Source organism: Oncorhynchus clarkii, chromosome 17 (genome assembly GCF_045791955.1).
Source record: "Oncorhynchus clarkii lewisi isolate Uvic-CL-2024 chromosome 17, UVic_Ocla_1.0, whole genome shotgun sequence".
NCBI classification, from domain to species: Eukaryota; Metazoa; Chordata; class Actinopteri; order Salmoniformes; family Salmonidae; genus Oncorhynchus; species Oncorhynchus clarkii.
In genome coordinates, this window is record NC_092163.1 from 21,779,609 (window position 1) to 21,920,141 (window position 140,533).

The following is a 140,533-nucleotide window of genomic DNA, read 5'->3' on the forward strand; positions in this document are numbered from 1 at the left end:
GTAACGTTACACTGTGTTGATCAAAGCCTCGCGTAATAATGGGGAAACAATCGTGTATTTCTGATTGTATTATCTGTTCAGATAAAAGAGTATGAAAGAACCAAACCTACCCCAACAAATGTGTAGACCTCCTTGACAGCTCACGGTTTAAATATCCCTTCCGTTAAAAATCTTGTTTACCTACGACGATGACGTAGTCATAGTTTATAGGCCGGCGCATGCGTACATGCTCAACATGAGCAGCGAAGCTAGGGTTAGTTCGATTTGCAACCCCCGGTTCCGCGTATTAGTGGAGACTTCACTTTAGGGCCAATGGAATGGTCTAAATTAAAATGTGCATACTCCTCTCAACTGGGGCACAGGACCATGCAAAACGATAGAAAATAGAATATATTTGAGATGAATATAACATCTGTGTAACATCAAGGCTAATCAAAACAAAGGTCCTAAGGAAATGTATTAAAGGATACATGTTTAGGCCTTTTACTTGTAAGAGCTGGGTAACAACAATACAAAACATGAACAATATGTAGTGCACAAGATGCACTTTCTACTTTAACTGCATAATTCACTTCAGCACTACAGTGCTTTCACATAAACCAAAAACAGTGGTAAAACAACTTTTTATTGGAGGGCACCAGACCTGGGTTCAAATACTATTTAAAATATCTCAATTACTTTCACATACAACTAGTTGAATATTGGAATGTATTTGGAAATACACAAATACACTGACTCAAATTCCCATACATTTAACCCAGGTATTTGAAAATAGTATTTCAAATACAATTTGGAAGACTATTTTATATATATATATATATATATATATATATATATATATATATATATATATATATATTAAACAAATAACCATTAAAATACTAAAATAAAACTACTTGTTTTGGGCTGTGTATTTGAAAATTCGAAAATACACAGAAAAAAGTAATTTAAATAACAAATTCTCAAATACACTGTATTTGAAACCAGGTCTGGAGGGCACTAACAAACTGCTTTGACCCCAAAGCCATCAAAGCCTCTCCAACTACATTACACATGCTTGAACCAATTCAAAACACATTTCAAATCAAATCAAAGTTTATTCGTCATATGCAAAGGATACAGTGTAAACAGTGCAATGAAATGCTTACTTGCGATCTTCCTCAACATTGCAATAAATAATAAAATGAGCAGGAAAACTAGAGCAGTCACAAATATAAATACTATGTCAGTAATAAAAAAAGTATTACAAAAAGTAGAGAATAAAGTAATTTTTTACATTTTTTTTATAAAAACAAACTCTATATTGTAAAATGTACAGAATATACTGTGAATATACTAGGTCACTGTACAAATAGTAACTAGTTAGGGACAAGGTAGACTGGTAAATAAATAATAATAAATAAAGGCAGCAGTGGTGTGTGTGAGTGTGTGTGTGTGTTACTAAATGTGTGTGTGAGTGCATTACTAAATGTGTGTGGTGTGTGTGCGTGCGTTAGTGAATGTGTGCGTGTGTGGAAATGTAGAGAATCAGTGCAAATAGTACTTAAGTAAATACTTTAAAGTACTACTTAAGCAGTTTTTTGGGGTATCTGTACTTTATTTTACTATTCATATTTTTGACAACTTTTACTCCACTACATTCCTGAAGAAAATAATGTACTTTTTACTCCATACATTTTACCTGACACTCAAAAGTACTTGTTACATTTTGAATGCCTAGCAGGGCAGGAAAATTGTCTAATTCACACACTTATCAAGAGAACAACCCTGGTCATCCCTACTGCCTGTGATCTGGCAGACACTCTAAACACAAATGCTTTGTTAGTAAATTATGTCTGAGTGTTGGAGTTTAAATTAAAATCACAAGAAAATGATTCCGTCTGGTTTGCTTAATATAAGGAATGTGAAATGACTTCTGCTTTTACTTTTGACACTTAAGTACATTTGTGCCATTACATTTACTTTTGATACCTAAGTATATTTCAAAAACAAATACTTTCAAAACTCAAATCAGAAGAGGAATACGTTTCAAGCACTACACTCCATGAACTACTCGATCAACAAAAACAGTTATATAAAAATCTTTATGGATTGTACCAACAAAAGGGTTGATGATCTGTTTAAGGATGTAATAGAATTTAAACACAGTTTGAAGTTTACGCAGTCAGTGGTGGAGAAGATAAAGGAGGAGAATGTCTCCAGCCAGACCGCATTCAAAACCATGTTGGGGATTTCACAATATTCCAAACAACACTTGACAAGCACTCTTCCAAAGGAGACTACCTGGAAAACAAATAGAGTACAATAACATCTTAAATCAATGGAATTGAGGATGTAAAGACTGAAACTTGACATGAAACAGAAGTCAAGGCCAAGAAACTCCTGGCAGATCAACTCAAACTGTACCTTAAGCTCACCGAGAGCGCACATATGAATGGCACTTTCTTCCCAGTTGGACAGCCTAGATCTACAGTGTAGTGGTGCAACTGCTCAGGTTCAAAGACAAGGAGATTCTCAGAAGAGCCAAGTGCCTGAAGGGAACCAAAATCTTAATCAATGAAGACTTCTCCGAACTGCTGCCACGACTAATTTAAGAACGAAAATAAGGCAACATCGCTTAGAGTTGCCAACTTTCTCACTACCAAATAAGGGACAAAAGATGGCGTGTGCATGGCGAGTGCACGGTGCCACGGCAGTGTGGGTATGGTGTTGTGTGAATGAATATACGGTGTACATTCATATTCAATTGGAAAGGCAAACATTTTTATATTCCATAACTTTGCTAAAACGGTATTATTATGTAAACTTCTGTGAATAAACCTAAAAATAAATGAACAAAGAAATAACAATTTGGACCTTCACAGCAAAAAAATACAAAAAAACATTTCAAATGCAAAAAAAAAAAAAAGAGGAGCATGAGTCACTCACCAAGTCTATTTTTTCCATGGATATTTTTTGCTGCTCTTGAAATCTTGTGCAATACACCGACGCATGTCTTGTATTCAAGATCCTTAATGGCCTGGCTCCCCCTCCACTCAATATTTTTGTTAAACAGAAAACCCAGACATATGGCAGCAGATCCACAAGGTCTGCCATGAGAGGTGACTGTATAGTTCCCCTAAGGAAAAGCACCTTTAGTAAATCTGCATTCTCTGTGAGAGCTTCCCATGTCTGGAATACACTGCCATCAGACACACATAACTGCACCACAAATCACACTTTCACAAAATGCTTGAAGACATGGCTAAAGGTCAATCAGATTTGTGAACATGGTCCCTAGCTGTGTGTTGCCGCTTTCCATGTTGTCTGTTGTCTGTAGCTTGTGAGGTGTGGAAACACTTTGTTGCTTTTATGAATTTTGTCTTGCTGCTTTTTGTTTTATGTTGCTCTGTCTGTATGCTACGTCTTGCTTGTCCTATGTTGCTATGTCTTGCTTGTCCTATGTTGCTATGTCTTGCTTGTTCTATGCTGCTATTGTCTATATTGTAATTGTTTTTAATAACCTGTCCAGGGACTGTGGTTGAAAATTAGCCGGCTGGCTAAAACCGGCACTTTTACTGAAACGTTGATTAATGTGCACTGTCCCTGTAAAAATAAAAAATAAACTCAAACTCAAACTGATTCAAGCAGTCCTTTGTCTTTTTGCATAGCCAGAGAGAAGTCCTTACATGACAAGTCACAGTTCACAGATATTTGAAGTTCATTTGTGATCAGCTCTGTGCTGCATCGGTTTCTTGAGTCTGACCATTTAAATGGACATCAGAGAGAAAATCCTCTCTACAAAAGGCATTTGAGCCTGGCACACAGAACAAATGAGACTAATCCTGAACATGTTGATCAAGTTGGCTTTCTCTAGGTTTTGGAAAACTGCCACCCACTTCTCACTGGTGGATTTTGTGGTATCCTGTCTGGCTTTCTGTATTTCCTCCCGGCTAGCATAAAACTCTTCATAGAGTTGGTCCATACTGACTGTCTCTGTCATTTTGAGGGCAACCACCACTTGCTCCAGGTCAGCGAAGGAGAGCTCATAGAGGCCAATCGGTTTCAGTTTCACCATGACATTTTCTGGTGACAAATCAGACCACTTGTATGTACCACTTTTATGTAATGATACTCTTCAGTGCAACAGGGCAGGTCTCCCCAAGGGACCTGAAGTATGAAGTAAGAGCTGGCCAGCTTTGCAGGAGACGATCTACAGCCGGATGAAGCGAGGGCCAATCGTGTGCAAACATGTAGCAGAATTTCACGCCACTCAATGTCATCAAAGGCAAAAAAAAATGCACGCAGTTCCTCTCTTCGGGAAGCATATACTGAGAAGCGCATGTAGAGCTTTAAAACAATTGTCTCAATATCCCCTGACAGCAGGCGTGCTTGCAGGCATTATGAGCTATGTGAGCTTTCAGAATGGGATTGTTGGCGCTGCTCAATAACTGGTAAACGGAGTGGTGTTTTCCAAAGTTGACATTGGCATTATCTGCTGCATAGGCTGTGACGTGTCTAATATCCAGCTCGTGCTTTTCCAGACAGTTCATCAGAGCTTGATGGATGCCATTTGTAGTTTCATCACAACTTGCACTGCACTCCATTCCATTAGACACACAAATATCACACGCACTGGAAACATTTGTCTATTTCCCTTGTTTGAGGCATCGCTGGCAACTAAGAAATACACGGGCTCATCTTCCAAAATATCCCGCACAGTTACGAATAATGCACCGATATTGCTAGCACCTTTAGCTAGCATGGCCTTCTTGTGCATTTCCGTGGATGCATGCTGAGTTAAGTCATTCTCCCCTCCATGGCCAATTCCTGACGGCATAAAGTACAGAACGCTTTCATCGAGTCACCACTGACGGGCTTAACCCACGTCTTTGTTGCTTCCAATTGTTTGTTGTAGCTGCACAGTATTTTCTTTTTTGCAGGTTTATCCATATTTCCTTGACCTGCCAAACCGACCGAACAACAGAAATTACTGCAGGAATTGGCGCGTTTACGCTATACTGCGATTGGATGAATATACGGGACAAGGGAATTTAGCCCAATGTAAGGGACATCCGGGCGAATTACGTGACAGTTGGCAACCCTACGACATACACACAAATATTTACGCTAATTTGTTCATACGTTTTATCTAAACTCATGACCAAAAACACACATTGCTCTAAATGTCATAACCCTAGGAAGCCTTCAGTGGTGTTATGTGGACTGTGTCAATGGAAGTGCAGGAAGTGTAGCCCTATTGATAACACTAACACACATATCGTTGTTTTGGACATGTGAGGCATGCACTTCTATGTTTCCTTTCCACTCTGGATGATACCGACTGTGTATCTCTCCGAGTTGGGCAAGATATCAACCCTGATAACATGGTTTTTAACCCATTAGATATCAACGAAGCGAATGCTAAATTCAGTATAATAATTGTGTTGATTCAGATTTAAATTTCCTGAAATTTACCTGAAATAAGTCTTATCACTTCTGATTAACATAATGTTAATTTAACAACCTGTATAGCAGTTGATCTAATTCCAAGACAAGCTCATTTTCCAATTTCTAACTTTCATTTGAACATTCGCATTCTTCCTAAAAATCTTGACCACCTTGTTCATTATCCGTCTTCTCTTAGTCATGCATTTTCCATTGTTGCCCGTTCAGAAACATGGTTGACTGAGGAGACAACCATGCTTTATGACATGTCTCCTTATAATGCTGTTCACCACCGTAGAACATCAAGAGTGGGAGGAGTGTCCATTTTTGTTCATAAACGTGTTCAATTATCTGTAAGAGAGGACCTCGCACTTACATCTGATAACATTGATGTTGAATCTCTTTTCATAGAAATTTCCTCCGGTTCATTTTTTTGGGGGTGGTAAAACGTGGTAATTGGCTGCATCTATCGATTCTGACATTGGTAGTTTCATTCATATCCTTGCATCAGCCTCGGATTTGATTAATAATAAAGATTTGTTGAATACTTTATACTCCAGCTATCTGTATCAACACGTCTATAAGCGCACAAGAGAGACCAGTTCATCCGCCACCCTTATTAATAATATTTTTACAAATTCTTTGAATAATGTGGCTAATACAGGTATACTTTATACTGACATATCTGACCACTTTCCAATTTTCCACTTCTCTTTGTCAGCAGGAAATGAACAGATGGGAATGCATTTAATGTGGAATATTTAACAAAAGTAATTGTGTGTGTGTTTTATTAAGAGGTTGATTGGTGATATTTTATGGGAAATGTTTTATAATCAGGCCGATGTGGTCTGCTTACAATATTTTTCTCACATCTTTTAATTCTGTATTTCACCACTGCTTTATCTTAGTTAATAAACCACATAAGAGAGCAGCAGAAGGGTTCCCCTGAATTCTGAAAATTGCAGAAAGTATAAAACAAATTTACTCACCTACTTCGGATATCCAAAATAAGTTATTTTACTAACAAATTCCAAGAATCCTTAAACAGTATAAAGTAAACTTGGAAAATCATCAATCAATTGTTGAATAAGAAAAATGCATTTACAACTATTCCATCTCAATGTATTGTTGGAAATAAGACCTATAGTGATCCTGATGTTATTTCATGTGAATTTAATAACTTATTTTGTGAATGTATGTTCCTCTCTGTCAATGAAAATTGAGAAAACTGATGGAAATCCATTGGATCATATTTAGGCAGCCATTTCTCCACTGTGTTTTGTGGGGTCTTGTTTATATGTAGTTGCCTGTGAGCACTCCATAGCTTCACATATCGTTTTTTTTTTTTTTGTCTTCTTGTTTTGTGCGTTTCACGAAAAAAAAGATGTGGAACCCATATCACGCTGCGCCTTGGTCCGAATGTTATTTATTATTATCGGGACAATGACCTTGCTGCTGTAACTTCTACCGTACGTCCCCTTCTCTTTGCTGATGATACCAATTTGATTTTATCACAATCATTTTGATTCACTAATTAATGAAGCAAACTCAGGTATGGTCAACTTTTCTGAATAGTTCCAGATAAACAAATTATCTTTAAATGTAAAACAAAATATTAGTAGGAATAAGAAATATTGTTTAAAAAAGAAAGAGCCAGAATCTCAATTGGTGGAAATGAAATGGAACAAGTCACATCCACTAGATTCCTCTGAGTTCTAATTGATGAAAAGTTATCCTGGAAAGATCTTATTCAATTTGTCTGTAGAAAAGTGATGAAATCTGTTGGTATCATCAGAAAGATTTATCACGACTCAGGATATAACCCAGTTGCAGACACAGGAGGCGGATAGTACAGTTCTCAGATAATTTATAATAAACACCGGGCAGGCCGAGGACAGGCAGCGGTTCGTGATTGGGTCAGAGTCAAGCAGGTACAGGACAGCAGGCAGGCTCGGGGTCAGGGCAGGCAGAATGGTCAGAACCGGGAAAAACTAGGAAACAGAACTTGAGCAACAGGAAGACTGGAAAGCATGCTGGTAAGACCTACCATGACAAGACGAACTGGCAACAGACAAATAGAGAACACAGGTATAAATGTACAGGGGATAATGGGGCAGATGGGCGACACCTGGAGGGGGGTGGAGACAAGCACAAGGACAGGTGAAACAGATCAGGGTGTGACAAGATTAGTGGTTTGGTTCATCAGGCTTGCTTCCTAACTTTATACTATAGCTTCATTTACCCATATCTCATTTACTGTGATATTGTCTGGGCCAGTACATATGCCTCCTACCTACAAATTGCTCATCATACAAAATACATTTGCAAGACTATTCACCTCCTCCAAATAACTGACTCCATCTGCACCTTTGTTTAAGAAACTTAATATCTTGTCTATTTACGACATTAATGTACACCAATTATGCACTTTCATCTACAAATACTTGTACCTCCCAGACAGTTTACATAAACCTTTCAATGGATTCTTCCAGGTATTTCTGAAATCCATCCATATAACACAAGACACTGCGATAACCTTCACCCTCCCCGCTGTGGGGAAGCCCTCTTGGCATTCCAACCTCACCTGCACAATTTTTTTACTCGTTTTTTAAAATCTGTACTGTTTTGTCTTTCACTTCTTTTCCTTGGTGCGAATAAATGAAACATAAAACAAGTAGGCTAGTCACACGTTACGATGGGCAAGTGAAATTAAATTATAGGCCTATCCAACAGCTGCGGGAGGAATGAACAATGAAGCAGGGGTTTTACGCAAGTGTCTGTAGGAGGACAGGCAACTCAAGGACCACTCCTGCATACGCAAACCAGCTAATCTGAGCCGCTGTTTGAATACAGTGCCTTGCGAAAGTATTCGGCCCCCTTGAACTTTGCGACCTTTTGCCACATTTCAGGCTTCAAACATAAATATATAAAACTGTATTTTTTGTGAAGAATCAACAACAAGTGGGACACAATCATGAAGTGGAACGACATTTATTGGATATTTCAAACTTTTTTAACAAATCAAAAACTGAAAAATTGGGCGTGCAAAATTATTCAGCCCCCTTAAGTTAATACTTTGTAGCGCCACCTTTTGCTGCGATTACAGCTGTAAGTCGCTTGGGGTATGTCTCTATCAGTTTTGCACATCGAGAGACTGAAATTATTTCCCATTCCTCCTTGCAAAACAGCTCGAGCTCAGTGAGGTTGGATGGAGAGCATTTGTGAACAGCAGTTTTCAGTTCTTTCCACAGATTCTCGATTGGATTCAGGTCTGGACTTTGACTTGGCCATTCTAACACCTGGATATGTTTATTTTTGAACCATTCCATTGTAGATTTTGCTTTATGTTTTGGATCATTGTCTTGTTGGAAGACAAATCTCCGTCCCAGTCTCAGGTCTTTTGCAGACTCCATCAGGTTTTCTTCCAGAATGGTCCTGTATTTGGCTCCATCCATCTTCCCATCAATTTTAACCATCTTCCATGTCCCTGCTGAAGAAAAGCAGGCCCAAACCACGATGCTGCCACCACCATGTTTGACAGTGGGGATGGTGTTCAGGGTGATGAGCTGTGTTGCTTTTACGCCAAACATAACGTTTTGCATTGTTGCCAAAAAGTTACATTTTGGTTTCATCTGACCAGAGCACCTTCTTCCACATGTTTGGTGTGTCTCCCAGGTGGCTTGTGGCAAACTTTAAACATCACTTTTTATGGATATCTTTAAGAAATGGCTTTCTTCTTGCCACTCTTCCATAAAGGCCAGATTTGTGCAATATACGACTGATTGTTGTCCTATGGACAGAGTCTCCCACCTCAGCTGTAGATCTCTGCAGTTCATCCAGAGTGATCATGGGCCTCTTGGCTGCATCTCTGATCAGTCTTCTCCTTGTATGAGCTGAAAGTTTAGAGGGACGGCCAGGTCTTGGTAGATTTGCAGTGGTCTGATACTCCTTCCATTTCAATATTATCGCTTGCACAGTGCTCCTTGGGATGCTTAAAGCTTGGGAAATCTTTTTGTATCCAACTCCGGCTTTAAACTTCTTCACAACAGTATCTCGGACCTGCCTGGTGTGTTCCTTGTTCTTCATGATGCTCTCTGCGCTTTTAACGGACCTCTGAGACTATCACAGTGCAGGTGCATTTATACGGAGACTTGATTACACACAGGTGGATTGTATTTATCATCATTAGTCATTTAGGTCAACATTGGATCATTCAGAGATCCTCAATGAACTTCTGGAGAGAGTTTGCTGCACTGAAAGTAAAGGGGCTGAATAATTTTGCACGCCCAATTTTTCAGTTTTTGATTTGTTAAAAAAGTTTGAAATATCCAATAAATGTCGTTCCACTTCATGATTGTGTCCCACTTGTTGTTGATTCTTCACAAAAAAAATACAGTTGTATATCTTTATGTTTGAAGCCTGAAATGTGGCAAAAGGTCGCAAAGTTCAAGGGGGCCGAATACTTTCGCAAGGCACTGTATATTAATGGATGGATTCTCCTTTCTTTAAATATTCATTGATCTAAATATAGGACTATTAGATAAATCATTATAGGCTATATAGGCTATAAAGAAGTAATCACCGATATGACATGACTTGGTTGGTGGCCTAGCGTAATATCTCCTTTTACTATCCATCTATCGGTCTTCAAGAATGGGAGGAATGAAGGATGCATATAGGTTACCCTAAAACAGGGGAGTCATCTCCATTATAGACTATTTGTTTAAGCTTTACCACTAACCTGTTCATTTTATAGAGGCTTGTGGCTAGACCTGTTGGCTGTTAGGTTATAATAATGGAACGTCAAATGACTGTCTCAGATGGGGCTTTACCCAAACCCTTGCCCCGTGGCTATGCAAGGTCCATGACAGGGGTTTGGGGGAAGCCCTTGAGCCGGATAGGAACGCGCAATCCTCCACGCAATCTGTGACCTACATTAAGCCTATGAGGCTACTTCATTGGAAATCTTGATCAAATAACATGGAAAACAACAACTTTTTGTGCAGTATTCATTTACCATCCTTACAAACCACTTCATGTAAATGTACATTATTCTATTGTACATAGGCTGGCCATCTAAAAAAAACGATGTACAAAACAGTAAGGGAGAGTGAGGTAAGTTGTCACACGGGTAAGTTGTCAAACTGTTCATACCTCCATCACTAGAGGTGCTATCTCAAACATCAAATAGCTGCTTTGTGTGACTACATGTTCTATGGTCAACTTCCTGTTCACATGTAGTCAAGGGTCACTGATCTCCGCTGAAAGGGGAACCCTCGTCACACTGGCCTGTGCTGTCTCAGCCACAGGGAATAGTATACCTCTGTATTTTATATTCCCCCGTGTCAACTTCCGTGATCATATCCTGATCAACAGGCCACCTGGCAGCAAAGGAGAGGCAAATCCCTCTGGGTGGATGAAAGATGTGCACTTTGTTAACTTCCTGAAACATTTCGTTGAGCATACGAAGTGTTCAAAGGAGAAGCCCTGTTTACTCCTTTTGGACAAAACCCACAAGTCTCATCTGTCCATTGATGGACTCAATTATGCCAAAGAAAATGACATAATTATGCTGTCATTCCCACCCAATTGCTCTCATCGGCTTCAACCCTAAGACAGGTCTGTCTACGGGCCGCTAAAGAGGCACATCAACACCGCGTGTGATGCAGGAAGACAATGTAAATGTATGACATTCCTGGGATTGTGGCAATCGCCTATCCTCTGGCTGCAACCCCCTTGAACATTCAGGCTGGCTTTAGGGTGGCTGGGGTACAACCTTACAACAGGGATGTATTTCTGGAAACCGAGAATGCGCCATCCTACATTACAGATCGCCCAATTCAGAACCCAACCCTACCAGGCCCCAGCACCAACCCTGCCCTGCCAGGCCCCAGCAACAACCCTGCCCTGCCAGGCCCCAGCAACAACCCTGCCCTGCCAGGCACCAGCACCAACCCTACCCTGCCAGGCCCCAGCACCAACCCTGCCCTGCCAGGCCCCAGCACCAACCCTGCCCTACCAGGCCCCAGCAACATTCCAGCCGTGCCAGGCCCCAGCACCAACCTGCCAGGCCCCAGCACTATTCCAGCCCTGCCATGCCACAGCACCAACCCTACCCTGCCAGGCCCCAGCAACATTCCAGCCGTGCCAAGCCACAGCACCAACCTGCCAGGCCCCCAGCACTATTCCAGCCCTGCCAGGCCCCAGCACCAACCTGCCAGGCCCCAGCACCAACCCTGCCCTGCCAGGCCCCAGCACCAACCCTGCCCTGCCAGGCCCCAGCAACATTCCAGCCGTGCCAGGCCCCAGCAACATTCCAGCCGTGCCAGGCCCCAGCACCAACCTGCCAGGCCCCCAGCACTATTCCAGCCCTGCCAGGTCCCAGCACCAACCTGCCAGGCCCCAGCACTATTCCAGCCCTGCCAGGTCCCAGCACCAACCCTACCCTGCCAGGCCCCAGCAACATTCCAGCCGTGCCAGGCCCCAGCACCAACCTGCCAGGCCCCCAGCACTATTCCAGCCCTGCCAGGCCCCAGCACCAACCTACCAGGCCCCAGCACTAACCCTGCCCTGCCAGGTCCCAGCACCAACCCTGCCCTGCCAGGCCCCAGCAACATTCCAGCCGTGCCAGGCCCCAGCACCAACCTGCCAGGCCCCAGCACTAACCCTGCCCTGCCAGGTTCCAGCACTAACCCTGCCCTGCCAGGTCCCAGCACCAACCCTGCCCTGCCAGGCCCCAGCAACATTCCAGCCGTGCCAGGCCCCAGCACCAACCTGCCAGGCCCCAGCACTATTCCAGCCCTGCCAGACCCAGCACTAACCTGCCAGGCTTCAGCACTTTTCCAGCCCTGCCAGGTCCCAGGACCAACCCTGCCCTGCCAGGCCACCGCAACATTCAAGCCGTGCCAGGCCCCAGCAACAACCTGCCAGGCCCCAGCACTAACCCTGCCCTGCCAGGTCCCAGCACTAACCCTGCCCTGCCAGGTCCCAGCACAAACCCTGCCCTGCCAGGCCCCAGCAACATTCCAGCCATGCCAGGCCCCAGCACCAACCTGCCAGGCCCCAGCACTATTCCAGCCCTGCCAGACCCAGCACCAACCTGCCAGGCTTCAGCACTTTTCCAGCCCTGCCAGACCCAGCACCAACCTGCCAGGCCCCAGCACCATTCCAGCCCTGCCTAGCACGAGTTCAGACACAGACCTGCCCAGTTCTTATGCTAGCACCAGCTCACCCTTTTGCCCAGCAATGCCATTGCTGACAGCAGACTACCAACTCCAGAAGACATTTGGCCATATCCAAAAGCTGGACCCCGAAAACCAGCTGGCAAAGGAATAAAACGGCACAAAACAGCAATTCTAACTGACACACCAGTGAAGCCGGCACTAGAAATGGAAAAGAATAAGACACAACCTAGCAAAAGGCTGTTTCCGAAGAAAGGGAAGCAAGGGGGGGAGGCAAAATCTGGATCTGCACAGAACAAGAAGGCAGCTAAAAAAAAGAAAAATGGTAGAAGAGTCATCATCAGATGAAGAGGAGTGCTTCTGCCTCGTCTGTGTGGAGCCATTTTCAAACAGCCTTCCAAAGGAGACTTGGGTGAAGTGTGTGAAATGCAACAAATGGGCCCATGATGTTTGCACCTCAGGCCAGGCAATTTATGTGTGCCAGAACTGTGACTCTGAGGATGAGTCTGATTAGTCAGATACGGATGTACGTCGTACTAAACATTTAAGCAAGATATCTGCAGCACTACATTACATTCCGATTCCAACAATTACCGTGGATCTATGTGCACGCCAGAGAACGTTCGATTTCAAAGTTCAAAGTAAAGTGGTCGTGCCACTTACTTAATCTGTGCTCTGCCTGCATTATTGTTTTGATTGAAAGGCATGATTTGCAACTCCGTACTGAAATAATATATGAAGATGTAATGATACAAAATATGTGCCCAAGACTTCCTTCTTTCATTAAGTATAACATTTATACCATTGTGACGTATTGTGCATGGTAAATGTTAGACAACGTGAAAAGTGTGACAACATACCTCGCTCTCCCCAAATTGTGCACATTGAGACATCAAGTGGTTTGTGATGGTGTGATGTGATGATGTGGCTCAGTTGGCAGAGCATGGCGCTTGGGTTTGATTCCTACAGGGAAAAAGTGTGAACATTTATGCACTCACTACTGTAAATTGCTCTGGCTTAGCGTCTACTAAAATGAAAAGGGAATTAATAGACCATTTCAGTTTTCACATATAAGTTGCATTTGCAAAGTATTTCAAGAAACCGAAAAACAAATATCAAGCATTTATTTTATATTCCACCAGAATTATCAGATGAACCGTTTTGTATAGATAATTATCAAGTTGCAAATGCTGATAAACATCCAAATACAGTTAGCACAAAAAAAATCCCCAAAGTAGTGCACTAGGCCTTTACTTGTCCTGTATTAGCGGACCGATGTGATGTATGTAAGTGCGACATTGTTCTCAAAATGTTGACTTTATTCTCCAAATTACATTTCGAGTTTATTCTCGACATATTGCCATTTTTTAAAGTACTACCCAAGTACACCACCTGGTGGTACTCTTCCATACATCAGTTATCACACTTATGTTTTAAAAAAGCAGTGTCAAATATTGAATTTTGACTAACGTAGCTCTGCATTCATGGAAAATAACCTTGGCTTTGGCAACACATTTGCCATTCTATAACATTACTATGAAGATGTTGTGTACGGATTGTCGAAGTGTTATACCCGACATCTGCATGAAAATCCTTATTTATTACACATAGAGTACCATCTAGTGAACATTACAATACAGTCCTAATAACAGTGTTCTGTACATGTTTTTCTCTGAAGGAGTCCAGTTTTGAAGAGCCGCAAACCGCCCAGGGGCACAGGCAGGGCTGCGGAAAGAATGGGACAGGAAGACCTTGAAAGGGCTGTCCGATTGACTGGACAAACTCGCGAGTGCAGCTGCGTGAATTGCAGGGAGACTCCTGCTCCTTACAACACACAACTGCTGCCATTTCACCACTGTAATATTAAATTGTATGTTTACATAACAGGTCAACACTTTGCATGACTACAATGTACTTTATTCTTCATTTGGATCCCAATCAGGAAAAATACTCAATTTGGTGATATCTTTGTAAGTAGTTTTTTTTCTTCTTTTTCTGGGTGATATCAGTTCAATACTTCATCAGAATGTTTCCCTCACATAGTGCTTTTGTAATTTTGAGGATGATTACTGTCACGAACCGGCTCAATGCCTGTAACAAAAAAGGAGACAACGTGGAGATAAGGAATAACAAAAATATAATTATTAACTGAGGTGTCCTATATACAATTAACAACGGTGTGTGTAATCAGTAGTGTAAGTGAGTGGTTGCGTGCATAGATGTGATAACAAGGAGTGTTGAAAGATACCAAAGCAAACAAACCGGCCACAACCAAAATCAAACAGTGTCTGCATGGAGAGAGTCCCCTCAATGAATGGGGAAGTGGTGTATTTATCCCGGGGACACCCCGGGCCGAGGTGTGTCTCATTTCGCTGATGACCCTCCCGGTTCTGCCCACCGACATCCTAATAAGGAAAACAAGATCAAAGAGAACGAATTCGGCAGTGGGAAGGTCGTCACAATTACAGAGACTAACTTATTGTTGATTATCTCCATAATAAAGCTATTTAACCTGATCTGTGTAATCGAGCCGACTTGTTTTGAACTGTATTTACACTAGGGTAGTCCATCCGTCTTTCTGGATATCTACCCACCTGTAGGTCTGCTAATTTTAAGTGTAAACCGTCATGATCATAAATATTCAGGAAGAGAGAACAGTTTAGGAAATCACTCTAAAACTATTCCAAAAGTCCAATAATTATGGCTATATGCTAGATAAATGCACAAGTATTGTTTCTCACACAAGTTTATTGTTGCCCATACAAACTTCCCTTACTTATACTGAACAAAAATATAAACAGGATGCAACAATTTCAAATATTTTACTCAGTAACAGTTCATATAAGGTAATCAGCCAATTGAAACAAACACATTAGGCCCTAATCTATGGATTTTCACATGACTGGGGAGCCAGGCCCAGACAATCAGAATGAGTTTTCCCCCACAAAAGGGCTTAATTCATTTCGAACGATCCCGCAAGTGAAGAGGTCCTGGGGTGAACATACTGCCAATTGCATGCTCCCTCAAAACTTCAGACGTCTGTGGCATCATGTTGTGTGACAAAACTGAAAATGTTAAAGTGGCCTTTTATTGTCCACTGCACAAGGTGCACCTGTGTAATGATTATGCTGTTTAATCAGGTTCTTGATATGCCACACCTGTCAGGTGGATGGATTATCTTGGCAAAGGAGAAATGCTCACTAACAGGGGTGTAAACAAATTTATGCACAACATTTTTGAAAAATAATATTTTTGTGCGTATGGAAAATTCTGGGATTTTTTGTTTGAGCTCATGAAACATGGGACCAACACTTTACATGTTGCATTTATATTTTGGTTCGGGAAGGTATTCAGACCCCTTGACCTTTCCACATTTTGTTAGGTTACAGCCTTATTCTAAAAGGTATTAGATTGATTAAATCATCAATCTACACACAAAACCCCATAATGACAAAGCAAAAATAGGTCCTTAAAAATGTTTGCTAATTTATAAAAAATATTTAAAAAAGAACTATCATATTTACATAAATATTCAGACCCTTTACTCAGTACTTTATTGAAGAACCTTTGGCAGCTATTACAGCCTTGAGTCTTCTTGTGTATGATGCCACAAGCTTGGCACTGTCATGTATTGTCATATTATGTCTTGTTCCTGTTCTTTCTCTTCACTTCGTCTCCCTCTGCTGGTCGTATTAGGTTACCTTCTCTTCCTCTCCTTCTCCCAGCTGTTCCTCATCTTCTCTAAACTACCTCGTTCACCCTTTTCCCACCTGTTCCTTTTTTCCCTCTGATTAGGTCTCTATTTCTCTCTCTGTTCCTGCTGCTGTCTTTGTCAGATTCTCGTTTGAGTTTCTCATGCCAGAACCAAACTATCGTCTCGTTTGCTTCATCCTTGTCCTGTCCTGTCGGAATCTGCCTGTTCATCTGATGCTACGTGTGATCAGGTACCTCTGTCCTCTACGACCCGCGCCTACCCAGAGAGACCAGCAGTCTGTCGCCGCTAACCCAGCTATTCTCCTCTGCTGCTAAGAAGGGGACTCTAACCCAGCTATTCTCCTCTGCTGCTAGAAGGGGGACTCTTCTGTAAATATCAGAAGGACTTTATGATTCATTTATCGCCCTCTCTGCGGGTTGTCTATTTTGCCATTATATACATCTGAAGAGGATCTATGTCTTCCCTGTGTTTTGACATTAAAGGACTCTGTTTTTGTTAAACCGCTTTTGGGTCCTCACTCACGTGCATAACAGGCACACCTGTATTTGGGGAGTTTCTCCCATTCTTCACTGCAGATCCTATCAAGCTCTGTCAAGTAGGATGGGGAGCGTTGCTGCAAAGCTATTTTCAGGTCTCTCCACAGATGTTTGATCGGGTTCAAGTCTGGGCTCTGGCCGGGCCACTAATGGACATTCAGAGACTTGTCCCGAAGCCACTCATGCGTTGTCTTGGCTGTGTGCTTAGGGTCGATGTCCTGTTGGAAGGCGAACCTTCGCCCCAGTCTGAGGTCCGGAGTGCTCTGGAGCAGGTTTTCATCAAGGATCTCTCTGTACTTTGCTCCGTTCATCTTTGCCTCGATCCTGACTAGTCTCCCAGTCCCTGCCACTGAAAAATACCCCCACAGCATGATGCTGCTACCACCATGCTTCACCGTAGGGATGGTGCTAGGTTTCCTCCAGACGTGACGCTTTGCATTCAGATCTTTGCCTCGACACAATCCTGTCTCCGAGCTCTACAGACAATTCCTTCAACCTCATGGCTTGGTTTTTGCTCTGACATGCACTGTCAACTGTGGGACCTTATATTGACAGGTGTGTGCCTTTCCAAATCATGTCCAATCAATTTAATTTACCTCAGGTGGACTCCAATTAAGTTGTAGAAACATCTCAAGGATGATCAATGGAAACAGGATACACCTGAGTTCAATTTCTAGTCTCATAGCAAAGGGTCTGAATACTAATACTCTACCCTGTCCTTCCTGAATATAGAATATCCAGGGACATTAAAGGCAGAAATAGGAGAAGATTTCTTCAGCCATGTCTAAGAAAAACAGAAAAAAAATCTAGATTAGTGTCATTCAATAAATATTCCACATGTTCACTTTTAGAAATAATGCTATGAATATTCAGATGACCTCTTAATATTCCTTTAGGATTGGAACGAGGGTCCCAGAGCTCTTTAGCCCGATTAACGGTTTGAAAAAGGTTCATGGTACAATGTTTTCTAATAGCTGGGTTAAGGGAACTGAGTTTCTGTCTCAAAGATGGGTTTTGTTTGGGACAAGTTCAGTGCATTCAGAAAGTTTTCAGACCCCTTAACTTTTTCCACATTTTGTTACGTTACGGCCTTATTCTAAAATTGATTAAATAAAAACTATTTCTCATCAATCTACACACAATACCTGTCACGACTTCCGCGGCGTTCGGTGGTCGACGTCAGCCTTCCATTTGTAATTTTCCATTTGTTTTGTCTTTGTTTTCTACACACCTGGTTTCAATTTCCCCCATTACATGTTCATTATTTAACCCTCTGGTTTCCCCCATGTTTGTGTGCATGTTTGTTTTATTGTAAGGCTGTATTCTGACGGCTGGTTTTGTTGTTAGGCCCGTTTATTTTGTGGTACCGGTATTTTTCCCGCACCATTAGTATTCTGTTTGTACTGGTGTTTTCTTTAACTAAATACCTACTAAATACCTTGTCCACACATCTCAGCTCTCCTGCGCCTGACACCTTTCATCGGTTACCCACAGCCTTGACAATACCCCAGAATGACAAAGTGAAATCAATGTTTTTAGAAATGTTAGCACATATATTAAAATAGAAAACAGAAATACCTTACTTACATAAGTATTCAGACCCTTTGCTATGAGACTCGAAATTGAGCTCAGGTCCATTCTGTTTCCATTGCTCATCCGTGAGATGTTTCTACAACTTGAAAACAATTCTAGACCACCTTTACTCCACACACAAAGATGCGTACAAAACTCTCCCTCGCCCTCCATTTAGCAAATCTGATCATAATACTATCCTCCTGATTACTGCTTACAAGAAAACATTAAAGCAGGAAGCACCAGTGACTCGGTCTATAAAAAAGTGGTCAGATGAAGCAGATGCTAAACTACAGGTCTGTTTTGCTAGCACAGACTGGAATATGTTCCGGGATTCTTCCGATGACATTGAGGAATACACCACATCAGTCACTGGCTTTATCAATAAGTGCATTGAGGACGTCGTACCCATAGTGACTGTATGTGCGTACCCAAACCAGAAGCCTTGGATTACAGGCAACATTCGCACTGAGCTAAAGGGTAGAGCTCCCGCTTTCAAGGAGCGGGACTCTAACCCGGAAGCTTACAAGAAATCCTGCTATGCCCTCCGACACATAGGCAGAAATCCCAGGGGGGACGGGGGACACACAACGTCCACCATCCTGGGAAAAATCTGATTTGACCCCCCAATATATCACTGTAAACATAACTACAGTATGTAATGTCAATAATATTAAGAATACGCAATGAAACCAATTGTGCTGATTATAGACCCTTAATTGCGCGTTTTTAAGTTTCAAAAGATTGCGATCTCCCACCCTTTGCCTCACAAATGTTTGATCCACTGCCCCCCCCCCCCTTGCTATCGACAGTTTATTCCAAGATCAGCATGCAGCTGTAGTGCTTCGAAGTCCCTGTGATAAGGTTAGCGATAAACTGAACTCCAAACTGAACTACACTCTCTTCTACCATTGTCTTAAATATCTTTAATGGTCTCGTTGCAAAAGCTAAATTGTCGCTACGGGACTCTGAAGCACCTGTGTGCTGATCTTGGAGTAAACGGACGATAGCAAAGATTATAGCAAACACCACAGAAATGGAATTGGTGCTTGCAAGCTCAGCAAATTCAATTTTTCAGTACACCAAAACGCTAAGTAAGAACCCTAGTAGCCTAATATCTCAAATACTAGTTGATAAAAATGTTCATAAGAAAGAAGTGAAATGCTAATGGAAATGTTTCATAATGATGTCCTTGGGCAGAGCAGGCAACAGATGGCACACAGACAGCAGAGCTGGGGACAGATAGGCAGGGACAGACAGGCAGAGACAGGGAGTCTCAGGTAAGTTTGTTGAGTCTTTGTTTGGCAACATTATGAAAGGTTCTCTCTTTTTTGGACATGTAAGATAGGGACATAATTGGACAATGCCATGGATACCCCCACTCTCAACTTAAACTGGTGACTGAACTAAGATTTTTTAAGGCAATGGTACTGCTGTTGTGATTAATTGTGTAGTTTTGGGTACTGGTAGTTAGGAGTACGGCAAACACCTTATTTATTTTCTAGGAGACAGACTGTGCGTTAGTGAGGGTGGTGAAAGGGGAAGAGCCGCGGAGAGAGACTTCAGAGGACAGTGTCACAGCCACGGCAGGACCAGGTGTCAACCTTTAAAAAAAAAAAAATAATAATGTTTCACCTTTATTTAACCAGGTAGGCTAGTTGAGAACAAGTTCTCATTTGCAACTGCGACCTGGCCAAGATAAAGCGTAGCAATTCGACAACACAGAGTTACACATGGAATAAACAAATCATACAGTCAATAATACAGTAGAGCAAAAGAAAACAAAAAGTCTATATACAGTGAGTGCAAATGAGGTAAGTTAAGGAAATAAATAGGCCATGGTGGCAAAGTAATTACAATATAGCAATTAAACACTGGAATGGTAGATTGGCAAGATGAATGTGCAGGTAGAGATACTGGGGTGCAAAGGAGCAAAATAAATAAATAAATAAATACCAGTATGGGGATGAGGTAGGTAGATAGATGGGCTGTTTACAGATGGGCTATGTACAGGTGCAGTGATCTCTGACAGCTGGTGCTTAAAGCTAGTGAGGGAGATGTGAGTCTCCTAGGTGATTGTAGCTCAGATCCAGCTCTCTCAGGTGTGAGGGGTTTGACCTCAGAGCTGTGTCAAGAGAAACACAGCCCTCATCTGTGATCAGGCAGCCTGACAGCCTGTAGAGAGTTGATCAAGACTTCACACACTGCTACCATTTAGTAATACAGAAAATCGCAGAAGCATATGTTGTTTTTTCACACAATATTCAACAAATACAGGAATACTGACCTTAGTGTTTCCAGTTTACAGTGTGGATTCTCCAGTCCAGCAGAGAGTAGCTTTATTCCTGAATCCTGCAGGTCATTGTCACTCGGGTCCAGCTCTCTCAGGTAAGAGGAGTTGAGAGCTGAGGCCAACACTTCACAGCATCCTTCTGAGAGGTTACAATGGTTCAGCCTAAATTATGTGTAAAAAAGAAAATCATAACAGTTTACAACAAAAAGAGTAACAAGACTGTTTAGTAGTACAGACTGGGAATTGTTCGGGGATTCATCCGATAGCATTGAGGAGTTTATCACGTCAGTCACGGGCTTCATCAATAAGTGCATAGACGACGTCGTCCCCACAGCGACTATACGAACGTATCCAAACCAAAAACCATGTATTACAGGCATTATCTGTTCTGGGCTAAAGGCTAGAGCTACCGCTTACAAGGAATCCGACACGGACATGGACACATACAAGAAAGCCCGCTACGATGAGACATCAAACATGCAAAAGGACAATACAGGCTCCAACACTTCGGATGTGTCAGGGCTTGCAGACGATAACGGATTACAAACCCAGCCGTGAGATGAGCTAAACGAGCTAAATGAGTTTTAGATGACCGTGTGATCTCTCTCCATGGCCGATGAGAGTAAACAACAGGTAAACACTCGCAAGGCGGGCCAGATGGAATACCAGGGTGCATTCTCAGAGAATGCACAGACCAGCTGGTAAGTGTCTTCACAGACACATGTTCAATCTATCCTTGTCCTAGTCTGTAATTCCAACATGTTTCAAGCTGACAACCATTGTCCCTGTTTCCAATAACTCCAAGGTAACCTTCCTAAATGACTATAAGGCTGGTCATGACACACATCAACACCATCATCCCAGACACCTACTCCAATTCGCATACCGCCCCAACAGATCAACATGATGACGCAATCTCAATTGCACTTCACACTGCCCTCTCCCACCTGGACAAGAGGGGAAATAACTATGTGAGAATGCTGTTCATAGACTACAGCGTTCAACACCATTGTCCCCTCCCTGGGACTGAACACCTCCCTTTGCAACAGGATACTGGACTTTCTGACGGGCCGTCCCCAGGTGATGAGTGTAGGCAACAACACCTCCACCTCGTTGACCCTCAACACTGGGGCCCCTCAGGGGTGCGTGCTTAGTCATCTCCTGTACTCCCTGTTTACCCATGACTGCGTGGCCATCCACGACACCAACACAATCATCAAGTTTGCTGACGAAACAACGGTGGTAAGCCTTATCACCAATGGCAATAAGACAGGCTACAGGGAGGAGGTCAGAGACTTGGCAGTATGGTGCCAAGACATAAACCTCTCCCTCAACGTCAGTAAGACAAAGGAGCCGATGGTGGCTACAGGAGAAAAAGGGGAGAGCACGCCCCCATCCACATTGACAGGGCTGTAGTGGAGCGGGTTGAAAGCTTCAAGTTCCTTGCCATCCACACTACTAAGGAATCAACATGGTCCACAAACCCCCACACAGTCATGAAGAGGGCAATACAGCACCTCTTCCATTTCAGGAGGCTAAAAAGATTTGGCATGGGCCCTCAGATCCTCAAAAAATTCTACAACTGCACCATCGAGAGCATCTTGACTAGCTGCATCACCGCTTGGTATGGAAAATGCACCACCCTTGACCACAAAGCGCTACAGAGGGTGGTGCAGATGGCCCAGTACATCACTGAGGCCAAGCTCCCTGCCATCCAGGACCTCTATATCAAGTGGTGTCAGAAGGCCCAAAAAAGACTTCAGCCACCCAAGCTATAGACAGTTCACTCTGGTACCTTCCGGCAAACAGTACCGGACCAACAGGCTTCGAGACAGCTTCTAAGACCCCAAGCCATAAGACTTCTAAATATCCGTAAGACTGCTAAATAGCCAGGAGACTGCAAAATTGTTAATTAAATGGTTACCCAGACTCTCTGCATTGACCCTATCTTGCACTGAATCTATGCACAAATATATATTTTTTAAAATAAATAAATAGTCAATATATAGTCCCTTCGCACAGTGCTGTAGGCACTCTCGGGTGTGGGAGATAAGATAACTTTAATATCGATAAAACATTTATTAAAAAACAATGTTTTATTGTCACATACACCAGATAGATCCAGTGAAATGTGTTGTTTTACAGGGTCAGCCACAGTAGTATGGCGCCCTTGAAGCAAATTAGGTTTAAGTGCCTTGCTCAAGGTCACATTGACATATTTTTCACCTTGTCGGCTCGGGTATTGAACCAGCAACCTTTCGGTTACTGACCCAAAATGGACATTTGTATTTGGTTTTGAAAGAAGAGGAGACAATCTGAACTTTTCTTCAACTTCTTTAATAACCTGTAGATTTAGGAGGAGGACAATTCAACTATATTCTTACAAGGTCAGATATAAAAAAAAAAATTAAAAAAATATTATTTGCAGGGGGGTCGTACATTTTCCACATGCAATTATTCTTTGTTAGAATTGTATATAAAGCAACACACACACACCAATAAAGCAATTTTCTTTAAATGAAATGTTGCTAAAAGTAATTAGGAAAGAAGTGGAGGGCACAGTGTGAGTTGAGGTGCAACCCAAAATTTGTATCATCATGGTGTGTGTGTGTATGGTCCATCCAACCTTGATCCTCTTGGCTGTGTGTGTGTGTGTGTGTGTTTGCGTGAAAGATAAATTCCTCTTCATTAGCTTATTAGTATAATTTTGTTACGTTACAGCCTTATTCTAAAATTGATTAAATAAAACATTTTCCTCATCAATCACAATACCCCAAAGTGAAAACAGGTTTATAGACATTTTTTCTCATTTATAAAAAAACAGAAATACCTTATTTACATTATTCAGACACTTTGTTATGAGACTCAAAATTGAGCTCAGGTTCATCCTGTTTCCATCGATCATCCTTGAGATGTTTCTACAACTTGATTAGAGTCCACCTGTGGTAAATTCAATTGATTGGACATGATTTGGAAAGGCACACACCTGTCCATATAAGGTCCCACAGTTGACGTTGCATGTCAGAGAAAACACCAAGCCATGAGGTCGAAGGAATTGTCCGTAGAGCTCCGAGACAGGATTGTGTTGAGGCACAGAGGATTGTGTTGAGGCAAACTGAGAAATCGGGGGAGAAGGGCCTTGGACATGGAAGTGACCAAGAACCTGATGGTCACTGACCGAGCTCCAGAGCTTCTCTGTGGAGATGGGGGAACCTTCCAAAAGGAAAACCATCTCTGCAGCACTCCACCAATCAGGCCTTTATGGTAGAGTGGCCAGACGGAAGCCACTGCTCAGTAAAAGGCACATGACAACCTGCTTGGAGTTTGCCAAAGAGCACCTAAAGACTCTCAGACCATGAGAAACAAGGTTCTTTGGTCTGATGAAACCAAGATTGAACTATTTGGCCTGAATGCCAAGCGTCACGTCTGGCGGAAACCTGGCACCATCTCTATGGTGAAGTATGGTGGTGGCGGCATCATGCTGTGGGGATGTTTTTCAGTGGCAGGTACTGTGAGACTAGTCAGGATCGAGGGAAAGATTAATGGAGGAATGTAGAGAGAGATTCTTGATTAAAAACCTGCTCCAGAGTGCTCAGGACCTCAGACTGGGTTGAAGGTTCACCTTCCAACAGGACAGCGACCCTAAGCACACAGCCAAGACAAAGCAGGAGTGGCTTTGGGCCAAGTCCCTGAATGTCCTTGAGTGGCCCGGACATGAACCCGGCCGAACATCTCTGGAGAGACTTGAAAATAGCTGTGCAGTGATGCTCTCCATCCAAACTGACAGTTTGAGAGAATCTACAGAGAAGAATGGGAGAAACTCTCCAAATACAGGCTGTAATCTCTGCCAAAGTTGCTACAACAAAGTAAAGGGTCTGAATACTTATGTAAATGTGATATTTCCATTTTTTATATTTAATAAATTAGCAACAATTTCTAAACCTGTTTTTGCTTTGTCATTATGAGGTATTGTGTGTAAATTGAGGGGGAAAAAACAATTTAATCGATTTTAGAATAAGATGTGGAAAAAGTCAAGGGGTCTGAACATTCCGAATGCAGTGTACAGTTGAAGTCGGAGGTTTACATACATCTTCGCCAAATACATTTAAACTCAGTTTTTCACAATTCCTGACATTCAATCCTAGTAACAATTACCTATCTGTAGGTCAGTTAGGATCACCACTTTTATTCTAAGAATGTGAAATGTCAGAATAGTAGTAGAGAATAATTTCAGCTTTTATTTCTTTCATATTCCCAGTGGGTCAGAAGTTGACATTCAATTAGTATTTGGTAGCATTGCCTTTAAATTGTTTAACTTGGGTCAAACATTTTATAGCTTCCCACAATAAGTTGGGTGAATTTTGGCCCATTCCTCCTGACAGAGCTGATGTAACTGAGTCAGGTTTGTAGGCCTCCTTGCTCGCATACACTTTTTCAGTTCTGCCCACACATTTTCCATAGGATTGAGGTCAGGGCTTTGTGATGGCCACTCCAATACCTTGACTTTGTTGTCCTTAAGCCATTTTGCCACAACTTTGGAAGTATGCTTGGGGTCAATGTCCATTTGGAAGACCCATTTGCGAGCTTTAACTTAACTGATGTCTTGAGATGTTGCTTCAATATATCCACATAATTTTCCTTCTTCATGATGCTACTTATTTTGTGAAGTGCACCAGTCCTCCTGCAGCAAAGCACCCCCACATGTTGCTGCCACCCCTGTACTTCACGGTTGGGATGGTGTTCTTCGGCTTGCAAGCCTCCCCCTTTTTCCTCCAAACATAACAATGGTCATTATGGCCAACCAGCTCTATTTTTTTTTCATCAGACCAGAGGACATTTCTCCAAAATATACAATCTTTGTGCCGTAGCAAACCATAGTCTGGCTTTTCTATGGCTGATTTGAAGCAGTGGCGTCTTCCTTGTTGAGCGGCCTTTCAGGTTATGTCAATATAGGACTTGTTTTACTGTGGATATAGATACTTTTGTACCCAGCATCTTCACAAGGTCCTTTGCTGTTCTGGGATTGATTTGCACTTTTCACACCAAAGTACCTTCATCTCCATGAGACAGAACTTGTCTTCTTCCTGAGCAGTATGACGGCTGTGTGGTCCCATGGTGTTTATACTTGCGTACTATTGTTTGTACAGATGAACATGGTACGTCCCAATGATGAACCAGACTTGTGGTCTACAATTTTTCTTCTGAGGTCTTGGCTGATTTATTTTGAGTTTCCCATGATGTCAAGCAATGAGGCACTGAGTTTGAAGGTAGGCCTTGAAATACATCCACAGGTACACCTCCAATTGACTAAAATTACGTCAACTAGCCTATCAGAAGCTTCTAAAGCCATTACATAATTTTCTGGAATTTTCCAAGCTGTTTAACGGCAGTCAACTTAGTGTATGTAATCTTCTGACCCACTGAAATTGTGATAAGTGAAATAATCTGTCTGTAAACAATTTTTGGAAAAATTACTTGTGTCCTGCACAAAGTAGATGTCCTAACGGACTTGCCAAAACTATAGTTTGTTAACAAGAAATTTGTGGAGTGGTTGAAAAACGAGTTTTAATGACTCCAACCTAAGTGTATGTAAACTTCTGACTTCAACTGTATATATAAATAAACCTTTAACAGTTTACAGGGTAAAGACATACATAAAACATACATATAGCATTACACACATTGAACAATGCACATTATATACAGGTTAGTTAGTTCAACAGACTCTTGTCCATACATGTAACAATAGGCATATGCAAAGAAAGCTCCACCTCTTGCATACTTTTGTTACATGTATAGTATCTTAAGAAAGTATTCATACCTGTTGACTTATTCCACATTTTTTCTCACCTATCTACACACAATACCCCATAATAACGAAGTTAAAATATGTTTTTAGATAATGTTGCACATTTATTGAAAATGAAAAACAGAAATATCTAATTGACATAAGTATTAAACACCCCTGAATCAATACATGTTAGAATCCCGTTTGGCAGCGATTACAGATTTAAGTCTTTCTGGTTAAGTCTCTAAGAGCTTTGCACATCTGGATTGTAAAATATTTGCACATTAGTCTTTTTAAAATTCTACAAGCTCTGTCAAGATGGTTGTTGATCATTGCTAGACAGCCATTTTCATGTCAAGCCGATTTAAGTCAAAACTGTAAATAGGCCACTCAGGAACATTCAATGTTGTCTTGGTAGGGAACTCTAGTTTATTACATGTTTTAGGTTATTGTCTTGCTGAAAGTTAATTTGTCTTCCAGTGTCTGTTGGAAATCAGACTCAACCAGGTGTTCCTCAAGGACTTTCCCTGTGCTTAGCTCTATTCTGTTTCCTTTTATTGTAAAAAACAACTCCCTAGTATTTGCCGATAGGCCAGTGACACAAAATCTCAATTCAATCAGTTTTAAATTCTGGCTGTAACACAACAAAATGTGGAAAAAGTCAAAGGGTGTGAATACTTTTATATTTTATCATATCATCATATTTGAATATGTTTTATTATACTTTTATTATGTAGCCTACTACTTGACATTGAAACGTTGAAACGTTTTTTTCTTCTCAGACATAAATAAAAAATTCCAAGTGAACGCCAAAGGTCATAGCTATCTAGGGGGGAAACATTACTACATTATTAAAATATTGCTCTCTTGCTAGATTGATGACTAAAGCCATAGCGAAAAAGAGCAAAACGGCTGTCAGCTCAACTTGTTTTAACCTAAAGTACGTACACTTACATGTCCCAGGTGAAATGGAGTGTCTGATCCAAGCCATTTATTTACACCCACTATACTCAAATCACAGTATTCACTTCACTATGAGTTTTATCGTGATCAAATATAGGACCCTTACCTTTTTTATTCCCATTGACAGACAGAACATGCCACATCACTGAAGTTTTGACCAAAGACAACGTGTACATTGTGTACATTGTGTAACAAGCATCGGTGTATCATTCTAGTTGGGCTACTGATTAACCTCACCCGGAGGAAGTCTGTGACCATATTGACAAAGCATCTCAGAGTAGGGGTGCTGATATTATATCAGTTTTGCTTTTCAGATCATAATGAATAATATTATATGGGTAGGGAGGACCTGATCCTAGCTCAGCACTCCTACTCTGAGACGCTTTATGATTAGGCTGCGGGTGCACAATGGTAATGATCAACTTTAGCGCAAGCAAATGCAGTCAAAGTCAAGTAAAACTGATTGCACCAGCTACACCAGGCCACTTAATTCATAGGTAGTATCACTTTTATAAGTTAGGTTGCAAACTATACAAATTGCAACATTGCTACAAATTGCTATGCAGTGATTACAATATAGTGGCTATATACAGGAAAGCCAAAGTTCCAAAAGCTGGGCCTAAAAGATGTGTATAGAAGATTAACAATATATTTGGCTGTGACTCTTATGTGGATGTTTTGTTGGTCTGATAGATGCTGCACTTGATGAATTTATGAAATTGCTTCTTCCAATTATTGATAAACATGCACCTGTTACGAAACTGTTAGAACTGTTAAGGCGTCATAGAATGATGAGGAATTGAAAAACTGTATGGTTGAAAGAGATGGGGCAAAAGGAGTGGCTAATAAGTCTGGCTCAACATCTGACTGGCTGACTTACTGCAAATTGAGAAATTATGTGACTAAACTCAACTAAAAGAAGAAGAAACTGTATTATGAGGCCAAGATAAATGATATTTTCTACATTGTAGAATAATAGTGAATACATCAAAGCTATGAAATAACACATGGAATCATGTAGTAACAAAAAATGGGTTAAAAAATCAAAATATATTTTATACAGTGGGGCAAAAAAGTATTTAGTCAGCCACCAATTGTGCAAGTTCTCCCACTTAAAAAGATGAGAGGCCTGTAATTTTCATCATAGGTACACTTCAACTATGACAGACTTAATATTAGGTTATTAATTTTTCATCCACATGTCCATAGATCTATGTTAATTCCCTTTATTCAACATAGGACATGGTGAAACTTTAGTTTTTCTTCTTAAAAATCCTTAGTGGGCTTCCTGTTAGTAACATGACAGAAAACAGGGCAGTGGGGTTTAAAAAAAAATAATTGTTTTGTTTTTGTTATGCAATGTCTGGGTTAAGTTACTCTTGTAATGAATACTCAGGGAGAAAAAGGTGTAGATTCACACGCAGAGCGCGGCAGTTGTTTATTTCGCCTTCGCAAAAGGCAGGAATCTTGGTCACAGGCGGGCAATGGTCATACACAGGTAGGCAAACAGGCAGGTGAATCAAAACTAGGACTGAAGGCTATAACTGGTTCTCACAAACGAGCTAGGAAAAGGCTTAGTAAGAGTCCAAACGAACAATACCTCACAAATGCACAAACAGAATGAACTGAACTAAATAAGGAGCTGATGAGACCAGGTGAGTAACTAACACAGGTGAACTCAATAAACAAAAATGAAAGACAGGCTACGTTCAAGAACACAAAGAAACAGGGCTACGTTTAAGAACACAACGAAACAGAACACAAGGTAAACTAAGAAAATAAATACAGAACCTTACAATTCTTCAATACTACTGTAAAATAAATAGTTAATTTAAAGCAGTCTCCTGGTCATGTGGTCAAGAGGAAGAAAATTCTAACATTCTTAAAGGAAAGGGTTTCAATTGCTGTGCCACAGGAGACTCATTTATCTTCAACAGAACATGATAAGCTGAAGAGGGACTCGGTGGGCCAGGCATACTTCTCTTCTTTTAGTTCAAACAAAAGAGGCACCGCCATCCTTGTAAATAAAAATGTCCCAGTTATATTTGAGCGACAATTTATTTTGATTACAGATAATATACTTGGTAAATGTATATGGCCCGAACTGACTCGCCCAAATATATGTCTACCATAATTTTATTATTTAATCAACACTGCAAGGGACTTGAGTTTATTTCAGGAGATTTTAAGTATATTCTGGGTAAACTGGATAAATCATCAACTGCTATCACGCCCTGACCTTAGTATTCTTTGTTTTCTTTATTATTTTGGTTAGGTCAGGGTGTGACAAGTGTGATTTATGTATTTTTGTCTTGTCTAGGGGTTTTGTATGTTTATGGGGAGTGTTTACTAGTCTAGGTGTTATGTATGTCTATGGTTGCCTAGATTGGTTCTCAATTAGAGGCAGCTGTTTATCGTTGTCTCTGATTGGGAACCATATTTAGGAAGCCATATTCCTTAGGTTCTCTGTGGGTTATTGTCTATGTATTAGTTGCTTGTGGCTGCACTTATATTATATAGCGTCACGGTCGGTTTATTGTTTTGTAAGTTTGTTTAGTGTTTCTTCATTAAAGAAGTATGTATTCGTCTTATGCTGCGCCTTGGTCTCCTCCATACATCAAACGTGACAACTGCTCCAGTCTTGAATCACATAGCCTCAAATACTCTTAGACGCATTTGTGATTAATCTTGTTCAGTAGACATATTGAGAGAGCTAAAAACCTAATGTCAGAGACTATACTTTCTACTCTAGACCCCATAATTCAGATTCTAGATTGGACAATAATAATGTATGCCCTCTATTTACATGCATGTTGTCCAGTCATGTGCTATTGGTTCTAGTCATTTCAGATCATGCCCTAGTGTATATTGAAATTGGCAAAACAGTCCCCAAAACGAGATATTGGAGACTTAATATGTCTCTGCTTAACAATGAATTGCTCTGTGATGATTATTGTCTCGACAATCAATTCTCTCCTATCTCAGCTGCAACTATCTGGGATGCTGCTAAAGCAACCATAGGGGGTTATATCATTTCCCAAGCCTCTCTGATCAAGAAGCTTAGAATGGAAAATAGGGTGAAAAAATACCAGTCTCAATGTCAACAGTGAAGAGGTGACTCCGGGATGCTGGCCGCCTTGGCAGAGTTGCAAAGAAAAAGCCATATCTTAGATTGGCTAATAAAAAGAGAAGATTAAGATGGGCAAAAGAACACAGACACTGGACAGAGGAACTCTGCCTAGAAGGCCAGCATTCCGGAGTCGCCTCTTCACTGTTGACGTTGAGACTGGTGTTTTGCGTGTACTATTTAATGAAGCTGCCAGTTGAGGACTTATGAGGCATCCGTTTCTCAAACGAGACACACTAATGTACTTGTCCTCTTGCTTAGTTGTGCACCGGGGCCCCCCACTCCTCTTTCCATTCTGGTTAGAGCCAGTTTGCGCTGTTCTGTGAAGGGAGTAGTACACAGCGTTGTACCAGATCTTCAGTTTCTTGGCAATTTCTCGCATGGAATAACCTTCATTTCTCAGAACAATAGACTGACGAGTTTCAGATGAAAGATCTTTGTTTCTGACCATTTTGAGCCTGTAATCGAATCCACAAATGCTGATGCTCCTGATACTCAACTAGTCTAAAGAAGGACAGTTTTATTGCTTCTTTAAATCAGGACAACAGTTTTCAGCTGTGCTAACTTAACTGATAATTTCCTAATGATCAATTAGCCTTTTAAAATGAAAAACTTGTATTAGCTAACACAACGTGCCATTGGAACACAGGAGTGATGGTTGCTGATAATGGGCTTCTGTACGCCTATGTAGATATTCCATATAAAAATCTGCCGTTTCCAGCTACAATAGGCACTTACAACATTTATGTTTACACTGTATTTCTGATCATTTTGATGTTATTTTAATAGACAAAATGAGTTTTTCTTTCAAAAACAAGGATATTTCTAAGTGACCCAAAACTTTTGAATGGTAGTGTATGTGTTATGGATTTTCAACCTCTGCCATATCGTGGATTCAGAGCTATCTAATAGAACTCAAAGGGTTTTCTTTAATAGGAGCTTCTCTAATGTCAAGCATGTAAAGTATGGTGTACCGCAGTGCATCTCCTGTCTATTTTTACCAATGACCTGCCACTGGCATCAAACAAAGCACGTGTGTCCATGTATGTTGATGATTCAACGATATACACATCAGCAATCACAACTAATGAAGTCACTGAAACCCTTTACAAAGTTGCAGTTGCAGTCTGTTTTGGAATAGGTGGCCAGTAATAAACTGGTCCTGAACATCTCTAAAACTAAGAGCATTGTATTTGGTACAAATAAGTTCTAGACCTCAGCTGAATCTGGCAATGAATGGTGTGGCTGTTGAACAAGTTGAGGACACTAAATTACTTGGTGTTACTTTAGATTGTAAACTATCATCGTCAAAACATATAGATTCAATGGTTGTAAAGATGGGGAGAGGTCTGTCCATAATAAAGAGATGCTCTGCTTTTTTGACCCCACACTCCAAAAAGCAAGTCCAGCAGGCTCCAGTTTTGTCTTATCTTGATTATTGTCCAGTCGTGTGGTCGAGTGCTGCCAGGAAAGACCAAGTTAAGCTGCAGCTGGCCCAGAACAGAGCGGGATGTCTTGCTCTTTATTGTAATCAGAGGGCTAATATACATAGTATGCATGCCAGTCTATCTTGGCTAAGAGGAGAGACGGACTGCATCACTTATTTTTATAAGAAACATTCATGTGTTAAATCCCAAATTGTTTGCATAGTCAACTTACACACAGCTCTGAAACACACACTTACCCCACCAGACATGCCACCAGGGGTCTTTTCACAGTCCCCAAATCCAGAACAAATTCAAGGAAGCTTACAGTATTATATAGAGCCATTATTACACGGAACTCCATTCCATCTCATATTGCTCAGATGAACAGCAAACCTGGTTTAATTGTTTATATTTTTTAGATAAAACACCCGACGGCACACCGCTCCCCTATTTGACCTAGATAGTTTATGTGTATGCATTGGTATATGTAGGCTATGTGTGCCTTTTTCAATTCATGTAGTTCTGTCCTTGAGCTGTTCTTGTCTATTAATGTTCTGTAATGTCATGTTTCATGTGGACCCCAGGAAGAGCAGCTGCTGCTTTTGCAACAGCTAATGGGGATCTTAATAAAATACAAATACATATTGCTCCTCCTGTCTCTACCTGTTTTCAGGGAAACAAATGGTCGAAAAAATGTTACACATAGTTCATACACACACTAGGCTCCCAGAATAGGTTATATTGCATACAAGTTTTGCTCAAAGCAGCCAACTAAAGTGATGTAGTTAACTTCATCATGGGTACATTGGGCATTTATATCTGTGATGTTCAAACGATTTCTTACCCAGGGATGACTGGGGCCTTACTTGCTGAAGGCCCCAGTCATCCCTGCCTGTACCTGAACAATGAATAAAGATCATACACAAACAATAGGCTCCCAGAATAGGTTATATTACATACAAGTTTTGCTCAAAGCAGCCAACTAAAGTAATGTAGTTAACCTAAGTTCAATCACAAAGGCCGGTCTGAGTGCATCTCAACAGTTCCGATCAGTAGTACACATTGTAGTGGCACATTGTCTACTAGCCCAGTCTGAAAACTACTAGACTCGGGATAGCTTAATTTCAATCCCTGCTGACATGTATAACTGACTTCATAGGTCATTTGATTAGTCATGTACAACAGATGCACTCGTGGAGCAAAACCGTTTGTGTTTAGTATGGGGAAAACACTTTTTGAGCTAGCTAGCCAACTTAAACTAATGTAGCTAACTAGCCAACCAAGGTGCCTAACTAGCTAGCCCACCTGACGAAAGCTGTGTTCCAATACCCATACTAACATATTAAGTATGTAGTATACAGTGAGTATATACTACAGTGGCAAGAAAAAGTCTGAACCATTTGGAATTACCTGGATTTCTGCATACATGTCATAAAATTTTATCTGTTCTTCATCTTAGTCACAACAATAGACAAACAGTGTGCTTAAACTAATAACACACAAATTATTGTATTTGTCTTGTCTATATTGAATACATCATTTAAACATTCACAGTGTAGGTTGGAAAAAGTATGTGAACCCCTAGGCTAATGACTTTTCCAAAAGCTAATTACAGTCAGGAGTCAGCTAATTGGAGTTCAATCAATGAGATGAGATTGGAGATGTTAGTTAGAGCTGCCCTGCCCTATAAAAAACACTCACAAAATTTGAGTTTGCTATTCACAAGAAGCATTGCCTGATGTGAACCATGCCTTGAACAAAAGAGATCTCAGAAGACCTAAGATTAAGAATTGTTGACTTGCATGAAGCTGGAAAGGGTTACAAAAGTATCTCTAAAAGCCTTGATGTTCATCAGTCCATGGTAAGACAAATTGTCTATAAATGGAGAAAGTTCAGCACTGTATCTACTCTCCCTAGGAGTGGCCGTCCTGCAAGAGCACAGTGCAGAATGCTCAATGAGGTTAAAAATAATTCTAGAGTGTCAGCTAAAGCCTTGGGTTGTGTATCGGAGGACGCATGACTTTCAACCTTCGTCTCTCCCGAGCCCGTACGGGAGTTGTAGCGATGAGACAAGATAGTAGCTACTACAACAATTGGATACCACGAAATTGGGGAGAAAAATGGGTAAAAATTCAAAAAAAAAAAGAAAAAAAGGTTTTAGGTTGTAGTTATTATAGGAATTATGACACGCCAACTATTTCTCTCTATAACATTTGTATTTCATATACCTTTGACTATGTCACGCCCTGGCCTTAGTTATCTTTGTTTTCTTTATTATTTTGGTTAGGTCAGGGTGTGACATGGGGGATTTATGTGTTTTGTCTTGTCTAGGGTTTTTGTAAGTTTATGGGGCTGTTTCCTTTCTAGGTAAATTGTATGTCTATGGTGGCCTAGATTGGTTCTCAATTAGAGGCAGCTGTCTATCGTTGTCTCTGATTGGGAACCATATTTAGGCAGCCATATTCTTTGGGTATTTTGAGGGTGATTGTTTCCTGTGTCAGTGCCACACGGGACTGTTTTGGTGACAGTTCACGTTATTATTTTGTATTTGTGTTCATGTTTAGTTTTTCTTATTAAAAACCATGGACACCTACCATGCTGCGTATTGGTCCGATCCTTGTTTCACCTCTTCAGAGGAAGAGGAGGAAATCTGCCGTGACAGAATCACCCACCAAAACAGGACCAAGCAGCGGCAGGAGGAGCAGCGCAATCAGGACTTTTGGATGTGGGAGGAGATACTAGATGGAAAAGGACCCTGGGCACAGCCAGGGGAATATCGCCGCCCCAAGGCAGAGCTGGAGGCAGCGGTTTAAAGAGGCAGCACAGAAGCAGGGCTGGAAGCCCCAAAAATGTATTGGGGGGGCACACAGGAAGTGTGGTGTAGCCAGGTAAGAGACCTGCGCCAACTTCCTGTGCTTGCCGGAGGACGAGAGAGACTGGGCAGGCACCGTGTTATGCTGTGGAGCGCACGGTGTCCCCAGTGCGGGTGCATAGGCCGGTGCGGTACATACTAGCTCCTCGTATCGGCCGGGCTAGAGTGGGCATCGAGCCAGGTGCCATGAAGTCGTCTTTACGCATCTGGTCTCCAGTGCGTCTCCTTGTGCCGGCATACATGGCACCAGCCTTGCACATGGTGTCCCTGGTTCGCCTGCACAGCCCAGTGCGGGCTATTCCACCTCGCCGCACTGGCAGGGTGACCGGGAGCATTCAACCAGGTAAGGCTGGGCAGGCTCGGTGCTCAAGAGCTCCAGTGCGCCTGCACGGTCCGGTCTATCCAGTGCCACCTACACGCACCAACCCTTCGGTGGCAGCCCCCCGCACCAGGCTTCCTGTGAGATTTGCACGGTTATCAAAATGTCACGCCAGGTTAAGCCTACACGAAACACAGACCTTAAATTAAGTAGTTCTAAAATCCTGATGCAAAAATGAATGGTGAAAAAAATGTATTCTTCTTCGATGAGGTTTAACAGCGGTTGGCATCCAATAAATATTGCATTACCGCCACACACTAGACTGGAGTATAACTCCCTTATACTTTGTTTGAAAAAGATGATATATAATTATTATATGAAATAAATACAACAAATACTCTACCATCTAACATTACACTCACCCCCCATTTTATTTTTTTTACACTAGTATTTAAATCTATTCAGTCCTACGCCAGGCCAACAGCCTGAAAGGATGGGACACCACCACTTAACACACCCTCTAACTCTTCTGATGTCAAGTCTTGCACACCCAAATACCGCTCTGCAGCTGCCACCACAAATGTTATTTTCTGCGAGTTACATTCCATCCCTGCAGTACAGTTGATAACCATTGCTATAAATACAAAAAATCCAATCTCACTGAAACATATATTGGTTTATCCCTCTGTACTGGTACAGATCTACTACTGACACCACTCCTCTCAGGATCCCTCCCCCTTGACACATCTTCCTCTACTTTCTTCACTGCCTCAGCATATGACAACTTCTGCACTTCTCTAACCCTGGAAACCTCAACCCGCCTCTCTCACAGGGTACATGTATGATCCCCAGCCGCATGGGCACCCCTACAATTAACATATACCGCTACTTCACCCAATGCTACACATTCCTTTCTCATGCCTTTCTGCATACTTCTCACACTTAGGAACCTCCCTCCTACACACTGCTGCCACATGCCCATAAGCTTGACATCTGTAACAACATAATATACTCGGCACAAAAGCTCATACAGGATAACTTATATATCCTAACATCACTTTGTCAGGCAAAGACAACATCAAAATGCAAAAGAACAGACAATGACTCTTCTGTTTCTCCACTCACGCCACCCTGTCTGCGTCGCACCAAACGACGAGCATCACAAACACCGAATCTTTCCCTTCAGTTGGTCAACTTTCACATTTAACACTACCCCAGTAATCACTCCTTTCAATGCTCCCTTTCTTGAGAGCAAAACAATTCCCATCTCTCGCCCCCATTCGTTTAACAAGGAGCGCCTGCTCCCTCTGACCAGCAGAAACACAAACAATTATCACAAGACCACTTCTGGTTACCCTCACAGCACCCAACTCTGTTTTCACCCACCCTGAAACCACAAATGGATCAGCCAAAAGGCAAGGGTCCACTTTTTCCAAAAACCTCACTCCTACTGTCACAGACTCATCTTTATCCTGACCCTCAGTGCAACCTTGGGCTCTGGGAACTTGGGCTCCACACCTACCACCTCTGATACTTTGCCCTCATCCACTTCAATTTCTCCTCCAGTCTTCAACTCACTCTGCTTACACTTTCTACCATTCTTATTTAACAAATCATCTCCTTTTTTCCTGCCATTTTAACCGACTCAAGCTCACCCTCTTCCCCCCCTCGCTCTCTTAGACCTCCTCTGACCCCCTCCACATTCCAAGTAGAAGTCTCCTTATGATAATACTGCACTTCTCCTGATATACATCTTGTTCTTGCCTTGACAAGGGGCGCCATTTAACCAGCTGTCAAATCTCCGTACAATCAGCACGAACCCCTCGGGATGTAGCGGTAAAACAGTGCATCCCACTGGTAAAGCAGCTGCTTCGTCTTTATGTTCTTCCTCATCAATAGCTACCACAAAGCTTTTCCATTTCACACACGCTCACAATCTTTCTCGCGGAATCCTCTATTTCAGAAAATTGTGAAAAAACGATTGGGTGGTAGAGAGACGCTATGCTACTACCCTCATTGCCTGAATATGCATAGACAACTCCCATATAAAGTGTTTTTTTCTCAAAGTTTTTGGGATATCACGTGTCCTAATATCACTACACTCCTAAGAACTAAAGTATTACAAAACTTTTATAAGATCAAATAAACCTAGCAAATAAGTCCTACTTCTTTTGTTGTTGCGCAAAATCGACATTCATTTGACCGCCATACAAAAACTCCTTGCTTGGTGGGCGAAAAAACGCCACCTGCTGGAGGGAGACAGATTTCTCGCTTCCGCTTTGTTTACACTGGATTCTGGAGAGACACGATCGTCGCTGAGGAGTGACGCATTCTGACGTGAGACAATGCACGCTCTCTACATAACAGCCCGGAAGTTTCTGAAGAAATCCATTAAGTTTTCACGTTTTTCTCAGCACCAAGCTACCTAGAACAGGTAAAATAATGTATATAAATCATTTTGCATTAAGCAGTATACGCCGGTTGGTCAGTTAGGTAGCTAATTATCTGAGCTGCTATTCAGTAGAAACAGGCTGGTGGAAGTTCAGCAGAGAGGAAGAGGCGAAGCGAGAGGGTTTACTCCGCTCAAAATCTGTCCACGAAGTAATTCATTTTTGTATGGCGGTCAATGAGGGTGTCGAATTTGGTTAACCAAAGATGTCATTGCTGATTTGCTACGTGAGACTTATTTGATCGAATATAAGTTTCGTAGTGGTTAGGTTGTTACTAATGCACTGGTATAAGTGGACGCGCATTTCGGCAAATTTGAAAAATTATTATTTTTTTGTCGGGAGTTGGCTAAAATGGTCTTATCTCGCCTCTCGTCTGCCTTCCATCTTTGAGGACATGAATTGCCATTGTTTGAGCAGGCACTCTACTATCTTGTCAATATAATAGATCATCTTTGAGTCTAGAGTCCGTCAAACGCTTGTCAGTTTAATGAATTAGCTAACTAGCATTATGCTAGAAGAGAACAGTTTGTAAAAACAAATAGTTCAGAAAGGGGATAGTTATCATATTCTTTGCTTATAGCATGTTATTCTGACTACAACAACCACCCGCAGATGGCGGGGTTCGATCTCGTGCCTGTAGATGGTGGCAGTCCAATACACCTGCCCGAGGGGGAGACACTGCTGGGAAGGGGTCCATTCCTTGGCGTAAGTAGCTAGCTTTAGTTGGAAAGTCTAGACTAGTAGTATGGAAAGCCGTTTTAACATAAATTAATTACATTTTTATATCAATTATTGTATTTTTTTATATCGATAATTGATTTTTTTAATGTAAAATTCGAATTATCGATATTCATTTAAAAAAATGATATCAGTAATTTATTTTTTCATATCAGTAATTCCCCATAGCATTGCATTTGTGATATCAACACATCGTTTGAAATCAACAATTCAAATGTATATCCGTAATTCATTTCTTTAGATAATTGAAGTTATTGATATAAAAATGTGAACTTTTTATGTCAAAAATAGTTTGACATCAAATGGTTGATATCATACATTGATTTGAGAACTTTTTTGCCTAATTATCATAACTAAACTAACACTGAAAACCAGACCGCTTCGACTGACCACATTTTCTCTGAAATAATATAACTTGCAGGTGGCAGAAGCCATTAATGCGCTGCACTAGTATTCTTTTAGGTGACTGTGAGTTAGATTCCCCCTGCAGACCAACTTGTCACCCCCCCCCCCCCCCCCCCCAAACAAATCCATTGCTCCTCTTCGAGTCGAATAAGGCATATGTGAAGATCATTATAACAATGCAGATAAAGTTTTATTCTCTCATGAGAAATCAATAATTACATTTGTTTATCTAATAACATCACTAACCACTTTTTCCCCACCTAACATCGCTTGCAGGTGGCGGAAGATGCTAATGTGCAAGGCTAATAATCTTTTAGATACAGTGAGTTTGAGTTCGATTCCCCCTGCAGACAAACTTTTTTCCTCCCCAAAAATACTATCCGCTGCTGCTCTTCAACAGCAGCAGAAGAGCCATGCTTAGGCCTACATAATGTGCATATTACTCTAGCGTCAGGGTCACAGCGGCCTGCGCATCTTTGCTGCAATGCTCCTTCTAACTTGGAGAAATACACAGTTGCGGTGTCTTCCTGTTGGGAGAAGAGAACCTATGTAGGAGCATGCAAATGTGATCCTGCCCCTATGAAGGTCATTAATCATATACTTTTTATGTATTCAAAAAATAATTTATCGATTAAAAAATTCAAATGTATTGATATAAAAATGTAAATTATTGATATAAAAAAATACAATTATTGATATAATAAAATGAATGAACAGAGTATATCAAACAATAGGAACACCTTCCTAATATTGAGTTGCACCACCCACTTTTGCCCTCAGAACATCCTCAATTTGTCATGCCATGGACTCTACAAGGTGTCGAAAGCGTTCCACAGGGATGCTTGCCCATGTTGACTCTCATTGTCAAGTTGGCTGGATGTCCTTTGGGTGGTGGGTCATTCTTGATACACACAGGAAACTGTTGAGTGTGAAGAACCCAGTTGCGTTGCAGTTCTTGACACAAACCGGTGTGCCTGGCACTTACTACCATACCTTGTTCAAATGCACTTAAATATTTTGTCTTGCCCATTCACCCTCTGAATGGCACACATACACAATCCACGTGTCAATCTTGAGGTTCAAAAATATTTTTTTAACCTGTCTCCTCGCCTTCATCAACACTGTTTTGAAGTGGATTTAACAAGTGACTATAACACTAATAAGGGATTATAGCTTTCATCTGGTCAGTCAGTCAGTCATGGAAAGAGCAGGTGTCCTTTATGTTTTGTACACTCAGTGTATGTTAAAAAGGCATTCCATGCTAGTAGAGTTAGCTACATCTGTGTTCCCCAACCCTGGACCTGGAGCGCTACTAGATATAACCAAAGATTCTTGGTGTATATTACTGGCCAGTACAGGAAAGCCCCATACAAACCGCTGCCATAGATGTTCTTTTTCAACTAACCTATTCTTAGCGATACTTTGTTCTCGTTTCGGTGAAAAAAGTAACTTACAAATGACAGTTTCCAGAAAATAACAAAATCTTTGGTTATATCACATTATCTGGCATACAATCTGTAACTAGAGAGGAATCAGGGTGGTTCGTATGACGCTAAAAGCAGGCATCCCCTGGCCTGTACCTCTCCAGGACTAGAGTTGGTGACAATTGCTCTAGCTAATGCTTCATTGGTTTAATCTGCAATAAATTAATTATGACCTTTCCACTTTATGCTGGTAGACTTCCAAGCATTTAATTGCTCACCAAATTATTATTATTATTATATTTTTTCATTTAACTAAGCAAGTCAGTTAAGAACAAATTCTTATTCACAATGACGGCCTACCCGTCGATTTAGACAAATATCCTAACTAGAAACTTGGAGAGAAAAAAGGATATACTGAACTGTACCTTGTTATATCTCCTCTGTCTCTTATGGAAAGAAACTGATGTCAGTGGATGTTTAAAATCCCTAGCCATACAACATTACGTTCATGCATAATATACCTACAGTACAAACAATTGTCTTTGCCCAGTCTGTACACAATTGACTATGGTAATTCTTGGGAATTTCCTAGTACTGTTTGACTTGGTTTTTATTCAGTTTCTGATTTCCCATTTGATTTCAGACTATAAAAAGCTGTAGATATATTTATATATATATATTTATTTATTTATTTATTTATTTATATATATTTTATTTATTTATTTATTTATTAAACACAATGGAATTCCATGAAAACAGAACATCTACCATGAGGCAAAGATGCAGCTGATTAGGCTACCTGATTATGACTATTGTGAAGTTAAAATATGCATTTCCTGGCTGGTTTCCTGGACCCAGATGAAGCCTTCTCCTGGACTGAAAATCATGATTTTTAGTCCAGGAGTAGGTTTCTTTTGGATCTAATTAAACTGTCCCTTGGTGTTTTACTGAAGTGCCTTTCAATTTGCAGTGGCAGATTTTTAGACTGCAATCAGATCAGTCTTACCGTGTAATATATGTATTGAATTTGTAAAGAAAATGCTTTTGACGTGAATTTCAATTAAAGATCAGGACTTAGGATAATCATTTGAATGTGAGCCACATATTATCAACATGCACTTGTAACCCTATTTCAGCAGCCCAAAACTTTTTTATTCTCAGGATTCAGGACCCTTTACTATGGAAGTGCCCTTCTTCATTTTGTATTTATTTGTATTGTCCGGACCTCCCGCCTGCTGAATGGCCGTTGTCTCTCAGGTCTGGGGCTGTATGTATCAAGCATCTCCGAGTACACTGAGGAAGGATCTCCCTGTCCATATAATCTTCATTAGGATCTAAAAGGCTAAACTGGTCCTTTTCAGCTCTCCTACTCTGAGATGCTTTAGATATCTTAAATATGGGCCCTGGTCTGTGAGTTTACGCTCTCTGTGTGTTTCAGGTCAGCGACAAAAGAGTCTCCAGACACCACTGCCTCCTTGAGAACCTGAATGGGCAGCTGCGCATCAAACCTGTAGGCTTAAGTAGAATTTATTCTTTATTCCGAGTAGACTATTCTCTCTCATCTAGGGCTCAAGTGCATGCCGAGCCTATTAAGACCGCTAAATGCCGAGGCGGTCTATTGTGCCAAAGACAACAATTCTTTGAAATCCGACATCAATAGTATGTTCAAGAAGGCCCCCCGGTAATCATCATGTTTTCTTTTTATGTTTTGGAAGGGGTCTTGAACCATTTGAGAACCTGTAGATTTTTACCCCAGGGACACTGTCTTGTGTGGTTTTACCACACCTTTTATTAGAAATGTTTTTATTTAATAGTTTACAGAGTAAGGGAATAGGGCACAACACGATTTCATGATTTCAATTGTTTATTTTAGTTGTGCAGCAGATTCATTTTCAGTAACGGTTTGGGCTAAAACCCCTCCTCAGGCTGCCTGTAAAAGGACAGAGATTCTCTCCATTTTGTCAAAGGTCACAGCCTGAGGATGTAGTAAGGCCTTTGGACTGCAACATTGCTGCAGATGAATTAAGGTTAAGAAAAAACAGTAGGAACATTTGAATTCAAGTATTTTCAACCTTCTCTTTCATCTAGTCAGCTTACTGAGAGTTTGGGAATTACCACTCAAGGGCAACACTTACACTACACTAAAGGGATAGTGACATTTTGGCAACTAACTTTACTACTTAACCAGAGTCAGATGAACTTACCCTGAGTCTGTGTCTGGAGCAATTGCTAACTAGCGTTAGCATGCTAGCCCTTTAAAGTGAAGAGTGGTGTGAGAAAGACACTTATTTTAAAAGACCACTAATTGTTTACAGCCAGCTGTTGTGCGGAAATAACAAGTATATCCAACTGCACCTTATGGCCACCAATAACTCAAAAAATGCCATTCTTATTCTTTCCAATCCCAGACGCATGTGAACCCCTGCTTTTGTCAGTCCTCGCTGGATGACCTCCCACAACCCCTGGACAGGAACCAGTGGCATGAACTTGGACAGGGAGACATCATCTCCCTCCTTCCTGGGAAGTACATCTACAAGGTGGTGGCCCTGAGTGGAGAAGATGGAACACCCAGGTAACTCTACTCCTCATCTCAACCCCTGCAGTTTCCCCTCAAGGTCTAAGTATCAAATTGTCTAAAACTTGAAACCAATAAACAATGAAATCTGAAAAATGATGACTGGTTCGCACGTGCACAAATAAGTAGCATTTGAATTAAAAAAAAATATTTCTATACATACTTGCTTTTTTTTTGTACTACAAGAAGTACAATTTCTACAGGGCTAACAGCCTCTAATAAATGCCTCTGTCTAATGACTATTGTTTGCAGTTTTGCATTTGACCTTTGTTGTATGCTATAGTTAGCCAGTTCTCTTGGTAACCATGAGCGTTAAAGCACATAAAATGATCCTCAGTCTCCTCCATGCATTTTCACATTTCTGGTTAACCTGCATACTACAGCATACAACAAAGTTCTACACATGTAGGATCTTAATTTGATCATCCTTTTGCAAGAGAATGTTCCTGCAATCCAGGACATTTTTAACTTGTAGTGTATTTGAGGTTTAAAAAGGCTTAAATACAAATAAATATTCTCAGAAATTATTTTCTCTATGAATTACGTACTCACCTTATACGATGGGAGTCGTGATATCAAATCTATAGTCTTAACAAATATTGGCATATAAGAAAGGCCATCTGATTCCTTTTTAAATTTAGCTTTTCAACATCACCCTCTTTTTACCTATAAAGGTCTCATAATGTAGCTAACATCTTTGAAATCAAATCATGTATTACCTAGACTACTTAATATGTTTTTTGGGTCCATGCTTATGTATTCTTACTTTCACCTCAGGTTTAAACCTTCTAGAGGTGTTAGCTTTTCCCATTGGGAAAACATGTCACAATTAGTCGCTATGGTGGCATGACATTACGTCTCCAGTAGCAACATATTTTGTGGAGAATAATTAGTCGCTTAACATTGCTATATAAAAGGTCACACTAGTAGAGCGAGTTGTCTCCTGACTCCTTAATGAAGAGTTTTATATCTCCCCGTTTCTATGTTTCCTTTGTATACACGCAATCATCATCTATTTGCCGGTCAATATGCACATTGTGATTTATGAATGGCTCGCATCCCCGTTATACATTCTGACCACCCTTAGACAGATTTGGAAAGATAAGGATTGTTCTCTGGCACTGGCATCAGACAATAGCTTTACTAATTGGTTTGCAAATGACTACATTAATTTATGCCTTTAATCTCCTAAAGACAGGCTAGACTGAGTGTACTGAATTGGAATAAATACCAGTGTCTTATCTCTTTCTATGTAAAACCAACACCCAAGCAACATTCAATTATGGTCTTTTGTTTCTGAATTTTTACATTTCAGTTTTTATTTTCATGTTTCATTTTTGTTTGAAGTTTCGATCAAAAGGATCCTAACCAGACACTCGAGTCAATTTAGCTGCTGTCTACTGCCTACACTAAAGAAGGAACATGCATGACTCATGTAAACGGTGCAGAGAAGGTGCTCGTGTTTGCAACAAGTTGTCTCTCCCTTGCAGAAACAGTCAGGCTCTTCAAGATGAAGACGAGGCTGTTATTAAATCTCCTCCTGCCTCCCCTGAACCAAGCGACGAACCTGCTTACCCCACTCGACAGGGCAAGGGGTGGACACCAAGCTCCCATGAACAACAATCTAGACTGGGAGGTAGTGTGGACCAGAAGGAGCCAGATGAACAGCTACCTAACCCACCTACCTCAAACCAGGTCAGGAAATCTGTATGTCAACAAAAGTTTTATCTTGAGATGTATCCTACTGCAATTTTCCTGGGATCCCACTGCTGACACCAATCACGCTTCAAATTCCGCTTCCTGCACCATTTACCCTTGTAATCCCATGCCTGGCACCATTTACCCTTGTAATCCCATGCCTGGCACCATTTACCATTGGAATCTCACTTGTAACAGCTATTAACTTTGGCATCCCACTTCGGACACCAATTTCCCAGGGAATCCCACTCGTAACTCCAATTAATATGTATATTTCTAAATGTTTCCTGTGAGTATGGTGGTACCGATAAACCCGGTTTACATTGTGGTTGTGTGCTCACAGACAGAAGCTGGGGTAGCTGAAGCAGAAAATGACAAGAACGAGCTGAAATTTGAACCAAAGAAAAGAGTGTTACCTGCTTGGATGACTGTACCCATTGCATCTCCCAAGAACCCCCCCACCACCACCAAAGGTATCGCTCCTATTTAGGACAGTGACATAATGGAATTTTGGATAACAATGAATTGTCATGCATATGACGGCAATTAACGTTAGAATTGTTATTGTTACAAATTAAGACAAGATTCCTCATCAAATGAATAATGCCAGGTTGGAGTGGATTGGCACATTTTACTATTGACACAAGGTTAGTGCATGAGAGAGACGGAATAACCTAGTTAACTGCTGTTGCTATTTCTGAATAGGTCTAACTAGTCAGAGACTTCCACCATTTTTTTATAGAAGATTATTGCCCCACTCGATTCATGCACTGAATGAACTCCGCTGGAAGCAGTAAGCTGTGTCCACTGCTCCCGAGGAGCGGTATTGAACTGTAGTTCTATGTCAATATGTGAAAAGAAAGCTGAAAAAGCACGAGAAATGGCAGATCTGTGCTCAAATCCATATGTTTGCTTGCAAAAAAGAAAATCAAATGCATTAAGTTTACGAATAGTTGCTAGCTTTACAAGGCTCCATGTTAGGATTCCTCTGAGAGCCAGTTCTTAACAATCGAATCCTTCTTAAATGAATAATAATATAAGGGGTTTACAACCCATTGTCTCAACAGGATGCACTGCATTGGTTTTAAACTCTTACTTATATTCAATAAAACTTGAGGCCAATTGCTTGTTACTTTACATATAGCCACCCTTTAACAACATGGCGTTAGGTGTGTGTGTATGTGTGTGTGAGAGAGAACATGTACAAAAGGATGTATCAACACACACAACTCTTACAAGGTCTTGTACAACAACAGCAGAGGCCAAGCCATAGCATATTCTATTGGCAATCACTACTCACTACAGTAGTTGACAAATGGAAAACTTGGGAATTTCTAATATTGAGTCGGTAAGGGATCTTGAGAGCTAGGCCTACATTACCTCAACGGTCGCTGTGATGTGTAATTTTGTACGTCGACGAGTGGAACACTTCGAAACACACTACCACTCTTGAAGATGTCAATATCCTCTTCGACGTGCTGCCAAACCTTACTCTTTTGGATCAAGTTTTTGTTATTTCCTCACATCGTTGCCCTAGTTTCCTTAAAAGTTCCCCTGAAAGTTTCAACTTCCTCATACTGACTCCCTCTGGAGTCTAGTGACCCATTTACCATGCCTGCATCCAAAATGGCACCCTATTCCCCATAGAGTGCACTACTTTTGACCAGGGCCGATAGGGCTCTGGTCAAAAGTAGTGCACTCTGTAGGAAATAGGATGCCATTTGGGATGCGTAGTGCACTCTGTAGGAAATTGGATGCCATTTGGGACACGTAGTGCACTTTGTAGGAAATAGGATGCCATTTGGGACGCACCCATGGTTTCCTAATGCTAATTTAGGCTACATAGTGCTGACGTTATAGTCAACAATGTCAAAAAGGTTATCCATTAGGCTTTAGATTTGTAAATGGTGCAAACAGTGGCTTGCTCTGATTATTGATAGCCAATGCCTCTGAGCAAGCCTTTTAACAGGGAACGTCAATCTATATTTTAGGTTACGTCAATCAGCGGTCGACAGCACATAACCTTTTTCAGATTCCTAATTTCCTATCTTGAACTTCATCTAGGATCAGTTTTCCCTTTTCATTCATAATGAAAAGGATTACATGGACAGGGGGGTGGCTCCCTTATCCTAGATCAGCACTCCTACTCTGAGACGCTTTGAGAATAGGTCTGGGCAATGAATGGCATTAAGTGAATAATTAAACTCCAGGGAGAAACTGAAACCAGGGTGGACACTGCAGCCCCTGGGCCCAGTTTTTTATTTTTTATTATCTGAAATTTGCCTATCCGATAGGATTAAATGCATAAAAATAGAAGGAATAGAATGGGAGTCCCCATTCAAGTCAATGATACGTCCTTTCTATTCATTCTATTTCTACGCATTTAATCCTATCCAATAGGCAAAATCCAGATAGACAACTTTTGAAAAACTGGGCCCTGATGATCAGAGCTTCCCCATCTCTGCTGTTTTCATTGTGATTTGCACCTGGCGTCCCTTTATCAAGGATGGGCAACTCCAGTCGTCGGCGGCATGAATGGTGTCGCATGTTTTCACCTGCCTTTGAGAACATATATTTTCATTGATATAGCAGTCACTCGACTATCTTGTCAATATAATAGGTAGTTTGTTACATGACACAGTCGACCCGTTCACCCAGAATCGTCCTCGTTTTAGGATTTGGAAATCGAGGCAGAGAAACCCCAACGACAAGCACCAACCAGGGCGCGGCCAAACGGGCCAGGTACACAGCGCCCTTGTCAGGGGAGGAAGAGTCTGAACACAGCGAGGCAGAGCCAACACCCAGGAAGAGGGTGAGGAGGAAGAAGAGTGACGAGGATGAGGACAATGAGGAAGAGGTCCAGTCTACAACAGTTGAGTGTATACTAACGTGTGTGTGTGTGTGTGTGTGTGTGTACACACAGTACAAGTCAAAAGTTTGGACACACCTACTCTTTCAAGGGTTTTTCTTTATTTTTACTATTTTCTACATTGTAGAAGGAAAAGCAGCCAACAAGTGCTCAGCATATGTGGGAACTCCTTCAAGAATGTTGGAATAATATTCCAGGGGAAGCTGGTTAACACTTTTTTGGTTACTACATGATTCCATATGAGTTATTTCATAGTTTGATGTCTTCACTATTATTCTACAATGTAGAAAATTTTACAAAAATAAAGAAAAGCCCTTTGAGAAATTTGAGTAATCAAGGTGACGGACAATGACATATTCAATACCGCCATGCACAATCTTGCCTGGATCTAGCTGATCTAGGGTGTAATCATTCGTACAACAGTTTCTTTTGGACAAATTCAGGAATGTTTATCTCCGTTTTGTTCCATTTGCTTAAAAAACATTTTTCAACAGGATCTGCGCAATGAATACACCCCTGATCACAATCAAACACAATTCACTTTCATAGCAGCCACATACAAACAGCATGATCCCTTTGATCGTTGGATAATTCCTTCTCGCATCTACACACTCTCCTCCTTTCACCTTTTCCCGTCGCTTGTGGACTTCAATGCACAACACATCAGTTGTCTGTGACCAGCCGAGAGAACCTTTCCTAACCAAACCTTCATGTCATCATAACCGCCAAACGCTACACACAGCCTACATCATTGTCACCATATTAGCTAACATCAAGTCAACATAGCTACTAAATTAACGTGTTAGTTAATCCGCTACAATCATCCAATAAAATGTACAGTTAGCAAGCAGTTACGCTGGTGAGCCCCGGTGGCAATAAATGAATACAACTAAAGTATACCTTGACTTGTAAGAGTTTGTGTTGGTTAGCCTCTCTCTTTGAGTCAACTACTCACCACATTTTATACACTGCAGCGCTAGCTGTAGCTTATACTTTCAGTACTAGATGAATTATCTGATCCGTTGATTAGGTGGACAACATGTCAGTTCATGTTGAAAGAGCTTTGATAGGTTGGAGAATGTCATCCGGAAGTTGTCATAATTACTGTATAAGTCTATGGAAGGGGGTGAGAACCACGAACCTCCTAGGTTTTGTATTGAAGTCAATGTACCCAGAGGAGGACGCAAACTAACTGTCCTCCGGCTACACTATGGAGCTACCCTACAGAGTGCTGTTGAGGCTACTGTAGACCTTTATTGCAAAACAGTGCTTTAATCAATTATTTGGTGACGTGAATATATTTAGTATAGTTTTGTCTAAAAATAACTTTGAAAATGTTTAACTATTTACATTTTTCTGAAATACACAGAGGAGGATGGTCCTCCTCTGAGGAGCCTCCACTGTTCTCTATAATGTGCAGTATTGTGTTTGTTGTGTGTTGTTGGTTAATGTACATTTACAGTATATGGTATATCACTCCGCAGGCATTTAAAGCCAGGCAGCAGGTGAAGCCTAGTAAAGTAGAGGAGAGTGAGGAGTCGGACCACTTTGACGTGGAGGAGGATGATGGAGAGAAGAGAAGAGGAGAAGCTTCCCCAGTGAAAGGCAGCAGCACTTCTACCAGCAGAGCGGAGGCCAGCGAGTCCGAGGACAGGGAGAGAGAGCCTCAGAAGGTCGGCAAGGGGCCTCAAGGGTCAGGTGACGTTTCAGGCCCCGCCCAGTCCAAAGCCCGGCTCAGGACGACCTGCCCCTATGGAAAGGACTGTTACAGGTACATCCCCACATAACATTGTCTGAACAATAACTGTTAGAAATGTTGAAGATAGTACTTGAAAAGACCTGCACGTCCGAGAACATTAATTTAGGCCGGCAAATGTTCCAACAAGTAATTGAATTCAAAGACTTGACATAGTTGATGGGTATTTTTATTTTATGTTGCTCCAGGTACAACAGATGAGATAAGTGCACTTTATCTATAATGCATGTTACAAAACAAATGTATTCTGTTCAAATTGGTTCCACGGCAGCTCTTTCTAATATCAAAGAACTGAACATGTGCAGTATGTTTTCCCCCCAAGATAGCTTCTCTTATTTAAGGTTTTGTTTATTTTCAAACCACTGATAGTTAACGAACAACTACGTGAGGCATGGGATAAGCTACTGTATTCTCCAAGACGAGATGTGCGTCCCAAATGGCACCCTGTTCCTTTCATAGTGCACTCCTTTTGACCAGGACCTATTATGGCTCTGGTCAAAAGTAGTGCACTGCATGTGTATATATAGGGAATAGGGTGCCATTTGGGACATACACAAGGATTAGCCTAGATTGGGCCTCAGGGTCCAAAACTAAATGGCAGAGAGCAGGTTCAAATGTAGATTCTCTCTTTATTGAGGCAAAGGAAATGAGCAAAGAGAAAGTGCTAGCTCAAAAGCTAAATGTTCTTCAAAGAATACCAATCAAAATGGGATCGACCATAACTTTTTAATAATTTTATTTTTGTTAATTGTTATTTCTATCAAAGGAAAAACCCAGTCCACTTCCAAGAATGCAGTCACCCCGGCGACAGCGACTACGAGGACAGTTCCGCGAAAGACGAGGAGGAAGAGGAGGACGCGGACCGACCTGAGTGTCCGTACGGCACAGACTGCTACAGGTGGGATGCACACCATAATGTTGTCACCATTACAGTATAAAAGAGACTGGTAATCGTGTCTCAAGACTATTATTGTCAGGAAAAAAGTAGCCTAATAGCTCCTACAATTTCAACAGGGAAAGAGAAAATAACCTATTTATTATAGCCAGATATCCCCTGTAAAAGAGTAATATAGAATAAGCCAGCAATCATAGGACTCAGAGTGTCTGACTGGACACAATTTGTTGGCCTCCATTTGAACCTTGTGCGGTTGACATCGGCGACCAAAAGGCTTGAACAAAAGGAGAGTCTGACATTTTAGCCTCATTGGCATTTGACAATACTAGTAGTCCTTGGTAGTTAATCAACCATTTTCCCTGTTTTCTTTCCAGGAAAAACCCTCTCCACTGGAAGGAATACAAACACACCAAGAAGACTCGAGGTATGTTCATTTATACCTGAGAGAGAAAGACATGCTAACCTCTCACCACCACCCCAAATGTTTTTGTTGGTTCCATTTGTGGTTCCTCTTCAATGCAGAATATAATCAGCCATGCATCAAATGAATCCAACTGGTATGCAGAGCAGAGAGAAAGCAGAGACATAAGAGAAACCTTTGATCTGAAGCAATGTTGTAAATGCCATGGATTGTGCAGATGCCCAACAATCTTATCTGGGCTATTGGATAGTTTGTTTTTATCTTTCCAGATTTGGTCAGACAGCGATGTGTATGCATATCAATACACTGTCGCTCTAGTGAATACATTAAACAAACCTATAATCCACATTCCCCTCCAGAGTTTAAAGAAGCAAAAACGATCAAACCAATTGCACTCCATTTCTCTGACGTGACATCAGCAGGATCTATAAACTGTAACTGGTAACATTGACTTTCTGGAAGGGAGGTGTGTAACTCAATTTGTATTGCCTCACCAAACAGACTCATAGTTATGTTATTGAACATGACTAGACACTGATCTTGGGTCACTTTTGCGTTTTCCCCACTAATGGTTAAGGTAAAGGATATGGGAAGGGGGGGCTTATCCAAGATCGGGTTGGGCCAGCTTTTTGGCTCGAGGGGCACATCGGGATTTAAAAATTCATTGGAGGGCCACGCAGATTATTTTTTTTAACGATTTGTTTGTCAAAACCATTTCCATTTTTATTTATAATGCCCCACCACCATCAAACCTCCTGTGGGCCATAGTTTGCCCACCCCTGTTCTAGATCATTACCAAGGGAAACGTCACCCCAGAGCATAGGTCACAGGGTTGGGTAGGTTACTTTCTAAATGCAATCCATTCCAGTTACTAGTTACCTGGCAAATTGCTTTCAGTTCCCCTTAAAAGGCATTAGAAGAAGACTTGTGTTCGGACTCGCTCAAGTGGGAACAAACTTAAACTTGCGCCTTTTTTTCCCCATGCTGAATTGAATGATACCTATTTGAATCCTTTTATGAGTGAATGTAATAAATTACCGTCAGCTGTTTTTGTGCAACGCACCATAAAATATTGATAGACACAACCAATGTCTTGTGCTAGCATCAATGGAATTATACAGCACGTTAATAATGCTAGAAATGGCTGTTAATAATGTTATACAATCCCTTCTACAGCGAAAAAGCCGGTATCATACAACAACGATGATGATGATGATGAGTTTGGGGACGATGACAGCTTCATCAATGATGAGAGCGAGGACATTGGTGAAGACTCTGACTATGAGCCACCTGACTCAGACGACAGTGGCAAAGAGGACCTCGAAACACTCAAGAAAGAAGCAAAGGCCTTCACAAGGCCGAAATGAACTAGTGGCCTAAACTGGACTAATCTCCCCTTACCTGTTTTAAACTGAGCGTGCTATTTAAGCGGAGTATACCTTTTTTCCTCTATTCAAACACCCTTGGAATCCAGCAGGTCTACAATCTCGAATAATATTAGTCTCCCTGTGCTGGGAAAATACAGTCAGCAATTTACCCCATCAGTTGGGAAGAATCAATAACGGGATTCTTGACTGATTTGTGTTTGAGGATGTCATATTGCTGACTTTACCTTTTTTAAAGTGATTGAATTTATGTGTGATACACAGTGATACTTTCTTGGATAGTAATTAATCACAAGCATTTTTGAAGTGTATGAATTCTTGATTATTGGTTTGTTTGAATAGTATGGACAAGCAGTTTCTTTTTATTTTTTACTTCCTTTAAAAATAAATGATCAGTGCCTTCAGAAAGTATTCACACCCCTTGACTTTTTTCACATTTTGTTGTTACAAAGTGGGATTAAAATGTCCTTTTTTGGTAAATGATCTACACAAAATATTTTGTAATTTCAAAGAAAAATGCTAGATTTTGTATTTATTAAGGAAAATAATCAGTACATGTTAAACACCTTTGGGTGTGAATTGTTTTGGGTAAGTGTCTAAGAGCTTTGCACACCAGGATTGTGCAATATTTGCCCATTATTGTTAAAAAAAAAAATTCAAGCTCTGTCAAGTTCATTGTTGACCATTGCTAGACAGCCATTTTCAAGTCTTGTCAGATCTTCAAGCAGATTAAAGTCAACTGTAATTAGGCCACTCTGGAACATTCAATGTCGTCTTTCTGAGCAGCACCAGTGTAGATTTGGCCTTGTCTTTTAGGTTATTGTCCTGCTGAAAGGTGAGTTAGTCTCCCGGTGTCTGGTGGAAAGACAACTGAACCAGGTTTTCCTCTAGGATTTTGCCTGTGCTTAGCTCTATTACGTTTATTTTTTTCCTGAAAAACTCCCTAGTCCTTGCCGATAAGTATATCCATAACATGATGCAGCCACCACCATGCTTGAAAATATGAAGAGTGGTACTCAGTGATGTGTTGAATTTTCCCCAAACATAACACTTTGTGTTCAGGACAAAAGTTAGTTTCTTTGCCACATTATTCACAGTTTTACTTTAGTGTCTTTTTGCAAACAAGATGCATGTTTTGGAATAATTGTATTCTGTACACTGTATTCTTTTCACTCTTGTCATGTAGGTTAGTATTATGGAGTAACCTCATGGTGAAATCCCTGGGGTTTCCTTCCTCTCAAGCAACTGAGTTAGGAAGGACGCCTATATCTCTGTAATGACTGGGTGTATTGACCTAATGAATAACTTCACCACGCTCAAAGGGATATTCAGCATCTGCTTTATTTGATTTTTACCCATTTACCAATCGGTGGCCACCTTTGCGAGGAATTGAGAAACTTCCCTAGTCTTTGTGGTTGAATCTGTGTTTGAAATTCACTGCTCGACTGAGGGATGTCACAGATGATTGTATGTGTGTTGTATGGAGATGGGCTAGTCATTCAAAAATCATGTTAACCACTATTATGCGACTTATGTTATTTGCTAAGCAAATGTTTACTCCTGAACTTATTTAGGCTTGTTATCACAAAGAGGTTGAATACGTATTGACTCAAGCCATTTCAGCCATTTTTTTTTTTTTTTCATTTGTAAAACATTCTTAAAAAAAAAACAAAAAAAACATTGACATTATGGGGTATTGTGTGTAGATCAGTGACACAATGTAGTTCTTTAATCCATTTTAAATTCCGGCCGTAACGCAACAAAATGTGGAAGAAGTTCAAGGGAATTTAATACTTTCTGAAGGCATTATAAATAATGTATAATACCAGAAGTTGTGTTTAATTGACAGTAGTTTGTCATGCTTTTTATACTCAATGCCAGTGTCATGTTTTTCTACAGTAAACATGCTTTAAATGAACAATATTCATTATCTGTCTCAATGTATAAAGATTTGTAAAAATACACAAGATGGTAATGCAGTTTGAACATGTTTGTTGTATGCTGAATATTAGTTTCAATTTTCATGACCCTTCACTTGGTCATTGTAAAGCATTCTAAACCTGACACATTCACTTCCTTATTCATGGTTCCAATTACCTCTGGGATCATGAGAACCCAGAGTGTAATACAGTGTTTAATTCGATGTTTTTTTGTGAACAAATTTAGATTTATTTTGTCATCCAGTTTGACCTCTCGTTTTGTAATCCAATCAACATGCATTAATTCATAAACAAAACCACTGCCAGACGGCCTTATGTTTTTCACTGGGCAGTGGTTTTAATAACATCTCTCTCACAATTCACCCTCTTTTGTGGACCGCATAACAAAAACAGGTAAACACAGCTCCATACATTGTAAAACATATGTTCATAAGAAACAGGAAAATAGATTAAAAGTGAAAATACTGAAATTATCCTAATCGGCATGTTCTCCTTTCCCATTTTCTGGAACCTGCTGGAAAAACATACATAATTTGGAGGCAGGTTGTTTGATTCCCATGACTAATTCAAGCCTAGAAGTGGTAAGGGTTCTGACTTGAATTACTGTAAATGTCAAGCGCATGTCTCATAACAAGTACAAGCTAACTGGAGAAAACCCTCCTGTTGGTCTCGTAAGCATAACAAGCAAGGCAAAGACATTTCTTTTGTTTATACTATAACAAATGTAATTGCCCCCCATGTATGGCGCTACCATACGTTAACTGCAAATTTGTAAAAGAGAAAGAAAAATTGGTAGGCTACAACAGTGAAACACTTTCTATAATTGATTTACTCCTAAAATATGCTTTTGATTCAACCTAATTGTTTATAGTTATCATTCTTGAGATCCCAAAAGTTAGCAGTGAGAACTCAAAGAAGCCTGAGGAATTTCAACGCCAATTTGAACCTGGTGATTTCAATTTTTATTTCACCCTCTACCTGAACAGATTATCATTAGTACATTTCTTTCAGCCATTTATTTAACAGATGTTACAGATGAAAACTGAGGAACTAATTGATAGCGAAAGAAGCAGTGTCACCAAAAAGATCCTCCCATGCTTTTGAAGCTGATCTGGGACCAGCACCAATTTGCAGCGGTTATTTCCCCCCAATCTCACTCCTGTCACATGCCAGGCTTTTACAGAGTGACTCCTCTGATGGCCATTGTCAAATTAAATTGGATTTGTTTACATGCAGCGAATACAACGTGAAATGCTTACTTGGTATTGTGCCATTTTGGTAGCTGGTAGATTAATACGTTAATTTACGGGATTATGTTCTTTGTTTAATGGTGCACCACTACACTGTATTCTCCACTTGGTCTCATGATTACCTGCCATAAGAGCACTGTCGTGTAGGTGCTGGTGGGGAATGGCATGTTAGAAAATGTCAAAGTAAAGTCATGTGTCAGGATTTGTGAATGTAATGTTATTCAATCATGTATTTTGAGAGTATGCATGGTAAAAAAAATAAAAAAAAGTCAAACAAGAAAGCATGTCTTAATTAATTGATCTAACCCAGGGGTGTCAAAGTCAAATGGACGGAGGGCCAAATAAAAAAATCAGCTACAAGACGAGGGCCGGACTGTTCGAATGTTCATTGAAAAATTTTTAAATGACGCATATAGTCTAGTGAACCTAATTGAACCTACTGAAAACCTAACAAATATATTACAATATGATCAGATAAATAAAGCAATATTTTCTTATGGCTCTGTCAGTAATCTTTAATTTTCAACAGACACAAAAGACAAATTTCCTTTATATAAATATCCCCATAACATGAACATTAAATGAAAGAAACCGGTATTCAAGGCACCATCAGTAGACTATATTTTCTATTTTAGCAAAAGTGGGCTAAATTTACTTCAAAGAAAAAACAATAATAGCAATTTTCTATCATCCACTCAACTGAAATATTTTTAAAATATAATTGGATTGAAATACAAAAAAATAAAGTGCAAAAATCTATTAATCAAAAACAACACTTTGTTTAAGGAGAAGTAACATGCAGTGAAAACAAATATTAAATTTTAACTTTTAAACTTGAACTGAGTAAAAACTCTAAATATGTGATTGCACAGTAATGTTCACTTGTTTGAGGTTGAGGGTGATACTTGGTGGTGTCCCATCTTTTCCACAAGTTCATCAATGTTCGGGGTAAGGCTCTGAGCTGAAGAAATCCTCAGAATTGAGTGGAGGTGTTCAGCAGTAAGTCGACTTCTGTGTGATGTTTTGTTCAGGTTCATCAAAGAAAACAGTTGTTCACACAGGTATGTGCTGCCAAACATAGACAACGTTTGAGCAGCCTGGATGCGCAGCTGGGGCATTGTGCCGGGGAGGAAACGGGCGAACTCCGCAGCACCCACTGCCGCATATTTTGCCCTCAGTGCATCATTGCATTGGAGGTCAATCAACTCCATTTGGAGGTTTGGTGGTGAGCTTTCCACGTCAACAGCAAATGGGTTACCGAGCAGTTCCAACCTGCTTTTTTGTGCTTCAAAGTCAGCAAATCGGCGTCGAAAGTCAGCGGCAAGCATACCTATTTTATCAGCCAACTGTGTGCTCGGGAACGCACTGGTAGAGAGCTTCTCTTTCATGGTCTGGCAGCTGGGAAAGTGGCTCAAATTTTCTTTCCGCATCTGCGTCTCCCACAGAGTCAGTTTGGTTTTAAATGCCTTCACTGTACTGTACATATCAGAGATGACACGATCCCGACCCTGCAGCTGCAAGTTTATTGCATTCAGATGACTCGTAATGTCACACAGAAAAGCCATTTCACACAGAAACATTTCGTCTCGGAGTTGTGTTGTGTCTTTCCCTTTGCTGTCCAAGAACAGACAAATCTCCTCACGAAGCTCGAAACATCTTTGAAGCACCTTTCCCTGGCTTAGCCATCGCACCTCTGTGTGATAAGGCAAATCACCATGCTCCGTTTCTAACTCCGTCAGAAATGCCTTGAACTGGCGGTGATTCAAACCTTTGGCTCTGATAAAGTTAACTGTGCGCGTGATGATGCTCATTACATGCTCCATTTTCAAGGCTTTACCGCACAACGCTTCCTGGTGTATGATACAATGATAAGCTGTCAGCTCACCTGTCGCGTTTTCCTCTTGCATCTTTTCCCGTATCTTCGCCACCAGTCCGCTCCTGTGTCCACACATCGCAGGTGCTCCGTCGGTTGTCAAACCCACGAGTTTTTCCCAAGGCAGCTCCATCTCATTTACACATCTTGACACCTCTTCATACAAATCATGCCCCGTAGTTGTGCCATGCATAGGACGTAAAGCCAAAAACTCCTCTGTCACGCTTAGGTTGGAGTCCACTCCGCGGATGAAAATTGACAACTGGGCAATGTCAGAAATGTCGGTGCTCTCATCCACAGCCAAGGAATATGCAATAAAATCTTTTCCCTTTTTCACAAGCTGCTCTTTTAGATTGATGGACAACTGGTCTACTCTCTCGGCAATGGTGTTTCTGCTCAGACTCACATTTAAAAAGAGTTGCCTTTTTTCTGGGCAAACTTCGTCACAAACTTTAATCATGCAGTTTTTGATGAAATCCCCCTCCGTAAATGGCCGGGCTGATTTAGCGATCTCTTCTGCCAAAATAAAACTGGCCTTGACAGCAGCCTGGCCTTGTGATTTGGCTTTTTTGAACAGAGCCTGTCGAGATTTGAGGCCTCGTTTTAATTCCTCTGCCTTTTGTAGCCTTTGTTCCATGTCCATATTCTTGTTTTTGTCCGCGTGTTTCGTTTCATAATGTCGTCTCAGATTATACTCTTTCAGTACCGCCACACTTTCTCCACACAGAAGACACACAGGTTTTCCAGCTACCTTCGTGAACATATACTCCGACTCCCACCTTGTTTGAAACCCCCGGTTCTCAGTATCCACCTTCCGTTTTGCCATTTTTGATGGGTATCTGAAAGTTAATTTTACTGTGATGCTGACGACTGCTGTGCCAATAAATATTGAAATGAAGCAGCCTACTGCTCGGTGCGTCACCTTTGCATTGTGGGAAATGTAGTATTGGTGCGTGTAAAAGATCTGCGGGCTGCCGGCTTGCTGCGGGCCGGTTCTAATAATAAATCAAGATCATCCCAGGGGCCGTAAAAAACCTTCTTGCGGGCCGGATGTGGCCCGCGGGCCTTGACTCTGACATATGTGATCTAACCTAACTCTTAATTGTCTATCTAGCCCCGCGCCACAATTCTATTTTAGATTCTTCGATTCGATAAATCTGCTCGTTTCTCTTGGATTATAATTGTTTTTGAAGAAGAATCGAGAGCGCTCTTAGTTTTTAAATGATAATATGTTGTATATTTCATATACAAATGTGTATTAGAAAGCACTATAAACTGATCAATTACTTATTGTAAGACATCAAGCCTCTTGAATAAATACGTGGAAAAATCCTTTCAAAGTCTAATGCCCTCCTCGTGAATGATTCCACATTCTAATTCTAATTCCATTAAACTTTCATGTTTTTTCAAAATGTCCTCCATGATAGCAGTGACAATGTGAGGCGTTGTACTAGTATGAACTAAGTTAACATGGCAGGACAATCAATCAAATTCACAATATTGACATGTGCAATCTCCGTATCGCAGAAACATGCAGTATTTTGAAACGACACTCGGCTGCGTGTAATGTCCGTTTTTATAGTTTACTCCGTCATCTCTCTTGGGGCTGCTTCCCACATACAAACCCCCACCGCCTGTCACTCGAGCAGTGCAGTTCTTCCTCCTCACTGTTAGATTCACTCTAAGGTTGCATGCTGTTCTGTTAGGTCAAATGCAGTTAACACATTGTTCCAAACAAGAACAATGCTGCTTTCCACTTTGCTTGTAAATATAAATTGTATTTATATAATTCACCCAAGTGTTTTGATCTACTGTAGTTCGCAATATTTGGTCAGAAAAATCGCTATTAGATTTTTTGCCTTTATCGTGCAGCCCTACTCTGTGTCAACTGTCTGGACCTCTTGTCCAACGCCAAACCGTTCCCTTGACTCAATCTTATATCTCACCCTTTTGGATCTTAAAGAATGGGAAAATTGTGCGACTTGCCAGAATCCACTTGGCCTTCTGGTGGTTCTACCTTTCGATAGTGTCGATCATCTCAGGATCAGGCCTCTATCTCAGGCGTGTGCACTCTACATCCTCTGTCATGCGTAAAGACGAGGTGTGCTCATCCGCCGTCGTTCCGCTGCACATTTGACAGACTTCCAGAGCAGCCTGGTCACTGTCCGCATGCACTTGGCGTTGTCGCGGACGCTCACGAAACACAGAGTGTTGATGACCCGTTGCTCATGGCGACGCACTCGATAATGTAGAAGGCCACCAGGGAGTTCCTGTTCCTGGAGATCAGTGTGGAACGGAAGTCCCGGCACCAGTGTGAAGACGTAGTACGGCGCCCAGCAGAGCACGTAGGCAGCCATCACCAGAATCAGCACCACCACCATCCTCTGCGCCTGTGCAGCCGCTTCCGGATCTGCTCTGTCTGGAAGCCAGACACGCTCTTGAACCACAGCTCCCGCAAGAGCCTGGCGTAGCACAAGGCCTTGACGGCCACGGGCCCGGCGAACTCCAGGGCGAATAGGAAGTAGGAGTGGTAGTAAAGCTGGTGATCCCACGGGCCAGACCTGGGCGCAAAAGGTCTTGTGGCTCTGACTGGAGATGTGCGGGTATGTGGTCTCAGAAGCAAAGTAGGCAGAGGGGATGGAGATGACGATGGGTACGATCCACACTCCCGGGATCAGGCTGTAGGCCGTCTGGTTCTTCATGCGAGGCTTCATAGGGTGGACGATGGCCATGTACCTGGGAACACAAGGAAAATACAGACAATGCAAAGAAACTAGTTGGAAGGTTTGAGTTATGAGTGTCAAGGTGTTTTATGTCAAGCTTTATATGCCAGGGAGTTGGAAAGACCAAGTGGTCTCTGAGGTTACTGAATGATCTTGGATGTTCTCTGAAAATCTGTCACAATGTAGAACTTGATTGATGGGACTGTTAACTAGGGCAAATTATTTATATCCCAAACCTGAAATGATATTATGGAGCTTACAGTCTCTTGGCTTCCTATCAAACCCTGCACATAGCAATAATTTGGAAATGCTTTAGCATTTTGAGATGATGGGAGATTAAATAGCTATTTTTACATAGTTGGGCATGTCAGCAATGATTAATAGGAGCACGTAGCCTTGTCCAAGTTACTTCCTCCCATATGATTCTAGAAGGGCAGTGTGATAGGACTAACTAAAAGCAGGTGATGGATTTTCGGTGGGAAACCCATTGGTTTTGCTCAATTGCTCTTACTTCACTGGGAATGTTGTTACCACACAACATGGCTATTTGTCAGTGCTATATATCTTAGTTTATTTTTTCCCCACATTTATTTAACCAGGTAGGCTAGTTGAGAACAAGTTCTCATTTACAACTGCGACCTGGCCAAGATAAAGCAAAGCAGTTTGACACATACAACACATACAACACATGGAATAAACAAACATTCAGTCAATAACAATAACGAAATAATTACAATTTAGCAATTTAAACACTAGAGTGATAGATGTGCAGAAGATGAATGTGCAAGTAGAGATATTGTGGTGCAAAGGAGCAAAAATAAAATATAACAGTATGGGGATGAGGTAGTTGGATGGGCTATTTACAGATGGGCTATGTACAGGTGCAGTGATCTGTGAGCTGCTCTGACAGCTGGTGCTTAAAGTTAGTGAGGGAGAAATGAGTCTCAAGCTTCAGGGATTTGCGCAATTCGTTCCAGTCATTGAACTGGAAGAAAAGGCGGCCAAAGGAGCAATTGGCTTTGGGGGTGACCAGTGAAATATGCCTGCTGGAGCGCGTGCTACAGGTGGGTGCTGCTATGGTGACCAGCAAGTTGAGATAGTGGGGGACTTTACCTAGCAGGGTCTTATAGATGACCTGGAGCCAGTGGATTTGGCGGCGAGTATGAAGCGAGGGCCAGCCAACAAGAGCGTACAGGTTGCAGTGGTGGGTCGTATATGGGGCTTTGGTGACATAACAGATGGCACTGTGATAGACTGCATCCAATTGATTGAGTAGGGTATTGGAGGCTATTTTGTAAATGACATCGCCGAAGTCGTGGATCGGTAGGATGGTCAGTTTTACAAGGGTATGCTTGGCAGCATGAGCGATGACAGGGTCTTGATCTAGTGGTCCTCCGTCCACACCTTGATTGACCTGGCTGTGTGGTACAGAGCATTGTCCTGCTGGAAAAACCAATCCTCAGAGTTGGGGTTCATTGTCAGAAGAGAAGGAAGGAAGTTTTCTTCCAGGACAACCTTGTACGTGGCTTGATTCATGCGTCCTTCACAAACACAAAACTGCCCGATTCCAGCCTTGCTGAAACACTCCCAGATCATCACCAAACCTCCACCAACTTTCACAGTATGTGCGAGACAGTGGCTTGCAGGCCTCTCCAGGTCTCGCACACGACAACAGTCCCCTTGACAGACCCCGGATCCACAACCTCATCAGAATATATAGATTCTATAGATGTTATAGGTATAGAGGGTTAGATAATATACACTGAGGTTACAAAACATTAGGAACTCTTTACTCTTCCATGATATAGTCTGACCAGGTGAGAGCTATGATCCCTTATTCATTTCAATCCACTCCAATCAGTGTAGATGAAGGGGGGGATTTTTAAGCCTTGAGACATGAATTGTGTATGTGTGCAATTCAGAATGTGAATGGGAAAGTACACCGGCCCACCGGTTTGAGTGTGCCAAGAACTGCAACACTGCTGGGTTTTTAACGCTCACCAGTTTCTCGTGTGTATCAAGAATGGTCCACCACCCATAGGTATTCCAGCCAACTGTGGGAAGCATTGGAGTCAACATGGACACCTTGTAGAGTCCATGCCCTTGAGGGCAAAAGGGTGTTCAACTCAATATTAGTTGAGGTATTCCTAATGCTCCTCACACTCAGTGTAGGTATGTGTGGGAGGAAATCCAGTCCCTTAGTGGGGACCCAAACAATCGGTCAGTGACTGCACCCTATCCTGACCTGCACTTTGAGCCAACACATCAAATCAAATCAAATTTTATTTGTCACATACACATGGTTAGCAGATGTTAATGCGAGTGTAGCGAAATGCTTGTGCTTCTAGTTCCGACAATGCAGTAATAACCAACAAGTAATCTAACTAACAATTCCAAAACTACTGTCTTGTACACAGTGTAAGGGGATAAAGAATATGTACATAAGGATATATGAATGAGTGATGGTACAGAGCAGCATAGGCAAGATACAGTAGATGGTATCGAGTACAGTATATACATATGAGATGAGTATGTAAACAAAGTGGCATAGTTAAAGTGGCTAGTGATACATGTATTACATAAGGATACAGTCGATGATATAGAGTACAGTATATACGTATGCATATGAGATGAATAATGTAGGGTAAGTAACATTATATAAGGTAGCATTGTTTAAAGTGGCTAGTGATATATTTACATCATTTCCCATCAATTCCCATTATTAAAGTTGCTGGAGTTGAGTCAGTGTCAGTGTGTTGGCAGCAGCCACTCAATGTTAGTGGTGGCTGTTTAACAGTCTGATGGCCTTGAGATAGAAGCTGTTTTTCAGTCTCTCGGTCCCAGCTTTGATGCACCTGTACTGACCTCGCCTTCTGGATGATAGCGGGGTGAACAGGCAGTGGCTCGGGTGGTTGATGTCCTTGATGATCTTTATGGCCTTCCTGTAACATCGGGTGGTGTAGGTGTCCTGGAGGGCAGGTAGTTTGCCCCCGGTGATGCGTTGTGCAGACCTCACTACCCTCTGGAGAGCCTTACGGTTGTGGGCGGAGCAGTTGCCGTACCAGGCGGTGATACAGCCCGCCAGGATGCTCTCGATTGTGCATCTGTAGAAGTTTGTGAGTGCTTTTGGTGACAAACCGAATTTCTTCAGCCTCCTGAGGTTGAAGAGGCGCTGCTGCGCCTTCTTCACGATGCTGTCTGTGTGAGTGGACCAATTCAGTTTGTCTGTGATGTGTATGCCGAGGAACTTAAAACTTGCTACCCTCTCCACTACTGTTCCATCGATGTGGATAGGGGGGTGAGTGTGTATGTTTGTGTGGTACCTGCCTGGTAAAATTAAGTTTCAATTACCCTGACAGTAAAACATTGGGACATGTGTAGAGGACTAGCTTTGTGGAAATGGCTCTCTGATGCCAGTCAGTGCTAATATAGAGCAGAATATAGTACTACAGCTCAAGCAGACCAGTTAGAAGTGGAGCAGATCAATATCCAGACACACGTCCTAAATGGCACACTATTACCCAAAAGGTGCACTACTTTTGACTGGAGCCCTATGGGAATAGGGTGCCAGCACTAAATACGAGAATAGGGTGTCATTTGGGACGCACCCATACAGTACCTTATCTTAAACCATTGGACCATTTACCAGAACCCCCCCCCCAAAAATGGAAAATGTGTCCTATCTTCATGAGGCACTTTATTTATCACAGCGTGCGATAGTCAAAAGCAGTGAACATCTGGACTCGTCGTGACGCCATCACATTTGAGATATCTTTGTGAGATAAATCGGTTTCTCATTTGACCCTTCTCTCTCCATTGCTCCAGGGAACATATACAACTTCATGACGAAGGTATAATTGTTCATTCGGAAATTGCTGAAACCATTGTCTGCACAAGCTTTCACCAGACATCTGATCAACACGTTGTGTTGACTATATATTCGTAGACAATATTATTGATGTGCCTGTCAGTTGAGATGCTGAAGTATTACAAAGGCAGGCAGACAGTGCTAGATTGAAAAAAATCGATTGAACCTCATTTCTACCAGCATGTTAAATGCAGATTTGGCAAATCGGACCATTTTTTACATGTGACTGGGATGAGAACTATAACAATTTGCCCACTTGATCACTGGACCAATGATTAGCATCCCCAATGTGAATTTGCAGAAGAAAACTATTTCACATTTATGTTCAGAGAGTAAGGATATCATGGCACTACATTTTTACATGTTATTCGGCTTGAATCTACCAGCTGTCCTTTTGGGGCCTTCGGGACCAGGGCTATAAATTCGAAACATGTCAGAGGAAGCATCTGAGGCACCACAGTTACACAAAAGTCCTTTATTACTGTGCCATATAAAATAGAGATGATGTTTCGAGGATTCTCTTCACACTCCACCTCACAGCGACGGCACAGAAATCAGTCAAAAAAAAACTAGGAAAACTCCTGGGAGATTCCACAGTCGATGCATAAAAACAAAGGGGGAAAAAAATCAGGGGGTCCAACCAATTTCTAACCCAGAGTCCAATATGTGTCCCCTGTCCAGTGACGTCATCGCGAGAACTACTTCTTGGCATAAGTGATCTTCATGGCGCATTGGGCCGTAATCCGGAAGCCCTGCAGTGCGTCTTTGGCCACTCCCGCCTGGCCCTCGCTCTCAAACTCTACAAAGGAGATGTCGTGTTTGCCAGGGACGAGTCGCACCTCTTTGAAACCAGGGAATCTACGAGAAAAAAAAAGAAGAGAAATCACAGGTGTATTGAGAGAAAGGAAATGTTCAGAAATCACAAATGTAATGGGATAGAGCTGACGTGATCTCCCTTTTCACACATGGCATTTCTATTTGAGTGTTCTATAGTTTTGCACACTCTTGAACAGAGCCCCAGTTACCATGCTGAAAAACATATCAAAAGGCTTCACCACCTGGCAAGGGTGAAGTCTTTAATGTGAATGATATAAAGCAGAGGTTCTTAAACGTTTTCAGCTTGCGACCCAAATGAGAAACTGACCGTCCTCCTGTGACCCAAATCGTCCTCCAACGACCCAAATGAAGAAGAAACCGTGTGTGATTATACATGTATTCTCATAACACGCAACCCACTTCTCTCACGTGACCAGGGCTCCTCCCCATAGTTCAAAAAACCCTGATATAAAGCTACTACTGTATATTTCACAAGTTCATGAGCCAGACTCAATAACAATTGCTGCCGAAGTTGAATGAATGCAAATCGGGCATCTAGGCTAGTTTACTCATTTGACAACAAGATCATTCAATACTCACTGATTGAACAGCATGGAGAGCATCATTTCATTAGTTTCCTCTGGCAGGTTATTAAGGAATAAAATGTAGTTGGGTGGATTGTCTGGAACCTAAAAAGACAAAAGAAATCAGTCTAATTGTCACATGAAACCGGCCCATAAAACATTTTTTTACAGCTTAGTCAATAAGCGGACCAGACTATCTGTAGCACTCCAACCGTTAATCCAAAACAGGGCGCATCAAACAGTAAAATGTTCCTAAAGTAGTGAGAGTAGAGATTTTTGCAAGAATACAAGGCATGGCAACATTGTGCTTATTAAAGAGTCCATCAGCACTAGTGATTTAGTCACTCACAAGGGGCTGAGTAAACACAACCCCATAGACATCTCAATGGAGTTGAGTTGTGATGAGTGTCGGCGTAGTGTACCCCCTATTCCAGTCGGTATCAGCCGATACTTTAAAATGCGTACCTTGTACCCATGTTTCTCCTGTGTAACTATGTTCTATTCCCTGGGTGCTGCAATCCGTCATTTTTGGGGAAACAGCATTATTTTACGCAACCTCCGCCAAGGGGGCTGTTGTTTGTTAACGGAGAAGGTGCAGCCACGTCATTGCTCAGCTGATTCATTTGGGGGGGGGGGGGCAGGAGATGCAAACACGTGGTAGTGCATGTTTGAAGTCACCAACTTCATATTCTATTGGAAAACAGTGGGTTACACAGAGCAATTTGCTTTTTAATTTTTTTTTAATCATAAACTACAGGTGGCAGCACCCAAAGAAAAGAACACAGGTACAAGGTACAAATATTGACTGATAACGACTTGATGTAGTCGGAGGTACACTCACAACGCCACTGAGATGTATATGATGCGGAGTTTACTCAGCAAAAGGGAAATGAACAAGTTCACTTAACATTCTAGGTTATTATACTTGATAGGGCTAGAAAGGCTTACCTGCATGGTCGTTGGAGCGTTGTTTGTGCTGGCTGATCCCTGTTAATATAAAAGATAAACAAGTTATGAAAATCGCGTTGGAGTAAAATGACTGACTACATTCAAAAGCGTACAGGATGGTATATAGGCTCTGGTCAAAAAGATTGACTATAATATATAGTATAGGGAATTGGATGCCATTTGGGAAGCATTCATACAGCCTATGTGCCTGTGCAGGCGCTAAGACCGCACTCAATGAGCTGAATACGGCTACAAGCAAACAGGAAAACGCTCATCCAGAGGCGGCGCTCCTAGTGACCAGGGACTTTAATGAGGGGAAACTAAAATCCATTTTAACTTATTTCTCCCAGCATGTGTTAAATGTACAACCAGGGAAAATAATTACAACTCTAGACCACCTTTTGGTGGTCACCCTCCATTTTGAAAATCTGACCATAATTCTATCCTCCTGATTCCTGCTTACAAGCAAATACTCATGCAAGAAGAACCAGTAACTCTGTCAATAATAATGTGGTCAGATGAAGCAGGTGCTAAGCTACAAGACAAGGATTCTTCAGATGGTATTGAGGAGTACACCACACCAGTCACTGGCTTCATCAATAAGTGCATTGATGACGTCATCCCCACAGTGACTGTGGCGTATACCCCAACAAGAAGCCATGGATTACAGGCAAGAGCCGCACTGAGATAAAGAGTAGAGCTGCCGCTTTCAAGGAGCGGGACTCTAACCCGGAAGCTTATAAGAAATCCCACTATGCCCTCCGACGAACCATCAAATAGGCAAAGTGTCAAAACAGGACTAAGATTGGATCATACTACACTGGTTCTGACTCTCGTTGGATGTGGCAGGGCTTGCAAACTATTAAGGGAAGCACAGCCGAGAGGTGCCCAGTGATACGAGCCTACCAGACGAGCTAAATTACTTCTATGCTCGCTTCGAGGCAAGCAACACTGAAACATGCATGAGAGCATCAGCTGTTCCGGACAACTGTGTGATCACACTCTCCGTAGCCGATGTGAGTAAGAACTTTAAACAGGTCAACATTCACAAGGCTGCAGAGCCAGATGGATTACCAGGATGTGTACTCTGAGCATGCGCTGACCAACTGGCAAGTGTCTTCACTGACATTTAACCTGTGAGTTTGTAATACCAACATGTTTCAAGCAGACCACCATAGTCCCTGTGCCTAAGAACACTAAGGTAACCTGCCTAAATGACTATCGACCCGTAGCACTCACGTCTGTAACCATGAAGTACTTTGAAAGGCTGGTCATGGCTCACATCAACACCATTATCCCAGAAACCCTAGAACCACTCCAATTTGCATACCACCCTAGCAGATCCACATGATGCAATCTCTATTGCACTCCACACTGCCATTTCCCACCAGGACAAAGGGAACACCTATGTGAGAATGCTATTAATTGACTACAGCTCAGCGTTCAACACCACAGTGCCCTCAGAAGCTCATCACTAAGCTAAGGACCATTGGACTAAACACATCCCTCTGCAACTGGATCCTGGACTTCATGACGGGCCGCCCCTGGGCGGTAAGGGTCGGTAACAACACATCCGCCACGCTGATCCTCAACACTGGGGGCCCCCCCAGGGGTGCGTGCTCAGTCCCCTCCTATATTCCCTGTTCACCCATGCGTGCATGGCCAGGCACGACTCCAACAGTGACAACAGTGGTAGGCCCGATCACCGATAATGGTGAGACAGCCTATAGGGAGGAGGTTAGACACCTGGCCGTGTGGTGCCAAGATAATAACCTCTCCTTCAAAGTGATCAAGACAAAGTAGATGATTGTGGACTACAGGAAAAGGAGGACGAGCACACCCCCATTCTCATTGACAGAGCTGTAGTGAAGCAGGTTGAGACCTTCAAGTTCCTTGGTGTCCACATCACCAACAAACTATCATGGTCCAAACACACCAAGACAGTCGTAAAAAGGGCACAACAAAGCCTATTCCCCCTCAGGAGACTGAAATTTGGCATGGGTCCTCCGATCCTCAAAAGGTTCCACAGCTGCACCGTTGAGGACATCCTAACTGGTTGCATCACTACCTGGTATGGCAACTGCTCGGCCTCCGACCGCAGGGCACTACAGAGGGTAGTGCGTATGGCCCAGTGCATCACTGGGGCCAACCTTCCTGCCATCCAGGACCTCCATACCAGGCAGTCAGAGGAAGGCCCTAAAAATTGTCAAAGACTCCAGCCACCTTAGTCATAGACTGTTCTCTCTGCTACCACACGGCAAGCGGTACCGGAACGCCAAGTCTAGGTCCAAAAGGCTTCTTAACAGCTTCTACCCCCAAGCCATAAGACTCTTGAACAGCTAATCAAATGGCTCCCCAGACTATTTGCATTGCCCCCCTCCCCCTTTTACACTGCTGCTACTCTCTGTTTATTATCTATGCATAGTCATTTTACCTCTACGTTACCTCAATTACCTAAACTAACCAGTGCCCTCACACATTGACTCTGTACCGGTACCCCCTGTATATAGCCTCGCCACTTATTTTACTGCTGCTCTTGAATTATTTGTTACTTTTATTTTTCACTTAAAACTTATTTTTCTTAAAACTGCATTTCTGGTTAAGGGCTTGTAAGTTAGCATTTCACCTGTTGTATTCGGCGCATGTGACTACCGTAAATTCCGGACTATAAGCCGCTACTTTATTCCCACGCTTTGAACCTCGTGGTTTATACAATGACGCGGCTAATTTATGGATCTTTCCCGCTTTCACAAGATTCATGCCGCCAAAAAACTGAGCACCGTCACATAATGTGACGTAAATCGAGCGCGCTCAAACTTCCCATCATTCTGATTACGGTAGTCATTTTGTCACCCTCATCATGGCAAAGACACGAAGAAATGCATATGATGCAGCTTTCAAGTTGAAGGCGATCAATCTGGCTGTTGGAAAAGGAAATAGAGCTACTGACAGCGTGGAGCATTGTCAAAATTCACTATCATCAACGTGTTTCGAAAGGCTGGACTGCTGCGTGTTGAAGAGGGCAGCGATCCAACATCGGATGAAGCAATTCAACTCCGACACCGAAGGAGATGACTTCAGTGGTTTCAGTGCACAGGAGGAGGAAGATAGTGACCAATGACTTTCTTGGTAGGCTACTGTTTCGTTTAAAGGCTGTGTAAAGTTAATTTGTTTCAATGTACCGGTAGGCACCTGCGGCTTATAGACATGTGCGGCTTATTTATGTACAAAATACATATTTTTTTATAATTCAGTGGGTGCGGTTTATATTCAGGTGCGCTTAATAGTCCAGCAATTACGTAACATTTGAACATTTGATATACTAGTCTCACCAATGCTGGTTTCTTGGCCACATTGGCCACTTGATCTTGAGCCTTCTTCTTCCTGTCCTTCTTCTTGTCCTTGTCCCCAAATGTGCCTCTGATTTTGGAGATCACCTCTGAGTCTGTCTTCGCATACTGAATGCGCTGAAAATAAGAGATAAGTACAATCAGATGTATGCCAAGCACAGACCTGGGTCATATTCACTAGAAACCAAATGGTAGAAAACAGACCGAAAAGCAGAGAAAGTGTCTGAAACTCCCATTTTCATTGCAAAATGTTTTGCTGCTACTGTGCAATAAGTTTTGCTCATATACGGTAATGAATACCAACCACCCTGTACTACTGCCATTTGTGAAAATGACATACACAACTACTAAGTAATAACTTACCATGGGCTTATTGTAGAAAGGGAATCCTTGAAGTTGACGCAGTGCGTTCGTAGCTGATGCAAGCTCTTTGAACACCACAAATGCCTGCCCTCTCATCTTCATGGTTTTCATGGCAACAATGTCCATGACTTGCCCAAACTGCGAGAACAGGGCATAGAGTGACCGCTTCAGTTCTAGAAGGCAACAACAACAAATGTTACTTCACTGTTGTTACTTATAGACCATCGACACAGACAAATACATCTATGTAAACTTACTACAGCTCCAGTACAAGAGGATAAATTGCTATCTAGCTCTGAAGGAACGCTGTAGCTAACTACATGATCTTGGAACAAAGATGCACTGTGATTCTTACCATCCTTCTTGATCTTATCATTTACATTATTGATGTAAATGGTGTGGTTTGGTCGAATATCCATGATTAACAACTGTCACCTAGCGCTCTTCCACCTGGAACAACAAAACAAAAACATCGCCACATTAGCTGGGTACTTTAGCTTGCTAACTAGCTGTAGCTACTACTGGCTAGCAGGTACAGTAAATTAAGTGGTAAGGCACGCTAACTAGCATTAGCTAGCTAGTTAACAGTTCTAATAAGCTTCATCAACTCGAACTGATAGCTGGTGCTACTGACCAGACAAATGTACAGATTAAACAGATCAACATTTTTATGTGTGCAAACAAAACTAATTGCAGATAAACTGACTTGAAACTGTTAGAGCTCACCTCTCTCAACACACTTTCCAGAAAACACAGGAAGTAAATGTGTGCGCGCTGCTTCCTGGTTCTTCTTCGGTTAATCAATAGTTCTCTACCGCCATCGTCTGTACAGGAGTGTAACTATTTTCCCCACGAATGTATTTTGTCCTCTCCGACTACTCGTATCAGCCTTGTGATTTACTAACGGATGACACAGTGAATTTTGTTATTTTTCTGTGGCGGTAATGATAGCAGGCTAATATAAAGTGCACGCTCAAGTCTCGGAGGGAGCACAAGTAGCTAGCGCTCTTCTTTTGAAAGTAACCTTGGCTCTGTGTGCAACCGGTCGGGAGGTACAGAGGGAACTGGACACATACTCAAGACACAGAAACGCGCTTGCCACATTTATTTGTACTTAACACGATTGGGTTGTGCCTTTCCAGGACAACTGGATCTAGTAACAGGTGAAGCAGACAGAAAGGGGATGTGCAATGGCATCGGTGCGGGTGGCTGTCCGGCTCAGGCCTATGAACAGACGGTAAGTAAAGCAGAAAACATGCTAAACATGCTGCTATTGTTGTTACTAATGGCTATATTGTTTCATTTTAAGAGAGGCGCTCGGCTGGACACTGGTTCACTGTGATACATTGTAACCAGTTCTGACTTCTAACAGTTTAATGCACTCTAATTTGACTGGCATCAGATGACTGGCCATGTTGCAGGAACACTGCTTAATATATGTGTCATAACAAACACTGACGTTGCTACAAGTGTCTCTACCAAAATGTAAAGGGTTACAGCATTTGGGATGTAAATGCCAACCGCACTCAAAGGAACACGAGCCCACCACACACCCTTTTGCTAAACCACCAATAAGAACGCCTGGATGTTGGCACACAAACATTTATTTTAGGTAGCAGACAGCTGGCAAGTTGACGGGTGAACAAGTTTAACCAACAAAACAAACACGAAGAGTAGGAACTAGAGCTACCTGTGCTGTGTCTGGTATTGGGAGTTAGTATTGGCAGCCACCCAGGGATTATGGGACGCCTTAAAAATTTTCTGACAAACTATTTCCAACAGTAAATAGGATACATACATAGCTGCATGACAGAAGACAACCACCCTGCCACTTACTCTACACACCTATGTTAAATGTGGGTGTGTGAAATATGATGCACAGATGCCAAATAAGTAAGATGCACTATGCACCTGTAAAAAAACAAGGAAGGATTCTGAAGGAAGTAACCTTTCACACATTTTTTTTGACCAAGCAGCCCAGAGTATAACCTGATCCAGTTGGCATCGTGTTGATGGTAATCTGTTCGTACGGTTTTATTTAATTCCAGTATGTCTTACTGGAAAGGCCACTAATAATTCAAGCTTGAACTGAATACTTCCACAGAGTGACTAGGAAGAGTCGTACCAAGAAACATTTCCTCCAGACTTCTAGTGATCAATTAAGCAAATAAGAACTGAGAGGATTCAGTTGGGGGCATTCTTCCAGATCCCAGACGGCCCCATCTTAGAGAGAATGTAGTCTTCTACAAAGATAACGATGCCCAACATAATAGATGAATTAGTCACAGTAAATTTGTTTACTATGTTGCCTTTTGTTGCTAATGTAACGGGTACCTTTCTTGTTGGTCCAATTTGTGAATCACAAAGTACTGCAATGTGGTACAACCTGAAAGTAATACTTTTCTTACTCTGATGCTCCTCCATTGGTTCACTGTCTCTGTTGCATCATGGTTTGGCCCAGAAAGGGAAAGCTGAATTATTTGGAAGTATTAACCTGTTTTATGTTTTTATTTTTACAGGGAGAAGGATTTGACTGCCAAGAACATAATTGAAATAAAAGGGGACAAGACCACCATTACAAACTTGAGGGTAATTTAAAGTTTTAAACAGCCTTTCTACAATAATAGCTAGGCCTGTATTTCTTTCTGTTTGGCAGATGTTTAGCATAAAGTGTTATTGAATATAATTTTTTTAATACTAGTTCTATTTCATCAGTTTATTTTAAATGATTTGGTCTTAACATATGATCAGTGAACATGCCTCGTGTTCGGGGCTCCTGAGTGTCACAGCGGTCTAAGGCACTACGTCTCAGTGCTAGTGGCGTCACTACAGACCCTGGTTCGATTCCAGACTGTATCACAACCGGCTGTGATTGGCAGTCCCAAATGGTGGCGCACAATTGCCCGAGCGTTGTCCGGATTAGGGTTTGGACGGGGTAGGCCGTCATTGTAAATAAGAATTTGTTTTTAATTTACTAAATAAAGGTTAAATAAATGCAATTGCACTCCGCTTTGTGTTTACAGTATATTTCAGCCTATTTTGTTGTATTTCATTAGATACCAGATGGCATTTCCGGCGATTCGATGAGGGAGAGAAAAAAAACCTTCACCTATGACTTCTCCTATGATTCCGCCGACAGTAAAAGCAACACTTTTGTCTCTCAAGAAAAGGTAAATGTCATATTTCGGTCGGAAAATGTGATCTGGACTAACACTTTCTGTTTGTTTTTTTCCCTCCTTGTTGTTGTCCAAATCCGATTTATAGTCAAAGCAGCTTACATTTGCCTCTGTTCAGGGGTCATTACATTTTATTTTTTTTTACTTGTAGGACATTTTTGTTATGGATGGAAGTTTGAGTCAAAGCAGTTTGCTAATGTTCTGTTAGTCTACATGTTGACTCACAAGCTTCAGACATAAGATATGACTTACAGTTGTGCAACTTTGTATTTTATTTTTATCATAATATTTCATCATACAGGGGTCAAAGTAGATTTAATTTCTGGTTCAGTACCTTCTCACATGCGCACATTTTGTTTTTGGAGGCCTAAACAGAATTACTTGTATAGTCCCTGTTAAGGTCTCTGTGGGCCAATTGGTAAAGACCTGTTTAATTTGAATGTATTTATTTTTAACGTGGCATTAACATAACCAGTCATTATGTTTTCATCTGATTATCAAACAATCGGATGACAACGCTCCTGTAAGCCTGGTTACCTGCGCACGTTCCGCTACTCTAAAATAATTCCTGAATGCATACTGTGCACCCGCCATTAGAATAATGGAAAGAGACATCTGTAACAAAACAAAACACCATGAATGACATTCAGTGATTGTTTTTGGTCAGGCTTACACTTGTAGCCTGGATTGCTGCGTCTGTCCACGTGCATCTCGGTCACAGCCACTCTTCTGTCTTTGCAAAATGTGTTATTGCCCAACCGCATTGCATTTTGGAGCGTATTCCACACGTTTTCAAGTCCATTTGCTAATTTTTCAGGTGGGTGACAATGCGGTAATGATACAGTTTTCTTGGAATCTTTGTTTTAATTATTGTGAAAGGCTCATGTTCAACTGGCTTACTTTCACCCCTGGCATAATGTCAGTGCAGTATCAACAGTAACACAGCCTATGAGTTAACTGTTATAAATATGTTAACATTTTGCATGCATAAATTCCATATTTTTGAGTTTGTGCTGTATTGGCTAGTTTCTTTTTTTCACTGACTGCTTAAAGTGAGATCTGTTTTAGCTAGTTAGATCTGGGGCCTGTTCAGGTCGCCGCAACTTTACAGACCATTCAGATCTAAATGTACTGTTTGGAACAAAAGAGTCCCTGTCATTGTGAATCATATCAGCTACATTCCAATTTGCCAAAGCTCTGAACATTTCACCTTTTTGAACAAGCCCATGTTTGCCCTCTTCCTTTGTAGGTGTTCAAAGACCTGGGCTCAGATGTCCTCAAGGCTGCGTTCCAAGGCTATAACGCCTGCATCTTCGCCTATGGCCAGACCGGCTCGGGGAAGTCCTATACCATGATGGGAAATCCAGTGAGACGAACATTCCCTTTCTTGGCCTGTGTTCATAAGACATATCGGAGTAGGAGTGCTGGTCCCCCTTGTCTATATAATCTTATTCATAATTATCTAAAAAAGCACTCCTACTCTGAGACGCTTTATGAATACAGGTCCTGGATTCCCAAATCAAAGACTGGGCTGTGTTCAGCAGGGCACAACGTTGTGGAATGTTTAAATATACAGTACCAGTCAAAAGTTTGGACCACTACTCATTCCATTTTTTTTTTTTTGTGACTATTTTCTACATTGTAGAATAATGGTGACGACATCAACTATGAAATAACACCTATGGAATCATGTAGTAACCAAAAAAAGTGTTAAACAAATCAAAATAGATTTTATATTTGAGATTCTTCAAAGTAGCCGCCCTTGGCCTTGATGACAGCTTTGCACACTCTTGGCATTCTTTCAACCAGCTTCATAAGGTAGTCAGTCACCTGGGATGCATTTTAATTAATAGGTGTACCTTCTTAAAAGTTCATTTATGGAATTATTTTCCTTCTTAATGAGTTTGAGCCAATCAGTTGTGTTGTGACAAGGTAGGGGTGGTATACAGAGGAGCCCTATTTGGTAAAAGACCAAGTCCATATTATGGCAAGAACAGCTCAAATGAGCAAAGAGAAACGACAGTCCATCATTACTTTATGACACGAAGGTCAGTCCATATGGAACATTTCAAGAACTTTGAAGGTTTCTTCAAGTGCAGTTGCAAAATCCATTAAGAACTATGATGAAACTGTCTCTCATGTGGACCGCCACAGGAAAGGAATACCCAGATCTGCTGCAGAGGATAAGTTCATTAGAGTTAACTGCACCTCAGATTGCAGCCCAAATAAATGCTTCGGAGTTCAAGTAGCAGACCCATCTCAACATCAACTGTTCAGAGGACACTGCGTGAATCAGGCCTTCATGGTTGAATTGCTGCGAAGAAACCACTACTAAAGGACACCAATAAGAAGAGACTTGCTTGGGCCAAGAAACACGAGCAATTGACATTAGACTGGTGGAAATCTGTCCTTTGGTCTGATAAGTCCAAATTTGCGATTTTTGGTTCCAACCGCTGTGTCTTTGTGAGACGCAGAGTAGGTGAACTGATGATCTCCGCATGTGTATTTCCCACTGTGAAGCATGGAGGAGGAGGTGGTGTAGTGGTGCTTTGCTGGTGACACTGTCAGTGATTTATTTAGAATTCAAGACACACTTAACCAGCATGGCTACCACAGCATTCTGCAACAATGCGCCATCCTATCTGGTTTGCGCTTAGACCCACTATCATTTGTTTTTCAACAGGATAATGACCCAAAGCACACCTCCAGGCTGTGTAAGGGCTATTTGACCAAGAAGGAGAGTGGTGAATCAGATGACCTGACCTCCACAATCACCCACTTCAACCCAACTGAGATGGTTTGGGATGAGTTGGACTGCAGAGTGAAGGAAAAGCAGTCAACAAGTGCTCAGCATATGTGGAAACTCCTCCAAGACTGTTGGAAAAGCATGTAGAAAATAGGAAAAATAAAGAAAATCCCTTGAATGAGTAGGTGTGTCCAAACTTTTGACTGGTACTGCATAATGTACAACGATCATGCCTCTGACTTGGAGATAAGGAATCGGGTCTACTTTGTTTATGACATTTCTGGAACTTTCCACAACATTTGCTTACTCAACGGGGCTGTTTTTGTTATCAGACTATTGGGACTTCAATCAGTCGTGGAGACCCTAAGCAAATATCACAGTAACGAACGAAGGCTCCGACAGTCCAGTTTTGCTTTCACAAGTCTAGGGGAAAGTGATTAGGGGAAAGTACAAAGTTCATAGTGTCAGTTTTCTCTGTGGACTCTTGTTTTGGAGAAAGACTAAAGCCAAATGTGACATATTTAGAGTCTTCCTATAATGAGTAATGGATTATTTTAAAGAACTGTTCTGTAACATATCAACATGTTTTCTCAGTCCAGTCGACCACTGAACAGGGTCAATCGTTGTCAGACTTATCGTGAACTTAACTTCTGCGTTTGATTAAGCGCTTGCTCTATGGATTTATTTTTCATCAGGGAGATGCTGGTCTCATTCCACGGATATGTGAGGGTCTGTTCAGCCGGATTGCTGGGATGACTCGTTGGGATGAGGCCTCCTTCCGCACCGAGGTCAGGTAAGAAAACTGTATCCGTTGTTATTCCCTGGAATTTTTGGAAGAATTAATTATGAAGCTTAAAGGAATAATCCACTCAAACAATATTTTGGTATTTGTTGCATTAGTCCACTGTTGATACTGTCCCAAAATGTTGAGCATGTCAGCAATAAAGATTTCAAGATGATATAACTTTCAAAACACGTTGTCACAGCTTGTGTGACGCGTTTTGCATCATATGATGTGAAACTCGTCATACACTGGCTGTATTTCTACCTGTTTGAACAGCAATAGGTCCAATACACATGAAAACATTAAATGACCCCGGGAATCGATAGAACATCGTTCAGAGATGCACAAAAACTATATAACATTCAAAATGGGTGGATCTTTCCTTTTCAATGGTGGCTCAGTGAACACTTTTTAAATATATTAAAAAGGGATTGCACATGATCAATAGACGTTCCAACAATTTGTACCTCATCCAAGAGATGACAAAAAGGGTCCCTTAATAATAATAATAATAATAATAATAATAATAATAATTGGTAGATGTCATAAGGCTAAACTTGACCTCTGAATGACCTCTTTATCCTCTCATTGTCATCAGCTACCTGGAGATCTACAATGAACGTGTCAGGGACCTGCTCAGGAGGAAGTCTACCGAAACCTACAACCTGAGGGTGAGGGAGCACCCAAAAGATGGACCCTACGTGGAAGGTAAGACATTATAAATTTTGGATCATAATCAATATGGACATAAGGGACCTAATTTGGTCTTCCATACTGTATTTTCTCTATTCATTCTAAGACTGATCCCACACCTGTCTGTAAGGCAGAATGATGGCTCCCAAGCTAATTATAACAGTGGATATCTCTGTATATGAACTCCCTGTGTTAATCCAATCTGACCCCAGACCTGTCTCAGCTAGAACGATGGCTCCCAAACTCATTAAAACTAGAGGTCGACCGATTAGGATTTTTCAACGTCGATACCAGTTATTGGAGGACCAAAAAAAACCTATACAGATTAATTGCACAATTTGATTTATTATTATTTTTATTTTTTGTTAATAATAATAATTCTGTTATAACAATTACAACCATACTGAATTAACACTTTTTCATTTTAACTTAATATATACATAAAATCTCAAATAAATAATGAAACATGCTCAATTTGGTTTAAATAATGCAAAAACAGTGTTGGAGAAGAAAGTAAAAGTGCAATATGTGCTATGTAAAAAAAGCTGATGTTTATGTTCCTTTCTCAGAACATGAAAGCTGGTGGTTCAATATTCTCAGTTCTTCAATATTCGCAGTTAAGAAGTTTTAGGTTGTAGTTATTATAGGAATTATGACGCACCGACTAGTTCTCTCTATACCATTTGTATTTCATATACCTTTGACTATTGGATGTTCTAAAACGCACTTTAATTTTAGGAGTTGATAGGCTTGAAGTCATAAACAGCGCTGTGCTTCAAGCATTGCTAAGAGCTGCTAGCAAACGCAGTAAAGTTTGAATGAATGCTTATGAGCTTGCTGCTGCCTACCACCGCTGTCAGACTGCTCAGTCAAGTATAAAATCATAGACTTAATTATAATATAATAAACACAGAAATACGAGCCTTTGGTCATTAATATGGTAAAATCCGTAAACTAACATTTCAAAAACAAAACGTTTATTCTTTCAGTGAAATACACAACCGTTCCGTATTTTATCGAACGGGTGGCAACACTAAGTCTAAATATTGCTGTGTCCAAAATGGAGTTTACCAATTTGTTATGAAATCGGCCCTAATTAATCGGCCATGCCATCGGTCAAGCTCTAATTAAAACAGTGGATGTCTGTCTCCATATTATGAACTAATGTGTTAATCCAATCTGACCCCAGACCTGTCCAAGCACTTGGTGCAGAACTATCATGACGTGGAGGAGCTGATGGAGGCGGGCAACATCAACCGCACCACAGCCGCCACGGGCATGAACGACACCAGCAGCCGCTCGCACGCCATCTTCACCATCAACTTCACCCAGGTGGGCCTCTAGGCGAGCTAATGCTACCGCTACTCCAGGAATTCTCAACTCCAGTGCACAAGGGCCGCAGAGTAGTTGTCCTTGTTTGTTAGTTAGGGACTGATTCAGTTGCCAAGTGAGTGGACTCCTAGCCAATCAATGCCATTAAAGGGGTTGCCACTAATAGCATCTGTGTGAGGCACTTAACCATTCTAGGAAAAATAGATCGCACTCACAGTTTAAGTGCAACATTTCGACTCAAAGGTCTTCATCAGACTTCAAGGTTTTTTACGCGTTTTCTCCTTCCTCTCCAGGCTAAGTTTGACGCGGAGATGCCCTGCGAGACAATCAGTCAAATCCACCTGGTGGACTTGGCGGGCAGCGAGAGAGCGGACGCCACCTGTGCCACGGGAGTCCGGCTCAAGGAGGGCGGCAACATCAACAAGTCACTGGTCACTCTGGGCAACGTCATCTCCGCTCTAGGTGGGTAACTGTTATACCAACTGTAATATCAATGAGACAGCAGATACGAGGACATATTCATTAAAGTCGTATAATAATATATTTTTTGTATGGAATAAAAACCCTTATCTGGCAACATCTGCCAATGTCTTACTTCTACTGAGTATGCAGAGTCGTGAGTTTTCTTCTCTGTTGATTTACCTATTGATCAGACCTGGATTCAAATACAATTTGAAATCTATCAAATACTTTGAGTGTTTGCTCTAGCCTGCCTGAAGTGCCAATTATTTTTCTTATTGGTTGATCTGAAATCTTTTCCCTGTCTTGGTCCAGCGGACCTGAGCCAGGACGGAGTGAACACCAACTTGAAGAAGAAGCAGGTGTTTGTGCCTTACAGAGACTCTGTGCTAACGTGGCTCCTCAAAGACAGCCTGGGAGGCAACTCTAAGACCATCATGATCGCTAGTGAGTCCTTAATAATGCAAAATGTTTTGCATTTAATCAAATGTTTTCAATCCTCCCCTTGAAAAGCCCCAAATACACCGGACTCGGAACCCTGGTTTTTACCTGTCCACTTCAGTATATAAGGGGAATCCTGGATTCTCATGAATATATCTCTAGATTAGATCCTGAGCCAGCCATGCTTCTTACTGGGATAAAACAACGGCATTGCTGCGGATCTGACTTTTCTGGGCCCTTCTTCCCGACTGCTAAAGGTCCCGAAGCTTCTGCACATGTGCGGGATTCTCTACTTTAAGCGCAGTCTCTGCTTTACTCATAGAGAACAGGCTATTTATTAAACGAATGGTGCTCGTTTAATAAAGTTGGATCAAAGCTTAATCAATGTCTGCAAGATATCATCTAATATGATAGTATAACTTTACTTTTAAGACAACAAAAAAAACTTAGGAGATTTTAGCATGATTGTGCAAAATATTTTTTTTCTTCTCATGTGGCCAAAACAGCATGTTCCACTAGGCAAAATATGTGCTTTTATTTAAACTAAACACAGGTAGACTATCCTATAGTTTAACACCATCTGCTCAAAAATGTTCACATTTGCTATTTAACTGCAAGACCAGAGTAAGCACATTTGATATTTAGTGCCATAGTTTTTGTGAAAAAACTATCCGTAAGTTGGAAATGTATTGAACTTTTAGATTTTTATTCAGTGCATGAAAACTTAAGCAAAAAAGTGCATTTTGTGTGCACTACGTCAGCACGCACAGACTTTTATTGTCATGTGTCAGTGTGCAGCGGTAGGATGGAGTCAGGCGCGCGGGACACAGAACTGAGTAAAATACGTACTTTACTTGGAAAAGAAACAACCAACAATTCCACGCAGGGAAACACACCAGCTCACAGAAGTAAAACACCAAACAAAGAACAATCACACACAAAACCATGTGGGAACCAGAGGGTTAAATAGGGAATAAATTATAACTAAATGGGAAGCAGGTGTGTACAATCAAGACGAGACAAATGGAAAACGAAAAGTAGATGGGTGGCAGCTAGAATGCCGCCTGAACAAGGAGAGGCACCAACTTCGGCGTAAGTCGTGACATATATCTGCAAGAAGTTTGTTTGGTGGAAACACACCCCTGGTGTAAAACTTCTCATATTTTGTTTGAGGATTTTAGAATATTCTCATTCAAATATTTTTCCAATTGGATGGAAACCTTGCTACAGTCAACATGTTTTTACATGTCATTGTACATTTTAGCTGTATAGATGATGTACAGTGCCTTGCGAAAGTATTCGGCCCCCTTGAACTTTGCGACCTTTTGACACATTTCAGGCTTCAAACATAAAGATATAAAACTGTATTTTTTTGTGAAGAATCAACAACAAGTGGGACACAATCATGAAGTGGAACGACATTTATTGGATATTTCAAACTTTTTTAACAAATCAAAAACTGAAAAATTGGGTGTGCAAAATTATTCAGCCCCTTTACTTTCAGTGCAGCAAACTCTCTCCAGAAGTTCAGTGAGGATCTCTGAATGATCCAATGTTGACCTAAATGACTAATGATGATAAATACAATCCACCTGTGTGTAATCAAGTCTCCGTATAAATGCACCTGCACCGTGATAGTCTCAGAGGTCCGTTAAAAGCGCAGAGAGCATCATGAAGAACAAGGAACACACCAGGCAGGTCCGAGATACTGTTGTGAAGAAGTTTAAAGACGGATTTGGATACAAAAAGATTTCCCAAGCTTTAAACATCCCAAGGAGCACTGTGCAAGCGATAATATTGAAATGGAAGGAGTATCAGACCACTGTAAATCTACCAAGACCTGGCCGTCCCTCTAAACTTTCAGCTCATACAAGGAGAAGACTGATCAGAGATGCAGCCAAGAGGCCCATGATCACTCTGGATGAACTGCAGAGATCTACAGTTGAGGTGGGAGACTCTGTCCATAGGACAACAATCAGTCGTATATTGCACAAATCTGGCCTTTATGTAAGAGTGGCAAGAAGAAAGCCATTTCTTAAAGATATCCATAAAAAGTGTCGTTTAAAGTTTGCCACAAGCCACCTGGGAGACACACCAAACATGTGGAAGAAGGTGCTCTGGTCAGATGAAACCAAAATTGAACTTTTTGGCAACAATGCAAAACGTTATGTTTGGCGTAAAAGCAACACAGCTGAACACACCATCCCCACTGTCAAACATGGTGGTGGCAGCATCATGGAAGATGGTTAAAATTGATGGGAAGATGGATGGAGCCAAATACAGGACCATTCTGGAAGAAAACCTGATGGAGTCTGCAAAAGACCTGAGACTGGGACGGAGATTTGTCTTCCAACAAGACAATGATCCAAAACATAAAGCAAAATCTACAATGGAATGGTTCAAAAATAAACATATCCAGGTGTTAGAATGGCCAAGTCAAAGTCCAGACCTGAATCCAATCGAGAATCTGTGGAAAGAACTGAAAACTGCTGTTCACAAATGCTCTCCATCCAACCTCACTGAGCTCGAGCTGTTTTGCAAGGAGGAATGGGAAATAATTTCAGTCTCTCGATGTGCAAAACTGATAGAGACATACCCCAAGCGACTTGCAGCTGTAATCGCAGCAAAAGGTGGCACTACAAAGTATTAACTTAAGGGGGCTGAATAATTTTGCACGCCCAATTTTTCAGTTTTTGATTTGTTAAAAAAGTTTGAAATATCCAATAAATGTCGTTCCACTTCATGATTGTGTCCCACTTGTTGTTGATTCTTCACAAAAAAATACAGTTTTATATCTTTATGTTTAAAGCCTGAAATGTGGCAAAAGGTCGCAAAGTTCAAGGGGGCCGAATACTTTCGCAAGGCACTGTATTTTGGATGTTTTCAGTGTATTTTCAACACACTAAAATCACACAAAGTTAACTGATTTAACTCTGGCAGTCCTATCATGCGCAGAATGTGATTAGGCTCTTCAGCTCAGGGGAAAAGGGATCCAGGGGGGGCGGGATGGGGAGGTTACCTCGATCTGCAGTCTTTGCCATAAAACAATAGGGACCCCAATTTTTTTTTTACAATTTTACCACAGCAAGAAGCATGAATGTGCTTTTCAGACATTTCTGGGTTCCTAGTCCAGTGTACTTGGTGCTAGAATTTGAGAACATGGCTTTCTAAACACTTGTTAAGGCTGACCTTTATGTATAAGACGCTTAAGTGTGGCGAGTGGTCATAAGCTAAATACCTGTGATATGTTTGCAGTCAAAGATACAGCATTAGGACACGGCACATGTAAAAGTGTTTTTTGTAGTACGACAAAGGTTTCAAAGATGTTTTGCTCTTGTTTGCTGCAGCCATTTCACCTGCTGACGTCAACTACGGCGAGACGCTGAGCACTCTGCGCTACGCCAACCGCGCCAAGAATATCATCAACAAGCCCACTATCAACGAGGACTTCAACGTCAAGCTCATCCGAGAGCTCAGGGCTGAAATCGCCCGGCTGAAGGCCCTTTTGGTCCAGGGAAACCAGGTGGGGGATTTGTCACACTGATCTGAATTGTTTTGTGTGTGTGTTGATTGTTTAGGGCATTGGAACTCAACTATTCTGTCAACTACAACATTTTCTCTGGCCCTTCAAGTGTATTTATTTCATAAACAAAACAGCTCTTCAATACACTGCCTTACAAATTATGTAAAGAAAACTGTTATTGTATACAAATGGGTATAGCAAACATTTATTTTGTTAATTTATGGGCAAATTTTTATAATGCATAACTAGAACATTATGTTTTATTGAAATGTAACATGTCCACCTTTCCAGCTACTGGCCTAGGACCTTGTTGTTGTGTTTTAAATGTCCCATCTAATCTAACTAGATCGCACTGACTTAGAGTATTGAGGTGTGATTCAATAATGTATTGATTGTTGGTTGGTTTTCATCCTTTTCAGATTGCACTTCTGGATTCACCCACTGCTCTGAGTATGGAGGAGAAACTACACCAGAATGAAGCCAGAGTAAGGCCATGTAGATTGTTCCTTTTTAGAGTAAAAAATAAACCAGATTACCCAAAATAAACTATCGACACTTTGCAAGTGCGGTGTTTTATTCCTCAACTCCATAAACAAACAGGGCAACCAGTTTCAGCAAGTTAGTGATATGATCTCATCTTTGATATTCAATATATTTTTTTTGTGCTATTTCTGTCATAGGTGTTGGAGTTAACCAAGGAGTGGACTAACAAGTGGAATGAAACTCAGAACATTCTCAAGGTGAGTGGGTATATATTTGTATAAAATGTCTAATTCAATTTAGCTCACAGAAGCACTCTGGTTATATACCTTTTTTTTATTATAGTCAGCTGTGAAATTTAATTGACTAAGTCAGAAACCTCAATGAATTCCTAATGATTGACAATATCTGTCCTCCATTGATCTCGTCTTTACAGGAAGAAACCCTTGCCCTGAGGAAAGAGGGAATCGGTGTCGTCCTCGATTCGGAGTTGCCTCATCTAATTGGTATCGACGACGACCTCCTAAGTACTGGCATCATCCTCTACCATCTAAAGGTCAGTCACAGTTGATTTGATTATTTTTAGTTATTTTTACAATTAGTTTTTTTTTCTCTCAGATTGATTCACAAGTTAATATGTCCTCCTATTAAACTTAAATATAATTTACATGGACTTGATATACTGTATCGCTTTCATTTTTGTCCCAGGAGGGCAGGACATATGTTGGTCGAGACGATGCGTCGACTGTTCAGGACATTGGTGAGTGGCCTCTGTGACATACTCTATCCGCTGTCATACTTTGCTACAAATCGGGACAAAGAAACAATTCATAATGGTAATATATGTGTGCACACACACACACTGTCTTTCCCTCTTATCCTCTCTTCTCTGTAGTTCTCCATGGGCTGGACCTGGAGAGTGAACACTGCATGTTTGCGAACCAGACTGGCACCGTCACCCTGGTTCCACTCAATGGGGCCCAGTGCTCTGTGAATGGAGTGCAAGTGACAGAAGCCTCCCCACTAAACCAAGGTATGCGCTTTTGGTCGCACATTATTTGGATTGTCTGGATTTTCCATCTGTAGATGCTACTCCAATATTATTTTAGAGCATTTGGCAGTACGTCTAACCGGCCTCATATCCCCAGACCACGTGTATGGTCTCGTGTGGGCGAGCGGTTTGCTGATGTCAATGTTGTGAACAGAGTGGTGGGGATATGGTATGGACAACAAACACAATTGCATTTTATTGACGGCAATTTTAATGTACAGCGATACCGTGACGAGATCCTGAGGCCTATTGTCGTGCCATTCATCTGCCGCCATCACCTCGTTTCAGCATGATAATGTCGCAAGGATCTGTACACAATTCCTGGAAGCTGAAAATGACCCAGTTCTTACATGGCCCGCATACTCACCAGACATGTCACAGATTGAGCATGTTTGGGATGCTCTGGATCGACGTGTACGACAGTGTGTTCCCGGCAGCCAACACAATGATTGTTCTGTGAATGTCCAATCCCACATTTACTAATCTCTAGTCATTTTAGAAGTATTTTTTCTCCCTTATTACCTTTCTTCAATGTTTATTGTTCTATTGTGTTTGATAGGTGCTGTTGTCCTACTGGGGAGAACCAACATGTTCCGTTTCAACCACCCTAAAGAGGCAGCTAAACTAAGGGAAAAGAGGAAGGTAACACCAAAGGCACTTTCTCTCAAAGGCCTTTTAAAGAAGCTTATTAGTTGCGGTATTATTCAGTTGTTATAATAGTATTATTATTATGTGGATGATCTATGCTCCCCAAGGGTTTAAATCAAGTAAGCCATGACTAGAGGTCGACCGATTAATCGGAATGGCCGATTTACTTCGGGGCCGATTTCAAGTTTTCATAACAATCGGTAATCTGCATTTTTGGACACCGATCATGGCCGATTTACATTGCACTCCACGAGGAGACTGCATGGCAGGCTGACGACCTTTTATGCGAGTGCAGCAAGGAGCCAAGGTAAGGTGCATTAAACATATCTTTTATAAAAAAATAATAAATCTTAACATAATCAGTAGTTAACTACACATGGTTGATTATATTACTAGTTTATCTAGCTTGTCCTGCATTGCATATAATCGATGCAGGCCTGTTCATTTATCATTGAATCACAGCCTAGTTCGCCAAATGGGTGATTTAACAAGCGCATTTGTAAAAAAAAAAGCACTGTCGTTGCACCAATGTGTACCTAACCATAAACGTCAACGCCTTCTTAAAATCAATACACAAGTATACATTTTTAAACCTGCATATTTTAGTTAATATTGCCTGCTAACATGGATGTATTTTTAAGTAGGTAAATTGTGTCACTTCTCTTGCGTTCTATGCAACAGAGTCAGGGTATATGCAGCAGTTTGGGCCGCCTGGACTATTTCTTCCTAACAAAGACCGCCAAACGGGGGATGATTTAACAAAAGCGCATTTGTGAAAAAGCACAATCGTTGCAGAAATGTACCTAACCATAAACATCAATGCCTTTCTTAAAATCAATACACAGAAGTATATTTTTTTAACCTGCATATTTAGTTAAAATAAATTATTGTTAGCAGGCAATATTAAAACCTGTTAAGGATATGGCAGACATATGCCCCCTTTGGAGAGATTGGGTACCCCTAGTAAACTGAAAAAAAAATCTGTCAAAAATTGCTAATATATGCAAATAAAAATTATTATTGGATAGAAAACACTCTAAAGATTCTAAAACCGTTGGAATTATGTCTGTAAGTATAGCAGAACTCACAGGGCAGGCATTCTTCCAAACTAGTTTTTGTGGCCATGAAAGTTGGAGCAACTTTGACGTCATGGCCCCCACCCTTCCCAACCAGCTATGATTCTGGGGAGGCTTTCTATCTCTTCCGCTAGATGTCCTCTTTCAGTAGAGCTTTGAATCGTTCAAATCCCGAAATCCTGAAATTAGTGCGTGCCACGAGAGAATAGGCTGTGCGTTAGGGCGCGAATTGGTCCCAGCCATTCCTTTGTTCCAGCACTCAAGAGAAGGGCAGACGATGGCCGATTGAATTGAAGTTTGTTTTGCGTGTCTAAAACATCATAAAGCTTGCTTCTGCACTTAGTTTGACCTGTTTAGTCGACATATAATATGTAATTTTGAAGTTTTGATGCGCAACTTTTCCGGACCAGAGGACGTTTTGGGTGCATTTCAGCTGATGTTATTAGCAGTAGCTAATACAAAGACGCAAGACTTGAAACCAAACGATGTATTGGGTAAGTATGAACCCTTCCAGAACATTCTGAACGAAGACCATCGAAGGTAAGGGAATATTTATGCTTAAATCTGTGTTTCTGTTGACTCCAACATTACGTAGAAATGTAGCTTGGAACTGAGCGCCGTCTCAGCATATAGAATAGTGAGCGATTTCTGTAACGTTAAAAATAAATCTAACAAAGCGGTTGCATAAAGAAGAAGTGTATCTTTCGAACTATATGTAGAACATGTATATTTAGTCAAAGTTTATGATGTCTATTTACGTTATCTTGCCGCGCTACATAGATTTCCTGCGGGCATTTTTGAGTAATTTCTGAACGTGAACTCACTGTAAATGGACATTTATGGATATAAAAGGCATATTATTGAAAAAAAAAAAAATGTACTGTGTAACATGTCATATTACTGTCATCTGATGAAGATTTTCAAAAGGTTAGTGAGCGATTTATTTTTTAATCCTGCGTTTGTTGATTGCATGTTTTGGCTATTCAAATGAGCTGTGTCTGGTGGTGGTTTTACATATATATGTGCTATGTTTTCGCCGTAAAACATTTTAGAAATCTGACTTGCTGGCTAGATGAACAAGGTGTTTATCTTTCATTTGAGCTATTGGACTTGTTAATGTGTGGAGGTTAAATATTTTTAAGAATATTTTTGCGTTCCATGCGCCACCGTTTCAGCTGAACGTGGGAGGGTTGATTCCCAATTGGGAACCAGTATCGTAGACAGGTTAAACTAGGGAAATTGTGTCACTTCTCTTGCGTTCATTGCACGCAGCGTCAGGGTATATGCAACAGTTTGGGCCGCCTGGCTCGTTGCGTACTAATTTGCCAGAATTTTACGTAATTATGACATAACATTGAAGGTTGTGCAATGTAACAGCAATATTTAGACTTATGGATGCCACCCGTTCGATAAAATACGGAACGGTTCCGTATTTCACTGAAAGAATAAACGTTTTGTTTTCAAAATGATAGTTTCCGAATTTGTCCATATTAATGACCAAAGGCTCGTAATTCTGTGTGTTATTATAATTAAGTCTATTATTTGATAGAGCAGTCTGACTGAGCGGTGGTAGTCAGCAGCAGGCTCGTAAGCATTCATTCAAACAGCACTTTACTGCGTTTGCCAGCAGCTCTTGCGCTGTTTATGACTTCAAGCCTATCAACTCCCGAGATTAGGCTGGCAATACTAAAGTACCTATTAGAACATCCAATAGTCAAAGGTATATGAAATACAAATGGTATAGAGAGAAATAGTGCTATAATAACTACAACCTAAAACTTCTTACCTGGAAATATTGAAGTCTCATGTTAAAAGGAACCACCAGCTTTCATATGTTCTCATGTTCTGAGCAAGGAACTTAAACGTTAGCTTTTTACATGGCACATATTGCACTTTTACTTTCTTCTCCAACACTTTGTTTTTGCATTATTTAAACCAAATCGAACATGTTTCATTATTTATTTGAGACTAAATTGATTTTAATGATGTATTATATTAAGTTAAAATAGAAGTGTTTTGTTCATTCAGTATTGTTCTAATTGTCATTATTACATATATATAAAAATCGTCCGATTTAACCGGTATAAACTTTTTTTTGGTCCTCCAATAATCGGTATCGGCGTTTAAAAATCATAATCGGTCGACCTCTAGTCATGACTCGAATAGCTTATTACTCATGTAGCCAAGCATTTTGCTGCACCTGCAATAACATCTGTGTACGCGACCAATGAACTTTGATTTAAAATAACCATCTAGTGGAAGGGCACGTTTACTGTAAGCCTTTTAGGATGCAGTCGACTTGACCAATGAGTCATCATGAGGTCAATGGTCATGTTGTTGAACTTTGTTGTGTGTTGGAAATTTTTCCCAGAGTGGACTGCTCTCCTCCTTTAGTCCGTCTATGACCGATCTCAACAAATCATGTGAGAACCTCTCCACAGTAATGCTCTACAACCCAGGGTGAGTGTACGTGGGTGTATCACCTAATCCCAAATCGGCCTCTAGCCCCTACTGTCTATGCACTTGTGGAGATCTGAGAGGATTGGATAGCTATAGGCAATATGGCGAAAACTCAAGAGGGCAAGGTGAAGCTATTCCCATATTGCTTATACTAATTTATTCCTCTCAGATCGCCAGAAGTGCATGGGGAGTAGGCAATAGGGACTGGTTTGGGATTAGTCAAATGTATGCTCCAGCGCATGAATGATTCACCCCAACTCCCTCTGCGCAGTTCCCCCTGCCTTTTCAGGAGTTCCTTTTCCTACATTCGCTTATCCGTTGCTGCTCACCCGCGTGACCACTGACTGAAGCAGTGGATTGATTGTAAAAAAATAATTCAATAAATAAAAATGTGACACTTTCTTTGCTGAAACACAATGTTACAGTGCCCAGTCAAAGACATGTGTTGTGGTAGTCTTTATGACAATCTAGGCAGTTGGCACAGGTGTAGCTCAAAATGGAAATGGGGAAAAGATTTACTTTGGATTGGAGGTCTGTAACATTGCAACTGCTGTGACTCAAGCCTAAATCATGTGAGCTGGTAACGCTGCTCGTCACAAATGCCACATCACACAAACTGTATGGCCTTCATTGATTCTATTACTAACTCTCCAAAAATCTGTTGTGCCAGAGATTCATTTTGCTTGTACAGAACTGCCTGAGAATGCTTTGGTTTTGTTGTTTTACAGCACCCCTTGTGGAGGAAGTACGTAGTACAAGTAATTCCATAGCATTTACTCCTAATTTAGACCTAAACTGGATTTTTTTTTTTTTTACCTATAGCAACCAACTAGGTACCTACTACGTAGGTATGCACACACAGACAAAAAACAACAACGAAATTAGTAGGTCCAGAGCAACCATGGATATTTTGAGGAATACACAGCCAGTATTTAGTGAACGTTGGTAACAGTTATGGCTGTGTTTTAACTCCTTTGTGTAATTATTGCTCTTCATTGAGTCTAATTTTAAAAGTACAGTAACTCATGTATCTCTGAACCCTCCCTTGGCAGTCTCTTCACTGAAAAGGGGCCCATCTATCTCAGGTAGACCCGACCAGAGTGGTCAATGTTCACTGCTTTGTTTTAACAATGCTAGTGAAACATGACATCTTTTTCACTTTGTCTCCTGACGCCACTGCTGTTTGTTTGAACATAAGCCGTCATCGTCTTGTTTTTTTGTTAGGATTTTGCACGTCGCCCCGCTTGTTTCAAACACTGTTTTGTATGAAGCTCTTTAGTCACGCCAATTGCATCCTTCATTTCTGTGATCATGTCGTCTCGTTGAGTAATACTCTAGTGTGTGTGTTTGAGTCCAGTCTCCCTGTCATTGTTTTTAAGCCAGCTAAATGCTATTGGTGTACTTGCCTAGGTTGGAAATTGAGAGGCAGCAACGGGAAGAGCTGGAGAAGCTGGAACACAAAAGGTGCGAGGGGAGACGCGCGCACGTACGCACACACACGCATGCTCACATTTTGACTGTACAAGAAATCCATTGTTGACTCACTAGTCACCTGCAATGCACCACACTGTAGGAACGGTGTGCTTTTTAAAAGCAAATATGCTGACATCACATGATGATTGGAGACTCTTATTGTTAGTCGTACAATACTAGTCATAATAGAAAAAATGCCTTGTTTGCTATGTACAGTACCAGTCAAAAGTATGGCCACCTACTCACTCAAGGGTTTTTCTTTATTTTTTACTATTGTCTACATTGTCGAATAATAGTGAAGACATCAAAACTAAGTAACACGTGGAATCATTTAGTAAACAAACATATATTTTAGATTCTTCAACCAGCTTCACCTGGAATGCTTTTCTAACAGTCTTGAAGGAGTTCCAAAATATGCTGAGCACTTGTTGACTGCTTTTCCTTCGCTCTGCGGTCCAACTCATCCCAAACCATCTCAATTGGGTTGAAGTCAGGTGATTGTGGAGGCCAGGCCATCTGATGCAGCACTCCATCACTCTCCTTGGTCAAATAGCCCTTACACAGCCTGTAGGTGTGTTGGGTCATTGGCCTATTGAAAAACAAATGATTGTTCCACTAAGCGCAAACCAGATGACATGGTGTATCACTGCAGAATGCTGTGGTAGTCATGCTGGTTAAGTGTGTCTTGAATTCTAAATTAATCACTGACAATATTACCAGCAAAGCACCCACACACCATCACACCTCCTCCATGCTTCACGGTGGGAACCACACATGCAGAGATCATGCGTTTACCTACTCTGTGTCTCACAAAGACACGGTGGTTGGAACCAAAAATCTGTCTAATTTGGACTTCTCGGACCAAAGGACAGATTTCCACCGGTCTAATGTCCATTGATCATGTTTCTTGGCCCAAGCAAGTCTCTTCTTATTATTGGTGTCCTTCATTGTTGAATTGCTCCACTACTAAAGGCCTGATTCACAGTCTCCTCTGAACAGTTGATGTTGATATCTGCTATTTGAACTCTGTGAAGCATTTATTTGGGCTGCAATTTCTGAGGCAAGTAACTCTAATGAACTTTTCCTCTGCAGCAGAGGTAACTCTGGGTCTTCCATTCCTATGGCGGTCCTCATGAGTGCCTGATTCATCATAGCGCTTGATCATTTTTGCGACTGCACTTGAAGAAACTTTCAAAGTTCTTGACATTTTCCGGATTGACTGACCTTCTTGTCTTAAAGTAATGATGGACTGTCATTTCTCTCTGCTTATTTGAGCCGTTCTTGCTATAATATGGACTTGTTCTTTTGTTCTGTTTACCAACTCTACCTTGTCACAACACAACTGATTTGCTCAAATGCATTAATAAGGAAAGAAATTCTAAAATGTATTTTTAACAAGACATACCTGTTAATTGAAATGCATTCCAGGTGACTACCTCGTGATGCTGGTTGAGATTATGCCCAGAGTGTGCAAAGCTCTCATCAAGGCAAAGGGTGGCTACTTTTGAAGAATCTCAAATATAAAATATATTTTGATTTTATATAAACACTTTTTTGGTTACTACATGATTGTGTGTGTGTGTGTGTGTGTGTGTGTGTGTGTGTGTGTTATATCATAGAATAATAGTGAAGACATCAAAACTAATGTATTATCTGTATTTGGTTGGGGTGCAGGAGGCTGATTAAGGAGATGGAAGACAGGCAGAAGTGTGAGAAGGCGGAGCTGGAGCGCCTGCAACACGAGGTGACGTCCCAGCGCAAGGAGTCTGAGCAGGTGCAGCAGCGCATCCGCCGCCAGGAGGAGACCCTCCGCTGCCGCAGCCAGGACATTGAAAGCCGCCTGCGCGACCTCTTGACTGAGAAGCAGCGCTTTGAGGAGGAGCGCCACCGCGAGACCAAGGAGCTGGAGCTACAGAGGCGGCTGAAGCAGCAGGAGGAGCGCGAGGATGAGAAGCCACAGGACGAGGAGGCGCGCCGCCATAGCGAGGCGGCAGAGCGTGCTGAGCAGACAGAGATTTTCCGTGAGCTGGAACGGCTGAAGCGGGAGAACGAGGAGCAGGCGGTGCGGCTGGAGGCGGAGAGGCGGAGGCTGGAGGAGGGCGAGCTGGAGCAGCTAGGCCTGGTTGGGCGCCTGGAAGAGCAGCTGAGGGAGCGCCACGAGGCGGCGGCTGCCCTGTTGACCCGCGAGGACACCCGGCGACTGGACGAGGAGCGCCGTGCCTTGGCCGAGATCCGCGAGGCCCTGCTCTGCGCCAAGGAGGCCAGCGGGCGCTCCGACTGTGAAGGAATGGGTGCGGAGGCTGGGCACGCCGCCCAGGTCCGTTACACGGACTTCAAGGCAGCACAGGTGGAGGAGCTGGGTCAGTTGGAGGAGGGGCTCCTGCAGCAGAAGAAGTGCCTGGAGAAGGAGGTGGCTTCAGAGCGCGCTGCCCTGGCCCTCCTGGTCCACGTCCATAAGGAGCGGCAGCGAAAGCTGCGAGAGACCCAGGAGAAGGGAGCGCAGGACGCCTCTGAACTCTCCCAAGAGGAGCAGCGGATGCACCAGGCCGAGCAGTGCCTCCTCTTTAAGGAGCGCCGGCTAGCCAGCCTAACCGACAGCCTCTTGCCGGCGGTGGCCGAGGAGAGGCAGAGGGCGGAGGAGCTGCTGAAACTCGGAACCTCCACTGGTGCTGACAGCATATCTAACATATCCCTGGGACTAGACAACACCCTGTACCAGGTGGAGAAGGAACTTGAGGAGAAGGAGGAGCGCCTTACCTCGCACTGCGCCAGTGCCGAGCAGCTTCAGCAGTTGCAGGAGACGTACGAGTTCACGGCCAACGTGGCGCGCCAGGAGGAGAAAGTGCGGCGCAAGGAGAAGGAGATCCTGGAGTCGCGGGAGAAGCAGCAGCGTGAGGCCTTAGAGCAGGCGGTGGCGCGCCTGGAGAGAAGGCACTTAGCGCTGAGGCGCAGTGTCTCGCTGGTCCCCGATAGTGAGGAATCCAGGCGCAAGGCCTCCATTCTGGGGCCCGTGCGGGAACTCGACCAGAAGAGGTGAGCATGCTTGTTATTTATTGTCACTACAGATACATCTGTAGAATCAATTAATAGTAAAACATTTGTCCTTTTAGTGGAAGGTGTGTAGAAGACACATTGCTGTCTGTTAAGGTCATGTTTTAAATATCCTTATATTTCTGTTATTATACGGTGCTATCACTCTGTTATCAGTGCGCCTGTGCAGGAGTCTCATTGATGAACCTGTCCTGAGTGTAATGGCAACCATGTATTGTGCTAATACGGTTGAGTAAACGTTGTTAAACTGGAACCTTGTCGTATTTGAGTTAACACTGTCCACATAATTATGGAAAATGGAGATAAGCTTATGTCAAAGTTTCAAGAGATGATATGATGCGAGATGGTGTCCATTGAGTGATGATGGTATTATCACATTGGTCAATCTCTCCTGTTTTAAAATGGTGTTCCTCAATTGGTAATATGATTATGGACATGATAAATGAGTAACTCTGCCATTTTTATAATGATATTGTACTAATAGTTTTGGGGAATGAGCGTATTTATCATGACTCTTTGGGTTGATAAACACATGACAACTTTCCATGTCCTCAGGGTTGAGAGGGAGATCCATAAGCTGAAGCAGAGGATCAGTAAAACTGAGGGAAGTGGAAGGAGTCACACTGGGAGCGGCGACGAAAAGACCGGTCTCAGCACCCCCCCCGTCAGCCCAATCCAGAGTCTACCCCCAGTGCTTCCTATCGCAGATGACGGGTACAGTGCCTTCAGAAAGTATTCACAACCCTTGACATTTTCCACATTTTGTTGTTACAGCCTGAATTTAAAATAGATTTTTGTCGTCCACTGGCCTACACAAAATACCACATGGAAATATGTTTTTTTTTAATTTTAACACAAAAAAAAAAATATGAAAAGCTGCAATGTATTTATTCAAGCAGTATTCAACCCCTTTGTTAGGGCAAGCCTACATATTTATTTTACTTTTTAAAAATGTTACCTTTATTTAACTAGACAAGTCAGTTAAGAACAAATTCTTATTTTCAATGACTGCCTGCCTAGGAACAGTGTGTTAACCTAGGAACAGTGGGTTAACTGCCTTGTTAAGGGGCAGAACGACAGATGTTTACCTTGTCAGCTCGGGGATTCAATCTTGCAACCTTTCGGCTACTAGGTCAACGCTCTAAACACTAGGCTTACCTGCCACCCCAATAAATGAGTTCAGGAGTAAACATTTGCTTAACAAGTCACATAATAAGTTGCATGTACTCACTCTGTGAGCAATAATAGTGATTAACAGGATTTTTTTTTAAGGACTACCTTCTCTGTACCCATACGTTCAGTTATCTGAATGGTCCCTCAGTCGAGCAGTGAATTTCAAATACAGATTCAACCACAATGACCAGGGAAGTTTTCCAATGCCTCGCAAAGAACGGCACCTATTGGTAGATATTTTTTTAAATAAAAAGCTAAAAAGCAGACATTGAATATCCCTTTGAGCATGGGGGGAAGTTATTCATTATACTTTGGATGGTGTATCAATACACCCAGTCATTACAAATATACAGGCGTCCTTCCTAACTCAGTTGCCGGAACGGAAGGAAAACACTCAGGGATTTCACCATGAGGCCAATGGTGACTTTAAAACAGGTTTTAATGGCTGAGTGGAAAGAAGTAAGTCTGTACAGAATAACAAATATTCCAGAACATGCATCCTGTTTGCAACAAGGCAGTAAAATAATACTGCAAAATATGCGGCAAAGCAAATCACTTTTTGTCCTGAAAACAAAGTGTTACGTTTTGGGGCAAATCCAATGCAACACATTACTGAGTATCACACTCCCTATTTTCAAGTATAGTGGTGGCCGCATCATGTTATGGGTATGCTTGTAATTGTCAAGGACTGGGGAGTTTTTCCAGGATAAAAAAGAAACGGAATCGAGCTAATCTCACTTTGTAACAACAAAATGAGGAGAATGTAAATGGGTGTGAATACTTTCTGAAGGAACTGTATGTGTCAAATCCTATGCAATATTCACAATGATTGCCAGAAACAGCACAGGCAAATTTGTTGTAGGATTGGGAATGGTAAAATGTAGATGTCAATGTAACTACCAGATGATCATATTGAAGATGCCTTATTTTTGGACCCTTGGGTTGACCTGGCCATTGTAGTTTGAGTGTCTAATAAGTTTCCTTATCCGTTGACAGGATAAATGCATATATTGAGGAGGAGGTTAAGAGAAGGTTACAGAAGCTGAACCGCATCAATGGTGACAAAAACATTGAGCTCTCACTTTCATCTGAATCTCTGCAGGTAAGCATCAGTGATGCATTGTTTTGTTTGCATTCTCCGTACAGAGCGTATGCAAAATTCAGATGGTGATATTCCTCAATCTCACAAATATATTATTGATGTTCAAACTCAGTCTTAGCCACTGTAGTCTCCCATACAATAGGAGCTTAATAAAGAAAACCCCATTTGGAAATTGTGCCTTCAAAAAATAGCAATTATATGAAGTTCTTCAATCCTACAGGAGGACAAAGAAGTTAATGATTCTAGCTCTGTTAGATTAACAGATGAGGTAAGCCCAGGTCCCCGACACGGTATACAGAATGAACTATAATCTGCATGCATTTCTGATAATTCTCTAGAGGTTACATGGACCAATCACGTGGGATCTTTTTCCAACCTTTCTCTAATTATGTGGATGATGGTTTGCCTTGTTTGCTTTTATTTTCCCCAATAGGAGATGGGTCTGCCATCAGGCAGACTCTGCTGCCTGATGCCGAAGTTGTCCATTTGCAATTTTAGTTTGAGATGAATTTGACATTGCAGTGTATCTTTTAGGAATTGTTTGTCATTGCTTAGAGGTGTGGTCTTATTCATTACAGGATGACAACAAGCTGCAAAACCCTGTCAACCCTAGGAAATTGAAATATGAGGTAAGACTTGAGTATTTTCTTTTTTGGATGGAGAAACTAACCAGACATTTTTAAACAGTAATTTAACTTGAGTGGCAATCATGCTCAATCTTCACAAACCACCACACCAACTATGGAAGAAATACATGCCGTTTGTAAAAGGCGCTTTAGGGAACATTCTGTTTTACAAATTTGGGATACCTGTATCTGATAAACCATATAAGATTCCTAAACCAAGAACCTTTTTAAGACCTTTATAAAGAAATGGCAAACACATAAGAATATAGCTGTTTATGGGGATATTGACTAGAAAAATCCACACAATCACAAAGAAGCAGGAAATTGGATAAAATACTGAATTGGCTAAAGGAAACCAGTCACTGACCGAGGAGGCCGACCTAAGTGTAGAACAGGATAAGGAGAAATGTCCAGCCAAACAAGGTTGATATCTGGTTTTGTAAGAGAATAACAAGATTGCATGGAAGCCTGGGATGTGTAATTTTGTATTCCTGCTGCATAACAATCATCAATCTCTTTTAATTCTGTTTTGAATTGTAATCTTGCTCATCTCAATTTTATTTCAATCACAACTGGATTTTTACACTTGGTGGAGGAAGAACTTAATTTACTGGGGTGAGAATGAATAATTGAAAGACTAATTCAGAGCTGTGATCTCTGGTTTGAAGTTATAGTCATGGAATCCCCCCCTTGTCCACACAGAAAGACTCCATGCCCTTGCTGTGGCGTAGCTACCTGTATGTCCCAGGACTTGAGACGAGCACTCATCTGGAAGGGCATACAACAAGTTCAGAAGAAGAAGGTGGCAAAGACCACTCGGAGTTAGATAAAATTCACAATCCAGAAGGGGAAACCAAAGTCTTGGCACAGAAGGGCATATTGCCTTATAAAGAGGGTGAAAAAGCAAAATGGTGGCAGGTGGGAGTGAAGGGGAAGGTTGACCAAGCTGAGAGCGAGAACAATGGCTGTGATTTTAAAACCAAGGACTGGAGATTTAGGTCTACAAACACCATAGTCAGTGAGGATGGAAGTAACAGCCAATGTAGCCCAGATAAGGGAGTAACCAATTTTAGTTGCTACATTGTTGACAAGACCAAAAGTCTATCATATTCTCAGTCCAGAGAAACTAGAACAGAAAACCCAGTGTTGCACGGACTCACACAGTTTGACTCTGTGGAAGCTACCAAAGACCAAGTTCAGAACACAAGCAAGACAAGTAACGACACTGCAACCATGATCAACTCTGAAGTCCCCATACTGAGACAAAGTTCAAAGAGGCAAATCGTCATCAAGGGCTACTTTGGTCTCAACAAGATCCCCAAAGAGTCTGTAAATGGGCAGGTGCAGAGGAATCTGGTAACTTCAGAACCGGATCGACTAACCAACGAACTGGGAGCCAAACAGAGTTACGTCCTTGGATACTTGGCAGGCAAGCTGTCTGGAGTTTACAACGACGCTGGACGATATCTGCAGAGTACACGGGATATCATTAGGCAGGTTCGAGCAGGAGAGACTTCAGCATTGACTACTACATTCTCTCAGTACATGACCATAGTTACAAAAGATCTTCCATTTGTTCAGAAAAAGCAGCTTGACCATTCAATGAAACCCAACTCGAGGCAGAATAAAGTTCATTTTGCCAATTTGACAGGCAATTGCCTTTTCAATGTACCTGAGAAAGGTCATATGTCTGCAATTACGGACATTTCATTATGGCCTAAAGGCTCTGTGACAACCTACAAAGACGGGAAGCCTGTAGTTTATTGTCAGACGCTCGTGCAGTTTCCCATCTTCCTTTCGGAATTACAGTCTCTTCCACTTCAGAAGATTCTCATTCGTTTGTATTGTGTGACGCCCAAAATCGCTGCCACTTCCCACCACCTTTTGGGTATCTACTGGCTAAGCGTTGCCAATTGCAAACAGCCTACACCACAACCATGTTGCTTACTGTTATCTGAAACCGACCTCTATGCAGTCTCCGCTGGTACTGGTTTAGGTAACAACCAGCCATTGGCAGTTTTTCAGCACTTCAGTCTCTTGCACATCAAGGAGATCCAAGTGAGCTTTGCTGGGCAGCATGTACGACTCCTGGGCTCCACTGAAGACACCATCTTAGTTATCTTCACCCACAGCAGAGAGCTTACCCAGGAGCTATGCTGTACCCTGCTGAAAATCCTTGCCCCGGCAGAGGTTCAGGAAGGCCCAGGAGCCCACCCCTTGCTTCGTGGAGACCTCTCACGCCTCTCTCTGGACTGGAGGTCCCACGTTCCAGACCTCCTGCTGGATTGTGGCCTCTGTGTTACCTCACGCTTTAAGAGGATCATGGCTGACCTGCTCTACATCCTGCACGGCAACATGGAAGGACCCAACAAGCCCTCATTGGCTGACATACACCTTCTTCTCTACACTTCCATCAAGGTGGAAAACTATTCCACCTCGCGCCAAGATGTCCTTTGCCAGTTCTTTCTCACAGACAACCACATAGGCCTGGTGCAAGAGGATGCTGTGTTCCACCCGGTACCTCGAGGCTCAACTCTGGTTCCCATCCAACCCCAGTTTCAGGGAGTAGAGCTGCGCAGACGCTCAGACATCCGATGTGTGCTTGTGAGACACAGCGATAGATGTATGGTGCTTGACATCGCATTCTCCACGACTCACAAAGGGCTGATTGAGACCAAAAGAAAAACCAGGAAAGGCGTTGCCATTGTCCCTTTTCCTTCTGATTGCAGGCCCCCAGCTGATTCCTGGAAACTAACTTTCAGCTCTACTTCGGATGCAGCAATCCTTATCAATCATCTGTCAACCTGATTTTAAGCCTGTGCTTACAGGTCATAAAATGATGTAATGCTAGTAGGTAATAAAAGGAAAGGAGTTTAACTGCCACTGCAGGCCTGAAGTGTAATGACCGTGCCGTCCTGCTGAACTCTTGTAGTAAATATTTCACTTGTAAATCCTATTTTGTTTGAGCATGACGGCACCGCCATACCACTTCAATATGTATTTAACACTGTTTAAATGATTTTTTTGATTAGTTGAAAATTATATTTAAAAAAAAAAGATATATATATATATAATTATTGTAACATGGGAACCATGCCTTTTGTAATTGTTAATGTACATCCACAATGTCAATGTAACATTTTATTGAAACGTATCTACAGAATCCTCATGAACATTGTGTTATAAGAAAATACATGTCCATATTATGAATATAGATCAAATACTAAAATGTAAAGGTGTAACTCCAATGGCTGCTATTGATTTTAAAGTATTTTATAGTATATTTGAATGCTTCTCTTAACATACTGCCAATGTGGTGGTACACCTTAATCAAATCGTTGTCACTTTAAGAACAGTTTTACTCACAAACTAATTGTTTTGTATTGGTGTAGTTGATTAATTGGATATTTCATAGATTTTCTTCCCCACTACAGGGAATAGGTTGACCTTTTTGTTTAGTCAACTTAGCTCTCCTTCTCTGTTCTTACGTGATAGCTCACATTAATCATTTTTGGCTGGTGAAATTGTTTTCTTCAATGTGTTTGTGTATACGTTTATGCATATCAATCACATGGCAATGTGCAATATGGTTTTGAGGACTATGAGTGAAAAGTAACATGAAGAATGTCTGACGTACAATGACTTGTGACTATGATCACTGTAACAATGTTAATAAAATATGTTTAATTGTTTTAACAAAAAAATAAAGATGGTGTTCTGTATAAGCCTTTGCGTTGCCTGGTGGTATCTGGCTGTTCTGTTTCATACCTGTTCACTGTTGTCATATAAATAAGACTCCACCTTCCTGTCCATGTTTCTCTCTCTCTCCCAATTTCCTTTTGTTCCACCCATGTCTTTCCCAGCAGCGATTTGTCTCTGTCCCTCTTGGGACCAACTCCGGCTGCCTAAAGGACCCCGTTAAAATTAGCATTCCTCGCTACGTTCTCAGAGGGCAAGGGAAAGATGAGCACTTTGAGTTTGAAATTAAGGTACGCTTCTCTTAAGTATCTCTCAAGACCCAGGATCATCACTTTGCTGTCTCTGGTCTTCCGTACATGTCTGACAGGTCCATGTCTTACTACTTACTTAGTGCTCCATTTAGAATTCTGCCGTTATTCAATGAGTTAGTTGTATCAGTCTTGTACTCAGTATTATTTTCCTCTCTCTTTAGATCACTGTAATGGATGAAACGTGGACCGTCTTCAGGAGATACAGCCGCTTTCGGGAAATGCACAAAACTCTCAAGATGAAATACCCAGAGGTAAAAAGACTGATGAACTAGGAATTACCACATACAACATGTCCTCCCCTATTGGAGATAATCGTAGTATAATTGATGCGATCTTAATGACCTTCTTCCATACCAGCTTGCAGCTTTAGAATTCCCTCCCAAAAAACTCTTTGGAAACCGAGATGAGAGAATGGTTGCTGAGCGGCAGAGTCACTTGGAGGTGGGTGCTGCCATTGACACATACTATTGCGTTTCTTAACAGTAGTATAATTAAGTTGTAATGACTGACAGGGTTATCGAAATCTGGCAATCACTGACAAAAGTCTGAAGGTTTGTCATCCGTCAGTTCAGAGACCTAATTGTTCCTTGACAGACATTTTAAAGCAGTAGTCACCAAACTGTCCATTGTAAGGCATTCCTTGTCGATCACCAAACATTTCTGTAGAAAGGCCAATGTTAAATCCTTATGCTCAAATGTTTTGTTTTTATTAGTCTTGCGCTGTTGGCAGTAGGTGCACTTGATTCAGAAGCCCTGCACGCTGGGTAGGAAAAGTGTTTCCATTTGAACCTTTTAATTTGTCTGAAGGGACAAACTCTGCCTACCCTGCAGATCAAGAGAGCTGAATCAAGTGTGCCTACTGCGCTGGCCAATCAGATAGCTCAAATCACCATGCCTACAGCTTCCACGAACCCACAGCAAAGTTTGATACTAGCCTAGGTGAGAGTTCATAACTTTTAAAACCCTGACTAAACTGAGACTGTCAAAGATGCAGCAAATAGCTGATGTGTTTGAGTGAGTTCATGTTTGTTTTATTCAGCACTGTTTTTATTTAACACTTTCACTAAACTTAAAAAGCGTTTCTCCCTACTTCTACTCGCGCTACAACCACCACTGCAGCTGCAATGAATGTATCAACAGGCCTGTGTTTTTATTATTAGCAGCTCGTCGTCTTTTTTGTTGTTGTTGATGTTTTTCGCCCCTTTCTCTAGTCATAAGAACAACGTGAATTTGTGCATGAGGCAGAAATAATGTAGTGCGACTTGAGTTTCGCCATTAGGTGGAAGACTGTCCCCTCTCTCTCTGGTCAGTCTCCCCGAGAAAAGTGACCATCAGATGCAGGTACCATCAGTACAGTAAAAAAAACAAAAGCTAATTTGTTGCAAATGATTTCAATTCATGCTCAGCTGTGCCTTGCAAGTTATACAACAACTGATATTGTTATCAATATTTTGTTATCAAGGCTGAAGTTTTTAAATATAATAGTCTGAAGGCCAAGCATAGTGAAATGTGTTGTAATAATGTATTGGGCCTACTGCACAAACCTCATTAATGTTGCATAGGCTTACATTCTTTTAAGTCATGTAAAAAATAATAATCTGAGCGGTAGATCTCTGTTTGCTTTTTGACTACGAAAAGGTTGGTGACCACTGATTTTTAAAGTGTGTTGGAACTGTAGATGGCACTGTTATTATTGTATTAATTGATATCCATTGTATGGATAAGAAGAAATATTGTTCTATGGTTGGATGACTAAGCAGGAGATAAATGCTCCATGCTACTGTTGCTAATTCACACCCTACTAATCTATAGTATTCTCTCAAACAGACCTAACACACACTCTTCTGGAAAGTACATTCTCTTTGTTTTCTTTTTGACTTGTGTAAATGTTTTACTTTTTACTCTCTTTAAAAAAAAAAAAAACTCTTACTTGTAGTCATTCTTCACTCTTCTCTGTTTGCTCCTCCAGAAATATCTGAAAAACTTCTTCAGGGTTATGATGTCGCCCTCCTCGGGCTCTCCACTCCGCACTGATTCGGACTCTGAGGGTGGTCTGCAGCTGTCCAAGTACACCGTCTGTGACTTCTCCCCATTCTTCAAGAAGGGCGTCTTTGACTACAGCAGCCATGGAACTGGTTGAAGACATTTTAGATGAGGACGGGTTGGAGCTAGCCTTGCCCCAGATCTTTTTGTGCTGTTTTGCCATTTCCTATGGTCATTGTCATGCATTGCCCATTGGAGTTGCGCAAACAGATCTGTGACCAGGCTACGATGGAGCAGCTTTAATCCCAAAACCAAAGTGTGCAGTGCCTTCGCAGGTCGCAGTCTAGGTATTGACCTCAGTACAACCAAGTTATCAGAGGCACTAAGGAACAGATATCCAACTTACTACTCACCTTACTACTTTTTTCCTTCTAGATCTCCTTTCCTACTCGCTCTCCTTCCTTTCCTACTCGCTCTCCTTCCTTTCCTACTCGCTCTCCTTCCTTTCCTACTCGCTCTCCTTCCTTTCCTACTCGCTCTCCTTCCTTTCCTACTCGCTCTCCTTCCTTTCCTACTCGCTCTCCTTCCTTTCCTACTCGCTCTCCTTCCTTTCCTACTCGCTCTCCTTCCTTTCTTGTGGAAATTGTACTTCTTTATGAGGACCAAACACATGAGAAATGGTCTCATCTTATAAGTGAAGTAAGTAATGTAATGACAACCGGTGTAGAATATTTGCTATTACAGTGACACAAAATGGTTCTAAAGCGGGCCTTGCTGAAAGGTAATGCAACCGCTGCCAATCTAGAAGACATTGCAAAGTCCTGGCATTATTGACTTGCTAAGTCATCCACTCTGCTCTCTTCCTGTTCACCACAGTTTACTCAGAAATAATGTTTTGAAGGGAGGCTTTACAAAAAATATATATTTTTATGCAGCTATAATTTCATTGGCAACTCTAGTTTCTACCATTTCTGGTGATATGCAATTGAGACTGACATGTGCTGTAACTATGGGAACTGACCATGAAGGCATTATTCTTCACTACCTGTAGTGTTAAGGCCTGTTTCTGTACTGTATGGGTCATGGCTTCTTGAACTTGCTTAAAGGGGATGTTCAGTATTTTATAACTTAATGTTAGATGGTTCCTCATCATAAAAGTAGACTAACCCAACCATGGGTTACATTTCTTCTAGCCCATAGATTACCTACAAGGTTAGAAACCAAAAAACTGAACTTCCCCTTTTAATGTTGATACAAATTTCTCATTATTACACAATGTATCAATTGTAAATAGTCTTAGGAGAGGAACTTTTGAGTGCGATAACAAGGACTCATGATCCCTCCCAGTTTGGGTGAACTGTTAACTAGTCATTTTGGTGAGCTCTCGAAGTAATAGTCTTGGACTTCACCTTTATTGGTAGCTACTACAGTTAAACATAAAATTAAAAAAGTCGAGCTGATGTCACATATGGCATTGGTTCAGGTTGAATCATAGTATTCAGGATTGTGAGAATAATCATTGACGGTGGCATCAACTAATGGTGGCACAGTATAGTCTCTCGAGACTTCACCTTTCAACACTTAATTGTGTATTTTTGGGCCTAGGCAGTTGGTGTGCCTACTGGTCGTGAAAGCTGTTGCTAACAGTGTTCCTCTCCATGTTTCCAGCTGGCTAATAGAATGATGCTTTTGTTGACTGCATGTCTTCCGAGTTTCACACTTAATATAGTCACTGCTGCTGATTCAACATTTCAGAAACACTTTAATAACTGTACTATACTGTAGGTACAAATATACTACAGTTTCACATTCAATTTAGTATAGTGCAAAAAAACTTGATTCACTCCCTTTGTAAACCACATTGTATACATATAATTTGAATGTTTATGTGCATAGTTTTCTAAATGAAGTGCTTGTACACACGCAATGTAAACTATTGACATTGAATGTCATAAAAGGGATTGTATATTATAACGGCTATTGTTGATTTTAGTTGGAGATGATTTAGCTTTGATATGTTAATGATGTAAGAGGAGTATCACTTTGCTTTACTGGTGTCCATTTTGAAACTCCAAATTGAGGGATTGAAAGTCGGTCATATGTAAGTACTGTAGTATAAACTTTTTGTTTTATATTTCAAAAAATTGAACTGGAATATAATTAGGATTATATTGATTTTCAGAACTGACAGCTCATTTGTGTGTATTTATGTCCTGTAAAAACACTTAGCTATCTGCAAAATAATGTACAGCAAGAAACTGATTAGCTGTACCATTTTATTGAAGTTGTAACTGACACATTTACAAAATCAATACATTTGATAAAACTTCTGCAATATATTTTGATGCGGCATTGTGTGTTTATAACATGGATGCAACTAATTAAAAATGATGGACAGTTTATGACCTCTTGAATATCTTACAGGAGTAATACACTTACTGGTGTAATACACAGCAAGCATATCAATCAATTTCTTGCGTAACTCATGTTCAAATGGGTGTAATATTTTAAATGATGATTTACGGTGCATTCGGAAAGTATTCAGATCCACATTTTATGTTACAGCCGTATTATAAAATTTATTAAATTGTTTTTTCCCCCACAGCTACACAACAAAATACCCCATAATGATAAAGCAAAACCAGGTTTTTAGAAATTTTAGCAAATGTATTAAACAATTCAAAACTGAAATATAACATTTATATAAGTATTCAGACCCATTATTCAGTACTTTGTTGAAGCACCTTTCGCAGCGATTACAGTCTTGAGTCTTCTTAGGCTACAAGCTTTGCACACCTGTATTTGAAGTTTCTCCCATTTATTCTCTGCAGATCCTCTCAAGCTCTGTCAGGTTGGATGGGGAGCATTGCCGCACAGCTATTTTCAGGTCTCTCCAGAGAGGTTAGATTGGGTTCAAGTCTGGGCTCTGGCTGGACCACTCTAGGACATTGAGACTTGTCTCGAAGCCACTCGTGCGTTGTCTTGGCTGAATGCTTAGGGTCGTTGTACTGTTAGAAGGCGAACCTTCACCTAAGTATGAGGTCCTGAGAACTCTGGAGCAGGTTTTCAAGGATCTCTCTGTACTTTGCTTTGTTCATCTTTTCCTCAATCCTGACAAGTCTCCCAGTCCCTACCGCTTTAAACATCCCCACAGCATGATGCTGCCACCACCATGCTTCACCGTACGAATGGTGCCAGGTTTCCTCCAGAAGTGACGCTTGCCATTCAGGCCAAAGAGTTCAATCTTGGTTTCATCAGACCAGAGAATCTTTCTCGTGTCTTTAGGTACCTTTTTGCAAACTCCAAGTGGGATTTCATGTGCCTTTTACTGAGGAGTGGCTTTCATCTGGCCACTCTACCATAAAGGCCTGGTTGTCCTTCTGGAATTTTCTCCCATCTCCACAGAGGAACTCTAGAGCTCTGTCAGAATAACCATCGGGTTCTTGGTCACCTCCCTGACCAAGGCCCTTCTCCCCCGATTGCTCAGTTTGGCCTGGCGGCCAGCTCTAGGAAGAGTCTTGGTGGTTCCAAACTTCTTCCGTTTAACAATGCTGCAGTAATTTGTTGGTACCCTTCCCCAGATCTGTGCCTCGACACAATCGGGTGGCAGGATGCCTAGTGGTTAGAGCATTGGACTAGTAACCGAAAGGTTGCAAGATCGAATCCCTAAGCTGACAAGGTGAAAATCAGTCATTCTGCCCCCTGAACAAGGCAGTTAACCCACTGTTCCTAGGCTGTCATTGAAAATAAGAATGGGTTCTTAACTGACTTGCCAAGTTAAATAAAGGTAAAAAAATAATCCTGTCTCTGTGCTCTACGGACAATTCCTTCGACCTCAGTGCTTGTTTTTTTTGCTCTGACATGCACTGTAAACTGTGGGACATTTTTTATATTTCTAAAAACCTGTTTTCACTTTTATTATGGAGGTGTGTGTAAAATGCCATCCATTTTAGAATAAGGCTGTAACGTAACAAAATGTGGAAAAAGTCAAGTGGTCTGAATTCTTTGCGAATGCACTGTATGTTGGCTGTGTGTGATTGTGTGTGTATACAATAATTGTGTTTACTATTCCTGCATTAAAAGCTAAGCAATTCACTGACCATTCCAGTTTGATCATGAAAAAGGAACTTATCTCATTTAAGGTGACATATACATACTCCAGTATTCTGAGGCAAAACACATTCACACACATCAAGGCTACTGGATGGAAAAATACACCAATATCAAATAGCCTTGTGAAAAAACAAAGTGATGTCTTAATGATTCAGAGTGACTTGCAAAGACTCGTCATGATCATTTCCTGTAGATTTATTGCCCTCACTGTTGTGACTTCAGTTTGCGGAATATGGAGCATGACATAAGGGGATTCACTCTGTTTAGGAGTACCTTCACCCTTCATTCCTGGAACACCTGCCAGGTGATATATAGACTCACTCTGACCCTGAGTGCTGCGTTCTGCTCTCGGCCTGGCCCCATGATCCTTTATGACAGCATAGATGTGGTCGTCTGCAATGTTCTTGCCTTCCGCTTCAGCCCTTACTGCTCTTCTTTTTGAGAGATATCTCCAGATGAAGATGCTCATTAACAGAAGCACCCCAAAACCAGAAACTACACCAACCAACACTTGCTTAGTATTATTGTGTTCGGTGTTTGGTCTTCTCTCTCCAGAACAGTTGGTTATTGGGACACTCTTGCCATTGTTTGATGTCACTCTTAGATCTACTGTTGGTTGCATGTTGCAGAAGTAGGTCCCAGTGTCTGAGGCTTTCAAACTCACTATAACCAATGACTTGTCTATTATTGAGCCATAATGGTTGCCTGGATCAGAAATGTGCTTTCTGTCATCGACTCCATCTTGAATAGTGACAATGTCTACTGTCTTACAATCTATTTCTCTGCTCCATGTTACGCAACTTCCCACAGGGTGATTACAGCTCAAGGTTACTGTTTCTTTCTCGGGCATTGTCTTTTGGCGTAACCCTGTCATAAGAAACATCAATAAAGGGTTAGGATCCACACTTCAAGATGCTATATATTTTTTTTTTACCCTGGATCTAACCCTATAGTAGTCCATTCTTTCAGATAATTGAGTAGGAAAATATGAATTTTGCTGCCTATGATGGTCAATGAAGTCATAAGCAAGACTGAGCGTCGATCAGACTAGACTGAGGTTAAAATAGACTGAATAGTTGTGTACAGTTTCTCCCAACAAAGCTCATCATACTACCCACAGGTGCACACTTTGTCCAGTTTTTCAAACATCAAATACAAGGATTTGGACACATTTTAAAATGTACTTACCAGCGCAGGTATTGCAGATATACCCAAGGATTAGAAAGTTAAGGTAAATTAACATCTTTGCTCTGTAAAATGTCTGGCTGACTGGGAACTAAGGTCAGACCTCAGTCACATTTTCGTTCTTTTGAGGAACTTCTGACTATTACTGAAGCATGGGCGTGTGCATGTGTTTGTACATACACACTTAGACCATGTTATATGTATGAATTTTACAAGACTATCATTCAACATACTGTATTAGAGACAATCATTGTATTTTAACGTGTTTTAATGGTTATTTCCCAAGATTGACCACTGCATATTTTCCATGTTAAGTACATACGTTACATTATTACATGTTTATTTAAACAAGAAAAAGACAATATTACGATAATTAAAAGACAAAATAAATGCACATGTGCAGGAGACAAAAAAAACAAGAGGCTTGTAAAAGCACCTCCCCTTTCAAATCTAAACGTTTAAAAGAAATATACAAAACATACTTTATTTATCCATTATAAAAATCAAGTTTACATTTAGTACAGGATATGAGAACAATGTAATGATAAAATACAACTGACATTTTGTCAGTGACCACAAATTCAGATGTGTGAATCCAGCTATGAAATAAAGAGTCCACTGTCCAAACTTAAATGGAAATGATATATTATTGCAATGCAGTTATACAAGAAGTAAAAACTATATCAAGGCATGAACGCAGGGGGATAATGTACAATTTGTGCATGAATAGGAACCCGTAGAATTACAGTGCATTCGGAAAGGCATGAACGCAGGGGGATAATGTACAATTTGTGCATGAATAGGAACCCCTAGAATTAGTGCATTCGGAAAGGCATGAACGCAGGGGAATAATGTGCAATTTGTGCATGAATAGGAACCCCTAGAATTACAGTGCATTCGGAAAGTATTCAGACCCCTTGACTTTTTCCACATTTTGTCACGTTACAGCCTTATTCTAAAATGTATTCAATTGTTTTTTCCCCTCATCAATCTACACACAATACCCCATAAGAAAAAGCAAAAACAGGTTTAGACATTATTTGCAAATGTATTTTTTAAAAATTAAACATTTTTTTAAACTGATCACACTCACATAAGTAATTCAGACCCTTTACTCGGTACTTTGTTGAAGCACCTTTTGGCAGCAATTACAACCTCGAGTCTTCTTGGGTATGACGCTACAAGCTTGGCACTCCTGTATTTTGACATTCAGAGACTTGTCCCGAAGCTACTCCTGTGTTGTCTTGGCTGTGTGCTTAGGGTCGTTGTCCTGTTGGAAGGTGAACCTTCGCCCCAGTCTGAGTTCCTGAGCACTCTGGAGCAGGTTTTCAAGGATCTCTGTTCTTTGCTTTGTTCATCTTTCCTCGATCCTGACTAGTATCCCAGTCCCTACCGTTGAAAACATCCCCACAGCATGATGCTGCCACCACCATGCTTCACCAGAAGTGAAGCTTGACATTCAGGCCAAAGAGTTCAATCTTGGTTTCATCAGACCAGAAAATCTTGTTTCTCATGGTCAGAGTCCTTTAGGTGGCTTTTGGAAAACTCCAAGCAGGCTGTCATGTGCCTTTTACTGAGGAGTGGCTTCCGTCTGGCCACGCTACCATAAAGGCCTAATTGGTGGAGTGCTGCAGAGATGGTTGTCCTTCTGGAACGTTCTCCCATCTCCACAGAGGAACTCTGGAGCTCTGTCAGAGTGACCATCTGATTCTTGGTCTCCTCCCTGTAAACACAGTGAATTCAGAGAGTATTCAGACACATTTTGTTACGTCACAGCCTTATTCTAAAGTTGATTTATAAAAATGTTTCCCCTCATCGAAGTACAGAGAAATCCTTGATGAACCTGCGCTCAGGACCTCGGAAGGTGAACATTCACCCCAGTCTAACAGGACAAGACCCTAAGCACACAGCCAAGACAACGCAGGAGTGGCTTCGGAACAAGTATCTGAATGTCCATGAGTGTCCCAGCCAGAGCTCGGACTTAAACCAGATCGAACATCTCTTGATAGACCTAAAAATAGCTGTGCAGTAACGCTCCCCATCCAACCTGACAGAGCTTGAGAAGATCTGCAGAGAAGAATTGGAGAAACTCCCCAAATACAGGTGTGCCAAGCTTGTAGCGTCATACCCAAGAAGTCTCACGGCTGTAATCGCTGACAAAGGTGCTTTGACAAAATACTGAGTAAAGGGTCTGAATACGTATGTAAATGTGATATATCCGTTTTTATTTTTAATACATTTGCCAACATTTCTACAAACCTGTTTTTGCTTTGTCATTATGGGGTATGGTGTGTAGATTGAGTGGGGGAAAAGGATGTAATCCATTTTAGAATAATGCTGTAATTTTAACAAAGTGGAAAAAATCAGGAGGTCTGAATACTTTCCGAATGCACTGTACTATTAGTACAAGAAAAAAATCCTTTGGACGCTGTACATATCAAGTTTAAAACCTGTTGGGGCAAGGCGTTCCCCTCGGGGAACTCCATCCCCCCGTTCAGCTGAAAAGGTGGCGCAGGGAATTCAAAAATATTCTTTAGAAATATTTCACACATTAACAAGTCCAATACCTCAAATGAAAGATAAACATCTTGTTCATCTACCCATCATGTCAGATTTTTTAAATGTTTTACAGCGAAAACACAACATATATTTATGTTAGACCACCACCAAACCAAAGAAAAAACGCAGCCATTTTTTCCAGCCAAAGATAAAATCACAAAAGCAGGATTAGAAATAAAATGAATCACTAACCTCTTGAAAATCTTCATCAAATGACAGTCATATGACATGTTACACAGTACATTTATGTTTTGTTGGATAATATGCATTTTTATATCCACAAATCTCGGTTTACATTGATGCCATGTTCAGAAATTCCTCCAAAGTATCAGGAGAAATTATAGAAAGCTACGTCAGATAACAGAAATACTCATCATAAACTTTGACTAAAGATACATGTTCTACATATAATTAAAATACACTGGTTCTTAATGCAACCGCTGTGTCAGATTTTTTTTAAACGTTACGGAAAAAGCCTAACATTGCAATAATCTGAGACGGCGCTCAGACGTAACCGCCATGTTGGAGTCAACAGAAATACGAAATTACAACATAAATATTCCCTTACCTTTGATGATCTTTCATCAGAATGTAGTGCAAGGAGTCCTAGTTCCACAATAAATCATTGTTTTGTTCCATAATGTTCAATACTAGTGTCCAAGTAGCTGCATTTGCTATCACTTTCAGCTCACGTGCCCAAAAACTGACTGCTGGTCCAAAATAACTCGCACGAAAACTTCCAAAATATATATTCCAGGTCGAATAAACTGGTCAAACTAAGTAGAGAATCAATCTTCAGGATGTTATTATCATATATATCCAATAACGTTCCAACCAGATCATACGTTTTCATCTGGGGCCGAATGGAACAGCCGTAGCACCCACAGAGAAATGCGCCACAGCAAAATGGCATTCAGTCGGGACACTGACTATTTTCCCTCCCGTTATGTCAAAGTTCACAGCAAATGCTCCATTACACTTTCTACTGAATGAGGACATCTAGTGGAAGGCGTAGGAAGTGCTTCCAGATCCATATCTTGTTGGGAAAAGAGGGGGCGATGACGTCAAAGTTGCCCCAACTTTCAGAATTTCAAAACTTGTTTGAAAGATTGCCTGCCCTATGAGTTCTGTTATACTCACAGACATAATTCAAACAGTTTCAGAGTGTTTTCTATCCAATAGTAATAATAATATGCATATATTAGCAATCTAGGACAGAGTTTGATGCAGTTCACTATGGGCACACAATTCATCCAAAGTGAAAATACTGCCCCCTATCCTCAACAAGTTTTAAGAAATAACACAACATTTTTCCAATTCGGCACACAACATTGACAGACCGACAAGTAGTTAACTTCTGTGTAACCTTTGGTTGTTTTTTTTCTTCATATATTCCAACAGAAACAAGGGATTATTAATTGATACAACTGACAATCTTGAAATTGAACAAGATAATTTAAAAAATGAACACGGTGGTCATGACCTCGCTGTAGAGCCCTAAATTCACGCTGTCAAACTCATGGCCCCATCTCGATGTCTTCAATAGTAGTAGCTGCGGCTCTCCTTTTTGACCAATATATCAGAAAGAAGATAATCGTTGTTATTCACAAGAACTCCAAAACCATTGACTAAAGCAACACACACTATCCAACGGGCTATGCGAGGTTGTTGGTCTTCTATTTTCTACATGTATTTGTTCTGCTTTGTACATTTATATTGGTTCCACTCTGTGGTGGGGTACGTTGGGACCTCTTTTGCAGATTTTTATATAACTCTTATATCTGCCATTGGTTGCCAATTGCAGTAGTATGTGTACCAGTCTAGGGTTTTCACTCTAACTATAACCAATGCCTTTGTCTGTTGTTGAACCATGTTTGCCTGGATCAGAAATGTATTTGACGTAGACTTCATCTTGAACAGTGAGAATGTCGACCATCTATTTCTCTGCTCCCCACCGGGTGATTCCAGCTCAGGGTAGCTGCATTCCTCTCATGCACTGTCTACTTGATTATCTTTGTCATAAGGAACATGAATTAACAATGACTTCTAGATCTGAGGATACAACAATAGATGGTGGATAATTGTGTCGTTTACTCCAAATACTGAGCTCGTGATAACACCGCAGCTTAATACTTTCACGCACCACAAAGGTCAAAGAAAGACATTGCTTTTGAGCACATCAAAATCTACTTACCAGTATAGGCACTGCAGAAATACCCAAAGACGAGAAAGTGTATACAAATGAACATCTCTGCTCAGTAAATTGGCTGTGTAATGTCTGACTGACAAACATGTTTTGGGGAGTAGCCGATTACACGTAATCCGATTTACAAAAAACTTGTTAACGGCTAAAATATTGATTACGGACACTTATGAAGAAATAAAACGAGATTGTTACTTCTTGGAAGGATGTTGTCGGAAAAATATATATTGACACCTTTCGGTTTTCTCAATGACATTCAATTCAGAGTTGAAAAAAGGTGCAAGTTTGTTTGTTCCACCTGAGTGAGTCTGGCCACAAGTCAGAGACCACCATGATGACACCATTTGAGTTTGAAATATCCTTTGTCTTCTAATGCTTCAACAATCTAAAAAAGATTGGGGTCAAAATTATTGGCACCCATTTTCAGTACTCCAGCACCCTACCATTGCGAGGATAATGACACTGAGCCTTTTTCTAAAATGTTTAATGAGATTGGAGAACACATTGGGAGGGATCTTAGACCATTCCTCCATACAGAATCTTTCCAGATCCTTGATATCATTTGTCTGAGCTTAAACACTTTGTCTGAGCTTAAATGTAAATAGTCCGTGTGGCCATTTGATTAATTGTTCAGCAGTCTTATGGCTTGGGGGTAGAAGCTGTTAATGAGCCTTTTGGACCTAGACTTGGCACTCCGGTACCACTTGCCCTGCGGTAGCAGAGAGAACAGTCTGACTTGGGTGACTGGAGTCTTTGACTATTTTTTGGGCCTTCCTCTGATACCGCCTAGTATATAGGTACTGGATGGCAGGAAGCTTGGTCCCAGTGATGTACTGGGCTGTCGCACTACCCTCTGTAGCACCTTACGTTAGGATGCCGAGCAGTTGCCATACCAGGCGGTGATGCAACCAGTGAGGATGCTCTTGATGGTCCAAATACTAATGCCGTTTATCAAACTCCAGGCGGTGCTATGGTCAGATGACATGAAAATAGAGCTCTTTCACCACATTTGGCATTTGAGTACAAATTTTTCCACTTTTGACATACAGTATTACCTTCAGATGTACACACTGTATAAACAGTACACATTACAATCCATCATCTGGCATAAAGTGGAGATTAAATATCATAGCATTTATTTTAAGAACATGAAGCATGGTAAGACAGGAACACAAGACACCAAATGATAAATGTAATGTAGAAATGTATGCATTTGCTATTAATTGGTGAGAAACAAATGATCTGTCATGCAGCATGTATATCAGTCACTGTTACAACACAGTGTTGTAGCCTTTCTCAATCCCTGTCTGGCTTACACTGAATTTCTGTTGATAGTATTAGTAAAGTGATACACTGTAACTAAACGGTGACATCTGACTGATGTCACTGAGTGGACATCTCTTGGGAGACAGTCACCTATCTACTTTGGAACTTACCCTGCACTTTAATTTCATTGCTGTTTCATTTTCTTTATGCAACGGCTGCAGATGTTTCGTCTACGACTTGTCTTTAGTTGATGGCTGGCTGACCTTCGAGGGGTCCCCAAAAGACACGTTCGCAGAGCCTCTTTTAGCTGGTTTCGCCTGCCAAAAACAAAAGAGCATTAAACATCGTATCTTTACCATTGACATATTTCCGCAAATATAATTTGTAAACATATGAGCGAAGATCACACACCTGTGAGTCATGAGGCTTCCAACCAATCATGTAGAGGATCTCAAATGTTGCAGGAACAGACCCATTCTCACATCCCATACATCTCTGAGGGAAATCAATCAAATACAGTATCAGCATCTAAAACAACTGGTACCTGTAGAGCTGCTGGTTGTGCATGATTTTGTTCCAAGCCTGCGCAAACACACCCGATTCATCTGCTCATTAAGATTTGTTGAATCAGGTGTGTTTGTGCTGGGCTGGAACAAAACACTGCACACCCAGCAGCTCTCCAGGACCAAAGTTGGTGATCACTTCTCTAAAGCAGAAGTTTGAAATAAGAGTTACTTCTGCTTAGGGATGAATCAAAATTTACAGAATGGGTACCTAGAGGAAAATGGGGGAGGGTCATGCTTTTTCAATTTCAGTTAAAGGGATTTATTTATTATTATTTTTTAAATTACATACACCACCGTTCAAAAGTTTGGGGTCACTTAGAAATGTCCTTGTTTTTGAAAGAAAAGCACATTTTTTTGTCCATTAAAATATCATCAAATTGATCAGAAATACAGTGTAGACATTGTTAATGTTGCAAAGGACTATTGTAGCTGGAAATTGAAGATTTTTTATGGAATATCTACATAGGCGTACAGAGGCCCATTATCAGAAACCATCACTCCTGTGTTCCAATGGCACGTTGTGTTAGCTAATCCAAGTTTATCATTTTAAAAGGCTAATTGATCATTAGAAAACCCTTTTGCAATTATGTTAGCACAGCTGAAAACTGTTGTTCTGATTAAAGAAGCAAAAATTGCCTTCTTTAGACTAGGGTATCTGGAGCATCAGCATTTGTGGGTTCGAATACAGGCTCAAAATGGCAGAACCAAATAACTTTCTTCTGAAACTCGTCAGTCTATTCTTGTTCTGTGAAATTAAGGCTATTCTATGCGAGAAATTGCAGAGAAATTGCCAAGAAACTGAAGATCTCATACTACGCTGTGTACTACTCCCTTCACAGAACAGTGCAAACGGGTCTAACCAGAATAGAAAGAGGAGTGGGAGGCCCCGGTGCACAACTGAGCAAGAGTACATTAGTGTCTAGTTTGATAAACAGATGCCTCACAAGTCCTCAACTGGCAGCTTTATTAAATAGTACCCGCAAAACACCAGTCTCAACGTCAACAGTGAAGAGGCGACTCCGGGGTGCTGGCCTTGGACATGATTTGGAAAACAAAGCTGAAGGAATTGTCCATAGAGCTCCGAGACATGATTGTGTCGAGGCACAGATCTGGAGAAGGGTACCAAAACATTTCTGCAGCATTGAAGGTTCCCAAGAACACATTGGCCTCCATCATTCTTAAATGGGAGAAGTTTGGAACCACCAAGACTCTTCCTAGAGCTGCCTGGCCAGCTAAACTGAGAAATCTGGGGAGAAGGGCCTTGGTCATGGAGGAGACCAAGAACCCGATGGTCACTCTGACAGAGCTCCAGAGTTCCTCTGTGGAGATGGGAGAACCTTCCAGAAGGACAACCATCTCTGCAGCACCCCACCAATCAGGCCTTTATGGTAGAGTGGCCAGACAGAAGCCACTCCTCAGTAAAAGGCACATGGCAGCCCGCTTGGAGTTTGCCAAACCAAGATTGAACTCTTTGGCCTGAATGCCAAGCGTCACTTCTGGAGGAAACCTGGCACCATCCCTACGGTGAAGCATGGTAGTGGCAATCATCATGTGGGGATGTTTTCAGTGGCAGGGACTGGGAGACGAGTCCGGATCAAGGAAAAGATGAACAGAGCCCTCCCGAGTGGCGCAGCGGTCTAAGGCACAGCATTGCAGTGCTTGAAGCGTCCCTACAGACCCGGGTTCGATCCCAGGCTGTGTTACAACCGGCCATGATCGGGAGTCCCATAGGGCGGCACACAATTGGCCCAGCGTCGTCTGGGTTAGGGGAGGGTTTGGCCGGGGGAGCTTTACTTGGCTTGTTGCGCTCTAGCGACTCCTTGCCGGGTGTCTGCAGGCTGACTTCGGTCGTCAGTTGAACAGTGCCAGCCTCACATTGGTGAGGCTGGCTTCCCGGGTTAAGCGGGCGGGTGTTAAGAAGCGTGGTTTGGTGGGTCATGTTTCAGAGGACGCATGACTCTGCGGAGCCCATTGGGGAGTTGCATCAATGAGAAAATATTGTAATTGGATCGCAATTGGATATCACGAAAAAGGGGGTAAAACATTTTTTTCTTTAATTAAGATGAACAAATTACAAAAAGAGCCAAAGTACATGCTCTAAGATGTACTTTGTTCATCTTAATCTTTTTTTTACCGTCAGTTAAGAACAAATTCTTATTTACAATGACGGCCTAGGAACAGTGGGTTAACTGCCTTATTCAGGGGCAGAGCGACAGATTTCTACCTTGTCAGCTCGGAGATTCGATCTAGCAAGCTTTCGGTTACTAGCCCAACGCTCTAACCACAAGGCTACCTGCCGCACTCAGAACCTCAGACGTGGGCAAAGGTTCACCTTCCAACAGGCCAATAACCCTAAGCACACAGCCAAGACAAAGCAGGAGTGGCTTTGGGACAAGTCTCTGAATGTCCTTGAGTGGCCCAGCCAGAGCACAGACTTGATTCCGATCAAACATCTCTGGAGACCTGAAATAGCTGTGCAGTGACGCTCCCCATCCAACCTTACAGAGCTTGAGAGGATCTGCAGAAAAGAATGGGAGAATCCCCCCAAATACAGGTGTGCCAAGCTTGTAGTGTCATACCCAAGAAGGCTCAAGGCTGTAATCGCTGCCAAAGTACTGAGTAAAGGGTCTGAATACTTATGTAAATGTGATATTTACTTTTTATATTGTAATAAATGTGCAAACACTTCTAAAGACCTGTTTTTGCTTTGTCATTATGGGGTATTGTGTGTGGATTGATGAGGGGGAAAAAATTATTTTATCAATTTTAGAATAAGGCTGTAATGTAACAAAATGTGGAAAAAGTCAAGGGGTCTGAATACTTTCCGAATGCACTGTGCGGATGATAATAATAATAGTATAAGACGGTTTCATTTCAAGTACGTCTTTCTCCACTATGTAGCTCACCTTGGTAGATTGAAGCTGCAGCTAAAATGGTGTCTCTGTTCAACATGGACTTCTTGTTCCAAGTGCAGTTGCTCTCCCTAGAGAGTTGAAACAACGGTGAAAACTCAGCATTCGGGCACTAAACATAATTTAATGGCCAAGGCACCAGGGAGATCATTGATCCAGTGTAGGCTAAACAGGAGAAACATAAAGTCCTAGATAATTGCGTGCTGCAAGGAAGCCATACAAGCCATACAAAACCCTGGGAAATATGACATGGAGGGCTCAAATCGAATATTATGTCAGAAACATGTACAGGGCCAAATCACCTCTGAGATGATGAATAGAACAAAAATAGAATAGAAACAATTAAACTATAAAAACTCAGTATGAACAAAAAGCACAGATCTACAACAGTATAACTGTGGTATACAGTAAACCTACCTTGCAGGTCACTCATGACCTCAAGTATCCCAGGATAGTGCACTTGAATTTCATCAATGTCCTACAGAAAAATAAAATGCAATATTATCGCTTGCCACAAACATTATCATTTTGCGCTAATCGCTAGTATCACAGCTAGGACCACAGGATAAAATAGAACACTCATATTAGCCTATATTGTATATATATGGCAAGGAAACCCAAGGCCTCACCACTGTCAGCATACTGAAGCCTGCCTGCCTGGCCCAGCAGGATGCCCAGGTCTGTGACGGCCATGTAGGAGAACCCCCCGTCCCGCTCGAGCTCAGCCAGCTGCAGGGAGCAGCGCAGCTTGTACAGGGTCTCCGCGCCCACCATGGCCCCCATGAACACCACATCTGGCTTCAGGACCTGGTTGATCTTTGGTAAAGGAAAGGGATTAGAATGAGAGCACAGCGATACAGACTGAAAAACCTGGATTGTTGTAATCCTGAATCCTATGTGTAATTATGTTGTTATAAGAAGGAAACGTATTTGAAAAAACAGCCGGCAAAAGGCAATAGACAATAAAGTACTGATGTAAAAAATCATATGAGGCTGTCAGTTATCTGTTCCAAGGCACCAGGGAGATCATTGATCCAGTGTAGGCTAAACAGGAGAAACACACAGTCCTAGATAAATGCATGCTGCAAGTAAGCCATACAAAACCCTGGGAAATAGGACATGGAGGGCTCAAATGGAATATTATGTCAGAAACATCTACAGGGCCAAATCACCTCAAGCTGCTGACCACCAGATCAAATGTGTTTTCTTTAAAGGGCAGAAACTCTTCATCGGCCATGACACAGTGGGTAGGGATCTCACTTTCTCTTGTGTTTCTCTGAGGAGCGAGAAGAGCGTTAGATCATCCCCCAAAAAACAGAAGTCCCTCCATAACATGCCTCTGATTTTACAGACCATTCTATCAATCTATTGATCTATAATTAGTGGTCTCTGCTCAAAAACCCAATCATTCCACCTAGGCTATGGATGTTCTAACAGAAATTCCTATTAGTAATTTAAAGGGATATAAGGAGAAGATTTAACTCACCAAAGACTTTTCTGAGATGCCAATTAAGAAGAGCTGCTCAACTACTTCCTGAAAAGAAAAGCACAATTCAATATTCAGCCATACATAGTGAGTTAACGTTTTCCCTAAAAGGGGCAATTTGCAGTTGCTACATCCATTTTTGGACTTATAAATTCATATGTACCCATTGATTCTTGACAAATACAGCTAATAAATGCCTCATAAGCTTAGTTCAACTGTTGTACCCCATCAGAACCCAAAACATGTATAAGCTTATTTTACTCCAATGTTTGTCAACAAAGTAAAAGTAAACAAACACAATATAGCCTCAAAACATGGTTAAAACTATAATTTGAATATCATGGATATATTGCAGCCATAGCTCTGTCTATGCACTTGAGAGTGGTTACATTTCTCCAGCCTCATCCCTCAACTTTCTACCGAAACAGGGGCAGGGAATGCTTTGTTATTGTTTAAAAAGCTGCCTGCCTGTTTATGAGCAACCATTGAAGGCTACTTTGTACAAATGCTCAGCAATGTGACTTTTCCCACAGCCAATGTCCAATGCCAAAGGAAATGTCCTGTGAAAATAACTCCAAAATGTCAGCAAAATACACACCCTCACAAGCACAGATATACACTTCAATTTCAACAACAGTGCCATGAATGTGACAATTTTCATAGACTATGTCCATGCATCACAACTTCTGTTGCCTTAACTTGCAATGTCATAGGCCCTGTTTGCAACTCTGCTTCCAACCTGCAAATGAATATGAACAGTACCAGAACACATATATTTTCTTGGATAAAAGAGAGCTAGGACGGGACAAACTATCCCATACAAATACAGCTACTGTATACCTCATCTCTTCAGATAGTCATATTTGTCACTGTCTTGTATTGATGCAGCCCATTTCTTCTGACTCCTCTTCATAGTCGTGTCAAATACATTCATTGTACCTCCAGCCCTGCCTGACAACTGCATCTGAATTCCAGCCCATTGAAAACGCCGAATTTTGGAAGAAGTCAACTCTTTCACCGGTGGAAACCTTGAATGAGCTGTCATGACATTTCTTTGTGAATGAGCTGCATCATGTTGCTAAGGGACCAGACATCTAAAGCCGCATATTTTCAAGACTCTCCGGCAGACACAACTACCATTGAGAAAACGACTACCTATTGCATTGTTCATTTTTACTAATTGTTTACAGACTAACGAACCATTTACAGTAATACGTAGCAAACCATTGCACAACAAATATATATTTTTGGAGCGTGTTCTTCCAGTCGTCCCCATTGACTGACCTCGTCACGGTGTTATTGTGTTATTGGCTTGTTTGTTTACTCCATGTGTAACTCTGTGTTGTTGTTTGTGTCACACTGCTTTGCTTTATCTTGGCCAGGTCGCAGTTGTAAATGAGAACTTGTTCTCAACTAGCCTACCTGGTTAAATAAAGGTGAAATAAATAAAATAAATAAAAGTGGACAAACAGAAAATATGGAACTGTTTTTTAATTCATTTGATAGAAAATGCGGAACTGGATTTAAGTCTGTTCACTAGTTCTACCCCGTCTTCTTGTTGTAAAGGCTAATGCATATGGTGCTGATTTCATTTTAAAGCTCGAATGATACATTTATATTGCTAAATGTATGTATTGAATTTGAATACATTATGTATTGAATATGGACTGAACTGTGGTTTTGTACTTCCTGGCTTGCCGTATTGCGAAAAGGGGTGGGACAAGAAAAAGGTCACGGAAGTGGTGCATGCTGGGAGAACACGTGGATATTGGTTCGATTTCACTGGAGAAGTTGTTTTGGTAAGTCTCTATTCACCAAAATACTTTTGCACTCTTTATCTCTGCCAAATATTTCTCAGTTTACACTTTGAATTGTGTTCCTTATGCTAACTGCAGGTCTTGGAATGGCCCTTATCAAGTGTTGTTTACATATCTGACTCGTGTGTCTGACTTATGTATCAAAAGTGTTAGCTTGCTTGTAAGCTATGCAATAAAACACTCACTCGTTAGAATAGTATTATGCACCCAGGGTATTGCATTGTGGTGCAGTGTACCTATTAGGACTAATAGAGAGTGGGAATTAGCTTATGTCATTCTGAGCTTACCTAGCTAACTAACTAACTACCTAGCTCGGGTGCCCATAGAGAATGATAGAGGCCTCGAGTGGCCAAAAGGTCATTTTAGCATGGGAAGCGCTATTGAGGGCGTCCACCATTTTAATGTAGTCAACTGGATGGGACTTCCAACTTCATTGGCTGATCCCTCCTGATTATCCAGTTTGAGTCATGTCCAACCTGGTCATTAGAAGGGATCAGCCAACCGTGAAGAAGAAAATTGACTACTTTAAAGTTGAGATGGCCTCTGGCTCTGTCACATATGCTATAATGTAGAGTGTTCACTTGCTGCTGTACAATGTATAGAAAATGAGGCAATTCAAGAGAGTGCTATGAAATTAATGTCAAAATGTGGTTTTCTTTTGCCTTGGGTATTTTTTTTTAGGTATTTTCTTAAAATGTAAGGTTTCAAAAACCTGTTGCATTCGGCACATGACAAATATATAATTTGATGTAATAACTTCCATTGACAAACTGTCTGTCCTCTTTATAGATACTGCTCCGACGACTTAGCCATCATGGCTTCCAAAAAGGACCAAAGCGCCGATGACCGCTTCCAAAAAGTGAAAAAGGACCCCCGCTTCTGGGAAATGCCAGAGAAAGAGCACAAAATCAAGATTGACAAGCGCTTCCAGTCCATGTTCCACGACGATCGCTTCAAGCTCAAGTACACGGTCGACAAGCGCGGCCGACCCGTCAACCACACCTCCTCTGAGGACCTGAAACGTTTCTACAATCTCTCTGACTCTGAGGGGGAAAGGGAGGATGGAAAGGATAAAGAGGAGGAGGAGAAGAAAAAGAAGACCCAAGCGAAGTTGGGCTCTGTGGAGGGAGAGGATAAGGTAGTGGATGAGCCTAAAAAGCCTCTGAAGAAAGGAAAAGCTTCACAGTCCATAAAGAGTGGACCTAAAGGAGAGCAGCCTATCAAAGGAGTCAGACTGTGTGAGGAGGGTAAGTAGAAGAGGGGACCTTATTGTATGACCTTCTGACTAGTGGTCGACCGATTTATGATTTTTCAACGCCGATACCGCCGATACTTATAACAATTATTTTTTATGTAATAATGACAATTACAACAATACTGAACACTTATTTTAACTTAATATAATACATCAATAAAATCAATTTAGCCTCAAGTAAATAATGAAACATGTTCAACTTGGTTTAAATAATGCAAAAACAAAGTGTTGGAGAAGAAAGTAAAAGTGCAGAATGTGCTATGTAAGAAAGCTAACGTTTCAGTTCCTTGCTCAGAACATGAGAACATATGAAAGCTGGTAGTTCCTTTTAACATGAGTCTTCAATATTCCCAGGTAAGAAGTTTTAGGTTGTAGTTATTATAGGGATTATAGGACTATTTCCCTCTATACCATTTGTATTTCATTGACCTTTAACTATTGGATGTTCTTATAGGCACTTTAGTATTGCCAGTGTAACAGTATAGCTTCCGTCCCTGTAGTTAGCGCGCGCTAACTAGCTAGCCATTTTACTTTGGTTACACCAGCCTCATCTCGGGAGTTGATAGGCTTGAAGTCATAAACAGCGCAATGCTTGACGCACAACGAAGAGCTGCTGGCAAAACGCACAAAAGTGCTGTTTGAATGAATGTTTACACACCTGCTTCTGCCTACCACCGCTCAGTCAGATGCTTGTATGCTCAGTCAGATTATATGCAACGTAGGACACGCTAGATAATATCTAGTAATATCATCAACCATGTGTAGTTAACTAGTGATTATGATTGATTGTTTTTTATAAGATAAGTTTAATGCTAGCTAGCAACTTACCTTGGCTTACTGCATTCGCGTAACAGGCAGTCTCCTTGTGGAGTGCAACGAGAGAGGCAGGTCGTTATTGCGTTGGGCGAGTTAACTGTAAGGTTGCAAGATTGGATCCCCTGAGCTGACAAGGTGAAAATCTGTCGTTCTGCCCCTGAACAAGGCAGTTCCTAGGCCGTCATTGAAATACCGATTTCCGAATGTTATGAAAACTTGAAATCGGCCCTAATTAATCGGTCGACCTCTACTTATGACCCATAACATGCATTATGCCTCAGGGCCCCTGCCAGTATGGATGTGTGTGCATGTTATGTTTGTGTGTGTGTGTGTTGGGGTGTGAGTATGTAAAGTCCTGTGAGTGTGCATAGTCTGTATTTAAAAATGATGAAACATTGGGCAATGAGTTGGGTTGAAGACATGAAGATAGCGCTCTAGAGATGATGACGGTTTTACTTTGACCTGCTTGCTCAGTCCTAGCAGAGCTGCTACTGCAGCCAAGTGGAGACTTTATACAGTGCAGTCGGAAAGTATTCACACCCCTTCCCTTTTTCCACATTTTGTTACATGGCTTATTCTAAAATGGATTGAATCAAACATTTTAAAATCCTCATCAATCTCCACACAATACCCCATAATAACAAAGTGGAAACAGGTTTTCAGAAATTGTTTCAGATATATACAGTTGAAGTCGGAAGTTTACATACACTTAGGTTGGAGTCATTAAAACTTATTTTTTAACCACTCCACAAATTTATTGTTAACAAGCTATAGTTTTGGCAAATTTTTCCAACAATTGTTTACAGACAGATTATTTCACTTATAATTCGTTGTATCACAATTTCTAGTGGGTCAGAAGTTTACATACACTAAGTTGACTGTGCCTTTAAACAACTTGAACAATTCCAGAAAATGATGTCATGGCTTTAGAAGCTTCTGATAGGCTAATTGACATAATTTGAGTCAGTTGGACGTGTACCTGTGGATGTATTTCAAGGCCTACCTTCAAACTCAGTGCCTCTTTGCTTGACATCATGGGGAAGAAAAAGAAAAACAGCCAAGACCCCAGAAAAACCATTGGAAACCTCCACAAGTATAGTACATCTTTGGGAGCAATTTCCAAACGCCTGAAAGTACCACGTGTACTATTGTTTGTACAGATGAACAAGTATAAACACCATGGGACCACCCATCTATCATACTGCTCAGGAAGGAGACGCGTTCTGTCTCCTAGAGATTAACGTACTTTGGTGCGGAAAGTGCAAATCAATCCCAGAACAACAGCAAAAGACCTTGTGAAGATGCTGGAGGACACAGGTACAAAAGTTAAAGCTTGGTCACAAATAGGTCTTCCAAATGGACAATGACCCCAAGCATACTTTCAAGGTTGTGGCAAAATGGCTTAAGGACAACAAAGTCAAGGTATTGGAGTGGCCATCACAAAGCCCTGACCCCAATCCCATAGAAAATTTGTGGGCAGAACTGAAAAAGCGTGCGCAAGCAAGGAGGCCTACAAACCTGACTTAGTTACAGCAGCTCTGTCAGGAGGAATGGGCCATAATTCACCCAACTTATTGTGGGAAGCTTGTGGGAGGCTACCCAACACGTTTGACCCAAATTAAACAATTTAAAGGCAATGGTACCAAATACTAATTGAGTGTATGTAAACTTTTGATCCACTGGGAATGTGATGAAAGAAATAAAAGCTGAAATAAATAGTTCTCTCTACTATTATTCTGACATTTCACATTCTTAAAATAAAGTGGTGATCCTAACTGGCCTAAGACAGGGAATTTTTACTAGGATTACATTTTTACTGGGATTAAACTGAGTTTAAATGTATTTGGCTAAGGTATATGTAAACTTCCGACTTCAACTGTGTGTGTGTGTATGTATGTATATATATATGCTCATTGTTTTGAATCAATACATGCTGTTTTTACAGGTGAGGAAGATGACAAGGTGCCTCACGTTGAGGGGGACGATGTGGACCAGGCGGCCAGCATCTCAGACGGCAGTGAGGAAGACGATGACGAGGATGAAGCAGATGTGGAGAGTGACGTGGAGAGCGGCTCCGAGGACGAGTCCGGTTCAGAGTCAGATGAGGACAGTAACAGCAGTGAGCCTGATCTGGCCAGGGGGAAAGGCAATGTGGAGACCAGCTCGGATGAGGACGACGATGACGATGATGATGTGGAAGCCATCTTGAAACGTGAGGAGGAGGAGATCCAGCACGACTGGGGCGAGCTGTGCAAGGACGCGCCGCGGAGTGAGGAGGTGAGGAGGTCTAAGGCTGTGTCTCAATTGTCCAGAGGGACTTCCTCTTCTCATTTCCTTTCGTCATCTTAAATGACAAGAAATGGCATGTTCCAATGTTGTTTTTTACCACAACAGGTAACACAAAGGCTGGCCGTGTGTAACATGGATTGGGACCGGATGAAAGCCAAGGACCTGCTGGCTCTGTTTAACTCCTTCAAGCCTAAAGGAGGGGTTGTGCTCTCTGTGAAGGTAAGGCTACATTAATTTGCCTGCTGGCTGTCACTCAAATATGATGGAAGTGACACTGCTTCACCAGACCAAGTCACAAATGTTGTGTATGTTTAACACTGTGTTTGTTTAGATCTACCCCTCAGAGTTTGGGAAGGAGCGGGTTCAGCAGGAACAGACCCAGGGTCCCCTGGAGCTGATGGCCCTGTCGGAGGATCCGGACAAAGACACAGAGGAGGAGATGTATGATCTAGCTACCCCATTCACACATCCCTATCCTCCCTGTATTATTCAACCAGAAATGAACCAGAGATAAAATGTAGTGGTCCTAACAGATCAAAGGTAGGCAGTGAAATAGTTTCTATGAAAAGTGAATTGGTATTCATTTATGTGTTTGTGTATTGCAGGATTTACAGAGAGAAGATGCGGGACTACCAATTCAAGCGGCTAAAGTACTACTATGCGGTGGTGGAGTGCGACTCGCTTGACACAGCTGCTAAAATCTACCAGGAGTGTGACGGCTTTGAGTACGAGAGCAGCTGCTCCATCCTGGACCTGCGGTGAGGGAATAGACAGACACTCATTTATACTGAAGTGTACACTGGAGGAAAATGTGTTCAATGAAAGTGTAATAGAATGTTCTGTATAACTTGATAACGTAAAGCATGGTAAGGAAGCTGTCCTCAAAAGAGAGGTGGTACACAACATCTTATCAATAACATAATGGCACACATAGTGAGGAATCTTATCCTTTCTTAATATATTACCAGTATATCATCGTACATCAAGGTATTGCGTTTGTACATGCTAACTACTTATTAGCATGATACCATTATCGGTGCTGCTGGTTCATTCTAAACATTAGGATGTCGCTATACTCCCATGCTAACTGTTGTGGTGGTCCCTTTTTTCTGTGGGAACAGGTTTATCCCTGATGATGTGACGTTTGACGAGGAGCCAAAGGACTTAGCCGCAGACGTGGACCTGTCTGCCTACACCCCCAAGCTCTTCACCTCCACAGCAGCAGCCACGTCAAAGGTTAGACACACTCTGTCTAATAATCTCTTATGGTCATAGCAATATTTCCTCCATGGTCGGTCCCAGGCTTACCACCTGTGGAGCGATGGTCCTGCAGTACACTGAACAAAAATATAAAAACAACATGCAACAATTTCAAAGATTTTACGGTGTTACACTTCATATAAGGAAATCAGTCAATTTAAATAAATAAATTAGGCCCTCATCTATGGATTTCACATGACTGGGAATACAGATATGCATCTGTTGGTGACAGATACCTTACAAAATAAAAGTAGTAGCGTGGATCAGAAAACCAGTCAGTATCTGGTTTGACTGCCATTTGCCTCATGGAGCGTGACACATCTACTTCACATAGAGTTGATCAGGCTGTTGACTGTGGCCTGTGGAATGTTGTCCCACTCCTCTTCAATGGCTGTGCGAAGTTACTGGATATTGGCGGGAACTGGAACACACTGTCGTACACATTGATCCAGAGCATCCCAAACATGCTCAATAGGTGACATGTCTGGTGAGTATGCAGGCCATGGAAGAACTGGGAGATTTTCAGCTTCCAGGATTTGTGTACAGATCCTTGCGACATGGGACTGTGCATTATCATGCTAAACATAAGGTCATGGAGGCGGATGAATGGCATGACAATGGGCCTCAGGATCTCATCATGGTATCTCTGTGTATTCATATTACCTTCTATAAAATGCAATTGTGTTCATTGTCCGTAGCTTATGCCTGCCCATACCATAGCCCCACTGCCACCATGGGACACTCTGTTCACAACGTTGACATCCGTAAACTGTTCGCCCACACGACGCCATATACGCTGTCGGTCATCAGCCCGGTACAGTTGAAACCGGGATTAATCCGTGAACACACCCATAGTCTCATCAGCTGTATCGAGTTGCTGGTCTTAGACAGTCCTGCAGGTGAAGAAGCCGGATGTCAGTTATCTGGCAACAGCTCTACAAGAAGACCAAGGCCACCCAATTGCACACTCCCTCAAAACTTGAGACCAAACTTGTCTGACAATTTTTTTTTGTGTGGCCTTTTATTGTCCCCAGCACAAGGCGCACCTGTGTAATGGGCATGCTGTTTATTCAGCTTCTTGATATGTCACACCTGTTAGGTGGATGGATTATCTTGGCAAAGTAGAAATGCTCACTAACAAGGATATAAACAAATTTGTGCCTAAAATTTTTGTGAATTTAGTTTTTTGTGCGTATGGAACATTTTGGGGAAATCTTTCATTTTAGCTCATGAAACATGGGACACTTTACATGTTGCGTTTTTTAAAATGTTTTAAAAAACATTTTAAATGTTTTAAAATGAATAAATATTCATTGTTCAGGGTGACATTTTTTGCTGAATATTTGCATCTCGTACATTTTCCTCTAGTCCTATCATCTTCTTTAGTTGAGAAAGGACTCTGTAGTTATATTTCAGGTTGTTTACATTTATGACCTATTGTGTGTTTTCCACCCCAGGTGGAGTTGACCTGGGACGAGACAGACCATGAGCGTGTCACTGCCATGAACAGGAAGTTCAACAAGGACGAGCTGCTACAGATGGATTTCAACGCCTACCTGGCCTCCTCCAGCGATGATGAGGATGGAGTGGAGATGGAGAAGGAAGAGGAGCTTCCAGAGGGTAAGAAGAAAACAACACTTGAAGTGATTTTGATTAGCTTTTATAAAATACCTTTCAAACCTGTATACTCGAAGGACAACCTCACTTTAAGGGTATTATTCTTTGTGCTGGTAGATTATTGCCAACGGGGACAAATCACTATTACTGTAATTTAAAGGAGAGATGTTATTTTATGTATATTGCTTATGTTTGTTGCGTTGACTTTTATTTCCCCTTTTGGTCACCTAGTTAAACAGCCAGAAGAGGCCAGCAAGGAGGTGGAGAAGAAGGTCAGGAAAGGGAAGCAGAGCAGCGGTAAGCAGATAGAGAAATACAGAGAGATGCTGAAGAGCATCCAGGAGAAAGACCAGAAGAAGGAGGACAAGGGCATGGAGATGGAGATCACATGGGTGCCAGGTAGGGACAAATAAAACATTCCCCTGTGTCAGACAGACCTTTTCATTGTCAGTAGTGCAACTTTTCATTATGTCAGTGCGACCTTTCCCCATATGTCAGACAGTGCAACTTTTTGTTGTCAGACTGACTTTGACTCGTCAATACAAATTGCATTTAGTTGGCACAACCAACCACTAAGCAGCCTCAATTACACTCCCATCTTCCTCACCTCAGGACTGAAGGAGACAACTGAACAGTTGGTGAAGGAGAAGCTCGAAGGAAAGGACAAGCTGACACCCTGGGAAGAGTTCATTGAGAAGAAGAAGGACAAGAAAAAGCAGAAAAAGACCAAAGGAAAGCAGGTGAGATCACTAGATTAAAGAAGGTTGTTAAATGTCTCACACACATTGTATTGGAGGGTGACAGACTTTTTTTTCTCCTTTCCTTCAGGAATCTGATGATTCGGACCTCAGTGGCGATGAGCTTCCTGCAGACGTGGACTTTGATGACCCGTTCTTTGCTGAAGAGCTTGGTTCTATGGGTGAGTCGCGTCGTGTATCATACTCAATCAGTTGCCACATGCTTTTATGCATGATTTGGTCATGACTTGTTTTCTTCCTAATCTCCCAGATCTGAAAAAGAAAGCAAAGAGCAAGAAAAACAAAAAGGTGGAGGAGAGGACAGCTGAAGAGGAGGAGGAGTTGGAGAAACAAAAGGTAGGTGTCAGTGACGTGGAGTTGAAAGCACTCGTATACACTAATGCAATGGACTTAATACTGTTACTGGTATTCAGGACGTTGCACATTACGTTTTGTGAGCAGATGTCTTGACACGATTCGTGAGTAAGCTAAACAAAAGTAACCTATTTTATTTCTCCATAAACCCACAGGCTGAGATGGCCCTGCTCATGGACGACGACGACAAGCACAAACACTTCAACTACGACAAGATCGTAGAGGAGCAGAACCTGAGCAAAAAGAAGAGGAAGAAGCTTCTGAAGAAGGACAACACCAGCCTGGAGGAGGACGACTTCCAGGTCGGAGCAGCCTTTTGGTTTCTTTTCATGGCAAAGAAATAGCTTGTACTCAACAGGCAGTATTTTGAAGTGGTTCTTTTTTTTACCATCGTTTCCCATTGACATCAATTAATGATTTTGTAAAGTCTCAAATCAGAGGCTTCATGAATACACTTATTGATAGGGGAGTGTAGGTTACATTTCCTGGAATAAGGTGGAATTGGTTACACATACAACTTTGCCAAAGTTCATTAACATTAATTAAGGACCATTTTTCTGTTGCCTTAAGATGCACAATTTGTTTTACTGTCAAGGATTTTTTATAGACTTCAATGAAATCTCACCCCCCAATCTCTTCTCTCTGACAGGTGGATGTGAAGGACCCTCGTTTCCAGGCCATGTTCACCTCCCACCTCTACAACCTGGACCCGTCCGACCCGGGCTACAAGAAGACCAAGGCCACCCAGAGCATCCAGGTCGAGAAGCAGCGGCGAAGGGAGGAGCGCCAGCGCGACCAGGACGAGGCACTCAAGAGCTCACAGGCCCCGCCTACACAGGAAGTGGGAGCAAAGAAACAGGAAACCGATGCCAGTGGCCAGGCGGTGGCTGAACCCACCAAGAAAATGGACCCCGGACTGTCCATGCTCATCAAGTCTATTAAGAACAAAACGGAGCAGTTTCAAGCACGAAAGAAACAGAAGACCATATAGATATTTTTAACTGGACTATTGAGGACTACGTTTCTGGGTGAAAAGCTATGGACTGCTCTTAACCAGCAGCTATGTGCAGCGGCCTTACGCTACACTATCTCTTTGTGATGAAGATACTGTTGGTGTGTGTGAGGCCTGAGACAAAATCCTTGCCCACTTTTATTGTGAACTATCACTCTACAAAAGAGGCCTAATCAGGAACACAAAGTTGAAGATAGAATAGTTTGTGTATTTGAATGTGAAAATATGCTAATTAACATTGAGACACTTGTATAAACCATGTTCTGAGGGACTGCCAACAGTAAATGGTGGTTTGATACATCTCTGAATAGTATTTTTTTTACTCTTGATTTACATTATACAAACCTGCTCTATAGCCCCAGTCTGAGCCCTTTAAAATACTTATTTTATGTAAAAAGACACTTCACACAATTTTAGAGAACTGGTTAATTGTATTTTCTATATGCAACAACAGTACATTCATTGGTCCATTAATACCGTCAACCTCACAGCATGGCAACATTCTCATTGGAACCTCATTCTTCAACAATTCATACTGATTCATTAATTTTTTTAAAAAGCCCTAAATGAATGTACCGGTAAGCGAGATACAAAAAGGCTGTCCCGTTTGAAAAGAGGACCAATAGTAGTGCAAAAAAAAGTTAGCTATATAGTGAGATGGCAACATACTCATGTATCTTAAACCTCAGCACAGGTTTACATTGCGTTTTTGTCTTGTTCTCAGTTTTATTAATCTCACAGAAAACCCAAGGGGATACTTGGATTGAGGTAACAATATTAACAATACAAAATCTTAGAAATTGCACCATCAAAATGTTTAACAATTTATCAAGTTACAAAGTACAAAAATATTTGATTATACATTAAGTGTCCTCTATATCAATGTCGAGTTTCTTGCACAGGTTGAAATATTTTGTTTTCAAGTTGTAGTGTTTTCTTTAAAAAAAAATAGGAATGTTTGAAGTTTTAAAAAAAAGTTTTTTTTTTTAAAGATACCTGCAACACACTAATAATCTTGTTAAATGAGAACTGTGCTTCATAAACAGTAGAACAAAAATGTGTGAAAAGTGTTAAATGTGTTATGACCTATCCTTTATAAGAAAATATTTGGTCACTGCCACCCAGTCACACTAGGTCCGACATACTCATAAGGCAATTGTATAGTGAACTAAATAACCACCACAATAAATTGGATATGTTTGTTTTTTCCTAACCAGTTATACTTTTAAAGCCATAGCTAAGAGCTGATGCTTTCTGAACAGCCGGAGGGGTGCATTTACTGTGGCAGTAAAGATGGAGGGTTATGTTTCCCTCACATTCGACACCTCAAGCGTAAAAGATGAGCTCAGGTATTTGCCCCCCCTGCACACCTGTCCCGTTGGTGCTGTCCGAGGAGCACTGGAACTGGAAGGTGACTTTGCCACACTGTACCTCAGTCATCCCCTCCTGGCCAAAGTAGCTGAGCTCGTTGCCGTCCAGCACGACGCTTGCCGTGTAGAATGTGTCGGGCTCGATCTGCACAGGGTATTCAAACCACACTGGTAATGTGCTGCTGGAGCCGTCTGAAAAGTACTTGATGAGGCTCTGGCCCAGCGGCACGCCTTGCCTCTTGAGTTCAATCTTGGCGTTGTACTCTGCTGAGCCGCAGCTGGAGCCGTACAGGCCAAAGCCGGCGATGAACACTCGCTTGTCCACGGCGAACTGGATGCTGTCGCAGCGGCCCCGGTAGCGCCACTGGTTACTCCGGTAGGCGCACGACTGGAAACGGTGGCAGCGCTGCGGCGCCAGGCCCTTGCGCAGCTTGCTGGCAAACAGCAGCTCAGGCTTCTTGGCAGCCGTGTACCACAGGAAGATGTCATTGGTCTCGTTGAGCGTCAGCACGCCCGACTGTGCCGCACTGTTGGCGAAGTCATCCAGCGTCATGGTGGGAATGCGGATCAGGTAGATGGCCTTGCCCAGCGCCAGCCGTTTGTTCTCAATGGTGGGCGTCAGGTCCTGGCGCTGGCATTCGGCCTCAGCCCAGCTCAATGCCGCCTCGAACACCACCATCTCCTTGGCATTGAGCGTCTCGCGGCGCAGGATACTCTCCAGGGTCACCGAGTCGATGTCTGTGAAGCCCTCGGAGCGCAGCGCCAGCTCGGCTTGGGCGTCGATCACCTCCCAGCAGCGCAGCGTCAGGTCGGGCTCCTCAAACAGGCAGCTCTGGGAGAGCAGAACGCAAGCATTCTTGGCGCTCAGGCTCGTCTCCAGGAAGTTGACGCATGCCCGAGCCAGGTGGGGCACGATGTACTTCTTGGCGGCATAGAGCGTAGCCAGGACAGTGTCAGCACACAGGTCGATCTCGTCACAGTAGATGTACCTGCCAGACCAGAATGGGGAGAGTCATATTAGAGCGCGACAAGTTCACTTCAACTTCTCATTTATGGGAAGGCTAACTTTATAATTTCACATGCCATTGCATTGTCAGCTGAATATTCAAAGGAACACATTCGAACCTGAATACGGCCAAGTAAAACTTTTCATCTGGAAAAAAAACTTGGTCCCATCATTCAGTCAGAGGCAATTTTCCTTTATAGCTTACTTGCAAATACCACGAATCAGCCTACATTTCAAATGAACTAAGGTCGCCCTCATTCTGAAATGTACAATGAACACTGGGACTGCATCTAATGAGATGTCAGGAGGAACCGGCCACGTACTTCAGCATGGCTAGGAACGAGGGAGGCTCCACATCAGGGATACGGATCTCTTCCTTGTCCTCTGCCAGTTCACCGTAAAACATGGCGTGGAACACATTACTCCCCACAGCCAGCACATACTGAGGGACAACATGGAAGATAGGGAGTCACATGATAAAAGGAAGGGAAGCAAAGAGGGAGCAAGTTATGGTGGGAGGATGTATGAGGGATAGAAGGTGGAGAGAATATACATTTGCACATATATAAATGTAGATATTTTCAAAAGGATTTGGCATAAAGAGACTGGTGTGGAGACATCTAATTGCATTTTATTTAACATTTTGGTCATTTAGTAGACTCATCTGTCTGTACATGTGTTTTGTCTTGCTCAGTGAAGTACACACATATGTTGGACAGGTTTAAAGGGGATTGATTACCTTGTGCCCAGGTACTCGCTGAGTCCCTCCTGGGGGGCCAACAACAAAGTGAACATCTGCCATCAACTCATTGTTGAACATGACTGAATTCCTATGAAAGCACGAGTCATATGATTAATAAACCGTGTCCATGGCATCACATTCTGACTTCAGTATCTGCATGTAAGAGCTGGTAGACCCAAGAAATGTGTTTTCTTTGTTCATTTTAAATCTATTAAAATGTACACATCGTCTCCCCTCAAAAGGCAGTAGAATCCCAGTTTAACTACTGCTTACTGGGGTCACCTACCTCTCTCGGATGGTAGGATAGAGCCCTTGCCAGTTGCAGCTGTGAATGGTGTTGTTATTCAGGTTCTGCTGCTGGTATTGCTGCACAGCTGTTTTGGTTGAGGATGCTGGGGCCAGCTTCTTGGTGGGAAAGAGCTCTGCAGCCATCTTTACCCCACTAGTTTTTGTTAGGGTGATCTCATAGCAGGCGCGAGGCTGCGATTGTTGGGGCAATATTTTAAATTGCCTTTATTTGACGATCGTGGCTGACACTAGAAAGGACAAAAGAAATGCGAGCAACAAAAACAAAGTTCTAACGTTAGCTAACTACCGTAGCTGGCTAATGTTAGCTAGCGTAAAATAGTTCGCAATGTAGTCAAACAATACATGCAAAAATACACACGATAAACATCTAACGTTAGCTAGCAAGATTCTAGAGCGTTGTTTAAATCCTCGCTTAATTTGAGACGTATTAGCTAACGTTAGAAATCTACATGTAGCCAGTTTGCTAACTGCTAGACTGCGGCCAAGACTGGCCAGATGTGATACAGGAAGTGGCTAATGAACGCTTGTTTTTTTTGAATTTGTCAAAACTAAGAAATGTAGCTATCCTCTTACCTGCCGCATTTGACGTCTAGTAGCTATCACCAATCGTAAAGTGGGCGCCCGACGATTGTATGAAACGTTTCCACATCCAAATAGCTTGCTACACAACTCGAGTGTACACAATACACATCTGCCAGGCACTATTGTTTAGGTGTCATACAAGTTCATACCACTACGAGTTAAGGAGGGCTGTACTCCTGTTTTTTGGGGGGGTAGAATGCTGACCAGGAATCCTTTCAAAACGCTTTTGTTCATTTTTGTGACATTGATAAAGAAGAAAAATATTAAAGCAGATTGTCACTGAGATATATTTTTGTAGGTATTGAAGTTATTTCAAAATAAATGTAACACAGTATGTGTGAGTGTTTCTGCTGCCTCTGCCCAGTGTTGTCACGTTAGTACTCTGTATCGAGACCACGTATTGACCGTCTCGGTGTCATTGACATTTGTACTCGGTCTTGACTCGGTCTCCGACAGTGAGAACTCATAATTTCTTCCCGAGACAAACGGAGTAAAAAAACGAATAATTACCGATTTCCATTCAGTCAGCGCATACAATCCCTTCGCCAGTCATAATCTATACACTCCTTTCTTGAAACCTGATTATGTTATTAAGAGCCTTTATATATATATTATAGGCATGATTGCGCAGAGACGAACCTATAGGCCTTCATTGTGTGACAGGTTCGAGATTCTGGAAGGACAGCAACCGTAATACCAGCACAATCATATAGGAAAGTGCACTTTTTGTAAAACACGGCCAGTATACGCAACGTATGTATACGATTTTTTTTGTCAGTGGTCATTGCTCATATTAATTTCGTAGTCCCTATTGATGCGTATCAAAGTAGTGTAGTGGAGGTGTACAATGTATCAATTATGTAGTACAATAGAGAAATTATGCACAAAATAGCCTACACAATCGCAAAGTACATGAAATATATTCACATTCGCACCGCACCTCCTGAGCTCCTGAGTTGGAAAATCTTGTGCAATACACCGACCCATGTCTTGTATTCAAGATCCTAAATGGCCTGGCTCCCCCGCTACACAGAAAACCCAAACATATGGTAGCTGATCCACAAGGTCTGCCATGAGAGGTGACTGTATAGTTCCCTTAAGGAAAAGCACCTTTAATCAATCTGCTTTCTCTGTGAGAGCTGCCCATGTTTGGAAGTCATTGCCATCAGACACACACAACTGCACTACCTATCACACTTTCACAAAAAACATGAATACATCGCTAAAGGCCAATCAGATTTGTGAATATAATCCATAGTTGTGTATTGCCGCTTTCAATGTTGTCTGTAGTTTGTGAGGTGTGGGAACACTATGTTGCTTTTGTGGATTTTGTCGTGTTGCTTTTTGTGCTATGTTGCTTTGTCTGCATACTACGTCTTGCTTGTCCTATGTTGCTCTGCGTGTGTTCACTGCTGATTGATTGTCTGTATTGTTATTGTAATTGTTTTTAATAACCTGACCAGGGACTGCGGTTAAAAATTAGCCGGCTGGCTAAAACCGGCACTTTTACTGAAACCTTGATTAATGTGAACTGTCCCAATAAAAATAAACTCAACGCACACAGCCTAGTTTCAACGAGATATAATCTGCAGGCAGCAAGAGTGTGCAGCTCTCAACTGGTTTTAATATCGGTAGGGTAAGAAAGACGTTTCAATTTATGATCTCTACCAGTAAATGCTAACTAAGGAACAATGGGTAATGCAAACAAGGTATTGAAAAAGTTTAGTCCGAAGTGTTGGTTAGTCGGCTATTTGTGATGCACAATTGTCATCATCCACTGTTTGCATCAGGGGCGTAGACATTGATAGGCCTTTGTGGACAGAGGCCCAATCACTGGGAAGCCAGGCCCTGACAGGCCCATGAAATCACATTGATGTGGTTTAAGCATTGTTGTAGATTTAGACCATCACGTTCTATAAAAAATAATGTGTGATTGTGGGAGTGAATATCTTAAAAATGTTTTGGAAAACAAAAAAAACAACAGGAAAACATTGTATTTTTCACACATGGTGCTTTTCCTTAGCTGGGCGGGCCGTTTGGGAACGTTCTGGCAACATTTGAGTATACCCACTTCTCTAGGCACCACTACACCACCGCATAGGGCCGATGGAAAGACAGCAGTCACACACAGCATGATGTTAAAGGATAAGCAGTCCATAAACTCAGACATAATAAGCCAGTAGGTTCCAATCATAAGTTTACAAAAACACAGCCATTAAGCATTTCACAATCAAAATGTACAACTATTACTTCCCATTGCAAAAAAACATTTCACATTTAGCACACAGTAACCTGACCTAAAGTTTAAAGTGGAACATATAGCATTTGAACTACTTTGCAGAAACAAACAGACAATCATAATATCAGTAAAAAATATACAATTTCCAGTTTATTAAGCTACAAAACCAACTTTATAAGAGGTTTTACAAATAGGTTATATTTGACTCAACGTTCCATGACTCACACTAAGGCATTGTTGGCTGAATAGATGAATGCCGTTCAATGCAATGAATAATATAATTCACCAATACATTTCTTGGTAGTTCAAAAAATATTGCTATCAGGTTGTAAATCACAGCTGGCCTGGTACATTGTTTGCTACCGGTACATTGTTTGGTGCCGGTACATTGTTTGCTGCCTCTATTCGGGATGTACTGTTTCAGTTTCAATGACTCAATATTCTGGACAAAAACTAATGAATGTAACTGAGGCTGGAAAGGTCAATACAATCAAACTAGCAAGGGCAATGATCACAAGTCAGTCAACGTGGCTAATAGGTTAGAGTATCCATTTATGTAGCAAGCTAAAAACACAGAGCCTAACATGAAAACAGCCCAACCAGCTCTGCTACGGTGAGTAAAATGGTCAGAGTGAGGTGTTCTCTCATTTGTGTCTGGAAGTGGCTAGCTATCAATTTAGCCAACTCTAGACCGTTAGCTTGGGTGCTTTGTTGGGGCAAGCATGCACTGGCAGGCAAGCTGCAGATGGACGAGGAGGCTACAATTCTCCATCATTTATCAGTGCAATTTTGACGGCCAACTAGATTTTTAAAAAGTTTCAGAGGGTTTATCTAGTGTTCCTTCGTTAGATTTTAGCTCATCTTGTTCTGGCTTGCATTAGATGTTGACCTTGTTGTTGATGTGCATAATTGAGGGAGACAAGAGCCTACCTTGTCATGGTTGTTTGATCAATAGGACTGTAAAGTTCCCAAATGTAAGTGGACTCCCGTGGTGTTTACATTTTTGCAGAAATCCATTCATGTGTAATTTGTGGCTTTTGGCGAATGCATTCTAATGATCTAAAGTTGTGCTACTGCAACTGCCTGTAAAAACACATAGTCCAATTCAAAGTAAATGATGGCAGGCCCGTGTGGCAAATGGCTTGTTTGTATAAAGATCTACTGTAGATCTGATTGGCTATAGCGCACCGTCTGTGTAGATTCCAGTCCTGGACAAGATAGATGTTTTTTCCCCCGGTTTTATTTACTGCCATGGTCTATTAATTGTCCAAATGTACGGCTGCTTTCCCACTCTATATTGCTATAGAATTTTCACATATGCCTTAATATACGTAATTCCCAAACATTCTAAGAATGTATGACAATGTGAAAATTACCACATCTAACTGGTTGCTTGTCAGATGATTGTTTTTTTTTAACTGTCCTTTTCTTCCTGGGGATGTATACAGCACATTCGGAAAGTATTCAGACCCCTTGACTTTGTCCACATTTTGTTACGTTACAGCCTTGTTCTAAATTTGATTAAGTCAAAAAATGTCCTCATCAATCTACACACATTAACCCATAACGACAAAGCGGAAAATGGGTTTTAGAAATGTTGGCAAATTTATTCAAAATAAAAAACAGAAATACATTATTTACATACGTATTTAGATCCTTTGGTATTACTTGAAATTGAGCTCAGGTGCATCCTGTTTCAATTGATCATCCTTGAGATGTTTCTACAACTTGATTGGAGTCCACCTGTGGTAAATTCACTTGATTGAATATACCTGTCTATATAAGGTCCCCAGTTGACAGTGCATATCAGAGCAAAAACCATGCCTTGAGGTTGAAGGAATTGTCCGTAGAGCTCCAAAACAGGATTGTGTTGAGACACAGATCTGGGTAAGGGTACCAAATTTCTGCAGCATTGAAGGTCTTTAAGAACACAGTGGCCTCCATCATTCTTAAATGGAAGAAGTTTGGAACCCCCAAGACTCTCACTAGAGGTGGCCGCCCGGCCAACCTGAGCAATCGGAGGGAGAAGGGTCTTGGTCAGGGAGGTGACCAAGAACCCGATGGTCACTCTGACAGAGCCCCAGAGTTCCCCTGTGGAGATGGGAGAACCTTCCAGAAGGACAACCATCTCAGCAGCAATCCACCAATCAGGTCTTTATGGTAGAGTGGCCAGACGGAAGCCACTCCTCAGTAAAAGGCACATGACAGCCCGCTTGCAGTTTGCTTCCCTATGGTGAAGCATGGTTGTGGCAGCATCATGCTGTGGGGAAGTTTTTCAGCAGCAGGGATTGGAGACTAGTCAAGATCGAGAAAACGATGAACAGAGCAAAGAGTACAGAGAGATCCTTGATAAAAACCTGCTCCAGAGCAGCTTAGGACCTCAAACTGGGGCGAGGGTTCACCTTCCAACAGGACAACAACCCTAAGCACACAGCGAGGACAATGCAGGAGTGACTTCGGGACAAGTCTACGAATTTCCTTGAGTGGCCCAGAAAGAGCCACGATTTGAATCCGATCGAACATCTCTGGAGAGACCTGAAAATACCTGTGCAGCGATGCTCCCTATCCAACCTGACAGAGCTTGAGAGGGTCTGCAGAGAAGACTGGGAGAAACTCCACCAAACACAGGTGTACCAAGCTTGTAGCGGCTGTAATCACTGCTTCAACAATGTACTGAGTAAATGGTCTGAATACTTACAGTACCAGTCAAAAGTATGGACACACCTTCTCATTCAAGGGTTTTTATTTATTTTTACTATTTTCTACATTGTAGAATAATAGTGAAGACATGAAAACTATGAAATAACACATGGAATCATGTAGTAACCAAAAAAGTGTTAATAAAATCAAAATATATTTTATATTTGAGATTCTTCAAAGTTGCCACCCTTTGCCTTGATGACAGCGTTGCACACTCTTGGCATACCCTCAACCAGCTTCATGAGGTAGTCACCTGGAATGCATTTCAATTAATAACAGGTGTGCCATGTTAAAAGTGAATTTGTGGAATTTCTTTCCTTAATGCATTTGAGCCAATCAGTTGTGTTGTGACAAGGTATGGGTGGTATTGAGAAGACAGCCCTATTTGGTAAAAGACCAAGTCCATATTATGGCAAGAACAGCTCAAATAAGCAAAGAGAGAGTCCATCATTACTTTAAGACATGAAGGTCAGTCAATCAGGAAAATTTCAACAACTTTGAAAGTTTCTTCAAGTGCAAAAACCATCTAGCGTTATGATGAAACTGGCTCTCATGAGGACCGCCACATGAAAGGAAGGCCCAGAGTTACCTGCGCTGCAGAGGATAAGTTCATTAGAGTTACCAGCCTCAGAAATTGCAGCCCAAATAAATGCTTCACAGAGTTCAAGTAACAGACACATCTCAACATCAACTGTTCAGAGGAGTCTGCGTGAATCAAATAAAAGCAAATGTTATGTCACATGCGCCGAATACACCATGTGTAGACCTTACAGTGCAATGTTTACTTACAAGCCCTTAACCAACAATGCAGTTTTAAGAAAAAAATACAATTTGAAATATAACAAGTAATTAAGGAGCAACAATAAAATGACAGTAGCGAGGCTATATACAGGGGGTTTCCGGTACAGCGTTGATTTGCAGGGTCACCGGTTAGTCGAGGTAATTGAGGTAATATGTACATGTACAATTGAAGTTGGAAGTTTACATACACCTTAGACAAATACATTTAAACTCAGTTTTTCACAATTCCTGACATTTAATCCTAGTAAAAATTCCCTGTCTTAGGTCAGTTAGGATCACCACTTTATTTTAAGAATGTGAAATGTCAGAATAATAGTAGAGAAGATTTATTTCAGCTTTTATTTCTTTCATCACATTCCCAGTGGGTCAGAAGTTTCCATACACTCAATTAGTATTTGGTAGCGTTGCCTTGAAATTGTTTAACTTGGGTCAAACGTTTTGGGTAGCCTTCCACAAGCTTCCCACAATAAGTTGAATGAATTTTGGCCCATTCCTCCTGACAGAGCTGGTGTAACTGAGTTAGTTTTGTAGGCCTCCTTGCTCGCACATGCTTTTTCAGTTCTGTCCACAAATTTTCCATAGGATTGAGGTCAAGGCTTTGTGATGGCCACTCCAATACCTTGACTTTGTTGTCCTTAAACCATTTTGCCACAACTTTGGAAGTATGCTTGGGGTCATTGTCCATTTGGAAGACCTATTTGCGACCAAGCTTTAACTGATGTCTTGAGATGTTGCTTCAATATATCCACAATTTTCCTTCTCATGATGCCATCTATTTTGTGAAGTGCACCAGTCACTCCTGCAGAAAAGCACCCCCACAACATGATGCTGCCACCCCCGTGCTTCACGTTTGGGATGGTGTTCTTCGGCTTGCAAGCCTCCCCCTTTTTCCTCCAAACATATTGATGGTCATTATGGCCAAACAGTTCTTTTTTTGTTTCATCAGACCAGAGGACATTTCTCAAAAAAGTATGATCTTTGTCCCCATGTTCAGTTGCAAACCGTAGTCTGGCTTTTTCATGGTGGTTTTGGAGCAGTGGTTTCTTCCTTGCTGAGCGGCCTTTCAGGTTATGTCGATATAGGACTGGTTTTACTGTGGATATAGATACTTTTGTACCTGTTTCCTCCAGCATCTTCACAAGGTCCTTTGCTGTTGTTCTGGGATTGATTTGCACTTTTCGCATCAAAGTATGTTCATCCCTAGGAGACAGAATGCGTCTCTTTCATGAGCAGTATGATGGCTGCGTGGTCCCATGGTGTTTATACTTGCATACTATTGTTTGTACATGAATGTGGTACCTTCAGGCGCCTGTAAATTGCTCCCAAGGATGAACCAGGCTTGTGGAGGTCCACAATTTTGTTTCTGAGGTCTTGGCTGATTTCTTTTGATTTTCCCATGATGTCAAGCAAAGAGGCACTGAGTTTGAAGGTAGGCCTTGAAATACATCCACAGGTACACCTCCAATTGACTCAAATTA

General features: G+C 41.5%; 6 protein-coding genes and 2 pseudogenes across 23 annotated transcripts in view; 3 read left to right on the forward strand and 5 right to left on the reverse strand.

The window, feature by feature from the left end:
• LOC139369646 (F-box only protein 48-like) overlaps positions 1–194 on the reverse strand; it is a 5,485-nt gene extending 5,291 nt beyond the window's left edge. Inside the window, exon 1 of the mRNA XM_071108913.1 lies at positions 111–194. The gene's annotated coding sequence lies outside the window, so the exon portion shown is untranslated. The remainder of the gene's footprint in view (positions 1–110) is intronic.
• Positions 195–37,532: 37,338 nt separating this feature from the next.
• On the forward strand, positions 37,533–55,307 carry LOC139370522 (aprataxin and PNKP like factor). Of its 4 annotated transcripts, none has more exons than XR_011627141.1 (12): positions 37,533–37,654; positions 38,283–38,375; positions 41,676–41,747; positions 42,646–42,809; positions 44,303–44,507; positions 44,854–44,983; positions 47,186–47,382; positions 48,864–49,150; positions 49,902–50,033; positions 50,405–50,454; positions 51,628–52,531; positions 52,845–53,822. XR_011627141.1 is itself a non-coding variant. In XM_071110054.1 (11 exons), exons 2-11 carry the CDS (start codon positions 38,283–38,285, stop codon positions 51,816–51,818), a joined length of 1,521 nt encoding a protein of 506 aa, XP_070966155.1. In that variant the 5' UTR covers positions 37,538–37,654; positions 38,251–38,282; the 3' UTR covers positions 51,819–55,307. The 4 variants fall into 4 exon arrangements, 2 of the variants coding, with proteins under 2 accessions (XP_070966155.1, XP_070966154.1); XR_011627142.1 differs by having other exon boundaries at positions 37,538–37,654; positions 38,251–38,375; XM_071110054.1 differs by having other exon boundaries at positions 37,538–37,654; positions 38,251–38,375; positions 51,628–55,307.
• Positions 55,308–58,951: 3,644 nt separating this feature from the next.
• On the reverse strand, positions 58,952–61,158 carry LOC139369367 (prokineticin receptor 2-like; annotated as a pseudogene).
• Positions 61,159–63,950: 2,792 nt separating this feature from the next.
• LOC139369647 (U2 small nuclear ribonucleoprotein B''-like) lies at positions 63,951–70,338 on the reverse strand. The gene is made up of 7 exons (XM_071108914.1): positions 70,278–70,338; positions 69,907–70,001; positions 69,552–69,724; positions 69,171–69,305; positions 65,839–65,877; positions 64,907–64,995; positions 63,951–64,348 (listed from the first exon to the last, which is right to left on the reverse strand). The coding sequence occupies exons 2-7, from the start codon at positions 69,968–69,970 to the stop codon at positions 64,189–64,191; spliced, it is 660 nt and encodes a 219-aa protein (XP_070965015.1). The 5' UTR covers positions 69,971–70,001; positions 70,278–70,338; the 3' UTR covers positions 63,951–64,188.
• Positions 70,339–70,454: 116 nt separating this feature from the next.
• Positions 70,455–104,238, forward strand: LOC139370524 (kinesin-like protein KIF16B). Of its 14 annotated transcripts, none has more exons than XM_071110062.1 (28): positions 70,455–70,788; positions 72,071–72,140; positions 72,608–72,721; positions 73,977–74,093; positions 76,169–76,266; positions 76,856–76,965; positions 78,140–78,282; positions 78,576–78,744; positions 79,057–79,188; positions 82,530–82,705; positions 83,125–83,190; positions 83,386–83,445; positions 83,622–83,741; positions 83,894–83,945; positions 84,081–84,218; positions 84,796–84,878; positions 88,332–88,420; positions 89,473–89,505; positions 89,831–89,884; positions 91,568–92,926; positions 93,500–93,676; positions 95,114–95,219; positions 95,440–95,487; positions 95,798–95,848; positions 99,709–99,834; positions 100,017–100,106; positions 100,213–100,296; positions 101,825–104,238. In XM_071110062.1, the coding sequence occupies exons 1-28, from the start codon at positions 70,742–70,744 to the stop codon at positions 101,993–101,995; spliced, it is 4,083 nt and encodes a 1,360-aa protein (XP_070966163.1). In that variant the 5' UTR covers positions 70,455–70,741; the 3' UTR covers positions 101,996–104,238. The 14 variants fall into 14 exon arrangements, with proteins under 14 accessions (XP_070966163.1, XP_070966164.1, XP_070966169.1 ...); XM_071110063.1 differs by having other exon boundaries at positions 99,712–99,834; XM_071110068.1 differs by lacking the exon at positions 99,709–99,834.
• A 9,156-nt stretch (positions 104,239–113,394) lies between these two features.
• On the reverse strand, positions 113,395–119,092 carry LOC139369368 (arginine-hydroxylase NDUFAF5, mitochondrial-like; annotated as a pseudogene).
• Positions 119,093–119,829: 737 nt separating this feature from the next.
• LOC139370525 (ESF1 homolog) lies at positions 119,830–130,363 on the forward strand. The gene is made up of 14 exons (XM_071110072.1): positions 119,830–119,927; positions 120,735–121,192; positions 123,962–124,293; positions 124,411–124,524; positions 124,637–124,746; positions 124,911–125,063; positions 125,427–125,541; positions 127,023–127,185; positions 127,414–127,581; positions 127,795–127,922; positions 128,011–128,101; positions 128,191–128,276; positions 128,450–128,596; positions 128,944–130,363. Exons 2-14 carry the CDS (start codon positions 120,760–120,762, stop codon positions 129,283–129,285), a joined length of 2,382 nt encoding a protein of 793 aa, XP_070966173.1. The 5' UTR covers positions 119,830–119,927; positions 120,735–120,759; the 3' UTR covers positions 129,286–130,363.
• On the reverse strand, positions 130,105–134,303 carry LOC139370526 (BTB/POZ domain-containing protein 3-like). 2 transcript variants are annotated; one of them, XM_071110074.1, is made up of 5 exons: positions 134,256–134,303; positions 132,711–132,960; positions 132,422–132,512; positions 132,006–132,124; positions 130,105–131,665 (listed from the first exon to the last, which is right to left on the reverse strand). In XM_071110074.1, exons 2-5 carry the CDS (start codon positions 132,854–132,856, stop codon positions 130,633–130,635), a joined length of 1,389 nt encoding a protein of 462 aa, XP_070966175.1. In that variant the 5' UTR covers positions 132,857–132,960; positions 134,256–134,303; the 3' UTR covers positions 130,105–130,632. The 2 variants fall into 2 exon arrangements, with proteins under 2 accessions (XP_070966175.1, XP_070966174.1); XM_071110073.1 differs by lacking the exon at positions 134,256–134,303 and adding an exon at positions 133,307–133,457.
• Between the last annotated feature and the right edge of the window lie 6,230 nt (positions 134,304–140,533).

What these genes read in the sequence shown, in the direction of transcription:
- LOC139370522 (XM_071110054.1), top strand. Translation starts at nt 38,283, where the DNA reads ATGGCGGGGTTCGATCTCGTGCCTGTAGATGGTGGCAGTCCAATACAC. An exon ending in GGCAGCTGCGCATCAAACCT is followed by an intron (nt 41,748 to 42,645) that starts GTAGGCTTAAGT and finishes TTCCAATCCCAG; the next exon opens with ACGCATGTGAACCCCTGCTT. An exon ending in AAGAGGTCCAGTCTACAACA is followed by an intron (nt 47,383 to 48,863) that starts GTTGAGTGTATA and finishes ATCACTCCGCAG; the next exon opens with GCATTTAAAGCCAGGCAGCA.
- LOC139369647 (XM_071108914.1), bottom strand. Translation starts at nt 69,970, where the DNA reads ATGGATATTCGACCAAACCACACCATTTACATCAATAATGTAAATGAT. An exon ending in TGATAAGATCAAGAAGGATG is followed by an intron (nt 69,725 to 69,906) that starts GTAAGAATCACA and finishes GTTGCCTTCTAG; the next exon opens with AACTGAAGCGGTCACTCTAT. An exon ending in TGGCCAAGAAACCAGCATTG is followed by an intron (nt 65,878 to 69,170) that starts GTGAGACTAGTA and finishes TTATATTAACAG; the next exon opens with GGATCAGCCAGCACAAACAA.
- LOC139370524 (XM_071110056.1), top strand. Translation starts at nt 70,742, where the DNA reads ATGGCATCGGTGCGGGTGGCTGTCCGGCTCAGGCCTATGAACAGACG. An exon ending in CCACCATTACAAACTTGAGG is followed by an intron (nt 72,141 to 72,607) that starts GTAATTTAAAGT and finishes GTATTTCATTAG; the next exon opens with ATACCAGATGGCATTTCCGG. An exon ending in TTTCATCTGAATCTCTGCAG is followed by an intron (nt 95,220 to 95,439) that starts GTAAGCATCAGT and finishes TCAATCCTACAG; the next exon opens with GAGGACAAAGAAGTTAATGA.
- LOC139370525 (XM_071110072.1), top strand. Translation starts at nt 120,760, where the DNA reads ATGGCTTCCAAAAAGGACCAAAGCGCCGATGACCGCTTCCAAAAAGTG. An exon ending in GGGTTGTGCTCTCTGTGAAG is followed by an intron (nt 124,525 to 124,636) that starts GTAAGGCTACAT and finishes GTGTTTGTTTAG; the next exon opens with ATCTACCCCTCAGAGTTTGG. An exon ending in AGGAGTTGGAGAAACAAAAG is followed by an intron (nt 128,277 to 128,449) that starts GTAGGTGTCAGT and finishes ATAAACCCACAG; the next exon opens with GCTGAGATGGCCCTGCTCAT.
- LOC139370526 (XM_071110074.1), bottom strand. Translation starts at nt 132,856, where the DNA reads ATGGCTGCAGAGCTCTTTCCCACCAAGAAGCTGGCCCCAGCATCCTCA. An exon ending in TATCCTACCATCCGAGAGAG is followed by an intron (nt 132,513 to 132,710) that starts GTAGGTGACCCC and finishes GTGCTTTCATAG; the next exon opens with GAATTCAGTCATGTTCAACA. An exon ending in AGCGAGTACCTGGGCACAAG is followed by an intron (nt 132,125 to 132,421) that starts GTAATCAATCCC and finishes GTTGTCCCTCAG; the next exon opens with TATGTGCTGGCTGTGGGGAG.